Source organism: Sinocyclocheilus grahami, unplaced genomic scaffold (genome assembly GCF_001515645.1).
Source record: "Sinocyclocheilus grahami isolate Dianchi unplaced genomic scaffold, SAMN03320097.WGS_v1.1 scaffold334.1, whole genome shotgun sequence".
Classification (NCBI taxonomy): Eukaryota; Metazoa; Chordata; class Actinopteri; order Cypriniformes; family Cyprinidae; genus Sinocyclocheilus; species Sinocyclocheilus grahami.
In genome coordinates, this window is record NW_015505513.1 from 163,971 (window position 1) to 298,202 (window position 134,232).

Here is a 134,232-nt window from a genome sequence, read left to right on the forward strand (position 1 = left end):
CCTACAAACAAGCAAGATTTCTGGCTCTCACAGAACTGTAACTTCTTCTTTAAGAGGCTCCTCTGCCAGCGAGATATAAGAGATATAACTTATATGCGGCACCCATATAAGTTTGCTGAGGCCCTTATGGGTCCCAGACCCCTGGTTGAGAACCACTGATTTTAGATAAATGACTAAATCTCAACATGTTCACCTGTGTGTTTGTTTTCTTATGTGTTAATACTCAGATCGGCCCAATTTGAACACACGGTTGTAATCACCAGCGATGGTGTAGAGATTCTGACAAAACTACCAGATGAAGATTGACCGGACAAGAATTATGGGACATCTTGAAGTGTGACCTGTGAGATGGATCTGTGCTTTTTTCAATAATAGAATCTTTTATTTAAATAAATGATTCTTAACATTTATCCAGTGTTTCATCTTATTTTGTTAGCCTGACCAAATGGCTTCTTGAAACAGCTGTGCAACTCCAGCCCGTTTGAATTAGGCTAATAGGGTTAATTGTTTAATGCATGTAGGTTATTATGTAACAAGTTTCAAAATCTCTTCACTATTCCAAGCTCTTTGGTTTCTGATGTCATCTCTGCCTGAACTCATTGAAAGCACAGGGAGTGAAATGTCATTACGTCTTATTATTATGGCGGGGTTTCTCCGTACATCATAATATTACTCCGCAGTAATGTAGTTAGCGCTGTGCATCTCTCGAGAGGTGATTCTATTTATGGGCCAGGGGTTTCTGTATGAGCCATGTGTAGCGTATCAAGAATACACTATAATCATATCTGTTTCACGGCGTCATTGGCAAACTGCTTATGCTGTCTGACATTTGACAGAGTTTGAATTCTGCTGTCTGAAATGCGCATGTATTCTCAGTGAGAATAGCAGTGTTCATAGCTTTCAGTCTTACAATTTACGTTTTGAAGTGTGTGGATGGTAAAAAAATTTTTTTTTATCATATTTTGTAAATATTAAATCGCTAAAAACACACACTGAATGAAATACGTCAAATGAGTGATCAGAAAGTGCGCTTACATGAGCACGAACTCTCTCCACAAACCGGCTTCCATTCTGCATCTGTTTAATGGCTGTGCCTCTATGATGTGTACAATTAAAGTTAATTACATTGTGACTCTTACTAGTTAATCCGTAGCTTTCGGTGGCTGTGCCATCTGGGAAGTTTCCTTCTGCTTCTGCATGAAACAGTCCGTAAGCTCTACATTTAGACTAAAGAAACGCGCACATAATAAGAATCGATAGCCTATTAAAAAGAAAACGTATAAAGCAAATGATGTGTACGTATAAAACGAGATGTAAACGACACCACGTAGCATTTAAACGCGCATTGTTTATTTTACTAAAGTCCTTAGATTATGATGATGGAATATGTAAAGACCAAGGAATTTGGAAAAGCACAAAAGGAATAGTTTCTACATTATTATTATTATTAAGCATATCTGTTTAGGCCTATTTGTATAGGTCTACTAGTTTATGTGATTTGATCGGCATGGTGCCTGCCTTTCTAAGCTGTGCTCATTAAATCGAATCATAATGGCAGCCATTTGGTTTTTTCATCTGTCTGTCGCAATTGCGAGCAATTTCTGGCGCGGAGGGAATCTTTTCAGTCGGACAAAAGAAAAAGGAATAGGCAGGGAATAACAATAGGGGTCAGGTGCTGTAGCCTATTCTGTCATGAAGGATGTTCCTGATCATTATATTGACTCTAAACGAATTGATTTTAAACTTAAAAGTCTCGCATTTTCGCTCACTTTTCGTTGCATCTTTCCATAGTTCTTTTACTGTTTTATTTAGGCTACGACATTTTGCGATCTGTTCCTATCTGAAGTAGGCTATAGTTTTTTTATTATGTTGTTCGTTTCATTTGGGCTTGGTTTGGCTACGTGGATGCTCTGTAGTTATTTGCTTTCTCTTTAATCGTACAATACATTTGTCGTCATAGCAAAGAAAAGAAAAACAATTCATGAGATCCAGCAAAATATTGGCTATGCAAATCAACTTTTGCGTTACTGACAGCCCACTTTTTTCTGCAGTACACAGAACGTGATTAATTATAATGCCAATGCACTACAAAATATCATTACAGATTAAACCGCAAAATGTTTCCTTTCTTTTCTATTCTAGAAATTTTACAGAGACCCTCTGCTCTGCTTCATGCGGATGTAGCTTTGAATCCATACGGAAGCAGTCATTTGGACTCATAGTGGTGTGGTTGCAAATAAGCCCTGGCATTTCGATTACTGCCAGCTGTGAATGTTGACATAAGGAACGAAGCAGAACGGTAAAATGTGCTACAATCATAGTAGCATTTGCTGCACCTGTAAAGATATGTCATGGTGACCTGGTGGGTTTGGGAATCAGATTCCCAAAATCTGAATAAAAATAGTCGTCTTTTTCAATAAGAATCAAAGGATCCGGGCCCCAACCACTATGTCCATATTTAGAAAAACCGCGGAAGCGCGAATGAACCTCAAAAGCAACAAATCATATAAGATAAACGATTAGTTACAACAGCCCCTGAAACGTTATTCTTTATAATAGTTCGTGGGTAAACTTCGGGAATATACTGATGATTCTGTTATTATGCTGTTTTGTTATTCTGCGCTTTGTTTGTTTGCTCGGCCAAGTTGATTGATTTGAGATATTCTGTTAATTTTTCCCCCTTTAATACAGTCTACAATTTAATATGTTTAGGTAGAACAAATGTTTATTTTTATTAAATTTTTTTTTTGCGATTATTAATAGTTCAAGAAATGTATATAAAAATATTCACACGATTTGAGGGTACTAATAAAGAAAATATGCAATCCATTTGTAATATGCATTTGCCTTAATTACAATTAGGTAAAGCAACTTTTAACCCCAGTGTCACAATGACAAATAAACATAGCCTACATGGACTAGATTACAGGTGCTGTATAATATGAAACATGAGCAAAAGCCTCATATTAATTTGTAAAATTGGTGCAAGTGGTGTTTTGCCCTCAGAGTTAAGTCGGGTCTCCCACCTATTCCAGTAACTATTTTAGTTCCAAAAATGTTGAACTTGACCATGTAAAGACGTGAGGCAATGAGAAACTGCGTGTCCCCGTACAAGAATAGCTCAAGGCTGTGCTGGAGCTGGAAGCGGGGACTCGAGGAGAATGTTTCCAGGGCGGTCTGCTTGAGGCGGTTTTATGTTTTTTTTTCTCTGGTTGAGTGGCGTTCATAAAACGTCTGGAAGAGGAGCGAGCTGACTCCAGAGAGTCTGGAGTGGGAAGAGCCCTCGCCGCACGCGGAACGCCCTCGCATCTCCTTCTGCGCATGTCAAGACGCGTCCGAATGCCAGGCGCTCCCCCTCATGCCCAGAGGTACAGGATACCTCTTCACCAAAAACATTTACAAAGGATTAAATAGGGTCAGATTCGTTCTAGCGAAAAAATCACACATGCATTACGTGTGCAAAAGAAACGGAGATGTACAGGAAAAGTCTGCATAGGTATACAGGCTAAGAGTAATGTTCTTTACAAACCTATGCAGACCCAATTTCTTCATTTCTGTAAATATTAAATTAGTGCATATGAGCCCATGTTGTATTTAGGCAGCGAGCGTTCCAAATTCAAACGGGGTCTCTTTCATTTATACGGTTTCTTTCATGCGTTTTAGCCAAATAAGTGCTTGGTTGCCACGTTAAAAGTAAAAATTGTTAGATGCCAGGTTAAAAGAACGTGGAAATATCAACACACACACACACACACACACACACGTTACAGACCAGTTGTAGCCTACGATCCTTTACAAGACTTTTACGACCAATGAAGAATCGTTTTTATAGAGCAAAACCTGAAAAAACACAGCTCCACAAAATCCTTGGGTTGAAGACAAACAACTTGAAACGACAATCAAAGAACCAAACGTTAAACTGATAGTAAAACGCACATTTAATTATGACTGCAGGTTATAAGCATTTGAATAGATTTATCACTAAATCTAATATATTCTGTACAACACACGAAAAAGGCTACCCGTTTGTACTTGGAATGTGAAATAAACATATATGATAACCCCTTTCATTTTGACTATAACGAAAACAAATAAATAAATAGAAAAATAATTTAATGTGCGTTGCTTGCGCGCATTAGTGGCGCCAAAGAATTCCACGGCAAACATCTTTAGCAAACCCAGCCTGAAAATAGATTTTAGAGTTAATGTTTTCCTAAGATATAAGTCCAGTGACAGAATATAGGCCTATATCCTCCTACAACAGGTGTATTCGGCCATTTTAGTCCTCTGTTAGAATATGGCCCCAGCACTCATGGCAGAGCTGTGATGAGGTTGTATTAAGGTACTGGGCTGTAGATGTGTGACTGGATTCGTGGATGAGTACCATGAATAGTTTGTCAAAAATGATGGGGCGGTGGTGTTTGGTGGCCCATTGGGCTGCTCTGAAACTGTGTCTCCGTCGTTTGGTGTCTGGTTCGGTGGGAAATCCCAACCTGCTTGTGGTGGAGGAGTACTAGAGGGAGAGTCACCGGTAGCAACCTGGTCTGATGGAATCTCGCCGTTTTTCCACAACTTTTTGAATTTTGAGCGTCGGTTCTGAAACCATATCTTCACCTGTGGCGCAAAATAAAGCGCGTCTAAGTTAAACATGAAATAACACAACTCCACGTTAAAATAAATTTAAAAAGTACAGAAATACAGCTTCAAACTTATAGCCACAGCATGCAGTAAAAGAGCCGCGTTTGACCTGGGTCTGTGTGAGGCCCATAGAAGCCGCCAATTCGGCGCGTTCTGGGAGCGCGAGATACTGGGTCTTCTGGAATCGGCGCTGGAGAGCCGCCAGCTGAAAACTGGAGTAGATGGTTCGCGGTTTCCGGACTTTCTTTGGCTTTCCATTCACCATGCGCACCTCTGGCTCACTCTCTTCTTTCTCTATCAAAATTAACCACAAAAGTTGTCATTGTAAAATATCACAAGACGACAATAGGCAACAGAAAACGACGTTTGGGAATACTGAGGCGCTCTTACCTGGTTCGGTTGGAGTTGGTGAAGAACTGGGTCCATACGTTCCATAAGCGCCATAGGAAGAAGCATAGCCTAAATCGTAAGCCTTCGGGCTGTAGTGAACATTACCCACTGTACCAGGATGATAGGAATAAGATGCCAGTTGTGCGTACGCTGTCCCCGCGCAGTGACCTGTCTGTGAACTACTGTAGAAGTTGCTGTCGGTCACAGTTGACACCGGCAATGTTGGGGAATCCTGCGACTTGTGAACGGTACTGAAGCTGCTCGAGGTAATATGGTTTGTATGCATATCCGAGCCAAGGCTATCCAGTACAGCGGTCATTTTTCAGGAAAAAAAACAGTGAACTGAATTTACTTACCGTGACCACTTAAAATAGCCTATTTAAAATCTGCACCTCTAACAAATAACCGGTGATACAAAAATCACACAACTTATGGAGGTAGTTTGTTTCGCCTTAAGTTACATATCCATAGTTGATAGAAGGTTTGAGCTCCGCGGCGGTTTCTGCCTTGGAGATGCTGACGGGCGGGCCATATACTGGGCGTCATGTGGTAAAGCGAACCAATCGGTTAGCAGGCAGTCCTAAGAAGCACTGCCAGCTGAAGGAAGACCTCTGTCAAGTCGAAATAACAAAATATCTTGCAGCCTTGGTCTTAAGGGATTTAGCTAGTCTTTACAAAAAGTTAAACAATATAACCATTCACTTACTAAATAAATTAAAATAGCAAAATTGGTGAATTTCAAAAAGAGAGAGAAAATAGCTAAATATAGAGGGGAAAAAAATGAAAGAAGACAGGACTATTTTTTCCAGATGGAAAATAGCCAGGGAGAATGAAATATATAAAGGAGCATTGTCTTTTTCTGTAGTAGGAACATTTTTGTGCACCTAACTGAATTCTATGTAATTCGAATGTAATTTTCTTGTTTATATGCAACCTAAGGTGAACCCTGAACCTTTAGCCTTTCAAATTGAGCAGTACGCATGTAAATTACTCGATCAATGGCCTACATTTAGACCAAGTGATAGTCTAAAAGTATCAAATGAAGCTTACAGTCTTGATTAAAGGGATATGTTTCCTCATTGTTGAAAAGCACGGTTTAACTGGAATGCCATCTATCGTTGAAATGTTGTCAGTGTATCTTACGGAAGCAGTCTGCATTCCTCTGACTAATCACAGACGGCGCCAGTCTCCTTACACCCACAGGTGCACAAAACAGCAATTATTCCCCGGTAAACACCAGGGATAAAGCGCGGAACCAGCCCTATATGATGCTCTGTCGCGCCAAACGCCTCGTGCACAGACCTACATAGAAAACTACCTCAGTCACGAGAACTGGCAATTTACTAAGTATTCTGTCAACTCAACAAACTTTGTGGCCTGAGCTCTGCCAGCTATAATCTCTGGTGACTTGTCTCTGCTGTAGAGCGATTTAAAATAGAATGTTGCTATTTTACACAAATAAATAAATAAATCTAATTAAAATAAATGCTATTATGTGAGCCTATACTTTATTTAGAGTCGTTAATAAAATGAATAGGCCTAATGTTAGTGTTGACACTCGATTGGGTTAGTTGGAAGGATGAATTGGATCAAAACATGGTTGGTCATTACTAGGCTACAGTATGCACAAAATTACTGTACAGTTATATCAATATATATTCAAAGTTGAAGTCAGTCTCTGGCTCCTTTTCTGCTCAGGTCAGGTGTTCAGGGGACAAGTCTTAGAAAGGACCTCTGGCGCCTTCCTGCGTCCATAAATATAAAACTACCTTTTTCGAGATGATGTCTTCCCCCAATGCACTCCAAATTCACCCCACCCGCAGCTCCACCGATTCAGATTTGTTTGGTGGCTTATTACATTCTAATAATAAAATAATAATACATTTTATTTAAAGGCGCCTTTTCAGAGCACTCAAGGACACCGTACAGTTGATTGATAATCATAAAATCAAGACAACAAGACAACAAACAACAACTATTGACATTAAATCACTTAAAATTGATCAGAGAAAGCTAATTTAAACAAGTAAGTTAAGACATTATTTAAAAGTAGTCACTTTCTCATATAGATTATGGAAGAGAATTCCAGAGATTAGGAGCAGCACAACTAAATGCCCTTAGACCCCAGGAGATGGTCCTCACAGCAGAACACAAGATCCAGGGGGCGAGGTTGGATCCAGATCCAACTTCTCCCACCTTACATACACCTAAACCTACCCATCTCCACCCCCTAGATGTGGATCCAACCCCACCCCTGGATCTTTGTTCTGCAGTGAGGGGCTACTGGCCCATAGTGGCTAAACGAACAGAAGGTACAACAAGGGAAACCGATGAAGAAGATCTGAGAGTACGCTTTGGGATGTAAATATGAATCAGAGAGATATGGTGGTGCAAAATTATGAAGAGCTTTAAAAGTGAGAAGTAGAATCTTGTACTCAATATTTAACAGGAAGCCAGTGAAGATGGTAGATAACTGGAGTGATATGCTCGATGGAGGAGGTTCTAGTAATTATACGCGCAGCTGACTTCTGGACCAATTTAAGTTTATTAATGAGTTTGTAAGGTACCCAAAAAAGAAGAGAGTTACAATAATCAAAGTGCGAGGTAACTAGAGCATGTACATGAATAGCTGTGGAATTTGGTGTGAGAAATGGACAAAGGCGGCTGATGTTCCGTAAATGGAGATACACAGACGGAGTAATATTGTTCACATGCTTTTCAAAAGATAAAGTACTATCGAGGACGACACCCAGACTTTTAACCTGAGTAGATGGGGAGATTAGAGTTATCAACAGAAAGTGAAAAACTATTGGATTTTGACAAATTAGATTTGGTACCAACAAGGAGAACTATTGTTTTATCGATATTCAGCTTTAGAAAGTTATGCGAAAACCAGGATTTAATCTCTTCTAAGCAACCCGAAAGAGAGGAAGAAAGAAGGGTAGAATTTGTCTTAGAAGACAGATAAAGCTGGGTGTCGTCGGCATAGCAATGAAAACTGATGCCATATTTCCTAAAAATGTAAATAAATAATAAATAAAAGAGGGCCAAAAACAGAGCCTTGAGGAACACCAGCTGTAACAGATGAAACGTATGATCTGAAATGTTTAAGTTGAACAAATTGAGTGCGCCCAGAGAGATAAGATCTGAACCAACTAAGAGGGACACCAGTAATAACTATAGAGAGTAGTCAATCTAAGATAACTTGATGAGAAATTGTTTATCAAAGGCCGCGGTTAAATCGATTAGAATAAGTAATTTAAAGTCCAGAATCAGCTGACATCAGCAGATCATTAACAACTTTTTACCATGGCAGTCTCTGTACAATGCAAAGGGCGGAAACCCGATTGGAATTTTTCAAACAGGCTATTTTTAAAAAGATGGGAATGAACCTGAGATGCAACAACTTTTTCCAAAATGTTTGAGAGAAAGGGCAAATTGGAAATTGGGCGAAAGTTAGCAAAATGATTAGGGTCAGCTCCCTGTTTCTTAAGTCTTGGAGTGATTACAGAAACCTTAAAAGATGAAGGAACCACACCAGAGGTGAGAGATGAGTTTAAAATATCGCTTACTATATCAGATAGAGAAAATAAACAGGCTTTGACCAGGTGAGTGGGGAGTGGATCTAACTGACAAGTGGAAAACTTTGATAAGGCCTGATATTTAATCAATAGTTGGAAGTTCGAAACTGTAAAATAGAGACAGAAGAGAATCACGGGAAGGTAAATACAACAGATCAGATGCCACAATATTTTGAGAAGTTAATTGTTGATGAATATTTCCAATTTTAGTATTAAAAAAGGTAATTAATTTATCGCATAGATCACTAGAATATAGATGAGAAGGAAGGGTATTAGGAGGCCGTAGGATATTATTTACTGTATTAAACTAGGACCTTGTATTCCCTTCATCTAACCTAATTATATTAGAGTAGTAATCAGATTTAGCAGTTAGAAGAGCATTCTTGTAAGAGAGCATATGGTCTGTGTACATATCTTTATGAACATTAAGTCCAGTTTTAATGTATAAACGTACCAAGTGACACCCCTTAGTTTTAAGTTGTCTTAGTTCTGGTGTAAACCAAGGTGCAGAATGAATAAAATAAACAGTCCGAGTTTTTAAAGGTGCAAGTGCATCAAGCACACTGTGCAGTCCCTCGTTATAATAAGAAACCAAGTCATCTGGAGTAGAGAAATCATTGCTCCTGAAGAAATTGTCCAGTCCATCAGAAAGAGCAGATAGATCGATGTTCTTGATATTGTGAAATTAAATGGAATGACCCATGTTGGTTTTTTCAACCATTAAGTTAACACTGAATGACATTAACTTATGATCTGATATGGGCAAGTCTAAAGCATGACAGTTGGAAGGTGCTACACCAGAACAACAAATAAGGTCAAGAAATATATATAAAAAATATATAAAATAAAAAATAATAATATTATAATTATTATATTATAAAACAATATTTCTGCAAAAGCATAAAATAATAATTATATATATATATATATATATAATTTTATCCGTATATATATATATATATACATATACTGGTAAAAAAATGTATAGCCTGAATGCACTGTAAGTCGCTTTGGATAAAAGCATCTGCTAAATGTATTAAATAAAATAAAATAATTTTCCGTATTTATTTATATTTTTACTAGCATATAATAAGCCACCAAACAAATGTGTGTGTTTATATATATAAAGATAAAGTTATAAATATATAATATATAAATGTATACATAAATATACAAATATATAAAAGGGATAAAGTTAGACTTTAAATTTAGAAGATAACAAAATATGTATTTAAGATGGTGGATGAATACAGCACAAAAGGAAAGCAAGGAGTCCATTTTATTTAAACTGTAGCTAGTTGTAACATCCTTTATAGTTTGTGACATTTACCAAATGTATATATTGTAAAATGATACAAGTTGTTCTTGCACCGTTGAACTACATTAGTAAACACGAGATGGCACTGTTTGCTTAAAAAACCAATTCAGGCTTTTTTGTGTATGTCAGAGACTCAGAGCAAGGAGGTCATTTAAGAGTAGTTATAAAAAGGATTGATTTAGGTACACATCAAATACAGATATCAACATTATACTATTATATCACAACAAATACTCTATTCACTGAGACTGATACACTAAATGCATGTTGCATGTTTTGCTGAATCAAATGCAGAACACAATTCTTTTTAATGAGTATCATAAACTAGGCAATAACATCCATTATATAGGGAGGTCACTTGACAACAAAAAGCAAACATAAAATCTATCTTTGGTTCACTAATAGATACACCTAGATTTCATCAACATAAATATCAGCTTTCTTTTGAGAAGGCCACATCAGCAGTAGACAAATATGTACATGTACAAGATTTTTTTTTTTAGCTGAATGAGGCTTCCTTTCGTACAGTTCTCTTTGTTGGTTTATACTTTTACTGTGTTCTTACTGTAATGTTTAGATTTAGCTGACATTTGTTTGGTCTACTTTTCTCTAAAATCATTATTCATAACGTCTGGTTACATGCACAATATTAAATGCAACGCCCTACATCATATATTACAAGAATATGCCGCATAAGCTCTCAACTATTCAACAGACTGTCTAAATGGGTTGCTACTTAAGCATGACTTTGTTGTGCTGCCCTGGGTGAGTGATTCTTAGTAATCATCCTCACTCTTATTGTCCCGAGAAGTGTGAACTTCCTGTGGGTGTGTGCTTTGTACTCTGAGGAAAGACAAATTAATTTGTGGATTCATAATCCAGATTTCCGATGCTTGCTGGCCTAGAGGGAAGTTTGTTTCTGCAGCAAGAAAAGTATAAATTTTTCTTATGGCTTTGAAGAAAGTAAGAAAAGAATGTGTTGTGCTAAATGGTGTAACAAAACAAACAAGGCAAGTAGGATTTGCCTCTGAGGGAAACATTCCAATATTCTTTCTTTTCCCCCACTCCAATCCTTTTTTTTTCCCCGTGATGTGACCTGCACACCTGCCAGTTGCGCTTTTGTGAATATCACTTCCAGATGAAGTTGATTGATCTGCTCCTCTCATGTTCTCATAGGATAGAATTTCAAGGTTATTGAGGTCTCTGTCTGTCTCAGGTATGCTTGAGGTTGATATACGAATGTCATTAATATTAATCTCAGTCAGTGTTTGATTAGCACACACACACAAACACATTAATGCTGTGTTAAATAAATTTGAGCGCACATTTTCAAGGCATTGAGGACATTTTGTTTTAGCACAGCATGTACAGCCGTTTTTTGAAAATCACTGGTAGGCAGCCAAAGTTTCAATCATAAGTCGGTTGCGTAAAATGTTCGCTGTTTTTGTTTTTGCTGATCCTTCGTCAGCAGCTCAAATGCATTCTGAGAACAGGACGACCTGCAGGAACATGTAAAAAACAGAGCTGGAGGGCTGGGAGGTGAGGTGTGTTTGAAAGTGAGGAGGGGCTGGGTGGGGCAGCCACGTGTGTGTGTGCATGTGAGCTTTTACCGTCACTGTGATGGCCAAATTTCCTCACAATGTTGAGAAAACCATAAAATCTCTTGCATTACTGTTCAAAAGTTTGGGGGTCATTAGATTTATTTATTTTTTTTAAATGATACTTTGATCAAAAGTGACAGTGAACTTTCTGTTAATCAAAGAATACTGAAAAATCTCACACACAAAAATATCAAGCACCACAACTGTTTTTAACTTTTATAATAATAAGAAATGCTTCATAGGCAGCAAATCAGCATGCTGATTGAATGATATCTGAAGAATCATGTGACACTGAAGACTGAATTTATGGCTGTTTGAAAATTAAACTTTGCCATTATAGGAATAATTAAGTTTTTACTAAAACTAAAACCATTAAAAATAGTTACTTGACATAAAGAAATAAAAAAAACATTTCACAATATTACTGTTTTGATTAAATAAATGCAGCCTTGGTGAACATAAGAGACTTCTTGTAAAGAACATTAATGAAAAAAACGTTACCAACCCTTACAGCTGCATTGTGTACATTGTGGGAAACTTTTCTCTTTTACAGTTACCTATTAGTTAGTTGGCTAACAACAACTAACTATTTAGCAGGCTAAAGCACATATGTGCTAATATAACAATAAACTATCACTGTATCAGCAAGTACCAATTTTACTTCAAAGAAAAGTATAGAGATAGTCTTAAAGGGTTAGTTCACCCCAAAATGAAAATTCTGTCATTAATTACTCACCCTCGTGTTGTTCGAAACCCGTAAGACCTTCGTTCATCTTCGGAACACAATTAAAGATATTTTTGATGAAATCTGAGGGCTCTCTGACCCTCCCATAGACAGCAAGGTAACTACCACGTTCAAGGTCCAGAAAAGTACCAAGATGATCGACAAAGTAGTCTGTGTGACATCAGTTGTTCAACTGTAAAGTTACGAAGCTACGAGAATACTTTTTTGCGCAAAGAAAACTAAAATAACGATTTATTTCACATTTTTGTCTCTACTGCGTCACTTTGGACGCGCGTTCACGACAGTGTCATGCGTGTGGCGGCGCCGGCGCTGACCCAGATCCGGTGTAATGACGTCATCACGTCAGATCTGGGTCAGTGCCGCCACACCCATTTTTGGGTGAACTAACCTTTTAAGAATTTCGGGCCATCCTTGATTTAACCACACTTTTAAACACACTTTTGGCTCTCTTTAGCACAAAGGTAACCTCCAAAAATGCAGACATAACAGAAATCCTTTTAAATCCTAATTCAACAATAAACACAAACACCCCCCCCCCACACACACTTTATAAATCTTGTAAAAAAAACACATTAAATAACATGCAATTTCAACATTTACTCTCCTTACAGTATCTAAGGCAAAGCATGCTGTGAAACTAATTCAGTTCGAGTTCTGCTTATTTTAATCAGTTATTGAGTTCACATTATTTTGTAAGTGCAATGAACAGTCAGTAATATTTGTGTGAAATTAATTTATTTCATTTTATGACTGTTTTACAGTGTACAACAGGAAGAAGAGACATTACTACACTACTATCTCATTCACACACTTTAAATTAAATCAGATTCCGTTTCAGTTTGAATCTTAACATAAGAAACAGATTTGCTCAGGAAGTATCTCTGTTTACATTACTTGCAAATTAATGCTGAATTATGCTGAATTATGAGAATATATGAGAAATATGTGGGGCTCAGTAAAATAATTTCTTAGAAACACAACATCACAGCATATTTTGCAGTGATTTAAATTATAATGAAGGTTTCCACAATCCAGGAAGCATGCTGTGCTTGATCTGCTTTTCTGAGAATATGTTTATGACCTTTCTTCAAACATTTTTTTACACTTGCAAGCTCACATAAATATGAAGAAAAATGCTGAAAATGAAAACATGATGTGCAACACAAATTAATATGCCACACTCTTTTGGAAGGAGTACCACATACGAACCTTGCCATGTACCATCAGCCAACAAGTCTTTGGAGTGTTTTACAACATAGTTTGAGGGAAAACATCTAAATTCTCGACTAAATAAATACTGTATGTAATCCATGCAATGCATTTTTGCAGCTGTAATTTCTGGAGCTTCCAGACTTGTACCCACCAAAAAAGGAAGCTCTGCCACTGCTGCAGAAACATGTACACACTGCACACACCAGAAAAAAAAAGTTTTATGGTATATCCTACTCAGTGCTTGCTAATTTACAGAGCTGATTACACTAACTCTAGCCCTATAGTTCAAATTTAACAGCCTTCCCAAGCAGCTGCTAGCTTACTGTGTAACACAATGTTTGATATAAGTAACTTTGGCAACTACATGTCATCTATCAGTCATTAAAGTATTAGTAGACTGTCTGCTTATATCTGTTAACACTTTATTATGATGGTTCCCCAACAGACATTATACTGAATATATGTAACTTGCCAGTTATGCAGTTGGTTGGTTTTTAGATTTATATGAAAGAATCCAATATGCTTCAACCACAGCACTCTTCTATCTGACTGAGAAAGAGTGAGGCAATGAGAAAAGTTGAAGCCCACAAAATTAGGTGTTAAAATTGAGAGAAATAGCAATAATAACTATATAAAAATGTTCTACTTGTGCCCTTGATCTACATAGTTAGAAGTCTCACACTGACTTAAATTTTAGATAATAAAATTTAAAATGTATTACAACTACGGTAAAGGTCTTTTAAGGTAACTTAAATCTTGCAGTCTTGTCACTACAGGTTCAATGACACACCTTAGTGAGTGTTCATGGATGAAAGCTGGTAGTCATGAAAGAAGTAATATCCTCAAGCAGATTTCACTTTTTCACGTCTTTAGGGAGTAGAGGGAAAAACAGAAAACAGAATTCTCCCTATAAAATCTATTAATTTCTTGATGAAAGGAGGAAAAGGAGGACAGGGGTAACTGCAATAATATGTTACAGGATAAATTAAATATGTTTTAAATAAAGAAGTCAGAAGGGTGATGAATTGTGTTGGTGTATGTAATGAATTCTGGGAAGAGTTCGTGTCCTGTTAAGATGCAAGGAGACATGTGGGATGATAAAAAGCAGCTGTTTAATTCATGTGTGGGCTTTTTAATAGGTCTGAAGGTGATTTTTCAGTAAATCTATTATTTGTATAACATCAGAGTAACATCAGAAACTACAAACAATACAATACAAACAATACATAACATTAGAGAGGTTAAAAGTAGTAATTATGCATTTTTTTAATATAACTGTACAACAAGTTTACACTGTATATGATTCCATAACACACAATGCATTATAAAAAGAGCCAGTTCAAACAGGTTACGGTTTTAAAACATGTTTAATCCTTCCAGGAGATGTAATGGACTGAAGCTATCAGTCGGCAAGAGGTCATGATTGGTTTAGAACTCTCTTCTCCTTATTGGTGTCGATGAGGATGTGCATGTACGTGTGTCTTCCGTAACTGTGGGTGTGTTATATTCTCCATGGGAACAAAGCAATTTAATTGCAAATAAAATACCATCTTTCACCTTCATCCTCGCCGGAGGTCAAACACTCATGTTATGAAGTGTGTTACACGGTGAGTAGGGTGTGAATCAGTGTGTGTATGTCCTAATCATCTCCCTCATCCTCTTCCTCATCTCCTCTCCCTCCTCACCCTCCCTCTCCATTTCTTTATTACAGTGGTTTATGAACCCTCTGGGTGTGGTTCAGGCATTCGGAGCTCAGACAGAAAAAGTTTGTCAGTGCATCTGTTTAAGATTATAAAGCTTGGGGTGAGACTTAATTTGCATATCCACACAGGAAAATAACTATGCAGCAAACTTTCATAAACATCAGGTGACTTTCCATCTTCAGTACAACAAAGATGATTTAGCTGAACCTTGGTGATTCATGTTGCATTGATTGAATATAGCAAGTAATGATCAGTTTCTTGCACAGATGGATTGTTTCGCTTCATAATTTTCAAATTTGAAAATGTAAACAATTTTCAAGCGACACCTGAAAACTCATCTCTTCCATCATTATTTGACTTCATCTAAAAAAAAAAAAACACTTTGCTTTCTCTTTCCTTAACCTCTCCCTGTCTAGCTTGCATTATTCTGAACAATGCCTGAAACTTTGTATTGCAAGCACTTCCTGCATTTATTTCCCTCTTTATGATGAATCACTTATTGTATTCCTCAATTGTAAGTTGCTTTGGATAAAAGTGTCCTCTAAATGAATAAATGTAAATGTAAATGTCATAAGACCTCTATATATCGTCAGGAGCTGCAGCGGGTATTCATTTAGTGTTTCCTGTACCTTCTTTTCTAACTCTCAAAGTGATGGCACCCATTGACTTGCATATTTTGAATCACCATGGTTTCAGCTAAAAATAGTCTTTAGCGTTCTGCTGAATAAATAAAGTCATATATATCTTGAGTGGCCTGAGTGTGAGTAAATTAACAACAAATCTACACTTTTGAGTGAACGATTTCTTTAAAGATGAAAAAGTCCTTTGCATCATTTTATAAAGTCACTGAAAACATGTGTACTAATGTCTGAACGTTGAAATTAATTGTTAAATAAATATTTATTTCTTATGACCCTTTATTATCTTTAGAACATATAGTTGGCTGACAAAGTTATGGATCTTTTTTTACAGTGAGTTTGGACCAATGATGATCAATCAGCCAATCAGCTTTGCCATGTTATCATCTTCCTGTTGTTCCAAAGTTATTATTCACATGGCATTTACGGCTCAGACAATTGGCTGAAATATAATTATGACCATGAGAAAAGGTGTCAGATATCAAATTATGTACCCAATGCCAAGCAACTGCCATTGAGATTAATGGAAATGTTAATAGATAGCTTTCTCCAGGTAGACCTGCTTAGTTACAAACTCATCAAGCGAAAAAAATCATGGTTTTTAAACATCTAAATACTAGCAATATCGGATACTGTAAGTCCAAAAGATTATTTCATCTGAATACACAGCTAATTTTAAAGGGCTATCAGTGGAGAATGTCTATATTTGTGTTGTTAAATGCTTGTAAATTAGATTGTAATTTGTAAGTGTGAGACAATTATTTTAAAAATACTTTTTTGTCTAGAAAATGGCTTCCTTTTAGACTGTGAACTTGGTAAAGGTCTTTATGTTCTCACAGTAAATCAGTCTGTAGTGGTATCACATGATCATTAATTATGGCTAACCCGCATGAATGCATTACATATCACCTGACCCTGAAAAGAGAGTGAAAGATGAAAAGAAAGAAGGGTGATAAAGATGCACATGTAAAACTGTCTGAAAGTTTGTTTATATCCCTCTTCATTTTTAAAGCCCGGTCCTTAACACCCAAAATAGTGAGAGCTTCCTGAGTTTATTAGCTGTAACTTTGGAACAAACGTCCCCCTTTGTGCTGTTAATGTTAATGCGACACCAAAGCTTCTACCCAGCTGCCACAGGACCTCAGTATAACCTCAGGTTGACGTTGGCAAATTGACGTCAGTATTTGACGCCAACTTAATGTTGGATTTTGGTTACACAACCTAAAAACAACAAATATCAACGTCAGCTGACATCGGTATTGGACATCAAATTAGCATTGACATTAGACGTTGACCTGACATTGAATTTTGGTCACCAGACGTCGCAACCAAAATTTTACCAAATATCAACGTCTTATGATGTTGTGTGTCTGCTGGGTAAGTGGTTGAGTTTAGGAGAGGCTGAAAATAAGCATGAAATTAAATCAGGTTTGTGTGAGAGACACAAAACAAGTGAGGGTTAAAGTCACTCAAAAATGTACTTAAATCAATAACAACTTAAGTGTAACTTTTAAAAAAATATCAGACTATCATGTCTTGAGGGCACCAGCCGTGGAGTTCAATTATTTTGTCTCTGGTGGGATGTCTGCCTAAATGAAATTATGTTCTTCTTAAGGTAAAATTACTTAACTTAATGAAGTGCTCTTCATGAGTCCATGGTTAGTGAAGCTGACCTGTATCTGAACTATTTCTTCAAATGTTCATTGGTAAAGAGCTGCCACATAAACAAGGATCATACTCCAAAATAGATTTCAATCTTTTCTGATGAATCAAATGTAAAAAATAAATAAATAAATAAATAAATAAAATTCTGTGATGTCACTATATCCAAAATAAGGAAAAATGCAAATAGCGCTGCTAAAAAATGTCTGCACAAACACTGTAAAAAGCAGAAATAATTTTGCTGATATAACCAAATGTATTTCATTAAGTATGTTAAACAAGATTTTTGACAAACAAAACCAATTAATTTACACATGATGAAGCTCACTTTTAAGGTTTTTCAGAGTGATATTTTAGCTGAAGATTTAAGGTCTGTTTCCTCAGTGTTGCATCTAATGTAGCTGTTCTGTGGTTTTCAAGAGGGAAAAATTAGTGGCTTTGTATGCGAGTGTCTGTGTGAGACGTGACAGATGCAATTTGCTTACATTTGCTCTTAAAGGACAGGGCTGAACACTGGCAGCTATGTGTGCCCTGAGGTTGCATTTTGTGTTTGTGTGTGTGTGTGAATGTATTGACTCTTTTTGTTTTGCTCAGCATTGGCGAAAACCGGTTTGACAATTTCACTCTTAAAGATGCCTGTGGGGCCTATTTTCCTTCCACCAGAAAAGGAGGTAGAATGAATGACAGAGTTCACATACACAAACACATGTTTTTTAAATATGAAGCTCACTTTTAAGGTTTTTCAGAGTGATATTTTAGCTGAAGATTTAAGGTCTGTTTCCTCAGTGTTGCATCTAATGTAGCTGTTCTGTGGTTTTCAAGAGGGAAAAATTAGTGGCTTTGTATGCGAGTGTCTGTGTGAGACGTGACAGATGCAATTTGCTTACACTTGCTCTTAAAGGACAGGGCTGAACACTGGCAGCTATGTGTGCCCTGAGGTTGCATTTTGTGTTTGTGTGTGTGTGTGAATGTATTGACTCTTTTTGTTTTGCTCAGCATTGGCGAAAACCGGTTTGACAATTTCACTCTTAAAGATGCCTGTGGGGCCTATTTTCCTTCCACCAGAAAAGGAGGTAGAATGAATGACAGAGTTCACATACACAAACACATGTTTTTTAAAAAGAAAAAAGATCAATACAAATGCGAGGAAAAACTGGCAGAGTCACATTCTTGTTTTAGTTCTCTTTTCCTCTCTTCCTCCCTCTCTATCCCTCTCTCTTTTCCACACCCAACATGACCATAAAGAATGCACTGTTAAATTAGCATGGAGAAAATGAATAGAGTACAGTATGAGCAGACAGTAACAGATAGTACGGAACAACATACAAAACAGCATCTGTTCGCACATTTGATTCAAGTTTATAACAGTGTGTTAGTAGCAAATTCCAGAGTATATAATGACAGAGGCAGATCTAGACCCACCCAGTAGCTGCAGTTGAACTTTTCTATGTGAAACCATTGACACAGATGGCTGTTTCTGCTCTGACTACCAGCCATGTTTCCCAACCTTGCTCTCTTTTTCCACTAAAGTTTTATTTTTAACAACAATGGCTTATGGCTGTTGGACTCAACAAAAACAACTGGAAGGAAGTCTTGAGCAGAGGGAAGAGGACAGAGAATAGCTGAGGACGAAAGCAATGAGAATGTCAAGACATCTGAAAAGAACAGACACACGTATACATATGCACTAACAGTCACTTTTGCTACAAAGCCTCGGGATTCTCACACACAAACCTCTTTACACTGTTAGAAATGTGTACGGTAAATGTCACAGGCCAGTGTTACAAAATCAGCTTTTTTCCAAGGAATAGGACATAGTTTTCCACTTGACTTGCTTCATTGTAACATTTTGCAACTATAAGCTCTCCATCTGCCAAACCGATGTGATCACGAGGAGATGGTTAATGGGTTTTGTGTGCAATAATTCTGCACATTAAGACTTAACGAATTTATACTTTCAAAAACTTGTGTGAAATGGCTCCTAAAAATATCCAGTGTTCCAGAGTGCACTGGGCTCAGCCACACTGTAATAAAAAGGCACAGTAATCTTATTCACACACCAAATATGCATTCTGGGTACAAGTTCTTACAGTATTGTTTCCTGTTGCCATGGCATTACTCTGTTTTCCACCTCACTCCGTCTGTGTGTGTGTGTGTGTGTGTGTGTGTGTGTGTTCAGCCATGACTCCCGACAGGGTTTAGTTTGCTTTTGTTTGCTCAGGCAGAAACAGCCACAAATCTGTGGTGTACAGTACAAATACTTATTATAGCGTTTACTGTTTTTCTCTTAATTTCTATTTTTCTTTCCCTCAATCATGCCCATCCGTCAGTCCCACAGTTTCTGAGTCATCAGGTTTAACAAGCTTATCATAGTTTCTTAGTTACTGCATATGTACAGTATAAAATAACATAATCTATATAATGCTTTACTGTTTGCTTTACAGAGGTCAAATCCACCTAAACTGGCTGAACTTCAAGAAACTCCTGAAGTCTTCAAATAAACTCAATGTGAATAACATTGAGTGATACAGTGAAGCTGAATGTGATTAATATTCATTCACTTAAATAATTAAGGGTACAATTACACGACAACAATAAACTAATGACAGAAAAGTTTTTCCTTTGAGTTTTTAAAAAGTTTTACATATGACAATGTTGTCAAAACTATCCCTGTTTACACGGATTCACATAAACAACAAAAAACATTTTATTATACATGCAAGGCATGTAGTTGGCAATGTGACTTTGTAAAGAAACACTACTCGCCTGAGCACATACATAATATGTATGCGCATGACACCACTGTTTTTATAAAATCACGTTTTTGTATTTTCCACATAGGTGATTACAGTATCGATTTTCAAAGACTTGCATTCTGAAATCAGTTTTTAGAAGTTTGCATTTTCAGTCCCCCAAAACACATAAGTTATGCAGTGTCGCAGAAGTTCATGATATCCTTTAAAATAAAAACTTGTAGTAAAACTTGCTGTAAAAACTTGTGGTAACATTTTGTTTAAACCTCTGTTAAGATACTGTTAAATTTAACATGATGTCACTCTTTCACGTCAATATCCTGTTGGACCCCAATCAATCAGGCTTAACATGGTCATCCTACTGAATCTGTTTTACTTGCCATTTCGAAAGTGCTTATGTCAGCCAGAGCATTAAATCACTATGATTTTTCAAAGATCATTCTGCTGGTCTTACAAAGAATTTAATTTGGATTTTACTCATATAATGCTTGAATAATATGTTATACAGGATATAAAAGGATCACTCCCTGCATTCTCACAGCTGAGGTCCCACAGGGTTCAGCGTTGGGCCCTTTACTGTTCTACTGTTCCCTGCTGTTCTACACCAGATAAGTAGGTACTAAAATTGAACTACCTGAACTGCAAAAACAATGCCCGATGACTCAATTAAACACCTCATTCCCTCTGTTTGACTCCATATCTGCCATCCCAGAGAAGATCTTTGCATACTGTAGCGTCTCGACCAATCTGACACACTAATTTTTATTTGATTTAACAAATCAATTATTCATGCACACTTGACGTGTTCATTGTGTGCTCATAACCGGAGTCACTAATCATGCAGATTTACGCTACAAACTTTTGTAGAATTGTACAGTAAGAAAGTTATTTCCCTTAACCAGGAAATTAACGTTCTTAGAATTGACAAGACAGTTGACCCTGAGAGGTCAGCTAAATATCTACAGCGGATCTAAAATATGAATAGTTAATTATAACTAGTTATGGTTAATTATTCATATTTCCTGTTGTGAGCTAACCCGCTACAATACTCTGTATTTATAAAATACCTTTTCACTTTTCACTTAACACTTTTGCCACATGTCCTCTTCAGCACTTGATTACATTAGCCTAAATACTTTCGAAAAGTTCACGTTTTGCAGTATGACATGCTATATTCAATTCAAAAGTATTTTGAAAGTTACAGAGCCCTGACACTCGCGTCATGTCATTGTTTTCATGTGAGCGTGCGGCTTCGAGTGTGCTCGAGCCGTGCGCTCTCGTCTGCGTGTACTGTTTCATGTTGGAGCGTGGTGTTCAGATCCCGGCACTCATGTCTTGAGTTTCGTGTCGGGGTCCGGACACTCGCGCTCCATGTTCTGTCTGTTGTGGGAGCGTGCGGTCTCGAGTTCGCTCGGCCGTGCGCTCTTCTGTTCACGTGTGTTGTGTTTTGTGTAGCACGCGGTTTGTTCAGCCGCATGCTTTTCTTGTTGTCTTGTGTGAACATGCGGCTTATGAGTTTTCTCATTAGCTGCGTGTTCGTGTCTTTTGTTCTAGCACATGGCTTGTGATTTGTTTTGCTGGCCATGTGCTTGTGTTTTGTTTTGTGTGAGCACATGGCTTTTTGTCTTTGATTCGGTGTGCCATGTGCAATTGTCTTGCCCCCTCCCATCTTGTTACCTGATTATTAGTTAATTTGCCCCACATGTGGTCCCTCGTTACCCTCCTCATTTGCTCTCCATTTATTCTCCTTGTGTTTGCAGTCCTGCGTCCGTTCGTTGTCGTTATTTCCCCCTGGATGTCATCATCAATCCCTGGATGTGTCCAGATCCTGCCTTGCCTTGCCTTGCCTTGCCTTGCCAGTCTGTTTTTCCCCCACGGGGTAGTTTTTGTTGCGGTTTTGTTTATTTTTATTGTCAATAAAAGCCCTTTTCTCTACAGTACTGAGTCCTCGCTCCATCCTCTACCCAGACCCTGACACTAAGTGGATATTTGTAATTAAAAAATCTAGGCCCTGTCCACACGAACGCGGAGTTTTTGGTTTGTGACGTCGGAGACTGCACTGTTATGTCCGCCTACTGGAAACTTTTTCAGGCTTCTGATTGGCCAACATGGCTTTACAGTTGAGATTATATTGGCACCTGTTGGTTTGGCATGCTCTTGACAGTGCTTCATAGCATGCTAAGGCTATTCCAGTTCAATGAATCAGACAATTTTGTGTGCCCATTTGTTTTCGCAATGTCTCACCCTAGAGATTCTCTGTGGTACAATGACTAACATAGCAAAATCTCAATGCACATTATTGATCTTCTTGTGAATAACACTCATAAAATCTCATGAATGTGTGTTGTAATGGCATGATTTTCTGTTTCTATTTGGCGCACTATTTACGCAAAATGGACTTGGAAATGGAGTGCATATCATACGCAGCTGGTAGGTTTAGGGGTGTGGGGTAGATGCATATTATATGTACGTCAAAATGCGTATTATATGCACTCCAACAAAGTGTGTATCATATGCACGCAGAAACTGTGTACTATATGCATGTCAAACACATAGCACATAAAAAAAAAAAAATAAAAAAAAAAAAATTGCGCTGTTGATTTTCCTGAGACTGGACTCAAGCAACTGACTTTTCCCTTCCACAGATTTCTTTCCTCTTTTCTCCAGAGCTAAAAAATAATAAATATTTATGAGTGGCTAAGCTAGCAGAGAGCAATCGAGGCTATAGCTCACCCAAAAATGTTATATCTGTCATAATTTACTCACTAGATCATCTGAATGCATGTTTCAACTGTTTTTGTCCGTAAAATGAAAGTCAGTGGGGTCCAAAACCTCAACTGGACCTTACTGATTTTTAGTGCATGAATGAAAAATATACTTAGACATTTTTTTTATACATTTTTTGTTCCACAGAAGAATGCATACAGGTTCGGAATGACATGAAGGTGAGTAAATGGTTAAAGAAATTTGGGGTTTATTTTTTTTTTATTTGGGTGAATCTCCCACATGAAAAGTGGCTTCATGCATTACTATCCCAGATGTAATTTACTAGGCTATAAAAATAATCATAAGGGCCTGACTTGCGCATGCTGTGCTTTTTAAGCCAATAATGATATTATGGTAAAGAACAGAGAGAGATGCTGTGTCCTCTTTCAAAGGGTGTGGCTGGAAGGCTATTCCAGTTCAATGAATCAGACAATTTTGTGTGCCCATTTGTTTTCGCAATGTCTCACCCTAGAGATTCTCTGTGGAACAATGACTAACATAGCAAAATCTCAATGCACATTATTGATCTTCTTGTGAATAAATCTCATGAATGTGTGTTGTAATGGCATGATTTTCTGTTTCTATTTGGCGCACTATTTACGCAAAATGGACTTGGAAATGGAGTGCATATCATACGCAGCTGGTAGGTTTAGGGGTGTGGGGTAGATGCATATTATATGTACGTCAAAATGCATATTATATGCACTCCAACAAAGTGTGTATCATATGCACGCAGAAACTGTGTACTATATGCATGTCAAACACATAGCACATAAAAAAAAAAAAATAAATAAAAAATAATTGCGCTGTTGATTTTCCTGAGACTGGACTCAAGCAACTGACTTTTTTCTGTTGACTTTTTCCCTTCCACAGATTTCTTTCCTCTTTTCTCCAGAGCTAAAAAATAATAAATATTTATGAGTGGCTAAGCTAGCAGAGAGCAATCGAGGCTATAGCTCACCCAAAAATTTTATATCTGTCATAATTTACTCACTAGATCATCTGAATGCATGTTTCAACTGTTTTTGTCCGTAAAATGAAAGTCAGTGGGGTCCAAAACCTCAACTGGACCTTACTGATTTTTAGTGCATGAATGAAAAATATACTTAGACATTTTTTTTATACATTTTTTGTTCCACAGAAGAATGCATACAGGTTCGGAATGACATGAAGGTGAGTAAATGGTTAAAGAAATTTGGGGTTTATTTTTTTTTTATTTGGGTGAATCTCCCACATGAAAAGTGGCTTCATGCATTACTATCCCAGATGTAATTTACTAGGCTATAAAAATAATCATAAGGGCCTGACTTGCGCATGCTGTGCTTTTTAAGCCAATAATGATATTATAGCTGAAAAATGGACTAAATACCTGTCGTGACATTTTTACACATTTTTGTGAGAGGAGAGTACATGGAGGTTAAAGTTCATCTAACTTGATCTTTTAGTGGTCATTCTCAATAAAGTTCATGTGACTGTGTTCTTTTTTGTCCAATTCACCTTAATTGAGTTAAACCTAATTGTTCTAGTGCATCTGATGTTCTGTTTCTGAAGTTCTGAAGTTTTTATTTCAGGATTATGGTGGCATTTTGATGAAGTGATATTCTGATAATATGTGATAGTAGATTCAATGACAGTATTAAGAGGTCAATGGGTGACCAGCTGTTTGTCTCTATTTCAAATGTCAATTTTGTTTATTAGGCTATTTAACCTTTGCCTTTCATTCCTTTTGTGTACTTCCCCCACCCCCACACCCCCAATCCCCTTGGTAGCATTAAACAAGCTCATAGTTTTAGTCTTATGGTTAGTTACAATACTTATATTGTCTCAATGTCCCAATTGTCTAAAAACAGATCTGGGACAGTATATCTACTAGGCTTTTGGCCAGTTTCAACCAAATCGTGTAAAACTCAGGGGGGTCTAATAAACCAGAGATTAGGCTGTGATGTCTGTGTTCATTTGCACATCTGAGAATACATGCTCATAGACAAAAGATAAACAGAGATAAAGGTGTAATGTTTGTGTGGTTCCCTGTTAACAGCAATAACCTCCTCATAAGCAAATTTTAATAGTAATATTGCTGTGCATGGGGGTGAATGAGAAGTGATTTAACATAGGATGAGTTGTAAAACCAGTCAAACCAATTAGAAATGAGCTACACTGTTCACATATGAGATTACAGCAAGTCTCTGTGTAAAAGAATAATAAAAAAAGAAGAAAAAAAAGATAAATGATTTACAGGACAAAAACATTATGAGAGTATGACCGTAAAATGTGAAAGAAAAAAAGTCCTGTAACAATGTTTATCTTAGCTGTTAAATTAGTGTATAGACCCTACAATATAATAAATATTTTATTAAACTTAATAAGTATTTTATGAAAATAGTAAGGTGATTTTGTGCACAGTACATGCTCGTTTAACAGTACCACGTAGTGACACAATCTTGGGCAGTTTAGGGTTTTAAATTTGTAAACGGGTAAGTTAGATAAAATATAATCAAATAAATATAGGGATGTGATTTTAGAAAAGCAAAAGCAGTTACAGGCATGTGTTACAAAATGTGTTACTCCCTGGTCTCTAAATAGCCTACAGTTTTATCCACAACCCAACTGGTTAGCTTATCATGAGTTGTGTGAAAAATTAACGAGACTACAAAAAAAAGGTTCATTAGTTAACTACATTAGTTAACATGAACTAATAATGAACTGCACTTATACAGCGTTTATTAATCTTTGTTAATGTTAATTTCAACATTTACTAATACATTATTAAAATCTTGTCAACATTAGTTAATAGCTACACTGTGAACTAACATGAACATCTGTATTTTTATTAACTAGCATTAGCGTAGATTAGTAAATACAGTAACAAATGTATTGCTCATGGTTAGTTCATGTTAGTTAATATATTAACTAATGTTTCACTAATGAACCTTATTGTAAAGTGTTACCAAGAAAAAAAAACTCGACGTTAAATACGCTCGAATAACTACAAGAAAGCGGAATAACGAGGGAAAACAAAGCCCGGAGCTGCATTAGCAGGTAGGGGCACGGCTGAGGGTGGGGACGGGTGGAGGAGGAGGAGAGGAGGAGAGGAGGGACGTAAGACAGATTCCTCCCTTATAGACATCCACAAACCCAGCAGAAGCGGGCTGCAGTCTCATCTCTAAAGCAAGAACCCGACACGAACTCAACCCAACATCGCTATGGGATCTTACAGGACTTTAACTTTACCGCTTCTCAGTTTGTTGGGATGGACCCTGATCTCTGCCTTCAACCTGGACACAGACAATGTTATCAGGAAAACGGGAGATGCCAACAGCTTGTTCGGGTTCTCCCTTGCCATGCACCGACAACTCAGACCAGCTGATAAAAGAATGTAAGCATTTATTTTATACTCTTTGGAATCCAGGTATCGTGGCTTTTGTGTGGAGTTTATTCCACATTTGCAGCAGGTTGAATCTTGGTACTTTGGTCGTAGAGCATTTTTGTTTGTTGAACACATTGATTGTAGAATATGTTTGTAATAGGCTACACACTACATTTAATAGTATGTAGCTGGATTCTTTTTTGGCAGTATACACCAATGTACATATTTATGCTATTCTCATAGGAAATCCACACCTGACCTTACTGTTAAGCCTCAAGACATATGCGCCCCCATGCATTGCACTACATTCCAAGCAAGTGCATTAAACAATGTGACCCAAACAATTAGTTCAAACGAAAATGAAAACACTGTCATAATTTAGCTACTCACCTTCATATCGTTTTAAACCCATAGCATATCTTTCTGCTGAAAACAAAAGGAGAAGTTTCGAAGAATGACTTTTCCATGCAATTACAATGTTGATTGAAGAAGCCAAATTTCAAAAAAGGCGCAGCTGCAGCATCACCAACATATTTCATAGCATACTCGCGCGCTATTCCAAGCAATACAGTCATTATGTAAACAAAAAAACAGAAATTAAATTTATTGTTCGATGATAATCTCGGGATTTGCTATAATATGGTGAAAAATAAAAGGAAATAAAGACATTATTTCGAGTTTATTTCCTAAACAAAGCTGTATCACATGGAATACAGCACACAAGAGTTGTGTAGTCACTTTTAAGACACTTTTTGGTCACCTTTATGTGTTTTTGAGGGTTGACACTAATGGAAAATGGAAAAGATAATGTAATATCCAGGAAGAGTATGAGGGAGAGAAACCTAAGTAATGACTTTAGGACCATTTTTATTTGGGACTCTGAGGTTTATGTCATTTCAGGGCATAATTTTATCCACACACTACTGTGCATGCATGTCTAGCTTCATGGAGCTCATTAGAGATGTCTGTCTCTTTCTCTTTTCTCGCTGTGGAGATGTCTGGTCTCCTTCATCCTTTAATTTTAAACCTCTTTGACCTCAAGCACTTCAAGGATTAGATTGTAGGTGGGATCCTTAGTACTTAAGGTTATTTGAGAGTTGCAAACTTTAGAAAGTGTTTCTAGAACACATTTTATAGAATTCTCAGTAATGACAATTTGATATTGTTTTGGTGGTTCACTAAAAAACACACCCGTGTTGCCTTGGCAGCATCAGACATGCATTGTAAGTTTCAAGCCTAACACGCAAGTGAAAGAATGTGTGCAGAAGCCTGTAACTCATTCCTGAACCTCTCTACTGCCATCAACCGTGGCAGCACAGGAGAGAGACTGCCAGGATTGACCTCATGTTTGTCCTGCAGAGAGTGAGCCTACCAGTTATACAAGGGACTGATGTAGTTTTGATGTGTTAGATTTACATTTGCGTTTAGTTATTTAGCACATTCTTTTATACAAAGCAACAAATGTAGAACACCACATGCTGTTGATCATACAAGAGCCTAAAATACTTGAATTGCACAATAGCACAATGCCAAGTTTGATGAGTACGCAAGACTACCACATAAACAAATCCGCGGAAAGCAGGAAAAAGAGGAAACAAGAAGATTATGAGAACAGCCCTTCATTTTAGTTGTGGTTATATATCCAGTAAAATTCAAACATCATACTTTTGGTTATCAGAATACCAATTTAAGGAAGACAAACTGTTGCTTAGTAGCAAACCTTACACCAACCACATTTTGCAACCCCTGAATTGTGCAATCATATAGCAGCATCTTATTTGTATGGATTTATGATATATTTCAAATATTGTAAACCACACCCAGTGTATGAAAGTCACATTTGTGTGTGTGTGTGTGTGTGTGTGTGTGTGCTCTGACTCATATCCTCAGTGTGTATCTCATGGGCTTGGCAGACTGGCTGGCTGTGTTGGAACACAACAAATCTTCTAGTCAGTAACACATGCCCTACAGGTGTGTGTATGTGTGGAGGTGATTCACATTACTGCAGGCCAAGGCAGGGCAGGGTGTGTGTGTTGGGGGGAGTGTAGCATTGATGTAGAATTCCTTGGCTTGTCATAGCTGGCAGGATGGAGCTGCTATTTGGTAATGTAGGCAGTGTGTGTGTTTGTCTGGCACCTTAACATTTCTCTTGTGACAGTCAAACACAAGTTGGAAATGAGGAGCATAAACCTGAAAAGTGATTCCATTCTTATTCTGTGTGTGCTCACTACTAAAATGCACAATGCTGCTTAATTAAAGGGGACTTGGAAAACAGATTCTCTTAGCAAACCACCTCATACACACAGATACAAACAGACAATGGCTACTTTGTTGGTGGACACAAATGCAGGTGTCCACCTGCATTTTGTAGGTGGACACAAATAAAACTAATTTTCATTTTTTTTTAATGTTAAGTACTTTTATTTATTTTTCTACAGTACAAATATCTCTATATCTACAATACTGTTTCTCATAGCTATTATAAGTATTAATTATCAATGCATTTTGTCCCAATGTCTCAGTCAAAGGTGTGGAATATTAACATGTAATTGTGGTCAGCATAACATAGGGAGGTATTGTCAGTACCCTGGAGTCTCATTTATTCTGTGTTACTCTTTGTGAAATGATCCTATTGTAACAGAGTACCTGTAAGAATAGTGGGAAACAATATTCAGCAAGTGGGCCCAGACTTTAACTCAGGAGGCAGGACTTGGCAGAAAGTAATTTTAAGATCTAAGCTCTCACTGAACCTGAGCCCTCATCTTGGCACCAGTAATTGATTGGTTTTGACTTGCCAGTAATTCACTGAAGCAGTCTGGGCTGGTGGTGCTTTCATAATGGCAGTTGTTTCATAAGTACATTGCAGCACTTTCTTTTCTTTTTGTTTGAAAAGATTTAGTTAAACAAAATGGTATCCACCAGTTCATAGTAAAATGCGTTCTGAGCAAGAGTGAAGCACCACCTAGTTACCTGTCAATGAACCACAGCGCTAAGGGTTTTAAACGACTGTGCAGAAATTAAAGTAAATAAACATCCAATTGAAACATTCTGACAAGCCCATACATATACATGCAGAAGGCTTCACAGAACATGCAGTGACCTGAGTTCATGTAATGCAGGTAACCCCTAAAAAATAACAGTGAGCATTCAACCTGAAACGTGACATGCCAATTTTCAGTGTTTGTCTTATTATTACATTTTGTACTTTATCCACCTGCAGTAACACGCTGACATTGTGAGTGATGTATCTAGTCACAAAATCACATATTGTTGAAATCTGAGACCCTCCTTTTGAAATCTGATCACAAGTGGTCACCGGAGACATGTTTGAGATGCATGTCCTGGTGCAAACAGGATCTGAGTGTCTGTGGGGACAGGGGTGTCTGTGTTCTCCAACTTTCACGGTTAACTTTGCAGTGTGACATATTTTGAAGGTTTCTTTGGGTATCTAGTGTTTCCTCAACACGTTCTTGAACAATAATAACCAAATTTTAATCTGATTTGGCTTTAACATGTGGTGGAACAATGTAGCCACTGAAAACACATTCAGTATATACAATAATATGTTGGCCCATATCCCAGAGTGCAGTGGGTCCAGTCTGCATGGAAATGGGCTACTGCTTCCTTCCTGTGATTCTCTTAGCTTCCTGTGCAGGAGTAGGCATAAAGATTGGGCTGAATTTGTACGGCAGTAAGAGCAGGCAGGTATTAGTCTTATTCATCTGTTACTTTCTATTGCATTGGCCAGTCTCAAGTAGTCTCAAACTAACCACCGTAGTTTGCCCATTCGATATGTCATTTCCCAATCCCATTGTCTCTCTACTTTCTAATTTCTTCAATCTCAAATATAATAATGGCAAAAAGCCCATAGATTAAGAAGAAAATTTGTTTTCTTTATCACCTTTACAGTAATAGTTCACCCAAAAATGAAAATTCATCATTCATCAGTAGTCATCGTTTACTCACCCATATGTTTTTCCAAACTCTTTTGAAACCCAAAATGAAAATATTTTTAATGAAACCATTCCAAAGTCCATTCCACCAAAACTTAAGCTTCAAAAAGATCATAAAGACATTGTAAAAACAATCCAAATGTCAAACAGTTTGATTGCTTCATATGAGAAACAGATTGAATTTACTGAGAATGAAATCGAACTGTTATTTACAAATAGACACTGAACAATGCACATACATAGAGCAAAGAGCACATTAAATATGGTCAAAGGCAGCATTACAGTAATTGCTTAATGCACCGGAACAAACTACATTGGTTCTTGTATATTAAGCAAGAATATTTGAGCTTTTGTTTACCATATTTGATGGACTTCATGCATGTGCATTTTAGCCTCCAGTTCTCTTGAGTAGTATAGCCTATTGAGCCATAGAGAAATATCAAACCACCGAAAAGATCAAAATTAGGCCCTGTGAATATTAGCGATGAACTTAAATGTATGCATTTAGCAGATGCTTTTATCCAAAGCGACTTACAGTGAACTCAGGCTATACATTTTTTATCAGTATGTGTGTTCCCTGGGAATTGAACCCACAACCGTTGCATTGCTCTACCACTGAGCCACAAGAACCTTGACTTTATTCAACACATATTTTGTGAATACTGATGCCTAGACCTGTAGCTAGTCATGAAAGTATCATTGCCTAAAGGGAGTTGGAGAAAAATCTTGTTCTTCAACAGCACCGTTGTTGTGCACAGTAGGTCAGGTAATATCAGTTTGCAGTCTGTATCTTTAAGCCTGGAGTCTTTGAAATGTTTGAGGCACATCTGGAGCTGTAATTCAGCTGCTGTCAGATCGTAATGTGAACCATGACACTCCAAACCTCCTCAGCAGACCCAGCTCTTGCACCATAGCAATGGCCTCCTCTGTAGATTCCTCAAAACATCAATGCTTAGCATTCCATGCAAAATTATGAGAGCATGTTTATAAAATTGTTTGGCCTACTACAATATAACCACGATTTAGTGCTTTTCAAATAATAACATGCTTTTAGCTGTATCAGTGAGTAAACAAGTGTGGGTTAAGAGTTGAGGCAAAAAGTTTTGAATTAAAGACACAGTGTTCATGCCACATTGGAAATATCGTAGTTACAAGATGATTCTACTCGAAGTTTCAGAAATTATTGTTTCTACAGCAACAGCCATAAATGCAAAAATGAATCCAAGTGTGGATTTGCTGGTAATGACAGCAAAATTCCCATTCTCTTGTAAAATCAAAGAAAGCGCAACAAGTAACACTTGCTATTGTAAAGTGGCACAACAGAAATGTGTGTAGAGGTTGCTACTGTTAGCAACAATTTTGGTTGTTTTTACATGATGTCACAATCAAATGGGAGCTTTCACAAAATTCTGAGTTATAATTATGTGTTTGACAAATATATGAAAGGACAAGTTGGAAGCTCGTAATTACAGTAATTCTAACATGGCACAGGTCAAATGCACCATAATATTTAGCTAGCCAGAATCATTTTATTGACACCAGTGCCAAACACTCATACACTTTCATGTCTTGAGATAGAAAGAGACTTTTTGTGTTGGTTATTGTGCATTGTTATCTGACTGTATAACAGATACACCTGCCTTTAACGTTTGCATTAAAAGTTAATGGGGTAGCCATTTAACTTTATTTGTTGCCGTTTAATGAAAAGATTAATTAAAATCAGTAGTTTAAAATGATCAATTTGGACAAACAAGCATCTAAACACACGGGTGACTAGTTCTGCAAGAGCAAAACATCTTGCGAATACTTTACAAGATCAGAGTAACGTTTTTCAATTTGCCAGGCCTGCAGTTTCTGCTTTCCTATTATATGAAATGCTTTAGAAGTCAAGACCACTCACTCTCTAGAATGAGTAATTGTTGAGAGCCTGACATTTTTAACAGATGAGACATATTTCTCTGTGTCTGCATCACTCTGTGCATAATTGAATGCCAGTGTCAGACTCTGGCCTCAGGACTCTCTGAAAAAGCTCTTAGTAAATAGAATACTTGTCCTCTCTGTTCTCCCCTCCCCCACCTCCACCTCTCTCTTTTCTTTCCTTCTATCACTTAATCCCTCTCACTTTCTGAATCTTTCATCTTCTCCCCTCTGTTGTTCTGTGGACACTCCTTTTTTTAAAAGTTACCAAAAAATGTGCAATGTTCTTTCCAATTTCATCTTTTTTTCTTGGAATTTGGGCTTGTTAGTCCTGTAGATATAACTGTAACAGAGCAAACCATCTCAATAGTGGTAGTGAGGCATATCCTTGTTGTGCTATTCGTTACATCTTTCTGGGGAGTGATTAATGGAGGCACATTACATTAGCCACAAATCAATTATGGGGTTTTCAGAATGGAAGGATGCTGTTCAGGAGCTGATTGTGATCCAGATTATTGCAATTTCCTGAGATCTGTAGGTCAATTAACATAAGGGCTGCTGGTCCAATAACAAAGCTTTTAATAAAATGAAGGGGTCTTGTCTGCATTCATTTTAGGAAATATTGCGGCTCCAGAGTATAAATCAACCTGATCATGAGAAAATCTAATTATTTTCTGAGGCGTAAGAAGACTGTGTGAAAATGTATGAATGAGATTCAATTTCAAATACAAATTCATATGAATTTGATACCAGTTTGCAAAACATAAAACAGTTATGAATTGCTGTGACTGTGTGTATGCATATATTCTTATGAATATGTTTGTCAGTAATATCTTTTGTTGTTGTTTTTCTTTACTTTTATGGTTAAAGTTAATGGACACTAGAACATTCTTTGTTGTGTTGTAGGATGTGTAAATGTAGTGATTTTCAAGCCTAAGCATTGCATTAAATTGAATGTAATCATGAACATTTTCATCAGATATAGCAATCTGTATGCTCTCAAGAGTGCAATGAATAGCAGGTATTCAGTGGCTATTTTTGCCCAGCACAAAAAAGTTTGTGTTGCCCTTTCAGAAAAACAGTGCTGTCTCTGTCTGTTTGGAAAATGTGACTCTAAAGCTATTCTCTTTTTTTGTGATCCAGACAGATCTTGGTCTATATGGTTGTTCACTTACAGAAGGCATTAGTAGTGATTGTTGGAAATATCAGTAGATCAAAGCATGAAACGAAGGGAATTCCCACCCTTTTTAAACCTATGCAACCCCAGAATTCTGCACTATATTTTAGGCCCAGGGATATGCAAACACATGTTCAGCTGACTTTTATTGAGTTATCCAGAAATAACAAAAATGACGTCTTTGGTCATCTGTATGCTTAAGTAATAAATGTAATAATGACTGAATAGTTTCACACATTTGAAATGGACCGCACTTGAACTGCACTTCCCAAATGACATTGAAATTGGAAATCCTCTGCGTGTGACCTCGTATGTCCCAGGTCTTTCAGTATTAACATGCTAAACAAAATTAAGAGGCTTGTACACTCTTAGAAGAAAATGTGCAAAAATGATACCTTTAAGGCAGCAGTCTTAAGGGACATCGCTGTACCTTATTTACCCCTAAAAGGTTCATTGTTGTGTCTTGAGGATACATATTACTACTCTAACGTGCTAATATGCACCTTTTAAGGGGTAGATAAAGTAAAACGTAAAGTATAAAGTCCCATGTCAAGCTTGTAAATATGACAAGCTTCTTGTAAATATATTACTTTTAGGGAAAAGTAAAACAGTGTATGCATCTAAAGAGTTCTAGGACATTGCCATGTGCTTTTACTCTTTATTCAACTTTTGGTGGGGGTATTGTGGGAAATGTAGGCTTTTCTTCAGTCAGACCCTTTTTGTCTATGCCCACAAAGAGAGCTTGTGTAGCTAAAATCTGTGAAGTGTTGGGATGAATGTTATCGCTGAACCAGTCAATCCAAAGAAGAGAAAAGAGGCTTTCACTTGCATAAATGAAGTGAAACCAGAGATACAGCCTTTGGTGGTGAATATCCTAGGTAGTCTGTGGACTAAATTTCCTTTATTCAGAAGAGAAAAGATATTCAATGGGGAGTTTTTCCAGTTGAAAGAATAGAAAGAGTGTACAGAAGACTTCCCCCCACTCTCTAATACACAGTGCACAAGTAATGTGTCCAGACAATGGCTCATTTTCTGTGTGGGCATGTGGGCATTTACTGAAGACCCATGTGGGGAGAAATAGAAGATAATAATGAAACGCTAGAGATGCTTAAGTTGAGCCATTTACTTCATAACACGTTGTCCATATGTAATGAACAAATATCAATTTATAGAGTTTGAAATATTGCTCCAAACATTCATAAGTGGTTTGTTGTGTGTGCAACTGATGATTGAATCAGTGTAAACATATTTGCAATTTATTATGACCATCATTCTGACCACATTGTTGACCATGTTTCTCAAAAATGCAATTTTCATCTTGGTCTATATGGTTGTTCACTTACAGAAGGCATTAGTAGTGATTGTTGGAAATATCAGTAGATCAAAGCATGAAATGAAGGGAATTCCCACCCTTTTTAAACCTATGCAACCCCAGAATTCTGCACTATATTTTAGGCCCAGGGATATGCAAACACATGTTCAGCTGACCTTTATTGAGTTATCCAGAAATAACAAAAATGACGTCTTTGGTCATCTGTATGCTTAAGTAATAAATGTAATAATGACTGAATAGTTTCACACATTTGAAATGGACCGCACTTGAACTGCACTTCCCAAATGACATTGAAATTGGAAATCAAAATTAAGAGGCTTGTACACTCTTAGAAGAAAATGTGCAAAAATGATACCTTTAAGGCAGCAGTCTTAAGGGACATCGCTGTACCTTATTTACCCCTAAAAGGTTCATTGTTGTGTCTTGAGGATACATATTACTACTCTAACGTGCTAATATGCACCTTTTAAGGGGTAGATAAAGTAAAACGTAAAGTATAAAGTCCCATGTCAAGCTTGTAAATATGACAAGCTTCTTGTAAATATATTACTTTTAGGGAAAAGTAAAACAGTGTATGCATCTAAAGAGTTCTAGGACATTGCCATGTGCTTTTACTCTTTATTCAACTTTTGGTGGGGGTATTGTGGGAAATGTAGGCTTTTCTTCAGTCAGACCCTTTTTGTCTATGCCCACAAAGAGAGCTTGTGTAGCTAAAATCTGTGAAGTGTTGGGATGAATGTTATCGCTGAACCAGTCAATCCAAAGAAGAGAAAAGAGGCTTTCACTTGCATAAATGAAGTGAAACCAGAGATACAGCCTTTGGTGGTGAATATCCTAGGTAGTCTGTGGACTAAATTTCCTTTATTGATTAATCGCATCCAAAATAAAGTCTGTGTTTACATAATATATGTGCGTGTACTGTGTATATTTCTATGTATGTATAAATACACACACATAGGCTACATGTATATATTTAAAAAATATTTACAGGTATATGTATAGGTATGTATGTATATATATATATATATATATATATATATTTATATGATTTATATTATATATAAATATAAATATTACATATATTTCTTAAATATATATATGTGTGTATATTTATATATACATATAAATACACACACACACACACACACACACACATATATATATATATATGTAAATGTATATGTATGTGTGTGTATATATATATATATATATATATAAAATCACTGAGGCACTTAGCAAAATATCTTGTTTTTTATATCCCACAGAAGAAGGTAAGTCTTATAGGTCTGGAATGACATGAGGGTGTGTAAATGAAGAGTTAGATGCAAAAGCCTCTAAGTGCAATCTGAATTTTTCTTCTAAAATGAGCATTTTTCTCAGGCCCTATGTTTATGTTCAATTATTTCACTTTAATTGCAATGAACAGAACCTATTCATTGCCATTAAAGTGAAATGACTGAACCTACACATAGGAGCCTGATTAAAAATGCTCATTTTAGAAGAAAATATCAAACGGCACTTAGAAGCTTTCGCATCTGAACTCTTCAAATGATGACAGAACTCAGTTTGGGTGAACTCTTGACTTTCAGACATTCTTGTGCATGTAGAAAACCTGGAAACTGAAAATAAGCAAAACCAGTGGATGGGAGTAACTGTACAGAGCCAGGGACCTGGAGGAAAGATATTGGTAAGAGAGAGAGAGAGTGTGTGTTATATTGAAAAGAGAGAGTGTGTGAATATTAAAATGATACACTATTTAATCGAAATGAGTAAAAATGAAATAATGCTGTCAAATCGATTAATCGTGATTAATCGCATCCAAAATAAAGTCTGTGTTTACATAATATATGTGCGTGTACTGTGTATATTTCTATGTATGTATAAATACACACACATAGGCTACATGTATATATTTAAAAAATATTTACAGGTATATGTATAGGTATGTATGTGTATATATATATATATTTATATATATATTTATATGATTTATATTATATATAAATATAAATATTACATATATTTCTTAAATATATATATGTGTGTATATTTATATATACATATAAATACACACACACACACACACACACACACATATATATATATATATGTAAATCATATATTTTTTAATATGAGTAATCGCGATTAATTAAAATAAAAAACAACAACAACTGAAATCATTCATGTTAAACGCTACAAGTGAATTTAGGAAATACAATGTACAGTATAAAAATAGATATTCATTTTGAGATTTGCTAAAGATGACAGCCAAGGTAATCTAAATGTAAAAATAAGGGGAAAAATGTTTGAGGTCAGTATTTAAAAAATATATTTAATGCGGTAATGACAAGTTAACTTGATCAAAAGTTACATAAGATTTTTTATTTCATATAAATGATGTTCTTTCGATATTTAGTAAACTTAAATACATTTGAAAATTAGAAAATTATTCTACAGTAGAATAATGTTATTTTAGACTGTAATAATTTTTCACAATATTTTTACTCTATTTTTGATCAAATAAATGCAGCCTTGGTGAAGAAAAGAGAGTTGCAATCCCTCTTACCAACCCCAAACGGTTTTAATTTTTTTGAACGGTAGTATATAGCGGAAATATCCTTTTTGTAACAGTGCAAAAAAGTTTTTATAAATTTTTTATTATGTACTATGATTATTTCTTTAGTTTATTTATCTATGTATTACAGTTTTATGCTATTTAATTCACTGATTTAAACTGAACTCCTGCTGTCTCTCTCCCAGGTCTGTGCGCATCGCTACCAGCGACGCTTATTTGTGGACTCAGTTCAGGAGCTGCGTGACATCACGGGTCGTTGCTACGTACTAAGTGAGGACCTAACGATTAATAATACCTCGGATGAAGACGGAGGGGACTGGATGTTCTGTAAAGGGAGAAACAGAGGACACGAGCGCTTCGGATCATGCCAGCAGGGTCTCTCTGCCACATTCACAAAGGACTATCACTATCTGGTGTTTGGAGCACCGGGTGCTTACAACTGGAAAGGTATTGGAGGACAAGTTGGATTAGAGTGCTTGTATGTATATTTGCGTTGAAGTATAGGTAAATCTCATTTTTGGGATAATATTTAATGTTAAGTGAAAACCCAGTTGTTATGAGAAGGTCAAGCAATGGCCACTGTCAAACAAGGCCCATAATTCCCCACATCACTCAATTTTGCACCTTCACGACATGTTCATTTTCTTTGTCAGTTCATTGCATCTGACATATTGTATTTTATCGCCCCTTTTTAAACTTCTTTTCTGACATCTCTCATTCACTTTCTCCATCCTCAACCCTTCGCCCTTTTCCTTTCCTTTTCACTCTCTCCTCCGCTGGGTGGATGTCAGGAGTGGTGCGGATGGAGCAGAAGAACAGCTCTCTGTGGGATGAGAATATCTATGATGACGGCCCATATGAAGTTGGAGACGAGGGCCGACTTGATCCAGACCTGGTGCCTGTCCCTGCTAACAGTTATTTAGGTGAGTCCCTCATCACATGACATTCCATTCATCATCCATATCACTCCATCATGTGTGATTAGGAGGATGTATAAACATTTCCAGCACAGTTAGGATGCAAGGCATAGATATAGATTGCCTTTCTTACCCTTTATTTGGTTTTACTCCATTTAAGGTCTGGTTGGTTGTTTGTGCTTTATTTGGTGCAAATCGTGTTTGTGTAAATGTAGGTGTGCTGTTCATGACTAGCATATCCAGTAGCCATCCTGATCAGTTTGTGTATCAGTCACCTCCCCTTCAGGTGGCCAAGGAGAACGTTTATGATGTGGCCTCCAATAGCTATTTAGGTTTGTGGGATTTCCTGGACGCCAACTTGATCAATTATTTGCGTTCAACCTCTCATCATGCTGGTCTTTACATTGTGTCCTTTTTTGTGAACACATGTGAATGCTGTTGCTACATTATTGTTTTGAAGCTGTCTTTGTGTTGACATCCACATTGCATGAGCAAAACTAAGACATACTATGAATGACCAAGTCAGTAGGAATCATGCATGTTGGCATTGATGTTGTTTATAGGTTTTATCATTGCATATTCCATCATCGCTGAAAGATTTTCAATATTCTTTTGGTGAACTAATCTTTATCTGATGTTGTGATTGGTTGGATCTGTCACAGGTTTCTCTCTGGACTCTGGAAAAATGCTGACCAAGAGAGGTCAGTTGACTATAGTTGCTGGGGCTCCAAGAGCCAATCACAGTGGGGCAGTTGTGCTATTAAAGAAGGACGACGTTAAACCATCCATGATGACAGCTGAATACATCCTGGAGGGTGCCGGACTTGCCTCTTCCTTTGGCTATGATCTTGCAGTGCTTGACATTAATGGAGATGGGTAAGAGTCACTAAAACATAATTATATATTATATTATATTATATGATATTATCTAAAATAGTCTCATTAAGAATATGTTTTTCATGTGTTTAATTTGTTGTAGATCAGTGTTACTTTAGTAGTATTTATATACTTTTATAGTATTTATTCATAAATTAGCTTTTTTATATAGAATTTCTGTTGTTATTATAATTTAAGTTTTAGTTAATTTAATATGAGGTTTTAACATTAAATTTTTTTAATATGTCTATTTAGCTTTCATTTATTTTAGTTGTAGTTTTAGTAATTTGATATTTCAGATGAAACCTTTTTTAGAGGAAACATTTCAAAATTCTGTTATGTTTTTTTAAATCTAAGGGTTATTTGATTTTATTATTTGATTTTATTTGATTCATCTAATGTTTGTTTTATTTTATTTTTTATTTTATTATTTCAGCTTTAATATATAATTTAAAATTGTAATAGTTTTAGTTTGATTTACTAATAGCAACACTAGATGTATAATTATTCTGCACTGATTATTAAAACAGGTGGCAGGACATTGTAGTCGGAGCACCTCAGTACTTTATTAAGGATGGTTATATCGGTGGGGCCATCTATGTTTATCTTAACGAGGAAGGGGCTTGGGACAAGATCACCCCCAAGAGAATTGAGGGAGCTGCTGATTCCATGTTTGGTTTGGCTGTGGAAAACATGGGAGATGTGAACCTGGATGGTTATCATGGTATGTGTTTAGTATATAGTCTCTTCTATGAATACAGCTAATGCAAAACATCCAGAACCAACAGGCTCTAGTAAAGACATATAGAGAAGAAAAGATGGCGTATTATATACATCAATTAACATTTAAACAATACTATGTTAATGGTGATAACCACAATAATATTTGGATGAAATATGTAACTAATTTTCTTAATGTAATCCTGCTGTTTTTCAGATGTTGCAGTTGGTGCCCCATATGACAGTAATGGAGCTGGAAACGTATATATCTTCCATGGTTCACCTCAAGGTCTTAAAAAAGCCCAGGTACAGCCATATATTCACTTTTCTTTCCTTTCAGTTTTCCTTCAGTATTCACTCATTGATTTTTCAATAATAAATTCAATAATTTCAGGTTCTTGGAGGACAAGATCACAACGTGAAACTCTTTGGATACTCTCTTGCTGGGAACATGGATTTAGACAGAAATAATTACCCTGATCTGGCTATCGGATCTCTCTCTGATTCAGTGTTTGTGTACAGGTATGATCATATTGATAGACAACCTATTAAGGATTTTTTTTATAAACAATTTCATTTCATTTCATTTTTACTAACATGCATTTTCATATCTCCTCATTTTATTATCATTATTATCATTTATTATTTTACTTCATTTAGCAATATGGATGAATGATTAAATGCATTAATTATGGGTCTTACACTATAGGGCACGGTCAGTTATCAGCATTGAAAAGACTGTCACCACCACTCCAAAGGAGCTAGACCTCACTCAGAAAAACTGTGGAGACACTATATGGTGAGAAAACTATAATCAAAACAAGCAAACCTTATGATATTAGCCAATAGCCAGTAACCCCTATCTAAAAGCAAGGTTTTATTGTGTTTTTTAGCCTTGATGTAAAAGCCTGCTTCAAATTTTCAGTCAAACCCAAAACCTACAATCCTACTCTGAGTAAGTACATGTTTCTAGTTTACCTTCACAGGTAAATTACTACTCAGTAATTGTTCATCTCTGTTGTGCAGAATCTTATCACTGTAAACAAATGACAACATTTGGTTTGACCATGTCTTTTTTCCCTTCTTTAGAGGTGAAATACTCTATCAAGGTTGAATCTGAACGGAAGAAACTTAATCTTCCTTCTAGAGTCATCTTCAACCCGCGCTCAGCCAATGATTATGAAAGCACAGGAGTCGTAGAGCTCAAGGGTCAGGGCACAGAAAGCTGCGTTACCAGAGGCCTCAGACTGCAGGTACAGCACATCCCATTCAGAGGGGAAAATTACTACTGAGTGACATGATGTTAAAGTAACAGCTTTAAATTGAGGACTTCAGAATAAGCTTACAGGGGGCAACTGTGACAATAAATCAACAGGGACAGGGGTAGTAAGGAATCAATGGCTTTACATTGATGCAGTAAAAAAAGGAAGTACTGCCATCTAGTGGTCATTGTTTATACTTCTGGATTAAGGGCACGTTTGACGCTTTAGTTATGGAATGGCATTATGCTGCAAACAATGTAAAATGCTAATGTCTTTTAATAATGCAAGTATGTTATGTACAAAGGAAACCCTAAGAGACAAACTGAGAGGTATCCCGATTGAAGTCTCTGTGGAGATCCTGAAGCCATCCACACGCAGGAAGAGACAGAGCGCTCTCCCTAACCTGCTTCCCATCCTGGACACTAACCAAGACGCCACCACTCTTACCAAGGTACCATCATCTTCTTAAGCTACTATCTACCACGTGATCTACCATGATCTTATTTATTATACACGATATACACTGTCATTCAAAAGTTTGGGGTTGGTAAGATTTGTTAATGTTTTTGAAAGAAAACTCTTATTCTCACCTAATGCTTAAATGATTTGATCAGATATACAGTAAAAACAATAATATTGTGAAATATTCTTACAGTTTAAAATAACTGTTGTCTATGTGAATTAAAAAAAAAAGTAAATTATACCTGTGATGCAAAGCTGAATTTTCAGTAGTCTTCAGTGTCACATGATCCTTCAGAAATCATTCTAATGTGCTGATTTGCTGCTCAAGAAACATTTCTGATTATTATGAAGACAGTTGTGTTGCTTTATATTTTTGTATAAAGCAGCACAATATTTTGTAACAACGCAAAAGTGATCTTTAATATATCTTTTGTTCAATCTAATGCATCCTGCTGAATCCTTAAATTCTTTCTAAAAAATCATGTTGACCCCAAACTTTGGATTTATTATCATATTCTAATCGAAATATTATCCTAGTATGTTGGATATTATCAAATGTATGTTGATTTTCATATTTATAGTGAACATTTTATTTGAATTTACTCTTAAATCTAAGTTTTGAAATGGTTTACCAACAAACTGCTCAACTTTATCCAACTAACTTAACTTTTTTATACTTAAAAAACTGAAGTAAACCAGTACCAAACACGTCTAAAGATCTCATTCAGTATTAAATGTTCTTCTGAATCATATTGGCTTTCAGGTTCAGTTTATCAAGGAAGGATGTGGTGCTGATCATGTCTGTCAGAGTGACCTGCAACTACAGTATAAATTCCACACCAGGGAACCAAACAGAGACATCTTTCACCCATTACCTGAGTGAGTTTTTATTTATTTATTTGTTCATCATTTTATTATCATGTTTTTATGTTTTATATGTCAGAATTTTGGAAAGCATCCCTCATGTCTTTTTTTAAAGTGACATCAGTTGTGTTCAAGTGAATGAGCAAACAAACTTCAAAACAAATGGCAAAATAAAGTGTCATGAAGAAGAAGAATTCATTTGAATCTCTTTGTTTTCCTCACAGGGAAAATGGAGTTCCCATCCTGTCTCTTAGTGATCAGAAGGACATAGCCTTGGAGATCAAGGTGGCGAACCAGGGTGAAGATGCTTATGAAGCGCAGCTGTCTTCCTCGTTCCCCAAATCCCTCTCTTATTCTGCCGTTCGCATTCAATCTGGTGTAAGTTCAGCTGCTAGATGTCTAACTTATGACCAACTTATTTATTGTTCATTATTTTTATTATCATTAATATTTTTATAAGTGCTGTCAAATGATTAATCGCGATTAATCGCATCCAAAATAAAAGTTTTTGTTTACATAATATATGTATGTGTACTGTGTATATTTTAGATATAGATTGCCTTTCTTACCCTTTATTTGGTTTTACTCCATTTAAGGTCTGGTTGGTTGTTTGTGCTTTATTTGGTGCAAATCGTGTTTGTGTAAATGTAGGTGTGCTGTTCATGACTAGCATATCCAGTAGCCATCCTGATCAGTTTGTGTATCAGTCACCTCCCCTTCAGGTGGCCAAGGAGAACGTTTATGATGTGGCCTCCAATAGCTATTTAGGTTTGTGGGATTTCCTGGACGCCAACTTGATCAATTATTTGCGTTCAACCTCTCATCATGCTGGTCTTTTACATTGTGTCCTTTTTTGTGAACACATGTGAATGCTGTTGCTACATTATTGTTTTGAAGCTGTCTTTGTGTTGACATCCACATTGCATGAGCAAAACTAAGACATACTATGAATGACCAAGTCAGTAGGAATCATGCATGTTGGCATTGATGTTGTTTATAGGTTTTATCATTGCATATTCCATCATCGCTGAAAGATTTTCAATATTCTTTTGGTGAACTAATCTTTATCTGATGTTGTGATTGGTTGGATCTGTCACAGGTTTCTCTCTGGACTCTGGAAAAATGCTGACCAAGAGAGGTCAGTTGACTATAGTTGCTGGGGCTCCAAGAGCCAATCACAGTGGGGCAGTTGTGCTATTAAAGAAGGACGACGTTAAACCATCCATGATGACAGCTGAATACATCCTGGAGGGTGCCGGACTTGCCTCTTCCTTTGGCTATGATCTTGCAGTGCTTGACATTAATGGAGATGGGTAAGAGTCACTAAAACATAATTATATATTATATTATATTATATGATATTATCTAAAATAGTCTCATTAAGAATATGTTTTTCATGTGTTTAATTTGTTGTAGATCAGTGTTACTTTAGTAGTATTTATATACTTTTATAGTATTTATTCATAAATTAGCTTTTTTATATAGAATTTCTGTTGTTATTATAATTTAAGTTTTAGTTAATTTAATATGAGGTTTTAACATTAAATTTTTTTAATATGTCTATTTAGCTTTCATTTATTTTAGTTGTAGTTTTAGTAATTTGATATTTCAGATGAAACCTTTTTTAGAGGAAACATTTCAAAATTCTGTTATGTTTTTTTAAATCTAAGGGTTATTTGATTTTATTATTTGATTTTATTTGATTCATCTAATGTTTGTTTTATTTTATTTTTTATTTTATTATTTCAGCTTTAATATATAATTTAAAATTGTAATAGTTTTAGTTTGATTTACTAATAGCAACACTAGATGTATAATTATTCTGCACTGATTATTAAAACAGGTGGCAGGACATTGTAGTCGGAGCACCTCAGTACTTTATTAAGGATGGTTATATCGGTGGGGCCATCTATGTTTATCTTAACGAGGAAGGGGCTTGGGACAAGATCACCCCCAAGAGAATTGAGGGAGCTGCTGATTCCATGTTTGGTTTGGCTGTGGAAAACATGGGAGATGTGAACCTGGATGGTTATCATGGTATGTGTTTAGTATATAGTCTCTTCTATGAATACAGCTAATGCAAAACATCCAGAACCAACAGGCTCTAGTAAAGACATATAGAGAAGAAAAGATGGCGTATTATATACATCAATTAACATTTAAACAATACTATGTTAATGGTGATAACCACAATAATATTTGGATGAAATATGTAACTAATTTTCTTAATGTAATCCTGCTGTTTTTCAGATGTTGCAGTTGGTGCCCCATATGACAGTAATGGAGCTGGAAACGTATATATCTTCCATGGTTCACCTCAAGGTCTTAAAAAAGCCCAGGTACAGCCATATATTCACTTTTCGTTCCTTTCAGTTTTCCTTCAGTATTCACTCATTGATTTTTCAATAATAAATTCAATAATTTCAGGTTCTTGGAGGACAAGATCACAACGTGAAACTCTTTGGATACTCTCTTGCTGGGAACATGGATTTAGACAGAAATAATTACCCTGATCTGGCTATCGGATCTCTCTCTGATTCAGTGTTTGTGTACAGGTATGATCATATTGATAGACAACCTATTAAGGATTTTTTTTATAAACAATTTCATTTCATTTCATTTTTACTAACATGCATTTTCATATCTCCTCATTTTATTATCATTATTATCATTTATTATTTTACTTCATTTAGCAATATGGATGAATGATTAAATGCATTAATTATGGGTCTTACACTATAGGGCACGGTCAGTTATCAGCATTGAAAAGACTGTCACCACCACTCCAAAGGAGCTAGACCTCACTCAGAAAAACTGTGGAGACACTATATGGTGAGAAAACTATAATCAAAACAAGCAAACCTTATGATATTAGCCAATAGCCAGTAACCCCTATCTAAAAGCAAGGTTTTATTGTGTTTTTTAGCCTTGATGTAAAAGCCTGCTTCAAATTTTCAGTCAAACCCAAAACCTACAATCCTACTCTGAGTAAGTACATGTTTCTAGTTTACCTTCACAGGTAAATTACTACTCAGTAATTGTTCATCTCTGTTGTGCTGAATCTTATCACTGTAAACAAATGACAACATTTGGTTTGACCATGTCTTTTTTCCCTTCTTTAGAGGTGAAATACTCTATCAAGGTTGAATCTGAACGGAAGAAACTTAATCTTCCTTCTAGAGTCATCTTCAACCCGCGCTCAGCCAATGATTATGAAAGCACAGGAGTCGTAGAGCTCAAGGGTCAGGGCACAGAAAGCTGCGTTACCAGAGGCCTCAGACTGCAGGTACAGCACATCCCATTCAGAGGGGAAAATTACTACTGAGTGACATGATGTTAAAGTAACAGCTTTAAATTGAGGACTTCAGAATAAGCTTACAGGGGGCAACTGTGACAATAAATCAACAGGGACAGGGGTAGTAAGGAATCAATGGCTTTACATTGATGCAGTAAAAAAAGGAAGTACTGCCATCTAGTGGTCATTGTTTATACTTCTGGATTAAGGGCACGTTTGACGCTTTAGTTATGGAATGGCATTATGCTGCAAACAATGTAAAATGCTAATGTCTTTTAATAATGCAAGTATGTTATGTACAAAGGAAACCCTAAGAGACAAACTGAGAGGTATCCCGATTGAAGTCTCTGTGGAGATCCTGAAGCCATCCACACGCAGGAAGAGACAGAGCGCTCTCCCTAACCTGCTTCCCATCCTGGACACTAACCAAGACGCCACCACTCTTACCAAGGTACCATCATCTTCTTAAGCTACTATCTACCACGTGATCTACCATGATCTTATTTATTATACACGATATACACTGTCATTCAAAAGTTTGGGGTTGGTAAGATTTGTTAATGTTTTTGAAAGAAAACTCTTATTCTCACCTAATGCTTAAATGATTTGATCAGATATACAGTAAAAACAATAATATTGTGAAATATTCTTACAGTTTAAAATAACTGTTGTCTATGTGAATTAAAAAAAAAAGTAAATTATACCTGTGATGCAAAGCTGAATTTTCAGTAGTCTTCAGTGTCACATGATCCTTCAGAAATCATTCTAATGTGCTGATTTGCTGCTCAAGAAACATTTCTGATTATTATGAAGACAGTTGTGTTGCTTTATATTTTTGTATAAAGCAGCACAATATTTTGTAACAACGCAAAAGTGATCTTTAATATATCTTTTGTTCAATCTAATGCATCCTGCTGAATCCTTAAATTCTTTCTAAAAAATCATGTTGACCCCAAACTTTGGATTTATTATCATATTCTAATCGAAATATTATCCTAGTATGTTGGATATTATCAAATGTATGTTGATTTTCATATTTATAGTGAACATTTTATTTGAATTTACTCTTAAATCTAAGTTTTGAAATGGTTTACCAACAAACTGCTCAACTTTATCCAACTAACTTAACTTTTTTATACTTAAAAAACTGAAGTAAACCAGTACCAAACACGTCTAAAGATCTCATTCAGTATTAAATGTTCTTCTGAATCATATTGGCTTTCAGGTTCAGTTTATCAAGGAAGGATGTGGTGCTGATCATGTCTGTCAGAGTGACCTGCAACTACAGTATAAATTCCACACCAGGGAACCAAACAGAGACATCTTTCACCCATTACCTGAGTGAGTTTTTATTTATTTATTTGTTCATCATTTTATTATCATGTTTTTATGTTTTATATGTCAGAATTTTGGAAAGCATCCCTCATGTCTTTTTTTAAAGTGACATCAGTTGTGTTCAAGTGAATGAGCAAACAAACTTCAAAACAAATGGCAAAATAAAGTGTCATGAAGAAGAAGAATTCATTTGAATCTCTTTGTTTTCCTCACAGGGAAAATGGAGTTCCCATCCTGTCTCTTAGTGATCAGAAGGACATAGCCTTGGAGATCAAGGTGGCGAACCAGGGTGAAGATGCTTATGAAGCGCAGCTGTCTTCCTCGTTCCCCAAATCCCTCTCTTATTCTGCCGTTCGCATTCAATCTGGTGTAAGTTCAGCTGCTAGATGTCTAACTTATGACCAACTTATTTATTGTTCATTATTTTTATTATCATTAATATTTTTATAAGTGCTGTCAAATGATTAATCGCGATTAATCGCATCCAAAATAAAAGTTTTTGTTTACATAATATATGTATGTGTACTGTGTATATTTGTTATGTATATATATATTCACATACAGCATATATTTTGAAAATATTTACATGTATATACATTTATATATTGGTATTCTTATATTATATATAAATATATTTAATATATAAACATAACATATTTTTCTTAAATATATACATGCATGTGTTTGTATTTATATGTACATAATAAATATATACAGTATACACACATATATTATGTAAACAAGAACTTTTATTTTGGATGTGATTAATCGCGATTAATTGTTTGACAGCACTCATTTTGATTAAGAATTTGTTTTTAAGTGCTCCTAAATCTTTACAGGATAAACCAGTCATCTGTCTAGCCAATCAGAATGGGTCACAAGCCGATTGTGATCTTGGAAATCCATTCAAAAAAGATGCTGAGGTGAATAATAATTTGTATTTTATGTTATTATAATAGAAAAGCTCTATTTCTGGTGTTTTGACTTTTATGTGAAAAAAAAAACAACACTTTTTCAGACAACTTTTTACATCATTCTGAACACGGGAGGAATTTCTTTGGATACAACTGAAATTGAAATTGACCTTAAACTCAAAACGTGAGTAGCAACATATCTCTTGTCAAAGGCACAGAGTATCAAGACTAGTTTAGTATTTTCTTTTGTTTTTATCATAGATTCATATTTCCATTTTTCTTTTTGCTAATTGCAGGACAAGTGATCAGAAGCAGTTACAAGCAATCAAAGCCAAAGCCATTGTTAAGATCCAGCTGCTGTTGTCCCTCTCAGGGTAGGTTATCATTTCTCATCTTCTGATGATTATAATATCAGTGTCCTTTATTTGTATATTCATGTACTGTCATCATGTACCATCTCCAGCATTGCTAAGCCATCTCAGGTCTACTTTACCGGAGAAGTTAAAGGAGAGAGCGCAATGAAGTTGGCAACTGATGTCGGCAGTCCAATTGACTATGAATTCAGGGTGACTATTAGATTTCCTTACATAAAACGTAACATTTTGTATATAAAGCATACATTTTGTACATTTACAATACCTGCTTTGGTTTGTTTAGAAAATATTTCATTTTTTGCATACAAACTATCTTACATGTCACAGTATTTAGAGGCGTTTCTTTTAAATGTATTGATTTACAGGTTACAAATTTGGGTAAACCCCTTCAATCATTCGGCAAGGCTTCTATGATTATCCAATGGCCTAAGCACAACTCTCAGGGCAAGTGGCTGCTGTACCTCATGAAGATGACCCCAACCGGTTTAGACAGCTTCAGCTGCTCCAATCAAGATGAGGTCAACAAACTCGGTTTGAAGGTAGTTCTAATATCTTAATCACAGTCAAAATTGTTGTTATTAAAACGTTGCATTCATGTTGAAATTAACTGATTATTTGTTCTGTCTTACGGTTATCTAGGAGCCTTCAGTGTCACGAACTAAACGTGAAATTGGGGAAACTCCTGCAAAAGAGGGAACAACCTCTCTCTTTACCGACAAGAGGAAATACACAGTTTTGGTAAAGTCAACCAAACATGAAGAATACAATGCATTCAGACTAATAGACTAATTTTTTACATCACTCTACACTAAAAACCTCAAAACGAGCAAATATTTTAAAAAGAAAAAAACTGAAATGTCACATTGCAAAACAATAATTAAAAGCATTTTAGCTTAAGGCTGCAAAAGTGAAGTATTTCTGAATGCCCTGTATGTGTGTCCTTGAGCTTATAGACAGCGTCCTGTGTCTAATCACTGTCTTCTTGTTGTGTTTTTAGTCGTGTGAGGATGGGGCGGAGTGTATAGCATTCAAATGCCCTCTTACGGGAATGGACAGCAATGCTGTCATCAGCCTGAGAGCTTACCTTTGGAACTCTACCTTCCTGGAGGTGAGTGTGGCAGTTCTTTTTTTTTTAATGGCATAATCTTTAATAATGTAAAGATAAAAAAACTGTGTTTTAACAAAACTGCTTCACTGCTTATTAATATAAGAAAAAAAAAGTTAGTGTGTCAAGGTAAAAATGTCATGTGGTAGGATTAAAAGTTCATGAAATCCACAAAAAATACTTTTTACTTTGCAAACTATATTTAAAAACCTTTTAATCATCATATGAGATGTGTTCAAGAGGAATTTTTTTTCTTCATATAATTGTTTTTGATGGTTACATCATATGAGGCATTACATTTTTCTTGTACATGACAACATATGAAACCAACATCAATACAGATAGAATATTTCTAATAATTTGGCAGAGGTGTTAAAATATATATATATTTTCCTTTTCTTTATCATGGACACTATAAACTATCAATGAACTATTTCTTACAGGACTATGCAAAATTTAACTACATTGATATTATCGTCAAGGCATCACTTGATTTAAAGACCTCAGCTACAAATATACAGCTGAAAAATGAACCAGCACTGGTGAGTACATTTTTATCCATACATACTTCCATATTTTGATCAATTTGTCTTCTCTATCAAACTGACTTCATATGGAGGTCTGAAAACTCATCTTGAGGTGATAAATGCATTTTGAAAGACAATTCGTCCTGTTACAGGCACGCGTTACCGTGTTTCCGGAGCGCAAAGTTGCGCAGTACGGCGGTATGCCCTGGTGGGTCATACTGGTGGCCATTTTACTCGGACTCCTTTTGCTGGGCCTTTTGGTCTTCTTGCTTTGGAAGGTAAGAGGATATGACTAAAACTCACAAACAAAGCCATTTAGCAAAGCCTAACCCTGTTTTTTACTGTCCGTTTTATTGAACACTGACAATTTGTAAAACAGATTTCCAACATTTTGTACAAGTCACATGACATCAAATACTTAAAACACAAACCTTTACCCCTTTTAGTGTGGTTTTTTCGGCAAAAGCGGCAAAGAACCTGAAAAAGAGAGGCTGACTTCAGATGCGTAAACAGAGAACCTCTCTCTTAGGGTAAAAGATCTCATGCACAGATCAAGTTGACCTGCGTGCTCAGAACTAGCATGAAGAGTTAGCCCATGCTAACCCACTTTAGCCTGAAGCACGTGCTGCCTGTCAGTGTCTAGATGTGGGTTAACGGTGGAAGTTTCCATGGCTTTCATTGCTCAGACATAAGCGAAATGCTATGAGGAATGCAAACTAATCATGCGTGAAGTTGTTGAGAAAGGGTTTATACATGTTTGCATTAACTCTTGTGACGGGGTATGACTGAATGTCTGAATCTCTAAAGCTCTTTTAAGCCTTTAGATGTGGCTTGATTTGGGAACTTGCGCATTTCTCTGGCCTGCTTGGGATCTCTCTCGCTTTCAGCGCATATGGTTCTTTCTACAGCCAGATTCTTGCTTATATCTTGTTTAAAACATTGAATGGTTCGTTCTTTCCTCATGCTAGGCATGCTGCACACACTGCAAACATCCCTGCATATTTGTTTTTTGCACATTTTCCTGTATAAAGATGCTGTTTAGCATTGTTAGCATTATCTTGCGCTAATTGTCTTTTTTTTCAAACAGTGTGGATTTTTCAAACGTTCCAAGTATGATGACAGCGTCCCTAGTTATAATGCTGTGCGGATAAAGAGGGAAGAGAGGGGAAAAGAGCCGGGGAAAGAGGAAATGGATCCTCCGGAGAAGAAGCAATGGATGACTTCTTGGAATGAAAATGAGAGCTACTCATAGCTAAATGCTAATCTGATTGAAATCAAACCAAAGACTCCCTTCCTAAGGCCTTTAATGCTTACTTTTGCACACGCTGAACTTTTCTTACTGTTACTATTCTATCAAAACATGAAAGGAAACATTTGAGCTTGATAGAGATTGTATTACAAAATGGTGTCTGGAAGACGTATGATGAACAAGGATAAAAAAAAAAAGTTTACTTGAGTTTTGTTTTAAATTACAATTTGCTTCCATGTTCCACCCCCATTTTCATATCACAGTTCACTTCTCATTCATACAGTAATGTATATACATTTAATGTATTTATTCTCAGCAGAGGTTTCTGTTGTACAAAGGCTTAATTGTTAAAACCAGTCAGGTACATATTTTATTTTCATAGGTGTTTTTTTTCACTGTACTTAAACTACTACAACTGGGACTGATTTTAGTAAGAACTACTTTGTTATAAACAGTTTGATATATTATCGTTTGACTGTCACAATCCATTGTAAGACCAGATTCTAAAGGTTTCTTTTAGTTTTTGAAGGTCATTTGAAAATATCTGTGTATAAATATGAAGTTGCTTTTATTTGTATTTTTCTAAAACAGCACCTTTTGGCAATGTGAATACTCAAATAATGAAAAGTATTCATTCTGTATTAATTTGTTAAATTGACACTGAAGTAATGAAACTGATTATTAGATATTTGGTATTCATTTTCCAAATAAAAGTTTTGCTGGACCTTAATTGATATAAGAGGTGCAATTTTTTTAAATACATTGTTTTGGTGGTTTACTTGAGTTTTGTTTTAAATTACAATTTGCTTCCATGTTCCACCCCCATTTTCATATCACAGATCACTTCTCATTCATACAGTAATGTATATACATTTAATGTATTTATTCTCAGCAGAGGTTTCTGTTGTACAAAGGCCAAAGATTTTTATTTTTTGTTTTGTTTTATGAATGGCTTGTGTGAGTCAGGACTGCTTGGTTCATATTTTTTCTTGATATCCAGCTAAAACAACATGGATGAATGGAAATATTTGTGTCTTTGGATTTTTTTCTATTTGTTGCTTAATTGTTAAAACCAGTCAGGTACATATTTTATTTTCATAGGTGTTTTTTTTCACTGTACTTAAACTACTACAACTGGGACTGATTTTAGTAAGAACTACTTTGTTATAAACAGTTTGATATATTATCGTTTGACTGTCACAATCCATTGTAAGACCAGATTCTAAAGGTTTCTTTTAGTTTTTGAAGGTCATTTGAAAATATCTGTGTATAAATATGAAGTTGCTTTTATTTGTATTTTTCTAAAACAGCACCTTTTGGCAATGTGAATACTCAAATAATGAAAAGTATTCATTCTGTATTAATTTGTTAAATTGACACTGAAGTAATGAAACTGATTATTAGATATTTGGTATTCATTTTCCAAATAAAAGTTTTGCTGGACCTTAATTGATATAAGAGGTGCAATTTTTTTAAATACATTGTTTTGGTGGTTTTGTCAGCTGTAAATCTGGATAATCTTTGAATATACCTTTAAAGACAGACAGCTATGAGATGGTGTTGTGGACAGAAACAAAAGAAATGTATAGAGGTCGACAATGTAATCAGACTAATTGATGGAATATAGAGACACATAATGGGTCTGATATAATAGATACCTGAACAGACTGTATACAGACAACTCAAGATACAGCTCCACAGCAGACAGTGGCTCTAAAACTTAGGCTGGAGACATGAGCGCAGGATTAGTGATTGGCATGACTGGCACAGGTGTAGTGTTGATAAACAGGCACAGACTTGTGTGCTAGACAGGCACAGAAACATGCAGGCCAATACTCATACTGAGGCATTCATCCAGACTTAGTGAATGCCCTCCAGACTGTCTTACCAAGTCACCAATACCACAAGCTCAAGCTAGTGAAACATGGTCTGCTTTTATCAGAAACTCAACGTTTTAATGTTTTTTTTTTCATAAAATAGTGACTCTATTAAATAAAATGTTGCGTTTTGTGCCTATTAGTGTATAAACATGCACAGTAAGTTAAAGTGAGACAGCAATCGTTATTTTAGTATTCAGAAGGGGGCCCACAAGCACTCCCTTTGCGGCCATTATGCACCCTTGATTCGCACTTCTCATGGACTTACCATTCCAGTATCTCACTCATTTTGGATTATCACTTTCTTTGGATTGTATATACACCGGTGGACACTTTTACATTGGAATTTACAGCATGCTGGATTTCTTAAAGACTGTTTTAATGGTATGAAATTGAAAGACTCTGTGCTTTTAACAGCCTAGGAGTTTTATTGTGTTGTTTTAAGTTCCTTGTGAATTTTGTAAATACACTATTTATTCATTCTACTTTTGTTGTTGTCTCACCTTTTTAAAACACTTATTTTAACTCACACAGTTTAATCTGACTCCATTTTAAATCCATGTAATTCGACCGATAAGGCCGATCGTTACAAGTTCAACATTGATTCAGTGATATCTTTGTTCAGCTCAGTTCAGAAAATTCCTTTGCTCATTCCTCTGCTTGTAAACAAGGCACAGCGCATGTGTTTTCTATGTCAGAAAGCTGGCTCCTGCATCAGCAGCACCACACGCATGCATCATGGTACTCTCGTGAATGACGGTGAAGACTGACAGAAGAGACAAATTGTTGTATAAAGTCTTTTTTTTGCTTCGGTTGAACCACTGATGTCACATGGACTATTTTAACAATGTCCTTACTACCTTTCTGGGCCTTGAGCGTTGCAGTTGCTTTGCTGTCTAGATGCAGGGCCGGAGAGCTCTCGGATTTCATCAAAAATATCTTAATTTGTGTTCTGAAGATGAACAAAGGTCTTATGGGTTTGGAACGACATGAAGGTGAGTAATTTATGACAGAATTTTCATTTTTGTCTGAACTATCCCTTTAAGATTTATGCATTTAGCAGATCCTTTTCGCCAAATTGACTTATAAAAGAAAATCAATCAGTTTGTCAATAACTTTTTATTCACTTATTCATTAATTTTGACAAAACAAAAAAAGAACATGTTTTGTTGAGATTTACTTTGCAGGCTAATGTAATTTCATATATAGTGGGTTTTAAACATTTGAATTATATATATTAAAAATCTTAAGAGGTGATAAATTTGGGTATTTACCAGCTACTATTTCTGGAAGGTGAAACATGTTGTTTCTCACATAAAACTACAGTATTGCATGGCTTCAGAAGGCTTGTAATATAGTGTGTGAGTCATAAACAGAGGTGTAAAAAGTACTCAAAAACTGTACTTTAATTTTTTTTTCTGACAGACATTGATTAAAGGGAGTAAACAAAACAAAATGCAATGGCACAGGTCAAACACGTATATCTAGTGCAACAAAAACAATTCAAATGCAGCACAGCGGAACACACAAAACAAAACAAGAATACAGGGAATGGGATTAAAAGGAAACTCCATCCTTTCCACCCTCATGCCATCCCATATATATATGACTTTCATATATATCTGATGAACACAAACGAAGAGTTTTAGAGAAAAAAAACATCTCTCTCCGTATAATGCAAGTGTACGGGACGTCCAAAAATGACACTTCAAAAACTGCACAAAGTGAATATGACAGTAACTCATACAACCCCTGTTGATGAATCAGTGTCTTCTTAAGCAAAACGTTAGACATGTGTAAGAAAAAAAAATACAAATACTAATATTTTAAACTTGACCGTCTTATTACACATTGTGTGGTTTATGAAGTGGTCCTGTCCCCTTGCATTATACGGACTAAAAATCTTTGCTTGTGTTCATCTGATGAAAGAAAGACATAAATATCTGGGACGAGAGTGAGTAAATGAATGATTTTTGGGTGAACTATCCCTTTGAAGAGCAAGATGTGATGCAGTGGCTAGAAACATATTCCAGACAGAATACAAGAATGTGTTGAATTAATGAGCTGAGTCATGGAATTAAAACATACAACATTCATGTTTTGAAAGGCCACTTTTTTGTGTTGTCTATTCAATGTCACTGTCTAAAAGGATAATTACACTTTTAATTGTTTATTTGGGGCATTTAGAGTTTTTTCTCAGCAAATATTGATAAGTAATTATTTGCGACTAATTAGATTATTAATGAGCAAATCATGTAATTATTAAGATGAAAAAATATTCATTGGCAGTCCTAATTGCTACTCAATGTGTCATATAAAGACATATTATAAATACAAAACATCATTAAACATGAATTACAATTAATTTAACATACAATGTTAATTTAAACACTTTTTTTTGGAGATTTGTAACATTTAATAAAAAAAAAACAATCACTCCCACAAAAATATTACTTGTATTTAAATTTTCATCACTGATTTTATTTGCATTCAATCTTGTGCATTCAGCCAATGTATTACACAGCTAACAGCTCTATCAAAACAGAAAGAATAACGAATAAACCTTTTTTGGGGGGAAAACAACTTTGCTACCTCAATATGCTTCCTCAGATTTGATAGTGAACTTTTGAAGCCAGACATTACCTGATGAAAGTCATAACTGCAGTCGAAATGTGTATGCTTGATTAATGAAAACAATGATCATTGGTTCTCACGTCAAGCACGCATGTTTGAGCTTCCGTTTACCATATTAAATGTGCATCAGATAAAATAAAAATGTAATGTACTTTTCAAGATGAAATAAAAAAGATGAGTTAAAGTAAAGTTTTTTTTTCTTCAGAAATGTAATCAAGTAAAAGTACAAGTAGTCAGTTTAAATCGTACTTGAATAAAGTACAAATCCCCCAAAATAATACTCAAGTACAGTAATCAAGCAAAATTAGTCAAGTATTTTACACCCCTGTTCATAAACTCCTTTTATGAGACTTTCATTGTGCTTTTTTGACCATTTTGGAGTTGGACATTTCATAAAATGCTTCCATTTTATAGAAAAGAGCAATGCAACCATTTTTCAGAACGCTTCCTTTTGGGTTCCCTTAAGAATGTACAAAAAATGTCATACAGGTTTTTTTTTATAAATTATTCCTTTAATACTTAGCCACTGACACACCCAACACAACTTGCAAAATAATGCGACCTGTGGCAACATCTTACCAACAGGGCGTAGAAAGACTATTGCAATCATTTGGGAAATTCCACATACCGTACACACAAAAATGACAACTGGAGAGCTGCTTCACTCACAACCACACCCATATACTCCACATGGATAACAGAATTTATTGCGTAAAGATCCTAACCCTAGGCAGGAAGCACAGGAGTGAACAGCCTGGATGTATTAAGAGGGGAGAAACCTGCTATCATGTGCCTCACTATACACAGATGGAAGAGCCTAAAAGTCGCATTTACTGTTGCCTGATGAAATTTCACAAGTGAAATCCAGTCATTTCAATAGAAATCCATGAGAAAAGTTCACACATTTTCTGCACATTGACCAACAGAAAGCTGTTTGGTTTGAAAGTGACTTTACTAATGTGACTGCACCTGTGCAGGCCTGAGCCACGCTATAATAGTGAAACACAACGACATGCGTGGTGAACCATCACCTCTCTTTCTCAAAGCTATGAGTATAATCTCATTCTTTCCATTCCTCCCTCATGACGCACACATTCCACGATACTCGCTCTCCTCTTCAAAACACCTCACAAACTAAAAGTTCAAGTTCAGGGCTGATCAAATATACACATATGACAACTGCTAACCGTTAACTACAGGAAAAGCTCATGCAGTGGTGACCCCACAGACTCTCACCTCGCAGGAGGAGAAGGTATGTGTGTACGAGCGCCCGAGGAGACGGGGCTCTTTGAGTAACCCCGCCAACACAGAGCGAGGACTACCTGCGATCGAATCATCCGTAACAGACAAGCTCTGTAATAAGTAGGACACGGGGACATACACATGTAAACATACACAAACAGACACATAAACAATTACTCACAAACGGTTTCACATATACAGTATTTACAGGATGGGATGCTAATAAGCATGCACTTTTAAAGCAGATAATGCTAATGGCTTAAGGGTCACTAAATGTGTAATATCAATGCAAATATCTAACGTTCCTCAACGTTCACGCTAAAAAAACCTTTTAAACAAGACAGAGTTTCAGTGTAATTGGGTCACTGACAAACAAGATAATGAAAACTTTAAAAAAAAAAACAGTTTATGTGCAAAAATCCCAGAAATGTATGTATGTAAATTTAAATGATATCAATGTTGTAAAAAGCACAAACAAAATCCCTTATACCTTGAATACATGTGAGTGTACACATCTTAATAATAAAAAAAGTTGAGAACCTTTGAGAGGGAGGGAGGAAGAGAGAGAAAGAAAGGTCATTGACTCAATTTCTAAATTACCCTAAACACATTTAATTCTTCAATTGATTCTTTTTTTTCCTCTTGAATGCTTGTTTGAACTAAATGTGGTGAATGGAGTGGTGACAAGTGGTGATATTACCTTCAGAGTCTGGAAAACTGTACCAGTGAAGAACAATTCCAGAAACCAAAACCAGTAGAAACACAAAACTACATTGTATTACTTGTAAGAGCTGGCAATGGAGCGTTATCACACACTACAACTACTATCATGCATCCCTATCATGTGTTAGTGAAACTAATGAATGTCTAAATCTGAATTAAGTCAAGTTATTAAAGTATTAAAACCATCAAAACTATCATTCCCTATAGGGTATGTTCTCAGACACAAAACTACGTCTAGTCACTAAATTAACACAGTTCATGGCAATGCTCCATTATGAAACAGGATTGGGCTTTATCAATGTGGGCCAAGGGGTATATTGTGAAAGAATGCATTTACTACAGTGGAACATTTCATCTTTCTACAAAGCCACACCAAAAACTAGTCCACTAAGGTTAGTAGCAACTGCTATACACCGAGAGTATTACTGTCCTCACACAAAAGATACATTAGCTGGAGTACCAACTGAATACTGTACCAAATCTAAGGAGTGAGAGAGAAGAGATGGCCAGGAGAAGTTGGTCTGTTTTAAAGAAGATTTTATAAACACACATTCTGCATAAGCAAAATGACATACAGTAGGGTCCAATGTGATGATCATCATGTCATTCAGCAAAATTCACGAATTTTCAAAAAGAAGTAAGAACATCTGACCTTTTGTACAAACGAGTACTACAATAGTGTAGACTCTTAAACATTTCCTATTCATTCGTTTTTTAACAAATTCCTAAAACTTTTGTTTATTGCCATCTTAAAATGAGATTTTAAATAGCAGATATTCAGTATGTTTCAGACTTTTAGTACAGTACAGCCTTCAGAATATGTCTAATTACAAAACTTCACTTCCTGTTAGGATCAAAGACTGAACACAACGAGACTGCTTAAATATGAACTTAAAATGACATCCAGGAATGCAACCAACTGCAACCTTGCAAACTGAATTCATTTTAAACGGCTTAAGCCTAATTAATGAATCACTTAAAAACACATGCATTAAATCACTAACATAACTTGTTAATTAATTTCTTTCTCTTATTCAAGACAAAAAAATAAAACATCTGGACCCGACTCACCTTGTTTGCACAATCCTCTATGTATGCCTCTGAAGGAGTATGAGGCAGACTGCCACTGGACGCAGAACGCTCTTTTTCTCGCTCTCTCTCTTTTTCCTTCTCTCTGTCCCCAAACCAGGAAAATGGCATGCAGGAAGGGATGGACGAGATGGAGCCAGAGGGGGAAACATTGCCGCTGGACTCATCCAGTAACTCTCCTGATCCCCTGAATTTGGACGACAAAGAACTCCTGCTAACTGATCTATATCAGAGAAGACCTGCACATTTTGAAATGATTTGAAATTATTTAACTTCAGCTAATGTAGTAGGTTAATATTAGGAGATCAAATATTCCCACCTGCTCCCTACAGATCCTCTCAGTGTGAGGCTCTCCCGTTTTTTGCCTTTGCCTCCGGATCTGCGGATACCACTACAGGGCAACACAAAAGAAAGCGGAAGAACAGTTTAAATTTTAGGCCTTATCTACTTGATTGGGGAAAGACAGATATCTGTCTGTCAAGACTACATTTTAATAATATATTCTACATTATATCATGCTTAATTATAAAATTATGCACTTGCATGTTTTAGGATTTAAACAACACCTAGGAATAAAAAGTGTGATAATTTAAGTTCTCCCTGTGTCCTTCCAAACTACGATGGCTTTCTTTATTTTATGGAAAACAAAAAGAACATATTTTGAAAAATAGTTTCATTGTTTTTTTCATATTCTGAAAGTCAATGGGGTCCAAAGCTTTCAAGCTCCAAAAAGGACATACAAGTAATGATAAATTAATCTATACAAAGTTTCCTCAAAAGACGACAGTCACTTTGTATAATGAACATATCAAAAAGCCTTGATCAAAGCATCAAAATGCATCAAATATGATAACACAAAGCTTAAATGTCAACTAAAGGCAAATTCTCACAGGACCGACAAATGCCAACAGACACTTTGTCAGGTTTTGTCTGATCAGACCACTGTTGGCATATGTTGAATATCTCGATTTTGCTGATTGAACATGCTAAATTGACTCTAGTCCAGTCGTGGAATGTCTAAGTAACGTACTGCAATCTGATTGTCCATGCTGATCAGCGTCTGTCGGTGCATTGATTCTTTATGCTTTACGATCTCTGAATTTACCATTCGAGTCATATGGATTTAATTATTTCTAGCCTTTGGAGAGCCTGAAAGTTTTGGTCCAATTAACTTTCATAATAATGGACAAAAACAGCTGAAACTTTCTTTAAAATATCTTCTACAGAAGAAAGAAAGCCATACAAATTTGAAATGACATGAGGGTGAATAAATGGTGAAAGAACTGGGTGAACTATTCCTTTAACTGAAAGGTGGGGCTTTCTGCAGTTTTGTGATTTGTCCCATTAATTTATTTTCTACAAGTGGTTCATCTCCTCCAATTGTAATGTCCTATTGTAATTTTGGCACACAAGAGGAAGTTGCTGGCCAGGCCATACCTGAAATCTGGGAATCGTCTTTTGGTCTTTCGTGTTGGTGAACCATCACTCTCTTCATCTGAAAAACAAAAGAACAATTCAATATCTTTTACATTTCCTCTTAGTCTTCAGGCTGATATTGAAGAGCCTAAGCAGATGACCAGTGAAAGCAGAAGATATAAATAAAAAATACTCTATGAAATCAGTTGTACCTCTGCTTGCTCTGCTCTTGCTGCGCTCCTTGCCTTTGCTCCTCCTGTTTCTCAGGTTGAGGAACAAACTAGAGGAGGACTGTGAGGAGGATGGGGACTGGGGAGTGGAGGAGTCTTTAGGTGGAGACAGGCTGGCTTGTGTGCTGTTGCTTCCATGGGGTGTTTGGCTCTGCATAAATACATCACCTCTGCCTTCACTTCTTGGTTCACGTGTTTGGTCGTGACCAAACTGTATGGAGGGAACAGGTATGGCTAGGCTCTCGAGGTAAGACCGCCTTCTTTCACTGTTTGTTCTTTCCTGTTTGTTGTCTTGTACGCACACAGATTCCTAAAAATGAGATAAAATTAAACTATGACTTCTTCAATCCAAATTGTTAGTCAAAACATACAGGATGAACGCCAATACATTAAACAGAGGCTGTGTGTAAATACAAATGAACACCCTGGAAGTTACAGAACAACTAACATCACTTACAGAACCTTAAGTTAGTGTAGCATTCAATCATACAGTGAAGACACATCACAAAACACCCATAAGAGCAGTAGAGTAAAATATATAAATATAAAACTTGATCCAATTTTCAAAGTGTTAAAGTCCGCATGTAACCAAAATGTACAATATTTATTTTGTTAGCGCACATTGCTAGTCTTAAGGTCAATAATTAATCCATGTTAAATTAATCCTCTGAAAAAAATAGTTTGTCTTGGTCAAATCTTTAATCAAAATCTGATAATTTGCTTCCGCTCTGGAATGGCATGGCTTCTCTGATGATGTCAGTGTGACAACTTGGGCAGAATATGCTTAACCACACCCCTCCAACTGTTAGTTTGCTGCGAGTGAGAGATGAGAGGAGGAGCACAAAAATAAAAACCCTGCCCTCTACTCAAAATTCTGTTTCAGTTGGAAATACGTCATCATACTGAAATCCAGTCGGCAGCAACTTCCGGTTCACGTAGACTTTAATATAAGCTTTTCTCAACACACCAATGAAAATCCAACAACTTAACTGAGTAATATGATTTTGCACATTTTGATGGAAACAAAAGTTTGTTTGGGCCTCTTCATATTTTCCCTCTGTAAAATACTAAACTATTTCAAAATAGTATGCGTTATGCTTGTCAGTAATTGACAATCTTAAAATGTCAAACCTGTTACTATAATTATGTATGGTACATGACTGAAAAATTTACTGTATTTGTAAAATTCTGCATTAAATTCTCCTTTTAAGAAGCTGCTTGTAGTCAAACTGGAAAACTTTTGTTTTGTATAATAAACCATAAACAAAAAAGAAAAAGAAAAAACAGGACAGATCACACTTTTTGAATGTTTGTGGTTCAACGCACCTGTGATTGGCTTGGTGCCTGTGAGCCTTTCGCGGACTCTCTGAGTTTACTTCGGGAGGGCCGCTTGCGCCGAGATCCCTGTGCCAGCTTGGCTTTGGCTCTGTATACACTGCAGTCCAGGCGAGCCGTCTGAGGAACATCTCCCCAGTCTGCATCTGAGGACAAACAGACATACACCAACATCTCAAAACCAGAAGAACCTACTTTAACAGATTAGACTGTTTCTGAACAAAATAATTATTAATACAAGAAGTTACAATCTGGCCAAACAAACTAGGGTAATATATTACAGCTAAACTATATATTTTATAAATCAAACTATATATTTGACCAGCTTTTATACTATATATTTGACCAGCTCTTCTGTACCAGAGTGAAGGTCATCTGTAGATAGTCCATTTCTTTCAGAGGAACCGGAGGTTGGACTGCTAGGTTGACTCTCTCCTGCCGGGCTGCAAGACTCTTCTGGCTGGTCTGATCCAGTACAGCCCTCCAGACAAGCTATCTGAGAAATGCAGAGAGGTATTATGTGCATATAGAGTCACAAGACTCTATCCTGTTATCTTTGTTTCTATGATGACTAAATGTTATGTATTTGGCAGATGCTTTTATCCAAAGCAACATACATTGCATTCAAGTTACACTTTTTTTTTCAGATTACAGCTTTTGCTTTTTTCCTGGGATTTGAACCCATAACTTTGGCATTGCTAGTGCCATACTAGGATAAGCATAAGGTAGAAAAGGCTCTATATTTTTCTGCTACGATTTCGCATGGATAACTAATATATGTTCAATTAATCTGTTTAATAGCTTAATCATTACGTGCAACACCAACTAACAGTCACAACAAACCCTAACCATAAAGGTCACAACAAATGAATCATCAAGACGAATGTTTAGAGTGAAAATTCAGTGTGATAAATATGCAGCTGCTGATCTTTGCTAATGAGGTCTTCTAATATCTTCGAATAAAGCTACCCAACCAATAACATCGATGCTTTTGGTCATAAGACCAGAGCTGCTGCTGTATTTTGTTAAGCAAAAGTGAGCTTGTCCCAATACGCACCCTTGCGGTCTCACACAACAGAAAGTAAGTGCACAAGACTGTCCCAGGTCTGAAAAATGCCAAAGCTCGGCACACACTAAAGCCACACAATCTCTAATACTAGGATAGAACCAGAAAATAGCAGAGGAAGAATCCAAAATCAGCTCTCTTGCCTCTGTACTCTTATATTTGGTGTTGTTAGCTAAAAACCAGAGGGATTACAAAAATATCAAAAGCCGTTTGAAAACATATAAATACTTTTTTACTTAATTTCTGTGACAAGTGGGTGTCAGAAACGGAAAGTTGCATAGAGTTCTGTGTACTGTAGTAACCGGTGTATTTCTGCTTTTCTAAAAGTGCTACCTAATGTCTGAAAAGACAAATCACATGCGAAAATCTGACCAAATTTTTGTGCCGACCACTCTGGAAGTTGCAGAACAGGTAACTTAAACATTTGTAGCACATTCAATCATTCACCCAGTGAAGCCACATAGCAAAATATTAACAAGACCAGAAAGATGTTCATAATTGTAATCTCACTTCGTTCGAAATGAGAGATTAACACGAACAGGCTGCAGTTTTACCTTATGTTGTAACTGCCTGACAGTGCTCTTGTATTCTCTCTCCCTTTGCTCCAGTTTTCTCGTCAGCTCCACCTCTTTCCTTGCATATTCAGCTTTTCTACAAGTCAAGAACAGCCCCACCATTAACAAAACATGACAATTCACTTCTCTTCTTTTTCTCAATTCTCTTGTCTCATGTATTTCTCTATGGAGCATTAGAATTTCTAATAATTCACCTTGATACAGGCTTTCACAAATCAGTACATTTCCAAGAACGCCTGACCAAACTTCCCAGAAAGATTCTGCTATGACAACACATTACATGCTCAAACACACCTCTGTTCATGCTCCTGTAGAAGCATCATGCTCTTATTGTATTTAAGCTTTAGGGAATCATGTTGACTCTGGGCTTCATTAAAACGCTGGTTGATGGCTTTACAGAGGGCTTGAGCATCAAGCCAGTATTTTTCCAACTTTTCAATGCGCTCCTTGCTCTCTTCCACATTCCTTTCAAGAGCTGCACCTCGAGTCTCCCAAGACTTACGTTCGGCTTCGCTCACTTGCAGCTTTAAAATTGCAAACACACAAAAAATTAAATAACTCAGCAGGTAAGATAAGATACTAAATAAGAAATTAGCATTTTTATAAGCATCCTACCTTCTCTCTCAACTGATTGAGTTCTGCTACTGTGACACTGTGTTTTATCTGCAGCTATAAAAGATAATTAAAGTGAGAAAGAAAGCATTTCACAATGATGAATAAGTTACAGTATGTTGAAATTCACATTATACCTCTTTGAATTTTTGTTCTAGCTCAGTAGGATCGATATCTTCAGGTAGATCAATGCCTTGGCTTCTCAGTTGTGAAAACACTTCTTGTGTCAAGTCATTTGATGCATCCTCCGCCCCCTGCTTCTTTTCGGTCTCTCTCTGTTTATCCTGTATCAGTCATAATATGGGCCCAACAATGATTAGTGACTCAATTACTCATGACATCAAACTTATCTTTACATGTTCACATACCGGTTGCACAACACTCTTTTCAGCCAGTGGTTCAATTTCCTGTTGATCATGATATTGGTCATGGATTTGAGAAATCTGTTTTTGATCCTGTAGCTGATGGTTTTTGGGTTTATGGGGGTCTTTATCTTTTGGCTCCTGGTTTTCAGGGCTTGTCTCGTGTTGTAGAGTCTCATTGATCAGACGGGCCACTTCGCTCTCCACTCCTGGTTTCTCCCGGCCAATGAGAAACCTGCATTGGAGGACATAAAATTCCTTCACACAGTTCTAGGACTATGACCGTTTCTGGTATTATACTGACTATGAGATTAGATTTGCCCTGGTGAATCATTACCAGACATTTCCTCCTTAATATGTGATGCATGTTCATAACTTACATAATACAGGGGAAATCCCTTTAGAGCAACGTGGAGTGAGCTGCTTTGATCAAGAACACAATGGTGTGAGCTCACAGCTTGTTCCTGGTGGGGCTTGAACCCACAACCTTAGTGAACTTTAGCTAAAACTGCAAACAGGTCACTTTATGTTCAGCTTGGTGTGTCGATACTCACTTGACCAGACCTTTGGTGTTCTTCAATGTAGTAGCAGCAAAGAGTTGAGTGACACCAACCAGACTGATTCCATCTACCTCCACAATCTGATCATTTACCCGAATTCTGTTAAGACAAAACACTAATGCTTGTTTTATTCGAAAGCTGAATAGCCATAATCTGTTACTCACATTGTTTGCTATCACACAAAGAAGGTTTTATTCTGGATTGCATAAGTCCAAGTATTGATACTCACTTGACCAGACCTTTGGTGTTCTTCAATGTAGTAGCAGCAAAGAGTTGAGTGACACCAACCAGACTGATTCCATCTACCTCCACAATCTGATCATTTACCCGAATTCTGTTAAGACAAAACACTAATGCTTGTTTTATTCGAAAGCTGAATAGCCATAATCTGTTACTCACATTGTTCGCTATCACACAAAGAAGGTTTTATTCTGGATTGCATAAGTCCAAGTCAAAAGACAAGTTCTTACCGTCCATCCCGGTGAGCTGCGCCTCCTTCGGTGATGGTCTTCACAAAAATCCCCAGCTTCTCCAGTCCTTGATCTGCTCCAACTCCCATACCAATTATACTGATTCCCAGGCCATCGTTTCCTACACAACAAAACAGGCACCTCAAATACAGTAATTCTACAATTAATTGACTTTCTCAAGAATTTCATACCAGGGAAAATAAATTTTGTGATAAATGTTTAAAAGAAACCTTTCTGAATATCTATAGGTAAAACAACCATGTTTTCCACCCTCTTTTCCAGCTCGTACTCAGCAGATGCAGACACAGGGTCCACATCATCATTTCTGCGATCATAATCCTCATTAGAGAAGGTAAAGTACACCTGAAGAAGAGGAAATACATTAAATAACACACCTGTGCACACCCACACAAAGGCTATCACCTTGCATAGCTGAATCTGTGATTTATTGAATTTACAATTAATGTTGATGTAAAATAATGTTCTGATAAGACAAAGTCCACCCAGATCATTTCTGAATAAATGAGTCATTCAGACTCATTCAAATCTTATAGTTTATTACTGCCCACATTTACATGTTAACACCTACTCAGTATTTAGCAACTTGACACATCCTGATGAATAAGGACTCAGGCATTCAAGCTCAAAACATACATTAAGACTCCATAAAAGTTGTCTATATGACTTCCAACTGTATTCCAAGTCTTCTGAAGAGATACAATTGCTTTGCGTGAGGAACAGACTGAAATTTAAGTTATTACTCCTTGATTTTTTTTCCAGTGAGCTGTTAACAGCTGAGAATGGATTATTCATTCATTAAGCTGAACTCAAGAAATCAGACACCGCTATTTCTCTCAACAACATGCCAAGAAGAGTTAGGAAAGATGTCAAGATTTTTCTGTAAATAATGAATTCAATTTTGGCTGGTTCCACACATAATGCATGAACACTTGGAAAACAGCACAGCAGTCATATAGACTACTTTTATATGTTTTTTGCAACCCTTTTAAAGCTTGAAAGCGCCAGTATCTAGACTATTCTTTGAATCACAAGAAAAAAGAGTGACCAATACAATTCTTCATTCCACACAACGCTACAAATGTGCAAAAATAATTAATTTCCAGTATTAAAAAGTACTTGTGAAATTTTACTGGCAAAGAAAGTCCATTGTCAATATGCATGAAGCACAGTTTTATATTGCTAAAATGGTGAATTTGCATGTTCAAAGTTTAACTTAGGCCTAATTGTTTTCTGATGCAGATACCTATTGAGATGCTGCATTTCACCTGCAGAATTTCGCCATACAAAGGTAAAAGTGGCCGCACCCTAATGAAGGTGCTAGCTAAATTACATGCCCACAGCATTTTGTCATTGGCTTACTTAGGCTGACACAGGCAGTTAAAAAGCAGGTCAGTCAAATAGTATGCATTCCTAATACTGGCACCAGACTTGGACTGAGTACAGCAGTAGAACTAAACAGAAGGGAAACACTGCCTCAAAATCAATTAGACATGGCAAAGTAACAGTATTTCCCCTTTATTTGTCTTAAACCATTTTACTTTTGCTTTCTCCATCCATACTGCCCCTTCATCTTTTTTCTCCACTACAATCCTATTTTTCCTTCCCTTCATTTATTCTCTCTCCGCTTTCATTTGTCTAGCGACTCTAGTTGTCATGGAGTAAGCGTGCACCTCTGAACAATGTCCTTTTCTTCCCAAACATGCTCAAGCACAGTGTCTCTTTCTATCTTGCTCCCTCCCTCTCTCACTCTTTTAAGCCGTGGCTTTTTAGCAAGAACACAGGACTATTTCTTCCTGGGGCTGAGAGAGTCTGTCAGTGAACTAAGACTTACAATAAGGAAAAAACAACAGATGTCATAGCCTTCAGGTCGAGCGTCAAACCTGAATCCCACAGTTCGAATTGCATAAAAGCGCCATGACCAAGAAATATTAAGATAATGAAATCTAACATGTTCCAGTAAAGAAATGTCCTTTGGCAGCATTAAAACAAACTTCGTTGTTAACAAGTTGGTGTGCAATAAGAACAAGTCAGCAAAAATAATTGAGAAATCCTGGCCTTTAATAATTTAATGGGATTTAAAACTTAAAATTTAAATGGAATTAATGGAAACCAACGGTTCTGGTGACCACTGACTTCTACTGCATGGACAAAAAGAGTTCTTAAAATATCATATTTTGTGTTCCACTGAATACAGTAAATCATACAGGTTTGGAATGAGGGTAAGTAAATGGCAGAATTTTCTTTTTTGAAGGGTGATTTAAAAAAAACGCATTTTTGGGTTAAAGATGGATTTTGAAGACACCATATTTTGTCAAGTAGAGAAAAAACACTTAATGAGCTAATATTCAAAACCCATTGTCTCATCAAAGATCAAAAGATGTCCAACACAAACATCTGTTGAAAGGAAATCCTCATTCACAACCTATATGAGACAGGCAACTCACTTCCTGCTGATCCTATATATGGAAAACAGAATGACACAAGACACAAGAGTAAACACAAGAGCTCCACAAATACAGAAACAGGCACATCCTGAGGGCTGAGTAAACAAAAATGTAGAAACGAAACATGTAGGAACACTATAATATGTTTACAAAGGAAGACCCAAGCTTCCTGATTTAGAGAGAAAATGCATCATAGTGTAAGACAAATGTTAGTTACCTCCCGCTCATCCCATTTCTATAAATACACAGCAAACAAACTGACACTGACCTACTCTACACGCTCGAGGAGGACACACCAAGGAGGAAGGGATGTTGGGGAGAGTGACACATTAAACACTGAGCTATGATATTCTGATTTGGTGTGTGTTCTGACCCAGACTATAAATCCATGGCGTCTTCAGTCTGCCAGGCTCTGAAGAAATACATGACCTGGTTTCCAAACTTAAGAGATCTTTTAAGAGTGCTGAGAACAACTGCAAGGTCCACAGGGAATGAAACACCCTTACACACAAAAACACATACAGCCTCTAGTTATTGACTGGTTTTGGGCAGTCAAAACAGTTGACTTGTGCCACCTACTGTAACACACTTAATATGTCTTTCTTTATTTCTTTTGATCAATGGTTTAGTATATTAGATTTATACTCTGATTAATATGCAAATGCAAGAGCTTCCACAGCATTGAATTGGTACAGACAGATGATGAGATGATTTATATTCATATCCAATCACACAGAAAAAGACAGAACACCTTTCCTTCCCTTAACAGGATCATTTTAAACACTCCACGTTCAAGAGGTCCCAAAGTCAGACACACACGAATGACAGCACAATGCACTTTCTGTTTGATGACAGATGAAGTAAGATCAAAGAGTTGTGTGTTTTGCTTTGATCTGTTATACAGTATGACTCAAATTTGAAAAGCTGTACTGACTAGCATTAGTCTCCTGTAGCCAAAGACAAGTAAAATAACCAATCACAGTTTGTTTTGTATTTATTCGTTTTTTGGGGCAGTTTTATGGTAACAAATACACATGAGAAAACACTAATAAATCAAATAAATAAATAATTAAATAATTTAGAAGAACACAATAAATTTGCAAATATATATGACTTTGTGTTTAAGATTTACACAAAAATGTATCTCCAAAAGTAATGAAAAAAATGTATTCACAGACATATACAAATACTAATGTTGATATCTGGTTTACTTGCTATCAAAGTAAAAAAAAAAAAAGGTGCAAAAAGCATTTATCACAGTTAAGTATTAAAAATATATCTGCAAATGGCATAATAAAACCTGTTTTCCCTGTGTCTCCCTGAATGAATGAAAGAATGAATGAATGAAGCATTTACATAGTGCTTTTAGATACTAATGTATACTCAAAGCGCATTACAATGGGTTTAGGGGTCTCTCCTCAACCACCAGCATCCACCTAGATGGTGTGACGGTAGTCAATATGCTCTAACAGCTATAGGTGGAGAGAAGAATGTAAAGTGATCGAGTTAATTCAACAGGCAAAACTGATAAGGGCCAAGGAGTCCGTTTGGCAAGGACACCAGAGTTCCATACACTTCACGAGAAGTATTTATTTTCTTACTCTATTGGCTGCTATTTTTCCACATTTTAAGCATAAACTCACTTAACATGGAGACATTTAAAAAAAAAAAAGATTTATCTTACATTATTTGGGTTTTCAAGTAAACATCTCTTTATTTACGAATGCTTAGTTATTTGTACTGGAAAACAAGATAAAAAATACTGATGTGCCAGAGATTTTATACCACTAACCTGGTAAACTTGGGCAAATCCAGTGATTAGTTCATTAGTTCTTAAAAGCGGTCACTGTATCAAGCAATGAATTGGGTTAGAAACCCAGTTTTTGTCAATTTTTGTATAGTGCTTGTATAGTACAATTAGTTGTATGCTAGCCGATTAAATTGACGCAACAATCAGTTTCTATAAATAGTTTTAGTGAGACTTGAGTGATGGCTTTAACATAAATGTTCTATTTCAGAAAATATTGTTTATCTTTTACATGAAATTTCAAATTGTGAGAGTCATATTAGCTGAGACCAGAGGGGTAAAGCCCTAAGATATGGAACTAAATGAATGACACATATAAAAAAAACCTGTCAGAACATGAGACATAGGATATTACATGCCTGAAGTAACGCAAGCTCAGACAGCACCTTGGTTGAGAGCTGTTATCTTAAATATTCTTGGTAGAAGGTATTTTACACTGTAGCAGGAACCCTGACAAAGTCACAATTCGTAAGAATCAATAAAACTGTGAAACAAGTCTCAGACAAGTATGTTTTCCTCACACTAAAAGAAAAGTTTGTTTGTGTTTTTTGGGGCAAAACAAATACAGGACATGGGTGCCAAATACCTTAAAGCAAGTAGGATCTTGTCATATAAACATGAATAATAGCTGCGATAGTACATGCTTTGTGAAAGTAAGAACTGAGGTGCTGACCGAATTGAGCCACGGGCATCTGCTAAAGGTGCAAACACAGATTTGGGTCACTGGCGGCAGGCTAATTCCTTCAGGCTCAAATGAAAACCTTCTAAACCCTTTCAGAGGGACCAACAAATAAATGCTGAAGCTGAATAAAAAATACATTGAAGTACTAAATATAAATATAGAGTTTCTTCTAAACAAAGTAAGATTGGGTGAGACATACCTTGATTGGTGCTGTAGAGAACTTGATCTTTCTCTTTGGAGTGAGGTCTTCCTCATCAGAGAGTCCTGGAAGTTCCTCAAATTCCTCCTTCACTTGACATTCCAAATCGGTCCTGTTGTCCTTGTCATCAACAAAGGCAGCATTCTCAATTCCACAAATTAAAGATCTCTTCCCAATTGATCCCTGACCATCTTGCTCTTTTCCTGTTAAGACATCTTCCATCTCTCGCTCATCATCGTCCTCCTCTAAAGCTTCAACAGCTTCCTCTACTCCCTCATCCTCTTCCTCGTCCTCTCCTTCTCTCTGTTCATCCTGCTGTTCCTTATCGTCAACATTGCTAGCTCTCTGCTCACTCTCCCTCATAACAGTCTCCAGTACTGCCTCCTCTTCAGTTCGGCCTGTCTTTAGTTCTATTTCCTCATTGTCTTTTTTCTCCTCCTCCTCGTCTTCCTTATCCATTATGTTCTCCTCAAGAAACTTTCCCTCCCCTCTATAGTCTTCCTCTCTTCCAGTCTGTACAGATTCCTCACACGCCCTCCATTCCTCCTCATGTTCCCTAATGCTCTGTTTTGATTCCTTCCCAAGGAATGTTAATTGGAGCTCTTCGCTGCTGGTCAACACCCTCTCAGAATTGCGATTTGGGGATTGGTTCTCCTTGCCAGCCTCTTCAAAAACATCATCCTCAACATGTTCCTCCTCATTGCCCTCGCTTTCAGATGATTCGGTCTTCACCACCACCAGCTCAGCTCTGACCGTGGACAAACCAGGAACCTTCTCACTATTCTTGCCTTCACCTTGCTTCTCTTGAAGTGCAGGATCCTCAGCTACAGATGCTTGACTAGTGCTACTCCTTGCAGACAAGTGGTGGATCTTTTCGCTTGTATACACAAGAGTGGGTTCTGATGAGACTGTATCTTCTGAGGACTTAATATGTTCTTCAGCTGTGGAACTAGTGTTATGTAATGTCTTCGTACAGACTCCATTCAAAGGGGTACCATGTGAATCTGAACCATTTAACTTGGGCAAACATGTTTCAGTAGGAGAATCAGCCCATAGTGAATAAGAGGTAGGGGAACTACAACTGTCTGGTGATGAAGGGGGATCCGAATGGTCGCTAGCAGCGGAAAGTGACTGGGAATGACTAATGGGACTATGGGATTCTGTGGAAGGAGCAGCTGACAGGGACTCACTATCACTGTCCAACATAAAACTCTCCAGACGTCTGGATATTGGCCCGGCATTCATTGACACACTCAGCTTATGTGGTGGTGTCTCACTTTCGCTTCTTCCCTTTTCCTTGTCCTCCCTTTCTTTTGCCTGTTTCTTTAGCTCTTTAGGTTTGTAGTTTCTCTCTCCAGTAACTGACACTTTCCTGTCTTGTCTCTCCACTAGCTGAGGCCAGATAACTTTTGGAGAGCAAGATCTCTCTGTTGGAGACTGCTCTTTAAGGCCACTCTCAAACAGCTTCCTGGTCATTGAGAACTTCTCAGCCAGTGCTGCCTTGTCAATGGAAACATCCTCTGTTTTCCGTGCCTCAAAGGAGGCTGAATCTAGACTGGTAACACTACTCAGACTGGACCTGTAAGGGGTAGAATCCAGTGGAAATTTGGGTGACGTGGGTTTGCTGATATTGGGACTGTCTTGACTCTGCTTTTCATCCATTTGCAAGAATATATTTTTTATTTTGCTCACTTTGTTGCCCGAAGGTCTGCCTCGGGAGTCACTGCCTCCGTTGGAGAAGGGTGAAGTCGAGCTAATTGATACACTTCCATCAAATGAGCATTTGATGGAATGGAAGTCTGATTTATAAGCATTCCTGTGTGGAGATGCACTTCTCAGTGCCCGTTCACTTTTTTTTTCACTTTTAATCATGATCACAGGTGAAAAGAATAGATTTGAAGGTCTCAGTAAGTAAAACAGATAAAACTGGAACTAAAAAAGCAGCATATATCCAGGAGCATGGTACGTCCTCATTCACACTGGTTGAGATCGCAGATACAGACGGTGCCGAATGACTGACGGAGTGCCTACCGCTCTTACCTACAGGAATGAGAAATGAAGAAACCTGTCAGTCTGTAATTCACAGCAACTATTTATCCCTCAACACTCTTTTGCACTGTAAATGCACACACACACACACACACACACAAACATATATATATATGTGTGTGTGTGTGTGTTACATTTAACTGTAAAAATGCCAGAAACTATAAAATATCCCATTATTAATGATCTAATAAAATATTTTGTTATTTTGAAATGTATTGCCAGCACAGATGGACAATGCAAGGCCTCTCCAGCAATTTTGCCCTTTAATAACAAGACAGAGGACACTGTTATCCACACAAACACCACCAGGGTAAACATGACGCCACAATAATATTAACATTGGATAAATAATATGAAATATAACAGAAACACACTATGTAGTATAACAATAAGAAACTTATAAGAAGTAATAAATAATATATTTTTAAAAATAAAATCCAAACAAACGTAGGTTAATGGTTCATGCAAGGAATTATTGATAATTGCTTATTACTGATAATTCCCTATTACTCATAAATTAGCAAGACATTCATACATTTAAATAAACTTTTTTGTGTGTGTAAATATTCGTCCTTAAATTGTGCATACTGCTTTTTATTATACAATTACATCTTGCAGTAATATTTGCCTTACCGTTAACCAATTGACAGGTCTATATTCTAGCATAGTCCTACATTACTTTTGAAATGTGCATTTTTTACAGGTAGCAGGTGCTCAAGTACATCGTATGTCCACATTTACACCCCTTCTTTTTGACAGTCGATATTTTCCCATTGATTGCTGTAACCGACTTCAATCCTAATGAAGCCTGACTAGTTGAAGTTTCTGTGAGGAAGTTTTTCTTTCCATTTTCGAAAACAACAAGGCCGGATAAACGAGTATAAACCTACCTGAACTTCTATCATTGCGACTTACGGAAGATGTGAGAAACCATGACCAAACAATCACAGACTTGCTAGACTTTTCGTCGTCGTTCCTTTCTCCGAAGTCTACATGTCTTTCTCTTTGAATGTAACCAGCTCAACAAACCTTATCCCCGCATGCGCCCTCCTCCTTCAGCGTCATACCCGCTGCTTCTTTCCGGAGCTCGCGAGTCAGGCAAGCGGGCGCACAAAGGGACAGAGGGGGGAAAAAAAGACTTGGACAACCGTGGGAAAGTCAGTAATCTCTTCCATAAAGTAACAGCTAAATTCAGAGAAGGACTAGGGGCTAATGTAGCCTTTTAAAGACATTACGTAGTCCTATTTGAAGTCTAAACACAGTTTTACTCTTTTTTGGATCTAAAATATTAACTAGCCTAACTATAGATAAATAAATAAATTTGGTATCTCAAATCATCCATGCAATGAAACAGTTACAATGTTCCATACACCAGCATTTTGGGCCACATAGATGCCATATCTGAGTTTAATCTCCCTGACAATTACAAGTAGGTCACCATCTTAGTGCTTCTGAGATGAGTGGAGTGGAGCACAGGACAAAAAGAAAAGAAAAGCAGCTGAAAGTAAAGGAGCAATGCATGCAGATAAATGTCATTAACAAACAAATCTGAGCATAATGCAAGAGAACGGAGAACAAGGCAAAAGCACTGTTCACTACTGACACTGTAAACTGCCAATATCATAATGATTTATGATAAACCATTTTGGTCTAGACATTTTGTCTCCTTCTGTTTGTCTTGGTGTGGACTGTGTTCCATTGTAAATTTCAGTGTAATGTGTGTCCATATGAAGCCTCTAACAGATGGCATTTTGTAGCTCCATATTGAAAGTAGATTATCTCTGCTGAGCCGCTGGTCAGAGTGACAATCAGCATAACCGAAGCATACAGTTCCATTTAAAACTGATTGACTGATGTATAATAAAAATATATTCCAGCAACTGCAGGGTATACTTGTGTTTTTCACTAAGCAATCGTAATTAAATGCTCTGTGAGATTGTGCTGCAGGTCTGAATAGCTTACACTGTTTTGCCATGTTCCTCTGACAGTTTTCTAATTAGATGTGTCACGAGGTTCATTCTTAGAGATCTCTTTTGTGCCACTTATAATCAGCATCAATGAGAAAACTATCTAAGCCCACAGTTAAATAAAATGCATTCCTTTAAAAAAGAACGAGTTTTGGCAGGTATAAAAAGCAGACACACTTACCCTATCTTTGATATTCCTTTTCCAATTAAAAAAAAAAACCTTAACATGTAAATCCAGATTTGATGAATGAAACTGCTCAAGCTGCTAGTCCTGTTTCACTATGTCATTAACTGTGTTTTGTTTCTGTTTGTGGAAAGTTGTGATATGACACATCATTGTCGAAGTCCTTTTTTGCTCGTCCCGGGTTTGTTACATGGCCTGAATTTGGTGCTGTTTTCCCCAGGTGGCCTCAGGACCTAGATTCATAAAAATATCACCCAATCATAGAGGCAGCAAGGATGAGAGAATACGAGAGAGATTCGAGAAAATTAGCTAGAAGTGGAATGCAATATAGTTCATGCATTTATATAGAAATGATTAACTGTTGCATGTATATTCACAATAAAATAATCTTGTTTGAAGCAAATTACAGATGGTAAAATAAAACACTCATGCACAGAGCCAGAGTGACTCAATTTAATTCAGGGAGACTTTATGTTTTGGCGAAAATAAGATTGAAATATTTCTGGGAAAAAAAGACACTTAGCACTCATTAAAACATAAATTTGTTATTTTATTTCTTTATTTTTTCAACAGTGAAGCGTTGCTTATTGTAGGCTACTTGCGAGCATATGTCAATGGCTGTAAGAGTTTCTCTGACCTCATTATGGATATAAATAAACTCTGGTTTTGGACTGAAATTTCAGCAGGAATTCGTTTATAAACCTTCCCGGTCTAACACTTGGCTTTATCTCTGTATAGAAAACCAGCCCACACAATGAAATCTCAAAATATTTGCAATAGATATGCTATGGGGGTGTTTGATAATGAATACATTGAGATATCATTTATAATTAACCATGGAATCTCACATTTCCATACTCTCAGCTCATGGATCAGATATTTATAAAGGACTTTATATAGCATACAGAGATCTGAGAGGTGATGGCTCTACAGAGACACAGATGGTGATCTATTTACAACTTTTAATCTGGAACTTAAAGTTTCCCACGTGTTTTGGACTGCTACACTTTGTTCATAATTAATCATGCACATAACACTGATAACAATGAAGACTCCTACTTAAACCTAAATTTAGTCTTTTATTTATAAAACACTAACTTGTAGAATGATATCTTAGAAAGTTTTAGAAAACCAAGACAAAATATCAGAAATGAGACCAGGGTTGCTCAGCCAAAACATAAATGAGATTTTATAGTGTGAGCTAAACGTGGGGGAAAATGTGTATATTTTATTTATACAACTGATACAGTTTTAGAATAGTAACATACTGTATGTGTTTACAAAGAGACTTAATTGTGTTGTAAAAGCTCTTTGACTCAGAAAAGTACATTGGGAATCTCCATTTAGATTGTAAAGTTCATCTGAGCTTATTGCTTTTGACCCCTGTCAATTTTTAAGGCCCAAGCCAGAGGCATGTTCACAGATGAAGGCTTGATAAAACAGTTTTTCATCTCAGGCTGACATGCAGGGCTCTTGGAAAGTTACTGGCAGGTACAGTGGGATTCCATTTGTGAATTATATTATTTACTGGCTCAAGTCACCTCATGTAATAACAACTGAGAAGATGATTAAACAGGCTGTAATAATGATAACCGCACCATCACCCATCAAACAATGAGTGTACCTATTTACATAGTTACACCACAGGCTTTGGCTTATGGTTGTCTTTATTGTCATATAATTCTTGTATAGCCAAAGTATAGCTGCAAGCATGGGCAACTGTAGGCCCTAGATGAGTTCAGGCCCTTATGAATACGGTTTTGCAACTCAGAGGAATGTGTTTTGCTTTTAGGTTGTGAGTTTAAAACTTATATGATTTTTTTTTTCTAATTCAACTTTATTTTGTGATTTCAGTGACTAAAGGAAAGACATGGTCTTGTTGTCAGTTTAAATGTTCCAACATATAAATCACTGATCAAGGACGTTTGAGAAAGAATATGTCCACATAGTGTAACGTTATTAAGAGATAATCAAATGATTTTAACTTCACAACGAAATTAAATTCATGTCTAAATTCATGTCACTTCTTACCAATTCAATATGATTTTTTCTTAAATAAATAAACAAACAAACAAACAAACAAACGCTTTGGACAGATGAAACATCTGCCATAAAGCACCTGTAATGTCAGACATCTTCAGAGTAAGATTATGAACATGGGTCTCAAGATTCTGTCAGTATGTGGATATGGGATTTTTAACATTAAAATGAAGTTATTTCAGCTATTATATCAAATATTGTGATATTTACCATGATTATATCTCCTCATTAAATAAATAAACTTTAGATTTTTTTATTAGTGCCAAAAAGTAGTGGACATGACATCAAAACAGGAGCATTTGCAATTTGTGTAAAAAATAGATCACTCTCATACAATAAATATTTAAATAGTTTATGATTATTATTATGTTTTATTACTTAATATTTTTGTTTTTAATTTATATTAATAATTACTATTTATGATTGATTTTAAGATTGAAAGTCTGGAGATGGGACAAAAATAAACGATAATTTCCATAATTATAGGGATAGTCAGCGCCGTCCCAAGCTGATGCAGGGCCCGGTGCGAGGTCCGTTCCGTCCGTCAGCCATTGACTTCCATTGATTCATATTATGGAAGTCATTGGCTACCATCAACTGTTTGGTTACCAACATTTTCATACTCAGCAGAAGAAAGAATCTCATACAGGTTTGGAACAACTTGTGAGTGAGTAAATAAAGACAGAATTGCTGTCATAACTGTCTCTTTAAAAGACATTCTGAAACAAAACATATGATGGAGACCTGGTAAAATGTTTCTAAAACTATTTTAATATGACCTTCAAGTAATAAAAAAATGGAAGAAACACCCATACAGAAGTCATCACACATCTAAAAGTAAAATACTCCAGATATGGTTATGTAGGCTACATTTCTTATTCGACAGCTTCCTCTAGTGGAACAGATAGAAACATCCTCCGACACGACGACGACAGCGGCACCCAGGCAAGCAAGCACTATCTGATTCAACGCCGCGACTCTTGCTCCTGCTGCCCTGGACTACAGGCGCCTCTCTCCAAGGTTGGACACCTGAAAAACACACCCTCTCTGCGTTTTCGGTGTATAATAGTGCTTTTTAATGACTTGCTGGTAGGGCTAAGCGGTCGGATGGTTTATTGGGTATTTGAGAATGCATGATGAGAATGCATTTGAGTTTTATTTCCAGTAAGGATATATAATACAGAACATGGCGCTGATGAAACTGACAGGGTCTGTTGTGGAAACAACATTTATGTCCTTTTATTCTGCAGTGCCATCTTTGCTCTTTGGCCAGCAGACAGTCAAGCTTTGCTAACAGGCAGCACGCGCTTTTCACGATGTGGCATCTATAGCTAGTACATTATTTACATGCATGACATTATTACATAACCATATTTGTTCAGAATGATGTCAATATCGAAATGATTGTGGAGTATTATTGAAATGGAGATCATATAAGAAAAAATACTGAAATAACATATTTTGTCGTTTAATGTATCCTATTATGCTTTATTGTAACTCAGACAACGCTGGGGAAAACACACACACACATAATTTCGACCAATAGTAGCCTACGAATGATTTAAAATATTAATGAATTTAAATGAGCGATTTTGTAATTTATATTTAGTAAATTATTTTTGAGGTCATTGCTGTACTAACAATACTACACTAGATTCCTTTAGATGACAAATGACTCAATTATATATTTTGAACCACATCCATGATAACCTGAACAGAGATGTATTATCTACTGTTATGATGAGCCTATATCATATGATTACATGTATGTTTACTTTCAGCATGACAGTGGCGTAACAAAAGTATTACTTTCATCAAAATTGATTTGACATATTGTAAATAAATTAAGAAGAACTGAAAATGATAAAGTATATTGAGCTATTGGTTGTTGCCGTACATCTGAGCGCAATTAGACCATGAATAACTTATTTGCATGATGAATTATTTAGTCTCCTTTTTCCTGTTGTAGGCTGACTGTAACCCAATGAGAGCCCAGTGATGGGTAAGGAGAAGCTCCATATCAACATCGTGGTCATTGGCCATGTGGATTCAGGGAAGTCCACCACCACCGGCCACCTCATTTACAAGTGCGGAGGCATCGACAAGAGGACCATTGAAAAGTTTGAGAAGGAAGCTGCAGAGGTATAGCAGTCCAAATATGCAAGACCAAATAGATTTAGCTACAATTTGTTGCAGTGTTATTATTAATGCATAACATTTTTTCAAAGAGGCCCACTGTATGTAAGATGACCTACTTAAGCAATATCAAACAAGCAAGAGTGCTGAGCTACTAAATATCAGCACAAATCACAGATTGTGAGTTTGCTTTATAAATGATTCTATAAAGTATGTTTTCAATTGTTCACCCAAAAATGTTCTGAGAATGTACTGACCCTCAGGCCATTCTCATTCTGATGGCACCCATTCACTGCAGGGGATCCATTGGTGAGCATGTAATGCTTAATTTCTGAAGAAACAAATGTATATATTGGATACTCTATATATTAGATGGCCTGAGGGTGAGTACATTTTTAGTTTTGGACAAACTATTCCTTTTAAGTTCACACAAAAATATATATTGTGTCATCATTTAAAAGGTTAGTTCACCCAAAATATACTAACATTCTGTCATTAATTACTCACCCTCATGTCGTTCTAAACCCGTAAGACCTCCGTTCATCTTCGGAACACAAATTAAGATATTTTTGATGAAATACGAGAGCTTTCTGACCCTCCCATAGAATATCCACTGAACGTAAACAGCGTATGCTATTCTGTCAGCTGCGTCACATGGATACGTTGTTTTCGTTCAAATCAAAGCGCAAACAATGTAGAAAATGTATCCGTGTGACGCAGCTGACACAGAATAGCATACGCTGTTTACGTTCAGTGGATATTCTCCAAAATGGCACCAGGGTGACGCGGAGGAGACGAATTGTTGAATAAAGTAGTTATTTTTGTTTTCTTTGCGTACAAAAAGTATTCTCATAGCTTCATAAAATTACGGTTGAACCCCTGATGTCACATGGATTATTTTACCGATCTCCTTGCTACGTTTCTGGACCTTGATCGTGGTAATTACATTGCTGTCTATGGGAGGGTCAGAGAGCTCTCAGAATTCATCAAAAATATCTTAATTTGTGTTCCGAAGATGAACGGAGGTCTTATGGGTTTAGAACGACATGAGTGTGAGTAATTAATGACAGAATTTTCATTTTTGGGTGAATTAAACGAATGTTCTCTGTCACATAAGATGCAATGGTTATTTTCAGTCCATTTTAATCCATACACAAGACTTATCTTTACACACAGTCCGGGGACAATTTAGAATGTTCAGTTAACCTAACCTCCAATTTGATTGGCCAAGCAGTGTTCCAACAGTATTGATATTTAGTGTTACAGCACATTCTTGTCATTGTATGTATCACTTCACTGGTATTTGTTTATGGCATATGCCTGAAAGTTTGATACTACTAGTAGGTGAAGAAAAAATACAAACACAACATATATGTTTGTTTGTTTATTTCTTTACACCAATCCAGCATCTATGGCTATATTCATGGCGAGAACCAGTTAATCCATACACAAGACTTATCTTTACACACAGTCCGGGGACAATTTAGAATGTTCAGTTAACCTAACCTGCATGTCTGTGGGAGGAAACCCACGCAGACACAGGGAGAACATGCAAACTCCACACAGAAAGGCCTCCCGTCCTTGCCGGGGCTCAAACCAAGGACCTTCTTGCTGTGAGACAACACTGCTAACCACCAAGCCACTGTGCCGCCCCTTACACAATATATATAAAATATATAATATACTGTATATAGAAATAGACCACTAATAGGGCAAAAGAAATTAGTAATTTCTCTCAATGTTTTTGTCCATACAATGAATGTCAACTGGGTCCAATGTTGTTGAAACACTTGAAACGTTCCTCAAAAAATATACTTTTCTGTTCCACATAAGAAATAAAGTCATACAGGGGGTGTTTAAAGGGTTAAGAAATTCAGTTGCAGGTTTTTCTCTAAACAGATATATGTTCTTTACCTTTCACAGATGGGAAAAGGCTCTTTTAAGTACGCTTGGGTCCTTGACAAGCTAAAAGCTGAGAGAGAGCGAGGCATCACCATTGATATCTCCCTGTGGAAGTTTGAGACCAGCAAGTACTATGTCACCATCATTGATGCTCCAGGACACAGAGACTTTATTAAGAACATGATCACTGGCACCTCACAGGTTTGTATGTAAACACATAACAATGCCAATCAGTATTTTATGAAGTATTTTCATAATCTTAAACATTGCATTTCTTCCGATACAGGCAGACTGTGCTGTGTTGATTGTGGCGGCTGGTGTTGGAGAATTTGAGGCTGGTATCTCAAAGAATGGCCAAACACGAGAGCACGCTTTGCTGGCATACACCCTGGGTGTCAAACAACTGATCGTGGGTGTCAACAAGATGGACTCTACGGAACCCAATTACAGCCAGAAGCGCTATGAAGAGATTGTGAAGGAAGTCAGCACTTATATCAAGAAAATCGGCTACAACCCCGATACAGTGGCATTTGTTCCAATCTCTGGATGGAATGGAGATAACATGCTGGAGGCCAGCCCAAACGTTAGTATCATATTGACTACAGTTTTATATATTTCAGATTATTAATAGACTCAATAGTTCTAGATATTTAAAGAGCATCATTTAGCTTTTTACAAGCCAAACTATTATTCATTAATTTTAAGTTATTTTTAGAGATTAAATATGTCCTTCACTGTTTGCTTTACAGTCAGTACTGTATATATAAATGTAATTCATGTAATTTATTCCAGTTAGACCAAGCTAAATTTTCAGCAGCCATTACTGCAGTCTTTAATTTCAAATGATCCTTCAGAAATCTGCTGATTTGCTGCCCAAGACAAGAAACATTTATTATTATTATCAATGCTGAAAACAGCTGTGCTGCTTTATATTTTTATGGAAACTGTGATACATTTTTCAGAATTTGTATTATAAATTCCTTTACTGTCAAATTAATTTCTTTCCAAAATGTTTTTCTCCTTTGTAACTCCTAAGAGGTTCCAACCATCCAAACCATTCCAAACTGTTACATGTATTGGCTATAATAATATGTTTTCTCTGTAGATGACCTGGTTCAAGGGCTGGAAGATCACTCGTAAGGATGGGAGTGTCTCTGGGACGACTCTGTTGGAGGCTCTGGATGCCATTCAGCCTCCAACCCGCCCCACTGACAAACCCCTTCGCCTCCCACTGCAGGACGTTTACAAGATTGGAGGTAAGAAGACACCGAAATTGAAAGGCTCTTAATAAGGAACCCACATGTTTTCATTTCTTGTAAAGGTATGTGACTTACAAATGACTTACAGTTGTCTATGCAGAGCTGGGGAGATTACTTGAAAATTGTAATCCGTTACTGATTCCAAATTACATGACAAAAATTGTAGTTTGTGACGTAATCCATTACATTACACATTTCAGGTAATATAATCAGATTACTTTTAGATTACTTTTGACATTACTCACTTATCACATTGATTTAAATAGGATAATCTTGTAACATTAAAAATACTTTTATTTAATTTGCTTTTTATTTAACTTCTTTTGGACTGATGCATGCAACACCCGCTGAGTGGCATTAAAGAGCTTGAAAGATCAAAGACCATTTTTTATATAACTCCGACTGGATTCGTCTGAAAGAAGAAAGTCATATACACCTAGGATGACTTGAGGGTGAGTTATTTATGGGCAATATCACACGAGCAATAAGTGCAATATCACACGAGTGCAAATGTGATACTGATCTTATACAACAGTTCAGTAAGAAGTTAATATTGTTATTTTAGACGCAATGTTGTCTGTTTTGCTCAATATTGTCAATGAAAATATAAAGACAAACCAGAACTATTCGTCTCCGAGCAACTCACAGCGGCATTTCATTTCTTAATGCACGATTTGAACGAATTGGGTGAACCATTTGGCACGAACCATAATGTCCACTAAACTGAAAGACTTTCTGAGAGTCTGTAAGTGGTAGGATATGTTAGAAAGAAACATTTAAAAGATGAAAAAGAGGAATTAGGATAATTGATAAATTATGAATAATTTATTGCTATTGAATGAATAGTTGAACCATTGGCCATAGGCGCGTTGGAATTGATGCGGCGCTGTACAGACCGATCAGTGAATGATAGGGATGGGCGTATCGATCCTGAAGTATCGATATATTGATACTGATGCGAGTATCGAAAGTATCGATACTCAAACAAAAAATATCGATACTAAGGTGTGTTTTATTTACCAGTGATTTTATTTAACCAAAAAAACGAATGCATACAGTATGCATTGAATTTGACAAATAACCTTTGTTAGCAAATAATTGTGTAGGATAGAACTATTTTCCTTCTCATCTGAACACACGCAAATGTTGCAAGACAGAACCAATCAATCACAGAGGCGCTATTGAATGAATAGTTGAACCATTGGCCATAGGCGCGTTGGAATTGATGCGGCGCTGTACAGACCGATCAGTGTATGATAGGGATGGGCGTATCGATCCTGAAGTATCGATATATTGATACTGATGCGAGTATCGAAAGTATCGATAACGTCTCGGTTACGTATGTAACCCTCGTTCCCTGAAGGAGGGAACGGAGACGTCACGTCCATTCACTCACTTCTGACAGTGCATGCAGCCCAGAACAATGCTTATCAGAGGACAGAAAAAACAAACTGAAAATGTTTGTGCATTTGCATTTATTTAAATTGAATGTTAAAAGTTCAAATTGATCATGTTCTATTCTGTAATGTTAATATAAATCATACACGTATCATATCATGTCAGAATAAAAAGGTTGCATTTTATGCGTGCAACAGCCTGTCACTTGCAGTCCCTTATGAAAATGAACCATGATTTTACTAAGTGACCGTAGTTCAAGTAATAACCTTTGTTAGCAAATAATTGTGTAGGATAGAACTATTTTCCTTCTCATCTGAACACACGCAAATGTTGCAAGACAGAACCAATCACATTCACTCACTTCTGACAGTGCATGCAGCCCAGAACAATGCTTATCAGAGGACAGAAAAAAACATATATGTTTGAGTTATTTCACAATAAACAAACTGAAAATGTTTGTGCATTTGCATTTATTTAAATTGAATGTTAAAAGTTCAAATTGATCATGTTCTATTCTGTAATGTTAATATAAATCATACACGTATCATATCATGTCAGAATAAAAAGGTTGCATTTTATGCGTGCAACAGCCTGTCACTTGCAGTCCCTTATGAAAATGAACCATGATTTTACTAAGTGACCGTAGTTCAAGTATATTGTAGATTTCCATGGTTACCACTTCAGTAAACATATTTTAACCATGTGTAAACAAGCATATAACCTAATAAGTTGCAATTAAGGCATATTGAGTGTTAAAATATAACGTTAAGTGGGTATCATTATTCATTTTACTCTTAGTAAGTTAATTTAATACATTCCATAATTTAAAATTTTAGTTTAGACGTATCGTATCGATATCGACGATACTGGCGTTTAAAAGTATTGGTATCGTATCGAAAACAAAATAAGTAGTATTGCCCATCCCTAGCCGTCTGCTCTCTATATCTCTCGCGGCACTTTGATGTCACACACCGATCGGTCTGATGGTGATGATCCGCTTCAAGTCGAACAAGCCTAATGATTCAATGGACCAATCACAAAGAACCATTTACTGGGGAAGTCGTGGCCTAATGGTTAGAGAGTCGGACTCATAACCCAAAGGTATCGTACCGAGTCTCGTACCGGCAGGGATTGTAGGTGGGGGGAGTGAATGTACAACGCTCTCTCCCACCTTCAATACCACGACTGAGGTGCCCTTGAGCAAGGCACCGAACCCCCAACTGCTCGTGGGTATCACTATTCATTTTACTCTTAGTAATTTAATTTAATACATTCCATAATTAAAAATTTTAGTTTAGACGTATCGTATCGATATCGACGATACTGGCCTTTAAAAGTATCGGTATCGTATCGAAAACAAAATAAGTAGTATTGCCCATCCCTAGCCGTCTGCTCTCTATATCTCTCGCGGCACTTTGATGTCACACACCGATCGGTCTGATGGTGATGATCCGCTTCAAGTCGAACAAGCCTAATGATTCAATGGACCAATCACAAAGAACCATTTACTGGGGAAGTCGTGGCCTAATGGTTAGAGAGTCGGACTCATAACCCAAAGGTATCGTACTGAGTCTCGTACCGGCAGGGATTGTAGGTGGGGGGAGTGAATGTACAGCGGTCTCTCCCACCTTCAATACCACGACTGAGGTGCCCTTGAGCAAGGCACCGAACCCCCAACTGCTCCCCGGGCGCCGCAGCATAAATGGCTGCCCACTGCTCCGGGTGTGTGTTCACGGTTTGTGTGTGTTCACTGCTGTGTGTGTGCACTTTGGATGGGTAAATGCAGAGCTCTAATTCTGAGTATGGGTCACCATACTTGGCCACATGTCACTTCACTTCACTCCTGAATGAATCAGCCATTTGAACGAATCAAATGAATGAATAAATGACTCGATGACGTAATAATTAAGACATTTACTACCACCTACTGACAGTTTTAGTTTATTATTTGGAGTATCATTTCATTAAAGAAATAATTTCATATTTCCATAGTAATAATAATGAAATTAATAAAATTAATTATTAAAGGTATAATTCACCTACCCAAAAATGACAATAGTGTCATCATTTACACACCCTCATGGTCCAAAAGAGTATATGTAATACATTTAATCAAACAAAATATTTCTTGCTGAAGCTACTTTTTGTAATTTCTGTTTGATGTTTTACACAACAATGACTTTAAATGATCTTTTGGGAGTAATTTCTCAGCCAAATCTGATGTGCGATTAATTTGCAATTAATTAGATTAAAAAATGTAATCGCTTACCAGCCCTAAAAAATACAAAAAGAAAGAAAGTATATTCCATTCGTTGAAATTAACAACATAAATTAAAATAAAAAATAAATAAATCATTTTAAATGAACAAAAATAAATAAAACACTTCCTAAAAATGTCATATGACCATTAACCAACGTCAGAGAACCGTGAACATGCATATGCAATACTTAATTATTAAATATTTATTTTAAAATCTCATGGGTACTTTAAGTAAATATATTAGATGAAAGATGTTCAGATGACAAAAAAGTTTGGGAATGCCTGCATTACATGTAAATAAGAAATAATGTGAATTTGTGCATTTTAATGTGTTTGAAAGACAAATGCCTTCCAAATACATTGAAATAGATGGTTAAATAACCTACTGAGTGATAATTCAGATACATATTAATGTGTTCATCAATAGTTGATGCAACATTGAAACACTTGAAATGATTTTTGTAAATCCAGTGGTCAAATGCTGTGTAGCCACCTGACTAATGACTTTCTGTGAATGTCCACAAAACTGAAAGACTTTTTTGAGAGTCTGTAAGCGGTAGGATATGTTAGAAAGAAACATTTAAAAGATGAAAAAGAGGAATTAGGAGAATTGATAAATTATGAATAATTTATTTCTATTGTATGCATAGTATGTAATTATGTAATCCATAAAAAAGTAACTGTAGTCTGATTACAAGTATTTTAAAATGTAATGTAACCTAATTACAAGTACTTAATTTTTGGAATCTGATTACGTAACCCAGATTACATGTAATTCAGTTACTACCCAGCTCTATGTCTATTGTATTTTAAGAGATAAAATAACTGAGATTGCAACTGATATTTAGTAAGTTATATATTTAGTAAAATGTCACTCTTTTACCATTGCGCTCGATACATATTAATGTGTTCATCAATAGTTGATGCAACATTGAAACACTTGAAATGATTTTTGTAAATCCAGTGGTCAAATGCTGTGTAGCCACCTGACTAATGACTTTCTGTGAATGTCCACAAAACTGAAAGACTTTTTTGAGAGTCTGTAAGCGGTAGGATATGTTAGAAAGAAACATTTAAAAGATGAAAAAGAGGAATTAGGAGAATTGATAAATTATGAATAATTTATTTCTATTGTATGCATAGTATGTAATTATGTAATCCATAAAAAAGTAACTGTAGTCTGATTACAAGTATTTTAAAATGTAATGTAACCTAATTACAAGTACTTAATTTTTGGAATCTGATTACGTAACCCAGATTACATGTAATTCAGTTACTACCCAGCTCTATGTCTATTGTATTTTAAGAGATAAAATAACTGAGATTGCAACTGATATTTAGTAAGTTATATATTTAGTAAAATGTCACTCTTTTACCATTGCGCTCTTTTTGTTACTATTTAGGAATTGGTACTGTGCCTGTGGGACGGGTTGAAACAGGCATTCTGAAACCTGGCCTAGTTGTGACATTTGCCCCTGTGAATGTGACCACTGAGGTGAAATCTGTGGAGATGCATCATGAGGCTCTGTCTGAAGCTCTTCCAGGTTGATTTTTGTAAATCCAGTGGTCAAATGCTGTGTAGCCACCTGACTAATGACTTTCTGTGAATGTCCACAAAACTGAAAGACTTTCTGAGAGTCTGTAAGCGGTAGGATATGTTAGAAAGAAACATTTAAAAGATGAAAAAGAGGAATTAGGAGAATTGATAAATTATGAATAATTTATTTCTATTGTATGCATAGTATGTAATTATGTAATCCATAAAAAAGTAACTGAAGTCTGATTACAAGTATTTTAAAATGTAATGTAATCTAATTACAAGTACTTAATTTTTGGAATCTGATTACGTAACCCAGATTACATGTAATTCAGTTACTACCCAGCTCTATGTCTATGGTATTTTAAGAGATAAAATAACTGAGATTGCAACTGATATTTAGTAAGTTATATATTTAGTAAAATGTCACTCTTTTACCATTGCGCTCTTTTTGTTACTATTTAGGAATTGGTACTGTGCCTGTGGGACGGGTTGAAACAGGCATTCTGAAACCTGGCCTAGTTGTGACATTTGCCCCTGTGAATGTGACCACTGAGGTGAAATCTGTGGAGATGCATCATGAGGCTCTGTCTGAAGCTCTTCCAGGTGATAATGTGGGATTTAATGTGAAGAATGTCTCAGTCAAAGATATCCGACGTGGGAATGTTGCAGGTGACAGCAAGAACGATCCTCCACAGGAGGCAGCTAGTTTCACCGCACAGGTAAAGGTCTTAGTTTGGTGTTTTATAGTGTTATAAAACCTTCTGACACAATTCATGATTTAAAATATAAATTATCTAGATACGCCTGTTAGGGTCTACACTGAAAAAATGGTAACATCTTAAATAACTGGTTTTATTCAAGTCCAAATTATGTAACATCATTGGATCAGACTAAATACATTATTTTAGACCAACGAAACTCATTTCTATGTGTTAAATCAGGTAGAAATAACTCTTTAAGAAAATAATTACCACTTTTTGCAGTGTAACAAATAAGATTTATTTTAAAATCTTTTCACTGTTTGACATTACAAACTATTCACTGATCCACTTTCTGCTCTGGTCAGGTGATCATTCTGAACCACCCAGGTCAGATCAGTGCTGGTTACGCCCCCGTGTTGGATTGCCACACTGCTCACATTGCCTGCAAGTTTGCCGAGTTAAAGGAAAAGATTGACCGTCGCTCTGGGAAGAAGCTGGAAGACAATCCCAAGTCCCTGAAGTCTGGGGATGCTGCTATTGTAGATATGATACCAGGCAAACCCATGTGTGTGGAGAGTTTCTCTGAGTATCCTCCTCTTGGTAAGGGTCATATATTAATTTGGATTTTAAGTTATGTATCTTCATTATAAAACGCTTGACTTTATTACCAAATTCACTCCCGCTATAAACATGCATTAATTTTTCAAGTGCTTTTTATAAGAATATTTCACTGTTTCAGTGCAGTGAACTTTCTATGGTGGGCATAAATTATAATAATTAATAATATTTGCTTAAAGTTTTATTTTTGAGCATTTTGGATTGTATTTGTCTGGACAGTTTGAGGTAAAACACTGTGATAAGAGAGAAGAGGGAAAAACAGGAAAAGACTTTGAGCCAAGAATGCAAACTTGGCTCATTCAAATAATGCATAAACTGAAAATCTTAATAGGTCTAAAACAGGGGTGTCTAAAACAGTGCATTTTCATGGGAGAAATTTAGTCATATCAATATGAATCCATGTGGTCAGATTCTATAGTGGAAAATCTTTTGCCCTCAAGTGAAGTTTCCAACCGTCAAAAACTTGATGGCGAAAGATTTTCCGCTATAGGTTTCTCAGAATCTGAACACAAGGATTCGTATTGAAATGACTGAATTTCACCCATGAAAACTCACTGGACATTGATAACTGTAACTGCGCCTTAAAATGTTTGAAGTAAAATTAATTAAAATGTAATGTGAAAGTATACACTGCATATGTACATAAAAAGACATTAAAAAGGTGTGTATAAATTCAATAATATGGTAGTAAATCTTTATTTAATAATGGACTTAAAATGTAATAGTTTTATGCCAGGGTGTTTCTTGGTCTCTCTCCTTGATTTATAATAATAACTAACTTTTATTACTATTTTTCGGATGATCTTCATTTCCCAGGTCGCTTTGCAGTGCGCGACATGCGTCAAACCGTAGCAGTGGGCGTCATCAAGGGGGTTGAGAAGAAAACCTTGACATCTGGGAAGGTCACTAAATCTGCCCAAAAGGCCCAGAAGAACAAATGAATGTTGTGCTGGGCTGCGAACACTCGGGTCAGCCACACCATCCCTCCTCTTCTCAACTCCATAAACAGAGCTTGGTTAATTATCACAATGCATCGCAAAAGCAGAAGAAGGAAAAGTAAAATTTATGCCTGCTTGACAAAGATTACAATAGTGATAATATGTATATTTATGTTTAATTGTATTTTCTGTTTGAATTTTCAGTCTTCGTTGTGGTATTTGTTCTATTGTTAAATTGTTCTAAGCACTTTAAGCAAATATGCCTCTAGTGGGAGTGTTGAGTAAGCTTTGTTTATCCTGTAGCTTGTGTGCAATATCTAAACCCTCTTGCTAACATTGCTTGTGTAACCTTGCTTGCAATAGTAGCTAACTGTTCCAGCTTGTAGTCCAACAGCTATGAGATTTTATGTTAGTCTGTTATGTTAGTTTGATGTGTTGTGACATAGCTTTATAATTGAAGTTCAGTGTATTTTTCTGTGTGCATGAAGCTAAAGTAGCTAGCGCACTTTACTGTCTACCCTGACAGCGCTCTGAACAAGCATGGGCCATCTTGTTTGCACTTGCACTCATGTACTTTAACGGGAATATGATTCTCCATTATCTAATGTATGTCGGTTCATAACCAGAAATAAAATACATTTGAACTCTGATGCCTGCTTCTAAATTACTAGACAAAGAAAAAACAACAAGAAATTTTCACAGACATCTTTGATGAGGCTTTTGTATTTAAATCATTTAAATCATAATTCATGTATTTAAATAAAATATTTAAGATATTTGAGAGCTCTGACACCAATATTCAGTGCTGGTGCACATGCTAACAAATATTAAATGGACTAAAAACAATTAACTACAAAAAAATTATAATAATAAATATATAATAATTATTAGCAATTATAATAATTTATAATAACCAACTATAATAAATTATTTTTGTAAATATATAATTATTATTTATAATGTATATTGTATAATGATGTATATATACAAAACTAATTAGATTTTAAGTTGGGCTGTGTGAAATGTGGTTGCGGTGTGATCAGAGCTAAAAAAAAAAAAAGACAAGTAATAAAAACAACAACTGATGTAGTACGGAAACTATGAGGTGCTCCTCTCAACATTTAATATGCTTTTTCAAAATGGTACAATTTTCAGCAGCATCAGTTTCCTTCAACGTGTCTGGCACTTTTTTTTTTTACATAAGAAAAGTAAATGACCTTTTAATACAATATGATAAATTCAGAAAGTGTGTCATGTCTTATGTTCTGACACATTTTTCTATTTTTGTCATGTTGTAAATATTGGGTTGATGAGCCATTCTGTAATGAGTCTTTAGACATGCAGTGTTCATGCAGTCCAATGAATAGTTCATGCCATCTCTGATTTTGATAATTTCAGGAGTTTGATTATTAATCTACCACATTCTATTTGATTTTTTAAAAAATGTTACAGTACATTTGAAAAAGAACAATGCATGCAATGATATGTCAAGTACAGTGGCCTATATGAAATAATTTCTTTCAAATAAACCAAACTAATAGAACACGTATAAAAATGATCTAAATTTGTGTTGCCCTCATAAAAATACATATCAATCCAAAATAAAATAAGCTCTCATATCAAAGTTTCATTCCATCAGAGGTGGTTTCTAAGAGTTTGTAACACATTAGAGATTGCGTTATTTGAGTCGAACATGTGTCATGTTCATAGTCTCATTGCTGCCTGTATTGGGCGTATTTCCACTTGCTAGGTTGTGACTAGCACCAGCCGTATTACTTGTCCTAAGCAGCTCGGAGGAGTAGGATGCATCAATGGGGGGCTGGGAGAGAAAGTTGAACCCTTGAGTATGTATCTTATTTGAGGTCTCAAGGTCTCTATCGCTGATGAAGAGATCAGCTTCTCCCCAGCCCCCTACTCCCATCTCAATGCCCCCAGCTGAAGAGTCCTGGCTGCTGCTAACGCTGGTGGAGAAACTAGCCTGACTAGAATGCGTGTTCACACCGAGACCTTCCAGAACAGGCTGCATGAGGTCCTGTACAGAGAGGGACTTCCCAAGCCCTCTGTCCCCACTGCATTGGCCTTGAATCGGGGCAAGAGGAGAGACTGGAGCAAGAGGGTCCATCTCTGCATCCATGCTTATATGTCTCCTCCAAGAACTGTCCTCTTTAGCACTGGGTCTGTTTTTTTGTTGAAGCTTGCAGCTAATACTATAGTTAAGCCCAAAGTCCATCCCGACTCCTCTGAAGTAGGATTTGGAGTAGTCGGTGAAGTCCGACCTAGAGGGTCCCATGCTGCGAACATGGCCTGCTTGTGGAGGAACAGAAGAAAGTTGAAGCTTTGAAGAGGCTTGGGATGGAAGAGGTGGAGTTGGTTGACCGACACATGGAAAGTGGCCTACAGAAGAGTGAAAACTGTTGGCACTGAAGATTTGAGAAGGGCTCCCTTGTGCTGATGGACAGTCCATGGATGGGGTTGAAGGAACCTGGAAGGTTGATGGGCTAAAAGGTGAGGCAGAGGCCGGATTGAGCCCAGGAGATGATGTTGTGGAGTTGTTCTGGTTGAGGTTGAGTTCGTTGGGGGCTAAGATTAATTGGAGGGCTCTGGGGTGATTACCACAGATGGACTCGCTGATCTGGGAGGAGCAAGAGAGATCCTTACTGAGGATGGTGCTCGGATAGTCTGAAGTCTCCTCTAACCCAAAAGGAGGAAGAGGGGAGAGAGTGAAGGCAGAGGAAGAACCCTTCTGCAGAACCTGACGGTAGATGTCCAGCAAGGAGTCCACCTTAGCTTCAATAGACTGTACCTATAGAGATGGAACATAGAAATACTGTTTGTTAGAATACATGGGTTATGTTTAATACAGTGGTTCTTCATTAAAAACGGTTAAAGGGAAAATAAATATCTTGATTTTGTGTTTTTTTGCATTTTAATTTAGATTAGAGTTTGCTAAGGCCCACTGGTTTAGTATTATGTTTAATATGATAATTTATAAACATGAGACAATGACATTAGAAAAACAACAAAACTCAAGGTAAATATTTCTGAACAGGATATTATATTGTAATTTGTGTAATTTCCATTCAAACATGTAAAAATGTAATATACTTGTGTGTATTTAGGACACTGTCATGATACCCTGCCGGAAGGAATGAAAGAGCCATGGATAAACGAAAATGTAATTTATTAAATTCAACACACAGGGTAAATCCACACTTGGAAGGGAAGGAAGAAACACATACAGAACTGGTAGGCCCGACAAACACAGACTGAACGGACTAGGGCTTACATACACAGGATAATGAGGGAATCGGGAGGAACACAGGTGAACAGAATGACTAATTAAGAGACAATGAGAACAGGAGCAGCAACAGGAACGACCAAATAAGGGCACATGAGGGAGAAACTGGGTCACGGGGAGCACATGGGGAGCAAAACACAACACAGTCCAATCCTGACATTTCGCCCCCCTCCCGGAAGGTGAGTCCTCGCACCGTAGAACCAACAGAGGGAGGGGTGGGAACTGGGAGGAGGCTCAGGAGGAGGACAGACACCCGGGAGGGGGCCGGCAGATAGAGTCTAGGGAGGTCACAACAGAGAGAGGAGCCAAGGAAGAAACAGGAGGAGCCAGGGCGGATCAGACGGAGGAAGGAGCCAGGTTGATGACAGGAGGGACTTGGACCATGCAGCGCTAGGTGGGACCCAGGCCACAGCCATAATGGTGACCCACGGTGGAGCCGACGGAGGGAGGAGCCATGGAGGTGGAAGGGGTGATGACTCCAGACAGTCCCGAGACGACGGATGGTCAACGACAGACCAAGGTGGAGCCGGAGGGACGAGGGAGCCCAGTGGACTGATGGGTCATGGTGGACAGGAGGGAGCTAGGAGCCATGGTGGAGCCGAGGTGTAATCCGGGGCTTAGGGGCTGGAGGCGGAGGCCAGGGATTCTGCAGCCACGGTGACGATGGAGGATGGCAGACCCGAGGAGCTCGCACCGTACTGATGGTGGGCTAAGGGCAAGCAGAGGGGCTGCCAGACGACAGCGGTGGAGGAGGCAGGATTGGGTGGGTGGTCGGGCATTTGAGAGCCTCTGGGCTCTTCGGGCTTAACTTGGGAACAGGAGCCCTCTCTGGGCTGGACATGGAAACAGGAACGGGAGGGACAGAGGTCACCGATGGAGGAGGGAGGAAAAAGGGGGCAGGTTGGTATACAAATCAATTAAGTCTCTTTCCACTTTTCCTTTACCCAGATCCTTAGACAGCTCACCATCAGCCATGGTGCAGGGGGCGGAGCTCCTCTCCGCACTCTCACTGTTCATGACGCTCTCCCCTGTGGCGAGCTCTGTAGCCGGCTCTCGCACCTGGTCTGACGTCACAGGCTCGGGCTCCGGAGCAATCCTCAGCACTGTAGCTCTCTCTGGCGATGGCTCGTCAGTTGCAGTGGGCTTGGGCTTAAGCTCCGCGCAGTGGGGTGATGGTGGGCTGGGCTTTGGGACTGGCTGTGTTCTGGATCTGGGGTAGACGCTCATCTAGATCCGCACAGTCCGGTGGTGTCTGGGAGGTTGACGGGGCGGTAGTAGTTGGCCACGATCCAGAACTAGTGATGGGCGCATTCGAAACACTGCTTCATGAAACTTTGAAACATTTGTGAATCTTTTGTTTCGAATCAGTGTTTCGGAGCACGTATCAAACCGGCCAGGTCACGTGATTTTAGCAAACGAAGCTTTGTTTTGTCACACTGTTTTGAAACGTTTCGAAACTCCGATGGTTCACCACTAGGGGGTGTTGATCTCAAAGTGAACCCATGAACCACTTCTGGTTGCCCAGTTAATTATATGACATGAAATCCCATGAAATTTAGGTATAAAAAACAAAGAATTCAGGGCCAGATGTTGTGGGTTAAACAAAAGATAACTTCCCTTTAACACAGAGGGCTATATAGTTTTAAAAATGTGTAAAAACATTCAGTACTTTCAACCTACAAATCACATCATACCTAAAAAAATAACAAAATGAGCTTACGATAGAATTAAATCCACCTCCTTCTCCTGACTGATAACACTACTCTTGCCTGCTGGTTTTTATTGACTGCTCTAATGAAAACACTTAATTAAATTATTACATAAATCAATTAATTAATTAAATAATTAATTATATAGTTCATTGTGTGTTAAGGGTTTGATTATACTTAAAACACGTAACACACGCACTAATATTTAAGTGTTTATTATTTATTTAAAAAAATTATATTTCTAAAAAAAAAAATTCCATTTGTTTCATAAGTTTGGTCTGAGTTCTTGATGCTTTTACAACGGTTTCACCCGCAGGCGTCACCAGCATGTGCTGTTTCAAGTGTTTCGAAACATGGAATCATTTTTCTAAACAATTGGTTCAATTGATTCAATACTTCGAAAAGCTTAGCTTCTCCCATCACTACCCAGAACAGGGAGTTCAGCGCAGTATCGTCAAATGCCTGAAAACGGCGAGCTGGCTGAACTCCACAGCATACTCCAAGAGGGAAAGGTCCTTGCGGGTGAGGGAGGTAAACTTGACAGTGAGGGAATCCATGGGGAAGGAAACACTAAAGAAACAAAAAACACTGAATGGAAAACGGAAAACAAATGGAGGGGAGACACATAGTTAAACAGTTTGTAGGTCGGGTCTTCTGTCACGATATGCTGCCGGAAGGAACGAAAGAGCCATGGATAAACGAAACTGTCATTTATTAAATCCAACACACAGGGTAAATCCACACTTGGAAGGGAAGGAAGACACATGTACACAACTGGTAGACCCGACAAACACAGACTGTACAGACTGGAGCTTAAATACACAGGATAACGAGGGAATTGGGAGGAACACAGGTGAACAGAATGACTAATTAAGAGACAACGAGGACAGGAACAGGAACGACCAAATAAGGACACATGAGGGAGAAACTGTGTCACGGGGAGCACATGGGGAGCAAAACGCAACAAAGACAGTCCAATCCTGACAGATACAAGCTATGAAAATAGCCTTATCGTTGGCCATTTTTATTTCAATAATGTTAAACAAATCCATCACCATCAATTTCACCCCATAATATTATTAAACACAATTCATCTTTAGAAACAGAAATGACACTCTGGTGGCAATTTACATAACTTAAAAAAAAAAAAAAAAGTAATGTCCATAGATGGTCCATAAACTAGTGGGAGTAAGAAAAGTGTGTTTTAACTGACTTTATTTTCTAAAAGTCCACAGCGCTAAAACTGCCCATAGTTGAAGAAACAAACACCTAAAAACCTGTGCAGTATTCAAAGATTCAATGAAATATGAATTGATTCAGTGTGACATGTCAGTACGTAAAATCCTGTTTAACCGAGTGTTTCTAAACTCACCTGTCTTTCTACCTTACACACCCTTCCAAGCATGCTCACGTCTTCCAGAATGTCTCCATCAGATAACAGCTTTTCTCTGACCTTCTTATCCATAGGCATCTGGCCCCTACCAAGAATCTGATCCACCCTAAAAGTGAGAGACAGATGTTATCAAAAAGACAGGAATTAAATGTGTGAAAAGAAATAAAGATTCACATCCCAAATGAGCAGACAGAGAATTGAGAGAAACTATAATGACACTTTAGAAATTGCTACTATTAGCAAACCAGATTCAAGTTTTCAATTTTTCTTGTACATTAAAATGTGATGAATTCAAAATTATATAGACTTTCTGTTCATTTAGACTATGAAGAAAGCCAGGAACTGTGATGTTCTGTTTTGGTCACATGGAGGCACTGGTCTCCCTTATATTGTAAACCTTGATCATTTGACTCCATAGGCTTCAGTGATAAAATAAAATACTTTTTTTTTTAAGTGACAAGAAGACCTGCCATGGTTATGAAGAGAAAAATGGCTTGAAAAGAGATACTTGGCATACAATGGTTTACTTATTTTTTACTTTTTATATTAGACTACATATCAATTCCCAAGGTTTTTTGAGATAGCAAAATGTCCACTTATTACATATTTCAGAATCTCAGCATATCCGTCAATATGTCTTCCAAATATTCTAACTGATCATGAATACGGAGTAACTAGACATTCTACACATTTGACATTTTCCCCATATGTAGCAAGGCAGTACACATATTCAAAGAGTTTTTTGAGTAAAAAATTTACTGTATGTACATTTAATGATACATTGCAATAATTATATATAGCTTCTCAAATACGCCACATCCCATTGTTTGGCAGAACCCCAGGGCTTGGCCACCACCCAGTGACCCATATGTGACCCATATATGACCAAGGAGAAGCACTGCCTCAGGGGCATCAGAACAGCTGTGACATGATGACATTAATGTGAAGTCAACATACCAGTGCGGATATGATATAGATGTTATGAATGCGGCTGCTAATTATCTTTAAATGTCACTGTTGAGTAAATGTTTTAATTCACATAGTATGCAACACAGACTGATGTTCAAACTGATGTTACACAAGATGAATGTTCTTGATGAATCAAATTCTTGATTGCCTGCGCCATTATTAACCTCTGTTGATTGGGCTGCATGTTTAGAAATGCGTGTTGCTGCTCTTTTTAAATATATGAACATTGAATGTTATGCGTTACAGGTGAAAGTGTTGATTTATAATGAGTATGCTGCAATGTGTTTTGATTAGCTGTGTATCAGGTATGACCTCTGTTCCTAATGTGCTATTAGCTGTAATTTATATGTAAAGAGAGAATGCCTAGTGATTAGTACATAAACATGCTTCATTTTGCGCTCGTGGGTGGTGCAATTCAAGTTTAAACCCTTCCTTTTCCTATCACTTCAAGTGGCAAAAAGTACCTGCTGTACATGTGGACCTGTTGTAAAGCAGCTGTAAAAAACTATTTATGTCATTATTTAGCTCAAGAGTGTTAATCGATCAACTATAGGCAGTTCGACAATAGGCTCCAATGTTGTTATTCAGCTTGAGTCAGAGTTGATATTGCAAGATGCGATTCAGCTGTAAAGTAGCTCTACAGAAAACAGTAGTGTCAAATTTTGCTCTCATCTGATGGTGTCAGTCAGTGTGGTTGTATTGATACATTTCTGAAAGCTAAGTGTCTTTCAGACCCCAACTAAGCAAACAAGAAGGTGACAGTGGCGAGGAACCCAAACTTCATCAGGTGTCACAAATGAAGACAAAAACTTCAGGAGAAACCAGGCTCAGTTTGTGGACCAGTTCTCCTCTGGCTTACAGATTAAGCTTAAAAACAAATTAGGATTTACAAAAACTCCATTTTTGTAAAGCCATTCACCATACTAGTGGACATTTGTTCTTTGTGGTCATTAACAGCAAAGTGCTTTCTTACAGTCGTCCACTTGTTTCAGTTCATCAGAAGTTTCATGTACTGAAGTCTACATGTGTGTATTCTGTAAATCAATATTTTGGGGTTGGTAAGATTTCTCTGGGGTTGGTTAAGAAGTGTCTTCTGCTCACCAAGGCTGCATTTATTTGTTCAAAACTACAGATAAACAGTTATATTGTAAAATCCTGCTACAACAGTCTTTTTTTCTCTATTTTAATATATTTTTTAAATGTAGGCTAATCTAGTCCTCTTATGGCAAAGCTGAATTTTCAGAAGACATTTTGTGTAAACCATCACACTTTTTTTTTTCAGGATTCTTTGATGAATAGAAATGGAAATCTTTCCACCATTATAAATGTATTTACGGTCACTTTTGACAATTTAATGCATTTTGTGGGAACAAAGTACATACATAAAAAAAAAAAAAACTTTTGCATATGGTGGAAAAACATGTTTGGACAGTAGTTGGGTTGTCCTACCTGGTTTGCAGACTTTTAATTCGGCAGAGCATGTCCAGATGACCGGCTGAATATTGCTCTATTACATCCTTTACATCATATGGGCGCAGAGTTTCCTTAAAATTCTTCTTCGCCACATGAAATTTCATGATCCTGCAAAACCATATGCTAATGTTATTCTTCCTTTGAAGTCTTATGAAGCCCAAAACAGATATGTGAGCGCTAATATTTAAAGTGTGAATGTGTCTTGTTCTTTTGAGCACAATACAGTGAATGATAATATAAAGGACACTGAACTAACTGACGCTTTTTCGACTATATTAATGAAAAAAAAAAAAAAAACCTTGATCCAATATATTACAAATCAAATTATTTGCAGTTTACATTTGGGGTGACTCAGAATAACCACAGCAATGTTTCTGAAAGGTGATCAAATGACAGCATAGACAAATCCCACACCCTGAGAAAGTCTGAGCTTGGCGTCACACACATGACAGTCCAACCAGACCCCAGCTGAGAGCTACAGGGCTACCACAGCATTTCGCCTACAGCCTGGAATATTCAGTGAAGCAGTTAATTTTTCATTCCTCATAATAAAAGCGAAAGTGAGAGGCTGGAAAAGATGAGCACATACTGTCAATCTAGCACTCAGTTTTCCACTGACCCACACATACTAGACGAAAAAAAAATAAAAGAGCATGGTTGATGTGTGTGAAGTGTGAACAGCATGACAGTATTCTTTTGTGATAGTGAAATTATATACATTTGACTAAATGTCATCTCATGCTCTCAGTGGCTGGGAGTATAATTAAATAAGACAGTGTCGTTTTCATTAAAAGGTGATGGGCATATTTTTGTGTATTTATGCTAGGCTATAGAGTTTAAGTAAACCTTTTGTAGTTTGATTTCTCAAAAAATTGTAAACACTGCGGCTCTGTTGTGCTGTCAAACATTGCACTCTTTGCTTGAGGCCTGTACCACAAAGTAGGTTTAAGCAGCGAGCGAGGCAATTTCGAGTTTAGTTTGGGCTAATAATGGATTTTATGAACCACACAGGTGAATAGGTAGTCAGGTAAATATTTACTTTGTTGCTTTAAAACATTGCATTTTTGCATTTCAGACTACAGTTGAGTATTTCGGTGTATTGAGCCTTATTGGTGAGGCAAATCACTTATTTTGTCAGAATCAGTGGCAAAATCAGGCAGCATTTAAAGGAATAGTTCACTCAAAAATGAAAACGTGTGCCCAAAATGTACTCAGGAGTAGATGAGTTTGTTTCTTCACAGGAACAGAATTGGAGAATTTTAGCATTACATCACTTGCTCACCGATGGATCCTTTGCAGTGAATGGGTGCCGTCAGAATGAGAGTCCAAACATCTGATAAAAAACATCAAAATAATCCACAAACAATCCACATGACTCCAGTCCATCAATTAACGTCTTGTAAAGCGAAAAGCTGCATGTTTGTAAGAAACAAATCCATCATTACTACGTTTTAACATGCTGTTAAAACCGGTGCCTCCATCCATTATCCATAATAACGCTTCCTGCAGAGAAATATGCACAGATCAAGCACCTTTTACAAGCCAAAAAAGTTATAAACAAATATTTGGGTGGATTTTGATGTTAGAGGACAACAGAGAATGGACTTTTTCACTGGAGGATGGGTTATTATGCATTATGGACTATGGAAGCAACGGTTTAAAGTTGAAAACATCTTCATGAATTTGTTTCTTACAAGCATGCAGCTTTTCACTTTACTTAACTGATGGACTAAAGTTGTGTTAATGACTTCTGTATTACTGTGATTTTTTAATCAGCTGTTTGGGCTTTCATTCTGGTGGCACCCGTTTACTGCAGAGAATCTATTGGTGAGCCAGTGATGTTTTCAAAACACTTTTGTGTGCACACACTTGTGGACTAGTCACAAATTTAGGATCAAACCCTGATAAAATTATAAAGAACATTGTGGTATGCTTAGCCAGGTTATATTTGTTTGGGTTTAAAACTAAAAGCGGTTACATAACCTTGAGTTTGTTCAATTTGTTTTGTGACATATTGAACAGACACCAGTCCAACAAAGCAACACTGGCTCAACCATTTGTGTTGTTTGTGCCACAAAAAACTATGTGCTGAAACCTTTCGCGCACAGAAAAGTATTCTCGTAGCTTCGTATAATTGCAGTTGAACCACTGATGTCACATGGATTATTTTACAGATCTCCTTGCTACGTCTCTGGACTATCGTATCTGAACATTTCAGTTGTGTTGCGGTCTATGCAGGGTCAGACAGCTCTCAGATTCCATCAGAAATATCTTAATTTGTGTTCCGAATATGAACGAAGGTCTTACGGGTTTGAAACGACATGAGGGTGAGTAATTAATGACATAATTTTCATTTTTGGGTGAACTATCCCTTTAATGAATTTATATCATTATCACTGATAGCTCATCAAATGCTGAACTTTAATTGTAATGTCTCGGCATTCTGAAATACTGCAGCATTGAGAGAAGTGAACTGAAGTGAAATATCGCTGCTCTTACCTCACTGCTCTGATGACGGTCTTCAGCGCGGGCGGCAGGTCCTCTGCTGACATGTCACAGTGACACCCTTTCTCATCAAAAGCCTCATCAACACCAACGTTAGCCTCACCTATGACACACACAATGAAAATTTCAATTACTAAAGTGCATAAAGAAAGGAGAAATTATGTGAAAACCATCACCAAATGAAAAGAATTGGCGGAAAATTGAGTGATAAGCAAGAAAAAAAGCATTAATTTTTCATAAAAAAATCTTAAAAAAAAATCTTTGGTTCAATCTGGCAAGAGGGTCTCCTATTCAAAGCAAAATCTGAGGAAAAATGCAGCAATTGCGAATGAATATAAACTAATGAAGTAGTGCAGGTCAAACTGAATTGAAACTGAACAATTTTACAGTACGTGTACTAAAATACATTTCTAAGAACATGCAGAATTTTAAGTCCATCAGTGTAAACAATAAAAAGTACACATTTTCACAGGTCCTCATGTTGTAAATCACTCTTGTTAAAATATATATATATATTTATGCCTGTTCTTCTGAGCTAGCATGTCACATTACATTTCTGTGAATTTTACAACTGGAAGCACTACTTTATACAATCGTCTAAAATGGTAATAGTTCATATTTTCTGTGTAAAAAAGAGGTGAATGTAGACTCAAGTGCATTTCTGCAGCTACTTTATAAAAGGTTCTATGGCTACAGCTATGATGTAAAGCAGAGACTGGAAAGGAAGTGGTGTGTTGGATGCACACACAGGATTATTCGTGCCCTATGCTACTTCAAGGATTCTCAAAACCTGACTAGAGAGGCTGCAATCGATCAGTTCAAGATATTTACAGCCACAGGGCATCAGTGAGGAAGGAATATATGCTTCTGGCTAAAATCAGAAGGTTTTCAGTTAGTGCTTTGAGTTATGCTACTTCTTGAAAAGTTCAATTATTTATTATCTTCCCATATGTTACCACACTCACTAGATGTTCACGGGGCCCTAACAAGCCCATCTCCCCCCCCACAAAATTCAGTGATGCAACACTCTTTAAACACATAATCCAGTGATTAGAATATGTTTGTTAACTGAAATAATAAAATAATAAAGGAATAATAAAGGAATAGTTAAACTCTGTACTGAAATTTTACTCACCCTCAGGCCATCCAAGATGTAGATGAATTTGTTTCTTCTAAACAGATTTGGAGAAATTAGGCATTGCATCACTTGCACACCAAATGTCCATCCCCTGTTGTCCTCACATCAAAATCCACCCACATATTCGTTCAGAACTGTTTTGGCCTGTTTTAGCTTGTAAATAGTGCATGATCTGCATATTTCTCTCCCGATTCTTTACTTTTCAATGACTTTTTCACTGGAGAAAGAAATATTATGGACTGGTATTTTAGTCAGAAGCAACGGTTTAAAGTTAAAATGTTATAATGATGGATTTGTTTCTTACAAACATGCAGATTTTCACTTTAACTAATAAACTGGAGTTGTGTGGATTATTGTGATGTTTTTATCAGCTGTTTGGACTCTCATTCTGACTGCAGAGGATCCATTGGTGAGCAAGTAAAGTAATGCTAAATGTCTCCAAATCTGTTCCCATGAAAAACAAACTCATCTTAAAAAGATGAAAATTTAAAAAAAAAAATGTATCCCATCCTAAGTGCACACACTGTGAACACACACCCGGAGCAGTAGGCAGCCATTTATGCTACGGCACCCGGGGAGCAGGGGTTCAGTGTCTTGCTCAAGGGCACCTCAGTCATGGTATTGAAGGTGGAAGAGAGCACTGTACATTCACTCCCCCCACCTACAATTCCAGCCGGACCTGAAAAAAAAAAAATGTATCCCATCCTAAGTGCACACACTGTGAACACATACCCGGAGCAGTGGGCAGCCATTTATGCTACGGCACCCGGGGAGCAGGGGTTCAATGCCTTGCTCAAGGGCACCTCAGTCATGGTACTGAAGGTGGAAGAGAGCACTGTACATTCACTCCCCCCACCTACAATTCCAGCCGGACCTGAGAATTGAACTCGCAACCTTTGGGTTATGAGTCTGACTCTCTAACCATTAGGCCACGACTTCCCCCATCTTGTTCATGTTTTATTAAATTAATTTTTTTAAATAAATAAATAGTGGCTGAAAAATATAAATAAAATAAGAAAACTCAAATTATTATAATATAATTAGAATTTAATAAAAATAAAAACAAATTTTTTTGTAGTCATTGAGTACTCATGGTGAATAAATTGACCTGTGTGTCTGAGTGGGAGAAGACATCCCACCTGCAGATGGCGATATGACGTACTGTATGATGCCACTAAGATTTGTACATACATACTGTACAAAGACAGGCACAAAAGGAACTGAATGATTGGTTATATTTACATATAAACCTTGTTATATTTTGTTACTTTGTTACGTGCATGTTTGTTTTATTCATATATGATCATGAAGCAGAAATGAAACTTCTGAAGATGTTGCTGGGAATCAGAGAAGGGGATTCTCATGCATATTAGACTGTAGTACATGTAAATGCTTGTAGCTATTCGTTGTGGATCTCCTGCTTGTTTCCTGAAAGTGCTTCACATCTTAGACACAGAAGCACATTAAGACACTTAAAGTTGGGTAATAATTTTTCATTAACCATTTGACTAAATGCTTCTGATTTTATAATGTAGCTTATATGATATCTACTGCCTTATAGCTTTCCCACAGGATAAAGACTTCAGATTAATTCTAAATAATATCATAGAACAGTTGATTCTACTTTGGCTTCATTTGTAAGTATTTACATTTGTGAATCAAAGACAAAGTAACTGCCAATATTGTGTCTCAAATTCAACTCCACATTGACTTCTTTTCAGTTTACTGAACTTTTGTATAAAAAACAATAACACATTTGCAGGCCTCTGCTGCCCTCCTGCCATTGGTTCAATTAACAAATTCATTAAACCCAATTCTAATCACATCAACACATGGCATGCTTACACACTGATAATCTGCTTTAAACAAAGAAAAAAAAAGGAAAGAAGGAATGAGGAAAGAAACAGATCCTAGTTTAGTCAATGGCCTTTGGGACCCAATCAGAAAAATATGGACTCACATGGCAACCATGACACCTTTGCTAGACCAGATAGATTTTACAACCTAATGGCATGATGAGAGTCCTCACTCTCACTACATTTTCCATAGGAAAGACTCATAATGCACAGCAAAATGGACTCTTCTATAGTCCAGAAACCTTTCTGTGAATGAACACACATATCCTTCAGGTCATTGCGTATATTATTGCTGTCTTGTATATTGTCTGTTGCATTGTAGACTATTTTATGCATGCTTATTACTGCTTAAGCTTTAACCCTTTCCTATACCAACTGAATGCGTGTGTGTGTATGTTAGACTAGTTTCAGTGTTATGTAGTATGTTAGACTAGTTTAAGTGTTTATGTAGTTAATAAAGTCTTACTTGTATCACACTTGACGTTGTTCATTGTTTGCTCATAACTGGAGTCCCTAATCATGCAGATTTATGCTACAGGCTCTGTGTAGAGTTGTACAGTAAGAAAGTTATTTCCCTTTACCAGGAAATTAACGTTCTTAGAATAGAATATCTATCTATCTATCTATCTATCTATCTATCCATCTTAATTGATTTACTTCAATGTGGCTTGAAAAAAAAATTTCCCCTTGATTACAAATATGTTGAAATAATTATTCAGAGTGAGTTTAACGGTTCTCTTATTGCATGAAATGTGAGTAATGAAATGCATTTTTCATGCATGGCTATTTACATGGCACATGGTCAACACTGTAGATCATCTTTGCTAATTTCAGTTATTAAATTCCCTAACGATGAATATTATTTAGTCACAGATGAATTTAGAGATGTTCACAGTTCTCCGATGCAGAGTCCAGATCAAGTCTTTAAAGGTCAAGTTTAAGCCAAACCTAATTTATGGCGAAACTTATGTGAAATCTATACCAACTGAATGCGTGTGTGTGTATGTTAGACTAGTTTCAGCGTTATGTAGTATGTTAGACTAGTTTAAGTGTTTATGTAGTTAATAAAGTCTTACTTGTATCACACTTGACGTTGTTCATTGTTTGCTCATAACTGGAGTCCCTAATCATGCAGATTTATGCTACAGGCTCTGTGTAGAGTTGTACAGTAAGAAAGTTATTTCCCTTTACCAGGAAATTAACGTTCTTAGAATAGAATATCTATCTATCTATCTATCTATCTATCCATCTTAATTGGTTTACTTCAATGTGGCTTGAAAAAAAAATTTCCCCTTGATTACAAATATGTTGAAATAATTATTCAGAGTGAGTTTAACGGTTCTCTTATTGCATGAAATGTGAGTAATGAAATGCATTTTTCATGCATGGCTATTTACATGGCACATGGTCAACACTGTAGATCATCTTTGCTAATTTCAGTTATTAAATTCCCTAACGATGAATATTATTTAGTCACAGATGAATTTAGAGATGTTCACAGTTCTCCGATGCAGAGTCCAGATCAAGTCTTTAAAGGTCAAGTTTAAGCCAAACCTAATTTATGGCGAAACTTATGTGAAATTTTGCAGGCAAAAAAACGTGACTTATCTATTGTCAATAGTGTAGCAATGCATTAAGCACTGCTCACATAAAGGTCACTTTCAAACCAAACAGCTTTCTGTTGGTCAATCCGATGAAATTACGTGACCAACTTAAACTCAATGCGAAATCCATGAGTGGAAATTTTGTAGCATTCATTGGAAACTCGCTAATGTGCAGATTTCTATTGAAATACATACAATAACACAACATTGCATCGAGCAACAGTAAATGTGACCACACTTTTGGGGTCAGATTTACTAACAGCGTGCACCAGCGCAAACACATGAGAGTTCTATAGAACACTCATGAGAAATCATTATCTGTATTCAGTTTAAGAGAAAATACACTGCAGACCTCTCTATTTCAGAGAAAACAATAGGACAGACAGCTGAGCATGAGTCAGAGAAAAGAGCAGCGGCCACTCAAAAATGCAGCACTGCAGTGAGTCATCCACTTCTGTTCAATAATGTCACATTAGCAACCATACTAATTATGGTATCATTGCCTCTTGGTCATTGATGAGCACTGCATCATAAATGAGTGGATGGATGGTCGTTTCACACAAACAACTGGTCAGAACCCCCAGAAACACCATTTCCAAACACTCTTTGAAATGTTCACTCTCTGACAATTGTTACAGACAAACAGACGAATTTCATTTATTTGTTCTGCACTTAATACATTCATAATGACGTGGAAATGATTTTGTCTGGCCTTATACTGGCCACACTATTATGGCTCAATTTGAAGTTCTATCTTAGTAATTATGCAAATAACACCACTAGCTCTTCCTGTTATCTGGACTGATGAGACTATGCATTAGTCGCTGCTGTGTAATGCAGTCATTCAAACAGTCTGACTTTTCTCATTATTTCTCTCTCTAATTGAAGTCAAGGCACCCGATAATCACATTTGTCTGGTAAGTGACAAAACATGAAAACATGAATAAATCTAAATTATTTGCTATTCCATATTCCATTACATCTGTTTAATGTATACATAACTGATGAAAATTAGAGTGCACTTCATAACAGATGGCAGTAAACAGTCTCAGACATCAGAGGGAAGATGATTTTGTGTTAGCTGAACTACTGATCAAACATGGAAGCCTGTTTCCTTCTCAAAAGAAAATGTAAAAAAGTAATCGTGAGATGAAGCTTCAAAAAATAAATAAAGTCTATAAAGTTGCAATTGCAAGAAACAAAGCCATAAGTGAAAGTTACCTGAATAAAGTCAAACCGCAAATCACACTGTAAGATATAAAGTCAAAATTTCACAAAATTGATGTCACAGTTGTGAAATATTAAGTCACATTTTGAGATTTAAAGTCTCAGTTAAAATATATAAACTCACAAATATTAGAACTATAGTTGGAATTACAATAAATAAAGCCTTGTTTTTATGATAGAAAGTAACATTGTGAGAGAAAGTCGCAATTTACCTTTTTATTTTTAATTTCAAGGAAGAAACAGGCTTCCATAGTCAAATGAGGTTTAACACAAGCATAACAACAGCAATGTTTCAAATTCTGTCTCAGTCGTAAATTATTTATAGTATAGAGTATATAAGATATGGAACAATACATACCTTGTAGATGACTCTCCTTGATCCTTCCTTTGGGTGGTGTAGAAAGAGAAATACATAAAAGTTTTTAATGAATCTTCAGTAGACAATAAACTACACATGACACAGTTTCAGATTCACTGGATCCAGTTTGTACAACATGCATACTAATGCATCAAAAGCAACAGCCAGTTCAAATGCATAATGCATGGATAAATGCAACCATTAGCATATACATGCATATCACAACATGCAGTATATTGCATGACATTCAATAGCTCAAGCAAACAAATGTGCCATATTTGAAGCCCTACTAAATTACTAGTTTATTCTCTGTGTATTTATAGTATTGCTTTTTAGCAGGTCTATTTACATTTCATGGTCCTATGTGATATACGTGCATATATGAATGACAAGCCAAAGGTGCTGAAGTCTTTTTCTTAATCAGTTAGACAATTTGACTGCTGCTATTACTATTTACCAAGACGGAGGACTGTTCATGCACTTCATCTATAATTGGGCCATTATAACAGAATGTGGGCATCAATGTGAAATGGAGAGAAACATTACTGTCCATTCGCATCATTTTTTCCCTTTCACATTGAGAGAAAGACTGCAATCAGGTGATTTCATGGACAGCTAGCCCTCCATTAGACCTGTTATTGTCTGTAACAATAGATCCTGGTTTATAATGATTTTTGTGGATGACTATGAACATATCAGATAAATCCGAAATGGACAATGTACTTTTTTGAATCTTGTAATGAAGAGGACGTGAAAAGAAGAATGGAACGTGTGGGATGCAGGCACAATTATGTTACACGGGGGAATCAAACAAATAGAGAGAAAGAGGAAAGTTTTCCTCTGTGGAAATATAATGAATGAAGCCAGGGATAGACAGGAGATGCTGCCAGGGGTTTGTACCTACTTTGTAGGACTGCAGGTATGCAACGCCTTCAAATGAGGTTTCCAGGTAGCAACGGAAACCGAGTTCTCATCAGCCGCATAGCTACGCCACACACACTACATGCAAAAATATATAAAACCAAAAGAACAAAGGATAAAGGAAGAAGAGGAAAAAAGAGAAGAAGAACAAGCCCATAGAAGAGAAAGAGAAGAAAAAACAAAACAAAAAGGAAAAAAAGCAGATTAGTAAAAAAACTACACAGGTTTTTTCGGTCAGAGCAGGCACCCATACATGCCTCAGGACAGGGACTGTAGACTCATAGTGACGCCAAGTGGCCTCAAGGTAAGGACGACTACCATCGGTGGAGTAATATCGCCACGCAGCCTTATTCAGGGTTAGGGAGAGTAAAACATTGTAAGCAGAAATATAAAGCACACACACACACACACACACACACACACAGGAAATTGATTTGTGGGTTTATGACTGAAGTGCAATTTTGTTAACTATTATTGACGGGGAGTCTTGCATTACACACACACAGGTATTCCTATCATTATGGGGACATTCTATAGGTGTAACGGTTTTTCTACTGTACAAACTGTATTTTCTTTCCCCTTACCCTAACCCTAAACCTACACCACACACAAAACTTTCTGCTATTTTAGAATTTCAAAACACTTCATTCTATATGATTTATAAGCTGTTTTCCTCAAGGGGACAAAAAAAAAGTCCCCACAAGGTCAAAATTTACTGGTATTACTGTACTTGTGAGGACGTTTGGTCCTCATAATTTAGGGAGTGCCAGGTACACACACACACACACACACACACACACACATACACACACACACATACACACACACACACACACAGTTTACAGGGACTCTCTATAGGCGTAACACACAGGTTTCCATGTTTTATGAGGACAATTCCCCAATGCATTTTGCAACAGACTCTTAATTAGTGGTATCAAAACCAAATCTGTCCATATTAAAACCAGCATGTCCAAGCAAATAAAGTCTCTTTGCTGTGAAGTGAACCATATTTGTCTGTTAGGTAAGACTATCTGCAGTCTCAGCCATTTCATTGTGGTGCATTCAGACACAAATAACAGTTATATAAAAATATATGAGACCATTAGCAAACAGTCATTAGCAAACAGCAAACAGACCATTAGCAAACAGTACTCAGTGGCATGATATTTACCATGAAAATCTGTCATAAAAATGACACTATACCAAATTCTATTGTAAAGGATTGTGTAATATCCCCAAATGTGAGGGCAGATGTAATAACTCTGGTGTCTGACCTGTATGAGGCAGGCAGCAGGGTTCCTTCTCTTCTCAAAGTGCTCACACACACATACACACACACACACACACATTCTTGCATATGTGGTTTACAGGGACTCTCTATAGGCGTAACACACAGGTTTCCATGTTTTATGAGGACAATTCCCCAATGCATTTTGCAACAGACTCTTAATTAGTGGTATCAAAACCAAATCTGTCCATATTAAAACCAGCATGTCCAAGCAAATAAAGTCTCTTTGCTGTGAAGTGAACCATATTTGTCTGTTAGGTAAGACTATCTGCAGTCTCAGCCATTTCATTGTGGTGCATTCAGACACAAATAACAGTTATATAAAAATATATGAGACCATTAGCAAACAGTCATTAGCAAACAGCAAACAGACCATTAGCAAACAGTACTCAGTGGCATGATATTTACCATGAAAATCTGTCATAAAAATGACACTATACCAAATTCTATTGTAAAGGATTGTGTAATATCCCCAAATGTGAGGGCAGATGTAATAACTCAATGCTTCGACCTGTATGAGGCAGGCAGCAGGGTTCCTTCTCTTCTCAAAGTGCTTCTGTCTGTGCTGTTCTTGAACCTTCAGGGCAAAACCTGAACCCAAAATACCCTGCAATGCAAGTAAAGTAGAACCATGTCACTAATGCTATAGTTTAGAATTAGACAATAGGACTGTAGGATGCACTCATGCTAGCAGCTCTTTGTAAAAGCACTTTCCACTATCAACAAGCAACAGTATTATATTGTATGTTCACATTAACATACAATATATGTATTAACATATTGTCACACTGAATTCTTACAAAGTTTGTTTTATTACTACAATTTAAGAAGTACAACTAGGGATAGTTCACACAAAAATGACAATTCTGTCATGAATTACTCACCCTCATGTCAATCCAAACCCTCTTGTCTTGGGGGTAAGTAATTAATGACAGAATTTCATTTTTGGGTGAACTATCCCTTTAAGTAGTTATTTAAGAAGCTAGCAAAAACAATGTTAAGTACCATGAAGCTTGCAGCCAGGAAGTTATAGCTTTAATTTAACTAATATGAGTGGTCAAACTCAGCTCCCTCAACGTTTTATCATTTCATGATCAAAAAGTGGAAGTGGGGTGAGCTGTTTAATTCGAAATTAGAACATCCATTTCCACCATTTCCATCAACTCATTTAGGCTGATTAGTAAATTTGGCTGGAAACCTTGTTGCTCTGACAGGGTAATCAGCCAAACTGCCTTTGCATTTCACAAAGACACCAAATAAAATTCTGCTTTAGGAAAATTTAGCATCCAGAAATAAGATTTCACTGTGTACTGAAGGCTAAAAACCAAGAAGAACATTAGTGACTGTCTCAATTATGCAAATTATTTATGCAAATGATTTTCTTTATTGGTGTTGTATCTGGAGAAGTGACAAGATAAACAAACACTGGATTATTACTGTAGGTAGTGTAAGGAAACAAGGTATGATAATGTTTTTTTTGCTGTAATAAAGGTTTACCGCAGGCAGAGTGAAGAAAGAGATCCCAAGCAGGGCGAACCCAGCAGATAGCATTCGTCCAGTCCAGGTTTTAGGAGTCTTATCTCCATAACCTATAGTAGTGAGAGTGATCTAATAATAAAAAAAAAATACAGAGAGGGTCAATAGAGAATTTTCGACTTTGTATCTGTGAACTACATAACTTATGTTTTGATCTTGATTTGCCAAGATAAAAGACTTGTCAAGATGGATCAGATAACTTTGAATAAAGTGTATTATACTAATTTATGACAGAATGTCCTTTAGGACTCAGATGTAAAATTGTTTACAATAGTGCAAACAAAATTTAATTTATATATACTTTTGTTTCATTTTGTATTTTCATTTTTATATTTGATTCTAATACATTTATTAATATAACCACAAACTGCATAGGCTCAACATTATCTAATATTACTAATATGACATAAACTGAACAAAAAACAATTCTGGAATTCTTCAGAAAGAAAGTCTCTTTAAAAATGCATGCTCTAACCTCACCTGAATTATTAACTGCATAAAACACATCATGGTCGATATAAACCATGTTTATCTTCACTGCAAGTGAGCTATGTTTAGTGTAGTTTGGGTAATTTTTCTTTTTACCTTGTGAAATTTTGTTTATGGTTTTTGAGGATGATATCAAGCAACTTGCCCAATTGGCATCTGGCTAAATTGGCTAGATTTTATCTATTGACAGAATGAATTTGCGTGACCTCACCATGACCTCACCAGAACACATGTGCTAGATCATTTTTTGTACTTCTGTATGTGTTTATCTCTTTACTTGTGCATATACGTATAGTTGTCTTTTTCTTTTGGGTTGAAAGAACCTGAATGAGCCTGAAATCTATTCTCTGAACCATCAAGGGCATCCAAGCGAGACCAGAGATGGAGTTTGTCATTTGTGCCATCATGATTACTTTCTATCTCCATGGAAATGGAATCTAATGGGCCTCCGTATAACCTTTATGAAAAAGGTTTCAATTTCCCAAACAAGGTGGAAGGAAATGATCAAAAGGCTGAAAAGCGCGAGCCTGAAATTATTACTGAAATTTGATATCAATGATCATATTAAACTGAAACCAGTACGTCTTGCAGTTTTCCAGTAATGTTGGACATTAGCAAGAACATCCAAAATTACCCAGGAATAATTGCATAAGAGTCACAGAAGTGCTAAGAACACGTATGTGGCACCACAAGAACTTCTTTTGTGAAGCTCTGTATAGGTCAGAATATTACTTGGACTTGCATGAAATGGTGAAATGAATGGTGAAATGCACCATTGTGAAGAGATGTGGGGTGTGGAGACTCACCGTGCCCCACCATAATGCATCCGCATAGGTGGCAAAGTCTTTATTGAACTCCTTTTCCACCAGATAAACCAGGAAAGAGGAAAAGATGAGCACAAGGAACCCAATGTACCAGGCAGTGACCAATTCCTGTTAGACAGAGAAGCATTTAGAGAAGCATTTAGAGAACTTACAAAAGTACAAAAAGTACTTCACAATATGACAGTAGTTTTTGCTCATAAAACAAAGCATGCATTTAAATGATTAGTATATCAAAGTAACTCAAAAGTAAATAATTCTAGATGGTGACTTGTTAATGCAATAAACTTACCTTGCTGTGAGCATAAACTACAGATCCCAGAAGCTTCCAAGTTCCTCCACGGCGGTCCATGCGTACCATTCGCAGGATCTGTAAGAACCGCAAGCTTCGCAGTGCAGATGTTGCAAAAATGTTGCTTTGACTCCCAGCCGAAACCACCGCAACAGAGGCAATCAGCACTATAATGTCTGACGGTTGGGTAAAAGAACAGAAAAAATGATGTCAGAAAACATTTTACATATGTAGCATATCACAGGAGAATATATCATTTGCCATGTGTGTTTTAACGGCACATAAAATTCAAAATGTTATTTAGTTAGTTACCAGGTCCTCTGACACAGTTTAATTTTCTTTAATCCTTAATTTTTTCTTCTTCTTTTCGGTTTAATCTATGAAAGTGGCATCTGACATCCTAGGTGAGCTGTCCTTATAATATATTATTGCATACTGTAAATCCCATTGGACAAAAGGATCCAATAATTAATAAATCTCAACCTTTTTTGAACTTGAAGGCCACCTATTATATTCCGTCCAGCATTTCATCTGCAATTATACGAAGAGTTGCTTTTCCCCCAATGATTTTTTAAATCACAGAAACTGTGAGCATAGTGAATGCAGAGCATCCAGAAGTTTCAAGAACTGCATGTTCTTCAATAAAATCACTTAGTTTTGAAGTGTTTCAGACTCCGTGGTTGACAACACCACTGAACATGAAATGTATGTCTTTTGTTTATACGTAAATGTCTCATTAACCTGAAAAATTGTCAATGTAGTTTAATGCAGGTAAATGGGAATGGCATCTCTTCGGCTCAAACTAGACAATTTACTTCTCAAATGAGAGTTCACAGAGGAACATAGCCATTCTGTTCATGTAAATGATTGAAAAGAGTGATTTCCAAACTGTCATTTTGCCCATATTCTGTGGGAAAAGAGGATTGAGGGAGGGGAAAAGAGAGAAAGAGACAGAGAGAATAAGCGAAGGACACGGGAAGTTCACACAGAAACTACATCCACTTGGAGAAGCGACATCAAACCTTCAAAAAGCACAAACAACTCCAAGGCACTACTCAGCTGCAATAATATTTTCTTTCTCTTTCTGATCCTCCCTCTAATTTCTCATATACTTTGTAGTCGATGAAGCCAGACTTTCCAGAGAAAGGGCCTTCATGCTCAGCCACTCTACTGCTCTGTGCTGCAGTCTCTCGTTATAAGTCAAATCAACACATTACATGTGTTCTTAAAGTCTTTGTGGAGTCTAGAGTTGGGAGAGAAAATGCTTATTTAGGTGTAGAAGTGCACTCTGGATCTATAAATTATGACTCCGTTATCAAGCGCAGTAGAGATGACTCATGAACTCAATGAAAAATACATCAGGCTTTCACATGAAAGAGACCCCCATCACGATTCAGAATCAGCCCTGTTGAGAAGTGAAAGAATTTTGTTCCACTATCTTTTAAAAATGACAATTAGAAAAAAAAAAGAATGAAGTATTATGGAGTTTTGGGTCCAAAAGCCTGAAACCTCTAGTAACAATGCTTTTATCTGACATTTTTCTAATATAATACAGCTTGCATAAAATATACAACAAATTCAAAGTCCTACTTTTTATGTTTATGCCAGATTTAAAGGACAGCAATTTTATGGATAGAGAGCTTATATTTTAGCCCAAAGCAAAGGTTTGACAAACTCAACTACATCTTGGATGGCCTGAGGGTGAGTATATTTTCAGCAGATTTTCAACTACTCTTTTAAAACAGATTTTGAATGCCAGATTATTAGTAAGGTCAATGCTATATATCAAACTACCTGAATGTGAAATCTAGCTATACAATGCAGTATAGAAATGTAAAATGTTTGGCTTCAACTGAGTGGCAGAATATGTTGACTGTTACTTGACACGTTTATGCAAGCAAACTAAATCTGAAATATATGTTGCTATAAACTGCTGGAGGGTACAACAAAATCCAATACATCATCATCTGAACACCATTCTTTCGTTGACAGGGTTCATTCATCAGTTTAACATACAAATACCATCTTATGGCCGCTAATGACTTGTTGAATCAATTAGGAAACATGCACTCAATTTAAATGTGACAAAGCAAAATAAACCCTGCCTGAATTCTGGAAACAGCTTCCCAACCCATCTGTTAAAAAAACCCTTAAAACTACTTAAAACTTTCCAGCAGCAATCATGGTATAATACTAAAACACGTTGCTGCTAGTCCGATATTCGCAACACTATTTACTAGGGATGCACCGAGCCCGATACTGGTCTCCTGTACCCGTACTTGTTAAAATGCCCCGATACCAAATTGCGATACCACACAGCATGTGATAAGTGCCATATTCAGACAAAGAAACACAACCCATCTGTTAAAAAAACCCTTAAAACTACTTAAAACTTTCCAGCAGCAATCATGGTATAATACTAAAACACGTTGCTGCTAGTCCGATATTCGCAACACTATTTACTAGGGATGCACCGAGCCCGATACTGGTCTCCTGTACCCGTACTTGTTAAAATGCCCCGATACCAAATTGCGATACCACACAGCATGTGATAAGTGCCATATTCAGACAAAGAAACACCGACAACAGAACAACAGACAGCAGAAAGGAGTTAAGGATGTCTACTACGAAGTATATGTATGCAATGAATATAATGTTAAACATTCAGTATTAACGCCTGTATAGCTGATGTGCGCGAGCTGATAAACAAAGCATATCGGCAAGTACCAGAAATAAAAGTATCGGTATCGGGCAAGTACTGGAAAAAGTGGTATCGGTGCATCCCTACTATTTACCCTCAGGTCCTGTAGGACCTCTGGGTACATAAACATTCACTCATAATGAGTTTTAAATGATCTAAAATCAATCACCTGTTAATAATTCTTAGTGCATTCTGTTTCCATTAACATCATATTGATGAAATGGGGCTGTAAATGTGCATGTGTGTGGTATAAAATGACTTCAGCCAGAAAGAAAATGACATACAGTAATTCTGTGTTCACGTGCTATAAAACCAGCTTCACAAGGTTCAGAAGTATCTTAAACATTTCTACTTTCAAATTTGATTCAAAAAGTAGCCTAATGGTTATATGATGAGCTTTCACATGGATATGGATATTGAATGCCTAAAGACCAACCATTAATCAAATTGTTATCACCACATTATTTGATGGGTATTTTTCAGGTTTTAACATTTTAGTTGCTGCCTAGTTCAGTTCTAAGCGCACTAGCAAGGGAGTCAAAATCATTCCAGTACTGAGACATTTGCTCCCTATAAATTCCCAGAATGCCTGCCTATAACAAACTGTGAAAAATATTAAATCCAAATGGCCAAGGATGAGCACAAGTGTGAATGTATGAAATATCTTATTTTCTGTTGTTAAAAGAGATTACAATTTTAATTAACTCTAATCCCTTGTGTGCATGAAACCGCACCAATTTCATAATGGCACTGTGCGGCTGAACAGCTGCAATGTAGATGCACAATGGTGAGCTACATAAACATTTTGTTTAAAAAAATAGCTATGCTTTAATGCGCAACCTTGTACAGTAATTGAGTCATCAGTGTCTCTGATGTTTGGGATCAAGACCTTTGCTAGTGCCTGGGTTTGTGTTCACGATATACTAACAAAGGGGAATAGCGATCAGATTGAGGCATGGCTTAATAGAATCTCGAAGGACAGTTGGTCAGCACACACACACACAGACACATTATTCCCATTATTAATGACGTTCATTATCCCCATTTAGATCAATAAGGCCAGGGCTAAGTGTTAGCACTTAAGAACAGACACCACAAGCACCTACACACACTTAAACAAAGTAAGACATTATTAATAGCAAAGCCAGTATTAATGAGCTCACACAGTGTAACAGCAGTCTGGAGAACATTAGACAGGTTGAGGGGTCACTGAATGAGAGTTGTTTGCTGAAGTGGATTTGGTATTTTTTGGCAGCCACAACTGGAGGATGCCAGGTAAAAGGTTTGGGGTCAATGGGGAAGTGCGGTTAGGTTATTTTACAGGCATAAGACACTTCCTTAATGGCGATCTACAGTTATGAGGCTGTTGCCTTGGTTACATAGGAATAAACATAATTTGTGTCATCATGGAAGGATGAAAGCTGACTGGAGCAATTCATTTGTGAGGGAGGACAGTATTAGTGTTACTAATAGCTGCCAAAGCATATGACTAGCATGACTGTGTTAACTGGGACTGGGAATATACACCTAGCATAGATCAGATATATGTGACTGGACCGTCCAAAGTTTGGGGTACGATTTTATTTGTACTCTTATGTTCACCAAGTCTGTATTTATTTGATCAAATATACAATAAAAATTGTGCAATTTGTTAAATATTTTTTTTACCATTTTAAACATGTGAACATATTTTAAATATGACTCCAGTCATATACAGTGGTGTGAAAAAGTGTTGGCCCCCTTCCTGATTTCTTATTTTTTTGCATGTTTGTCACACTTTAATGTTTCAGATCATCAAACAAATTTAAATATTAGTAAAAGATAACACAAGTGAACACAACATGCAGTTTTTAAGTGAAGGTTTTTATTATTAAGGGAAACCAAAATCCAAAACTAAATGGCCCTGTGTGGAAAAGTGTTTGCCCCCTAAACCTAATAACTGGTTGGGCCAACCTTAGCAGCAACAACTGCAATCAAGCATTTGTGATAACTTGCAATGAGTCTGTTACAGCGCTGTGGAGGAATTTTGGTCCACTCATCTATGCAGAATTGTTGTAATTCAGCCACATTGGAGGGTTTTCGAGCATGAACCGCCTTTTTAAGGTCTGGCCAAGGATGAGCACAAGTGTGAATGTATGAAATATCTTATTTTCTGTTGTTAAAAGAGATTACAATTTTAATTAACTCTAATCCCTTGTGTGCATGAAACCGCACCAATTTCATAATGGCACTGTGCGGCTGAACAGCTGCAATGTAGATGCACAATGGTGAGCTACATAAACATTTTGTTTAAAAAAATAGCTATGCTTTAATGCGCAACCTTGTACAGTAATTGAGTCATCAGTGTCTCTGATGTTTGGGATCAAGACCTTTGCTAGTGCCTGGGTTTGTGTTCACGATATACTAACAAAGGGGAATAGCGATCAGATTGAGGCATGGCTTAATAGAATCTCGAAGGACAGTTGGTCAGCACACACACACACAGACACATTATTCCCATTATTAATGACGTTCATTATCCCCATTTAGATCAATAAGGCCAGGGCTAAGTGTTAGCACTTAAGAACAGACACCACAAGCACCTACACACACTTAAACAAAGTAAGACATTATTAATAGCAAAGCCAGTATTAATGAGCTCACACAGTGTAACAGCAGTCTGGAGAACATTAGACAGGTTGAGGGGTCACTGAATGAGAGTTGTTTGCTGAAGTGGATTTGGTATTTTTTGGCAGCCACAACTGGAGGATGCCAGGTAAAAGGTTTGGGGTCAATGGGGAAGTGCGGTTAGGTTATTTTACAGGCATAAGACACTTCCTTAATGGCGATCTACAGTTATGAGGCTGTTGCCTTGGTTACATAGGAATAAACATAATTTGTGTCATCATGGAAGGATGAAAGCTGACTGGAGCAATTCATTTGTGAGGGAGGACAGTATTAGTGTTACTAATAGCTGCCAAAGCATATGACTAGCATGACTGTGTTAACTGGGACTGGGAATATACACCTAGCATAGATCAGATATATGTGACTGGACCGTCCAAAGTTTGGGGTACGATTTTATTTGTACTCTTATGTTCACCAAGTCTGTATTTATTTGATCAAATATACAATAAAAATTGTGCAATTTGTGCAATATTTTTTTTACCATTTTAAACATGTGAACATATTTTAAATATGACTCCAGTCATATATATATATATTATTATTATTATTTTATATATATATATATATAAGTTTTTTTTGGGATTCTTTGATGTACATTAAATAATTTAATGACCTAGAATTTTTTGTAACATTATAAATGTCTTTACAGTCACTTTTGATCAATTTAATGCTTCTTTTCTGAAAAAAAATGCTTTAGAAATTAGAACTTTAGAATGCTTTAGAAATACCACTAACTGAGTACTATAGGGTCACCAAATATTTGCTTTTATATGAACTCTCAGTCCATAACCAGTGATGATGGGTGTTTGTTTCTTTAACACGTGCCATTGCAAGTAACCACGGTCAAAAATGAACACTCTGCAACCATCAAATGCAATTAAATCAGCTTTGGTAAGTAAATAAAATGTTGGTACTCTTTTATTTATATCGTGTAGTACAGAAAACCTTGTGACTCCAGAACATATTTCCTCCAACTTTGGAATGTTCCTTGCAGAGCAAGTCACAAAGAAGAAAGAAATGAGTAATAAATTGCCAATATGACTTTTTTGCCACAAATGCAATTTCTTTCAAATCTCATCTACTGCTGTGAGTGAAATGCTGGCCTGTGCTGTTTATGAAAAAAATATCATTAAAATAATATTTACAGTTTCATGGAGGTAAGAAATGCTAGTAAATCTGATAAAATCTCTCAACCAGGTTTGAATAGGTTAAATAATAGTGAACTCCTTTTCTAATACGGATCTCACTCTATCACCTCATTTAGAAATAGGAAAAGTCTGGAAATCCTGAACTTAAACAATGAAAGTTTCATGATTCTCATTTCATGGAGAGAAACTTTGCACATTGATTAAAGGCTCACCTATAACACAGAACGGCTTCCTTGCGAAGCGAAGTCGTCCCTGCCATCCTCTGTACCGGCAACAACAACCAGCAGACCAGATTCGAATGATGTACTCGAGCCCAAACACCACAATCATCACAAACTCCTACAAAGACAAAGAAAGACATTTTCAAGTTTATTTGTGTGGGTGTGCACTTGTTTCATCTGTGGTTGTGAAATTGATAACACTGTTAACCAACTACATTACAGCTACGTTACACACATCCCTGCTGGAATTACACAGTGAGATAAGTACTGTACATCGCGTACAACAGAACTTTTTAATAAAGAAACACAGATGGAGGTGTCCTTGCCTGTCAAATATAATCTGTGGGTCAGCTATTTCTTGAAACAAGTGGAAAATAACCTGATTATGGATCCATTAGTGGGCTCTGTTTTAGTCATATACTGTATATTTAGTGCTACTTCGAATCCTTAGTTTGTCAAGCTACAAGCTACTTTAATTTAAATAACTCAACTACAGTACAGTCTAAATGTTTTCAAAAATTATTTACTCAGAGCATAATTTATCTGGCCAAAAAAACTGTAATTTAAATAAATAAACGGTGGAAAAACACATAGACTAACAGCAACATTCAATGTAAATATCTTTTTAATTTTGAAAATGATTCATTTTAAATGAACCACATTGGAAGCAAAATATCAGTAGAAGTACAGAACTTTTCTGCCAGGACATTGTTTTCAAATATATTTTAATATATTTTAAAATATACCAAAAATGGACAAAAATTATATTTGCTAATATGTGCTTCCAAAATTTACATAAATATATTTTCTACCAATACATTTTTGGCAATTTTTATATATATTTTAAATGTATATAAATATATATTTTTTAAAGCATTTAAAAATATATATTTGACCTCTATATTTCAGTCCAACAAAATACATTTTCTTGCCCCGAAATACATTTAGAAATATATTTTGGTATATGAAGGTTAAAACTAAATATTTCTTATTTCAAAAATACATTTCATTGAGTTTCACTGTTTGCAACATATATTTAGCATATATTTCAAATATAATTTAGCCACATTAAATATATATTTTTGCCATATAGGCTTTACAGATATTTCCTTTAACCCTAAAACACAAAGCAATGTAATAAATCGTGCAAAATAAATGTATACCTCAATACAGAAAATTCCATATTAATAATAATAATAATAATAATGCGGCACATTGTACAATTTAGGTGGTTGTGTTTGATTAATACTTCATTTTGCCCACTATAAAGCATTTTGCCTATTATAAAGCATATACAAACACATATAAAAACATGTGCAAACACAATAATGCACACATACAGCAGCAGATGTTGACTGGTAAACTTATATGGAGTCTCTGACTCAATTCACTGAGGTAAAAGCCATTTTAAAAGACCACTATTTTGTTGACTCACCTCCTGTCTTTGCATTGTCAATTAAAAGGGCAGCAGTATGACTGAATAAAAGATCTTCCATTATGATCATATAAGTACTGCCTATAGATCATGAACATCATACAGATCATGTTTGGTATCAGCTGAGTCAATAAAACAAATCAGGTCCATTTGTATGACCATCATTACCAGTACACAAACCAGCAGGCTTCCAGGAACAGAAAACCAGCATAACATGAGCCTTTGATCCAGTGTTCATATCTCTCACCTGTAGCTGGCTTTTGTCAGGGCTTTGTAATCAAATAACTATTGACAATATTCCATCGTGCTGCATTAAAGAGATCATGCAAACCACAAGGTCTAAAAGTAGGGCATATTTGGTTGCGTTTATATTGTGATTTACTGATTTGATTAGCTTGACCTGTGTTGTGCAGTACTAGTAACATTTCACCATATTTGCCTTTAAATATGTGTGGAGACTCATCATCACACAGATAGCAGCATAATTTGGTGGAGAGCAGAGGCAATTTACTTTAGAGAAGTAGAGAATATTGCCTATATCTCCTATGCCAGGATCGGACTTTTTCTGCTTTTAATTACAGTAATCATAAGCGTAGAAGCTTATACTATATAACATTAATAAATTCAGGATGTAGCATTACATAACGTTCAAGACATACAGCTAGCTACGGTATTAGAGTACAGTTAACACAGAGTTCATGTGATATTTTTTTTTTTAACTTCTTAGCATGAGACTGTTCTCATGCTTTATCCGGTTTGGATTTTGTTTTGACACTGGTTAGCTTGACCTGTGTTGTGCAGTACTAGTAACATTTCACCATATTTGCCTTTAAATATGTGTGGAGACTCATCATCACACAGATAGCAGCAGAATTTGGTGGAGAGCAGAGGCAATTTACTTTAGAGAAGTAGAGAATATTGCCTATATCTCCTATGCCAGGATCTGACTTTTTCTGCTTTTAATTACAGTAATCATAAGCGTAGAAGCTTATACTATATAACATTAATAAATTCAGGATGTAGCATTACATAACGTTCAAGACATACAGCTAGCTACGGTATTAGAGTACAGTTAACATAGAGTTCATGTGATATATATTTTTTTAACTTCTTAGCATGAGACTGTTCTCATGCTTTATCCGGTTCTCTCTGAAGTGGCACTTAATAGGCATCATTTTGCATAATCAAATTGATTTGTTTTGAAGGTGAGTGCCAGGGACGAGCGACTAATGAACCAAATCTCCCTCTCTCACACAGATATGTATCACGCCATAACATTTTTTCTGATTTGATGTTAAAAACAGCAGATGGAAGACTGAAATTTTATTTCTCCCAATCCCTGTCACTATAATTTATATCACTAAACATAGTGTTATACATAGTTAATAATCAAGTCTCCTACAAATGATCATGTCTATGCAAATAGCAATGTACTAGTGAACTCACAACAAGGTGCTGTAAAAAGTGTTTAAGGGTGAATTCACACCTGTCTTGTTTGGTTCGATTGAATCGAACTCAAGTTCGTTTTCCCCCTTGGTGCGGATCTTTTGGACAGGTGTGAATACAGCAATCGCACTTGGGTGCGGACCAAACAACCGCACCGAGACCCAGCTGAAGAGGTGGTCTAGGTCCACTCCCAAACGAACTCTGGTATGGTTGAATGGATGAAACAATGAATGGATGACCTTAAGCACACGTGTGGTTTTGTTTACAGTTTCTGGTTCACTTGCAAAAAGGGCAGTGTGAAAGCGAACTGCACCAAACAAAAAAGAAATCAACATTGTATTTGGTCTGGACCAAAGCAAGTAAACTAGCAGACTTTCCTGGTGTGAACGCACCCTAAATATCTTACGATCACACAGAATGAAATGCAAAGCAGGGGAAAAGAGAGACAAATCTGGTGTGTGTGCATAAAAGCTTTTTTCTTCACTGATGTGCTGTCTAGTGGTCGCTCTAAGCGCATGTGTGAGCCACAGCAACAGAAGACCCAGCGATCCTGCAAACACTACGGATGTGTGAGCTGTCCGTGGTCCTGCACACAATTATAAAAGCTGCACAGAAGGTCTGTAACAAATCTTGACGCACAGATAATGATCCCCAAAATCCTCTCAAAGCTGTACTGCCCCCAAGAAAGTTAAAGAGCTGACATCTGTATTTAACTGATCCATATCAGTAAAACAAAGTATGTATGACTCTCACCTCAACAAGAGGAACCTTGTAACCTTAAGTAGTTGCCACCAAACAACAAAATCTCTGACTTACTTGAATGTAAAACAAAATATGTTTTGATCAGATCTTCTCAAACAGGAGTCTGGGGCCCATTAGGGGTCTCAGCAAACTTCGAAATAAGGCCCTTAAGATGATTTAAAATAAGACAAAACACACACAGTCTGAATATCTGAATACAATATATGGAAGACCTGAATATAGAACATGAGAATCCTATTTGTGAATTGTAAGTACATCTATGAACATTTGTATAATGTTATAATTTTTTTCTAATTAAAAATATTTGAACTATATTTTATACTACATATTTAAAATATTTTAACCTTTATAAATATTTTATAGCTCTATTTTTTTTTATCAGGAAGAAAATGTACATAACATATTTTTAAAAAATTATGTATCCTTAATTTGTATCCAGTCAGAGTCATGTAAATTGAGTGGCTAAACAGTGGGATCACTGAAAATTATTACACTCTTAAAAATTCTGGAATCCTGAATTTATACTTATTTTAATTATAATTAATTGCAATTATTTTAATTACTTATCTATGGACGTCGATTTAGATGCTGACTGTAAATAATATACAAGGGTGACCTACAAGACCTTCGAGGAACAAAGTCTCCCAACTTGTCCAAATGTTATACAAGTTAGGTTTAGATGCAAGCTACTTTTACAAGTAAACCTTACAAGCAGAGCTCCACAAACAAACAAAAAAAATTATCCAGACTTGACCAACTGTAAAACAAAATATGTTTAGAAGCTTACATGCTGTCCCTGTGTCAGAGACAGAAGGACTGTCCTAACATAAACAAGATAAAGAGTGAGTGCATATGGGGAGGGATTGTATATCATGCTTTTCAAAAACACAAATATACAGCAATGCCAGCTGTCCATTAAAGCAAGTGCAGCATCTGTTTGAACAATAATGACATTATTCTACACCACAAGGCTTAATTTCCAAGCAACAAAACAAACAGTCACCACAGAACCCATCAATTAGTCTATATACAGTCTCTCTTTAATTTCATATGCATACTATTCACTTTTCAACCATGTCTTTACTTCAGTCTCTGTCTGAACTATGTTAGCAATAACATAGTAGTAGGCTGTCGTCAGACCGTCTCATCATATGAAGCACACTGCTGCAGTGTCATTGGCTCCTTGTCAGCGTTACAGCTACTGCTGTGTTGATGGTTTTCTCCTACTGAGACAACGGTTCTCTCTTCTCTCTTAATATTCTTTATGAAGTAAGGTAGATCGATAAGACGATGCCATCAGGGATATGAATCAATGCAGGGAATGTTTGATCCTGCATCCAGCCCAACCAGGACTTAATCCCGCAAGAAATATGCTCATAGCATTCATTTGTCAGTATTGCATAACCAGAAGTTTTATCCACCTAGAAAAGAATACATTAGACATCCTTACAGCTCAAATAATGAATGGGGTTTTGCTGAATAATTCATGCAAGTGCTTAAACAAAAATACTACTGTAGCTTCACATTTACGTTGTTAAATCCTCCCGAATCCTGGCACGGTTGCCAGTGTAAGAGCCTTACTGTAACTGTGAAAAGTTGTGGCATTCAGCATTATGAAACAAATGCTGTCAATAAAGCTTAACTGTTGTTGACCCATATAGAAATAAAATGTTGATATATAATTTTCACATGTACATAAATACAAATTATATAAATGCTTTTGTAATAAATGTCTATCTTACTATAATATCAAAATGTATAGACAGGCTTTTGACATAAGAAATGGTTCCAATTTCTAATAGGTTTCATATATGTTTTACTTCATATGACAATATATTTCATACATGGAAATGTAATATGTACAGTACATATATTACATCTGTGTATGGGCGAAACCAAAGCATTAACATTTTGCATGTTTGATCTTTCCTCTCTTAACTCTGAGACCTTCTCACTGCAATGTCACTGCACTGTAAACATTTTTTGTTGTTGTAATTTTTTACAGAAAAAGACTGTAAAAATGCTGCAGTAAAAGCCTGCTAATTGGCATTAACTTACCTTACATATACGGTGAAAATTGCATTTATGTAATTCCACTGTAAAATACTGAAATATATTATCAACATATAATTTAACAGTATATTTGTAAAACAATCTGCATGACACATCACATATAAAACATATATGTAATGTGTCACATATAAATAATGATAATAAAGTTTCTTCTAATTTTTTTAATCAGTAATGTACATTACACTCTTAAAAATAAAGGTGCTTCACGATGCCATAGAAGAACCTTTTTGTCTAAATGGTTCCATAAAGAACCTTTAACATCTGAAGAACCTTTCTGTTTCACTAAAGGTTCTTTGTGGCGAAAGAAGGTTCTTCAGATTATAAAAAGGTAAGAAAGAGATAGTTATATAAAGAACCTTTGACTAAATGGTTCTTTGTGGAACCAAAAATGGTTATTCTATGGCATCTCTGTGAAGAACATTTTATTTTTAAGAGTGGTAGGTGTTTTGTGTTAAATGTTATATTATTTAGGTAACGTTTATTGTATTTTTTTGTTGGTATTTTGTGTATATGACCCTGTGCACACTGCACAGTCTACTGTATACGAGCACTGGCCACATTTTATGGACAGACCACTTACAGTTTCATCATAAATTTGCTCTTCACCAGTATTACTAAGTGCACAGTTATAATGCAAATGACAGAAAGTGAGAAAGTCAAAGACTGTTACTAAAACCAGCACTGATAACCCTCCACTGTATTGTACAGTCTCCCATGAGAGCCTGCTGGCGGGATGTCTGGGCTTTCTGCGTCAACTGATGTGTGAAAAAAGTGAAGGGATGAAAGAGTTGCCTACCCTTTGATGACAACAACTCCAGACAAAATTGCTTTTTAGCATACAGCACTAGCCTAAGTAACTTACAGTAGACTGCACATGTAAATGCACTTAACAGATGTAAATGCACCATACTAGGACGGTTTAGCAAGTCTGTATTTACAGATTTTAGTGTTTAGCGGCACACTGAGATAAGCTTTGCCAAAAGCTAATCTTCACAGTATCAAAGCACTATGCTTTATCTTAGCACACGACTCTAAGCGACTGTTGGTTTACCAGGCAGATGCTTGCAGTGAACAGAAGAGATTTGTATCAATGTACACAGTTTTGGTCAGTGTGGTTGGAAGGCAACATCTGATATGCTGCAATGCAAGAAATCATAAATGTCCATATGACTTTTGCTCTTATTCATAGTCTGGAGGAGTCGATGCTAGCTGCTAAAAGTCAGAGCCAATCTACAGATTTTGGGTATAGTTGGAGATGAAAGATTTCACTGAAAATTCTGAGGATTTCACACATATTTTAGAAACATTGTTTTCATCTGTCATTCATCTTCTAGCAATGAGACACATGCTTCTGCATGACTTTGTTGTGTCTGGAATGATTTGAAAGTCTGGTAGTGTGTGATCCTCAATCGTTTATGTACAGTATGAAGCCCAGTTTTTCTCTATATCCATTTACAAAGTCAGCAAGTGTATGATGCCAAGAAATTAAAAATCGGTTCAGATAATAGTCATGTAGTGCATTTCAGCCTTTACTCAATGCTAGTGTGTTTGCATATGTTTGTGCGTGTAAATGCTTTTTGATCATTTAATATTAAAATATGCAATATTGCCAGCCTGCATGCTTAATTGTAAAAACTATGACAGATGTGTGTTATACAAACAAATACGTACTTTATTAATCCCATGACGACAATTGCAGATTTATGTGATGGCTTATATAAAACTCAAGTCTTGCCTGACTTCAGGGTCAAAGTCCTGAAGGGCTATGCAGCTACAGAGTTAGAGTTTAATCCAAACTAATGATGAATGCTGAGCGAAATGTAGTTCATGAACTGTGCTTAATGCAACACCACCTGAAATGTGCTTCTAAAGAGGAGGAAATTACCTGAAAGGAAGTTCATGTAGAAAGTTATGCATGGTTGCACACACTGCTTAAAAATGCTTACAAATGCAACTTTTTTCAAACCCAGACTCTTTGGAAAAACCGTGCCTGTGGTGATATGTCTGCAAAATGATATTACATTGCTTCTTGCACATTTAGCAGCAGTTTGAAAATGAAATGTCCGGTAAGTAGCAGTAAAAAGTTAATGTTCTATCTATAGCGTTTCAAAATAGTACCAGGCACCTATACTTAACTCTACCCTAAAACAAAACACAGGATAAAAACACAATTCCTGAAGCAACCATGCCATTTTATCTTGCTTCTAAGTCTTTGAGCTCTTTTATTGTGACTCATGTTTCATGGGAATCGTACCCGAACGCTTCACATTGCAAGTGCAGCGCTGTACCAGGTGAGCTACTGAGCAAGTTTACAACAACATATAGAGCCGATTTTGTGATGCAAATGTAAAGCTGTATTAGTGTACAAATCATGCACTATGGTAAAAATGTTTTGAGGTCATAACTTTGTATTGTGCAAGGCACCGCATGAAAATAAGTCTTTATTAATCGATTATGTACTTCCCCCATCATTATTCGTTTGAAAAGGAACAAAGGTTGTTAGTGTTTTACTGCCACTAGTGTTCATTTCAGCTGGAAAATGCAGTACATCTTATGAATATGTACGTTTTGTAGGTAGAGGCAATAATTTTTTGCAATAAGCCAAGGTTTTTTACAGTACATACTTAAAGAGGTCTCCTCCACAGAAGAGCAAAACATGACAGCATTTTAATTTGTGGGTGAACTGTTCCTTTCATAAACCACCATCTGGTTTAAACGTGCCTGTCAAGGTGACGATTTTAACTCACTGAAAATGAAGTGCAGCAAAAAGGAAGTTTTACAGGGCTGCAAGAAACTTTCCAAAATGTTCAAAAATTATAACAAAAAAAAAACATTCATAAGATTCAAACATAAAACCCCCTCCTGCTGACTAGCTTCTCTTTCAGCTTAATATAAACTGTTTTTCTGTGCTTCTTAGGAGAAACTGTGATTGTTTAGCCATGTTGAGAGAACAGCAGCCCCTGCAGATTCTGTGCCTGAAATAAAGCCCTGGCATAGTAATTGAGGAACTGCAGGGGTCCAGATGCTGAGAGGGCTAGAGGATTACTGCAGTGCTTCTTCCACTTCTAAACCAGCTGCTTCAGAATTTAACAACTCAATCTGTACAAATTGGTTAGTATGTGTTAAAAACTTCCAAAGAGTTTAAAGAGGTTTATGTTTCCAAATGACTGAATGCCCTACAGGAAATAATTATGTCACAGCAGAGTCCCTTTAAACATTAAAATGGTCTTTTATTTTATTCGTTCACATTAAATTCCCCCCATATCCCAAATTATCACCTTGTCTTGCCTTTGCATTGCAACACCTAACTAGCATTACCCCATCAGGCTCCCACCATCTTTCCTTGTATCCCTCCAGCATGATACCTCTGACAAACCACAATGAAAGAATAACAGATGGATTGCATGCGTCAACCGTCTAATGATATTTAACAAGGCAGAACACTTGGAGTGAGAGGAACAGCTGGGCACACTAAATAACATTATAATCCTACTGTGTAGAATAACTTCTGTAAATGCTCTGTCATGACAGTTTGCTCACAGACCACTGAGAGCAAAGTAATCCAGTTAACAGCAAAAATAAACATGAGACAAGTATGTTTAATTCTTTTTTTTAAACATACAAGATCGCATCTGTGTGTATGATAAAACTGCTGAAAATGTGATATGAAATGACACAATTATGCCATATTAAACACATTTTAAAAGCAGCACATCTTCTTTAATAGCTTTGAAAAGCGATGATCGTTCTTGCCCTTTTGGCTAATGGACACATACAGCCAGACTCACAGATAAAACTGAGGAGCAATTTACTATATAAGGATCTTGGATATTGCTGATATATGAGCCAATATATGAGGTCGCACAATAGTCTAATATCATTTCTAATGTTTGATGAACTGTTCCAAGAAAGTCAATACGTAATATAAATGTCCCACATCCATCAAACACTTTTAAACACTAAACTGAAAACAGCCTTGACTGCAATAGAACGATTTTAGAAGGTTATGGATAAAATCCCTTTCCCCAATTTCACACTTAATTATATAAGATAGATAGGGTGGGCTTATTATGTGTCAGTAAGTTATGAAAAAATGCCATAGTCACAACATTGTCACATCATTTATCTATCTATCTATCTATCTACCACTAAATCAGAATATTATATTTATCTGTAGATTGCAGACTGCTGTAACGGCTGCTTAAAACTGAACTTTGCATCACATGGATAAATTACATTTGAAAATGTTACAACAGAAAACAGTTATTTTAAACTGTTATATTATTTTACAATATTACTGTTTTTACTGTATTTTTAAACAAATAAATGCAGCCTTGGTGAGCAGAAGAGACTATCAAAAACATTAAGAAACCACAACACAAACTTTTGAATGGTAGTGTATATAGGCTACATACAGTATATATATTTGGAAAAGAGTTGACAATTCAAACACTGGGGACATACAGAAGATATAAAAGTACACTGTAATTTTCAGTGAAAAATACACTTATTACCAAGGATGTGCACAGACATTTTGAGGTGCAGGGGCTCAAGTGGAAAAAAGGGCACTTCTCATATTTATTTATTTATTTTTTCTAATCAAAATGTTTTATACTCTTCATATTCTGTGTGGTGATCAGTTCACAGCAGTGATAGAAATGAATCTTTTCCAATAAGTTTAAATAGATTTTTACCTTTTAAATGAAATCAATATTGACAAAATCCATCTTTGCAATGCAGAGAAAACATAGAAGCTGCATTAGAAGGGGCATTTAGATGCATTTGCACACTGTTTAACGCAGTACATGAATGTATTTAACCTGCAGTTACAAACGCATTCATACTGTTTTGATATTTTAAACATAAAACGTTGAATACTGATATTTGAAATTATAAAAAAAAATAAAAAATGAAAAGATACTTTAAATGTGAAATTAAAACCGCCAGCAGGTGGCAGCAAGTCACTGTTAAAAAGTGAGTCATTGCGACTGAACCAAATAATTTAAACAGAATTTTAAACATTCAGGAACGAAACACCGTCATGTTGCAAATTGGAACTATATTTGTTGGCGAAATAGAGCAAAAACAATCAATGTTGTGTCTAAAACGTATCTTAATATTAAATTCTTGTTTATTGAACTGCTGTATAAAATCATGCTGCTTTTTGGTGGAAAAAACGTCAGTCTTCGCGTGATACTGATTATATATACATTTCTGCCCCCATATCTTGAATTTTGTGATCATTCTAAATGCATTTTAATAAACGGAATCATGCAGTGAACTGAATCATGTAGCTCTCATGAGTCATGGATGTTAGCAAGACAAATTAACTATAATTGCCTTTTGTCTTTTGGGTAATTAGTTATAAATTCGAGGCACAGGTATAGCTTTTAGTCTTTTGTTCATCACCACTCACCTCCACACCAAGACGAACACAACTGGAAAGGGAGGAAGGGCTTCACTTCCAGAACTCTCTGCCTTATGCGCATGTGCCGATCAATGCTACACTGCTGTGCTGCGCCTGCGCAGAGGGGCGTCGGAACTTGACAGTCTCAACATTTCCCGACCCGCCCTGATATTTAGATTTTTTATTAGTTTGACAGGGAAAATCTTTTCCAATAAGTTTAAATAGATTTTTACCTTTTAAATGAAATCAATATTGACAAAATCCATCTTTGCAATGCAGAGAAAACATAGAAGCTGCATTAGAAGGGGCATTTAGATGCATTTGCACACTGTTTAACGCAGTACATGAATGTATTTAACCTGCAGTTACAAACGCATTCATACTGTTTTGATATTTTAAACATAAAACGTTGAATACTGATATTTGAAATTATAAAAAAAAATAAAAAATGAAAAGATACTTTAAATGTGAAATTAAAACCGCCAGCAGGTGGCAGCAAGTCACTGTTAAAAAGTGAGTCATTGCGACTGAACCAAATAATTTAAACAGAATTTTAAACATTCAGGAACGAAACACCGTCATGTTGCAAATTGGAACTATATTTGTTGGCGAAATAGAGCAAAAACAATCAATGTTGTGTCTAAAACGTATCTTAATATTAAATTCTTGTTTATTGAACTGCTGTATAAAATCATGCTGCTTTTTGGTGGAAAAAACGTCAGTCTTCGCGTGATACTGATTATATATACATTTCTGCCCCCATATCTTGAATTTTGTGATCATTCTAAATGCATTTTAATAAACGGAATCATGCAGTGAACTGAATCATGTAGCTCTCATGAGTCATGGATGTTAGCAAGACAAATTAACTATAATTGCCTTTTGTCTTTTGGGTAATTAGTTATAAATTCGAGGCACAGGTATAGCTTTTAGTCTTTTGTTCATCACCACTCACCTCCACACCAAGACGAACACAACTGGAAAGGGAGGAAGGGCTTCACTTCCAGAACTCTCTGCCTTATGCGCATGTGCCGATCAATGCTACACTGCTGTGCTGCGCCTGCGCAGAGGGGCGTCGGAACTTGACAGTCTCAACATTTCCCGACCCGCCCTGATATTTAGATTTTTTATTAGTTTGACAGGGAAAGCTGTGTGCAAACAGAAACACACACACACACACACACACACACACACATATAGCTATACATATATTAATTTATCCAAAAAAAAAAAAAAAAGACACTCCCCAGAAAAACTTCCTTTCTCTCGAGGAAGAAAAAGGGCAGGTGCTCAAGCCCCCTTTTATGTCTATGTGTGCATGTGCTTGCATATTACAGGCCAAAGCAACATCTTGGTCAATAGTGTCAAGGTCTCTTAAACTGTTGCCATAACCAGTTACAGTACACAGGCTATAGTACTCAACGTGTCTAATTTTATGTACATAAATTAATGAAATGGCAGGAAATTGGTTGAAATGCTAGTATTAGATATTAAGCAAATACATATGCTCACGCAGACTTGAAACTGAAAAAATACTGGATTGGATTCTACAGCCATCTGGCAGTAGAGGCACAGACTCTATGCCCAGACACTTAGTGCAAACTGTGTTAAGTCTGTCGCCTCACTTTAAACGGCAACCATTCATCAGACCTGTTTATATGTGAAGCTAAATCTCATCTGATTGATCACGGCCTTCTCTTTCTGCCTCTCCACAAACGGGTATTAATGACAGAGGATCACACGGTAATGAGACACCCAGACACCTTCTTCTATACTCTCATAATGATGTCGGTTCCTCTCTCAGGAGACGGGGTCTGTGTTGATCGCTCTGCAGGCTTGTATCCAGGGAAAGACATTTTAACGGCCCGCACAGCCTTAGTGAAAGATGATAATGGCTTTTAAAATTCCTGACATTTACTACAGTTGCCAATTATAAATCTTTTATCTGGTTCAGTGACATAATAGTGTCTGTGAGGATGAAAAAAAGAAAAGACTTTAAAAAAAATTTAGTTTACACATGTAAGAAGTTCTTAGAAATGTACCTTTTGTATTCGTGTTTTGCTAAATTCTTACATAATTTTCAGGAAAATTTAAATTGAAAACTGTTTGAAATCCAAAAATACCATGTGTGTAACCATTCTGTCACACTACGCTGTTCAGGGAGCACGCTGGAGGCACGAGGAAACGTTTAAGTCTTTAATCAAGCAAACACTGGGAATAATCCACAACAGGCACTTGCGCAACACACGTAGAAAACAAGTAGACCCGACAAACACTGGACGCAAAGGCAGAGACTTAAATACAAAGGATAATTGGGGAAACACAGGTGCATAGGATCATAATCAAACTAAACGAGGACAGAAACAGGGGCAAAACTGGTCCATAATCCTGACGCATCCAAACACTCTCAAAAAACGTTGGGTTTATTTATTTTCCAACAGCTTAAAGTAAATAAAAAGTACTAAAATATATCTTTACACACTCAATACATGTGAATGTACAAATTTGATTTATTTATTTTTAAAAACTAAAATAAATGTATTATTATTATTATTATTATTAATCATAATCATTTTTTTTTTTTTTTTTTTTTTTACAAATTATGAAATTGTCTTAAATTATCAATTTATAATTATCATTACATTTTGAGTTTCACATGATAAGTCATTTCTGTTTTTGAGTCAAGTCTGCATGTTTGGAAAAAAATTAAACTAAGAATTTAATTTGGCAGACAAATGTTTTTCAAATAAACTGTGAAGCAATGATTATTTAAAAATATATATTAGCCAATGCTGACAAGGTGTTCTTTTCAGCTCTATAGTAAGTAAGAACTGCAGTTATATATTTTCATGTCATTGACCCATCGATGAAGTTAACACACTCTCTCATGCTTGTGGCACTTTTTTAAGGTAATTGAAATTGCTTTTAGCAGTTTAAAATCAATTTTAAAAGCTGATACCATACCACAATTCAATACAAATTGAAATACAAAAAAATTCGATATAAATTTGCATTATTGATTAACATTGCCACTGGTCAGCTGGATAGTGTAAAAAAAAGAAAAAGGTCTTTTCGTAACTATGACACAGTGGCTAGAGCTCAAGGATTGAAGGAGTTTGTTTTTTAGATTGTGAATATACTAGGTTTAAGATGGAGATGATATTCCTGTACGTCATGCAGATATGGATGGGGAGTTAAAGTTCCTGTAAGGCATGAAGGGTCATCAAGGAGGTCTGCAACTTTATTTATTCAGTTTATCACTACATGTCTAAAATGCAAATCTGTTTGTGTTTGTGTTTATCTTTGTGTATGTGTGTCAGTGTGAGTTATGAAACCATGACCTGCGTGGGATCAGGAGTCTAGTGAGATTTTGTATATATACACATGTATGTGTAGAATTAGCCCACAAGTGCACGCTTCCATCTCTGTTATAGCTGTTCTATGCATTACATGCTCTTAACCCTGAGAAAGCTTGTTTAGAGTAATGCTCAGTTACAATATTTGAATCAAACCAATGCCAAATGAGAGCGGAATCAATCCAGAAATGGAAAGCGCCTGCAGCCAACAATCTCTCTGAGAACAGAGACAACACTGCAACAAAGCACAGATCAGATTCAAAAAGAAAATGTTTTAGCTGCAATGCCCTTGTATAATGTATTGTTATTGTGCTGCTCTCTGTCCATCAGCTTCTATTCTATTCTATTCTGTTCTACAATTTAATAAAGACATAGTTAATTAATAAGGATAGTCTGATGGGCCAAACAAAGCAACCATCACCCAGCCCTGCTTTATTATCTTATGTTGTTGTTCATGCATATTTTTTTTTTGTTTTTGTTTTTTTGCAAAAGTATTTTTATGAATTTACAGCTGGGTTTTTTTCTCTCTCTTTTTTTGAAGAAATGAATAGCAAAAATTCTCTATATATATATA

General features: G+C 36.5%; 6 protein-coding genes across 6 annotated transcripts in view; 3 read left to right on the forward strand and 3 right to left on the reverse strand.

Annotated features, from left to right (window-relative positions):
- The window catches only part of metap1d (methionyl aminopeptidase type 1D (mitochondrial)), a 14,047-nt gene extending 13,694 nt beyond the window's left edge, over positions 1 to 353 (forward strand). The window contains exon 10 of the mRNA XM_016295325.1: positions 228 to 353. Within this exon, the coding sequence (XP_016150811.1) occupies positions 228 to 306 (79 nt within the window). The 3' untranslated portion in view covers positions 307 to 353. The remainder of the gene's footprint in view (positions 1 to 227) is intronic.
- Positions 354 to 4,220: 3,867 nt separating this feature from the next.
- On the reverse strand, positions 4,221 to 5,366 carry dlx2b (distal-less homeobox 2b). The gene is made up of 3 exons (XM_016295307.1): positions 5,029 to 5,366; positions 4,748 to 4,932; positions 4,221 to 4,614 (listed from the first exon to the last, which is right to left on the reverse strand). Exons 1-3 carry the CDS (start codon positions 5,345 to 5,347, stop codon positions 4,291 to 4,293), a joined length of 828 nt encoding a protein of 275 aa, XP_016150793.1. The 5' UTR covers positions 5,348 to 5,366; the 3' UTR covers positions 4,221 to 4,290.
- A 20,760-nt stretch (positions 5,367 to 26,126) lies between these two features.
- LOC107602729 (integrin alpha-6-like) lies at positions 26,127 to 51,491 on the forward strand. Its single transcript, XM_016295300.1, has 25 exons — positions 26,127 to 26,383; positions 33,388 to 33,452; positions 36,344 to 36,441; positions 37,515 to 37,776; positions 38,121 to 38,252; positions 38,909 to 39,122; positions 39,653 to 39,846; positions 40,060 to 40,148; positions 40,237 to 40,364; positions 40,552 to 40,641; positions 40,736 to 40,797; positions 40,932 to 41,095; positions 41,409 to 41,555; positions 42,330 to 42,445; positions 42,655 to 42,808; positions 47,900 to 47,983; positions 48,079 to 48,158; positions 48,271 to 48,348; positions 48,438 to 48,540; positions 48,714 to 48,887; positions 48,988 to 49,086; positions 49,346 to 49,456; positions 49,897 to 49,995; positions 50,133 to 50,258; positions 51,068 to 51,491. The coding sequence occupies exons 1-25, from the start codon at positions 26,211 to 26,213 to the stop codon at positions 51,230 to 51,232; spliced, it is 3,207 nt and encodes a 1,068-aa protein (XP_016150786.1). The 5' UTR covers positions 26,127 to 26,210; the 3' UTR covers positions 51,233 to 51,491.
- A 5,077-nt stretch (positions 51,492 to 56,568) lies between these two features.
- LOC107602753 (neurabin-1-like) lies at positions 56,569 to 73,693 on the reverse strand. The gene is given in 19 exon segments (XM_016295326.1): positions 56,569 to 57,093; positions 58,182 to 58,226; positions 58,777 to 58,981; positions 59,114 to 59,185; positions 60,232 to 60,289; positions 60,423 to 60,750; positions 61,767 to 61,921; positions 62,136 to 62,271; positions 63,396 to 63,492; positions 63,711 to 63,940; positions 64,032 to 64,085; positions 64,166 to 64,312; positions 64,397 to 64,625; positions 65,180 to 65,284; positions 65,421 to 65,541; positions 65,651 to 65,783; positions 70,574 to 72,472; positions 72,474 to 72,613; positions 73,538 to 73,693. Coding segments are annotated over 19 exon segments (4,320 nt in total). The 5' UTR covers positions 73,557 to 73,693; the 3' UTR covers positions 56,569 to 56,946.
- Positions 73,694 to 77,752: 4,059 nt separating this feature from the next.
- On the forward strand, positions 77,753 to 90,190 carry eef1a1b (eukaryotic translation elongation factor 1 alpha 1b). The gene is made up of 9 exons (XM_016295327.1): positions 77,753 to 77,833; positions 78,783 to 78,955; positions 80,873 to 81,052; positions 81,138 to 81,434; positions 81,957 to 82,107; positions 87,172 to 87,312; positions 87,912 to 88,027; positions 88,375 to 88,609; positions 89,444 to 90,190. The coding sequence occupies exons 2-9, from the start codon at positions 78,812 to 78,814 to the stop codon at positions 89,566 to 89,568; spliced, it is 1,389 nt and encodes a 462-aa protein (XP_016150813.1). The 5' UTR covers positions 77,753 to 77,833; positions 78,783 to 78,811; the 3' UTR covers positions 89,569 to 90,190.
- Positions 90,191 to 90,655: 465 nt separating this feature from the next.
- On the reverse strand, positions 90,656 to 120,629 carry LOC107602730 (potassium voltage-gated channel subfamily KQT member 5-like). The gene is made up of 14 exons (XM_016295301.1): positions 120,615 to 120,629; positions 119,171 to 119,297; positions 112,443 to 112,618; positions 112,136 to 112,261; positions 110,802 to 110,912; positions 109,816 to 109,911; positions 108,000 to 108,094; positions 107,096 to 107,122; positions 106,732 to 106,758; positions 106,491 to 106,492; positions 100,907 to 101,015; positions 98,384 to 98,515; positions 95,945 to 96,071; positions 90,656 to 92,368 (listed from the first exon to the last, which is right to left on the reverse strand). Exons 1-14 carry the CDS (start codon positions 120,627 to 120,629, stop codon positions 91,244 to 91,246), a joined length of 2,295 nt encoding a protein of 764 aa, XP_016150787.1. The 3' UTR covers positions 90,656 to 91,243.
- Between the last annotated feature and the right edge of the window lie 13,603 nt (positions 120,630 to 134,232).

Excerpts from the sequence above, each read along its gene's own strand:
- LOC107602730 (XM_016295301.1), bottom strand. Across the intron at positions 107,123-107,999 it reads CATACCTGCAGTCCTACAAA|GAAGGATCAAGGAGAGTCAT; the intron begins GTAGGTACAAAC and ends CACCACCCAAAG. Across the intron at positions 98,516-100,906 it reads ACCGTCATCAGAGCAGTGAG|GATCATGAAATTTCATGTGG; the intron begins GTAAGAGCAGCG and ends ATGGTTTTGCAG.
- LOC107602729 (XM_016295300.1), top strand. The coding sequence starts at position 26,211 with ATGGGATCTTACAGGACTTTAACTTTACCGCTTCTCAGTTTGTTGGGA. Across the intron at positions 33,453-36,343 it reads AGTGATTGTTGGAAATATCA|ACATTCTTGTGCATGTAGAA; the intron begins GTAGATCAAAGC and ends CTTGACTTTCAG. Across the intron at positions 49,996-50,132 it reads TGAAAAATGAACCAGCACTG|GCACGCGTTACCGTGTTTCC; the intron begins GTGAGTACATTT and ends GTCCTGTTACAG.
- eef1a1b (XM_016295327.1), top strand. The coding sequence starts at position 78,812 with ATGGGTAAGGAGAAGCTCCATATCAACATCGTGGTCATTGGCCATGTG. Across the intron at positions 78,956-80,872 it reads TTGAGAAGGAAGCTGCAGAG|ATGGGAAAAGGCTCTTTTAA; the intron begins GTATAGCAGTCC and ends TACCTTTCACAG. Across the intron at positions 87,313-87,911 it reads TCTGTCTGAAGCTCTTCCAG|GTGATAATGTGGGATTTAAT; the intron begins GTTGATTTTTGT and ends AAGCTCTTCCAG.
- dlx2b (XM_016295307.1), bottom strand. The coding sequence starts at position 5,347 with ATGACCGCTGTACTGGATAGCCTTGGCTCGGATATGCATACAAACCAT. Across the intron at positions 4,933-5,028 it reads ACCAACTCCAACCGAACCAG|AGAAAGAAGAGAGTGAGCCA; the intron begins GTAAGAGCGCCT and ends TAATTTTGATAG. Across the intron at positions 4,615-4,747 it reads TGGGCCTCACACAGACCCAG|GTGAAGATATGGTTTCAGAA; the intron begins GTCAAACGCGGC and ends TTTGCGCCACAG.